General features: G+C 38.8%; 2 protein-coding genes across 9 annotated transcripts; one reads left to right on the top strand and one right to left on the bottom strand.

Annotated features, from left to right (window-relative positions):
- The first annotated feature begins 36308 nt into the window (after window positions 1-36308).
- On the top strand, window positions 36309-73051 carry GYG1 (glycogenin 1). 3 transcript variants are annotated; one of them, XM_021934756.2, is made up of 8 exons: window positions 36309-36682; window positions 39209-39344; window positions 41705-41879; window positions 42140-42302; window positions 54618-54744; window positions 69272-69491; window positions 71867-71917; window positions 72178-73051. In XM_021934756.2, the coding sequence occupies exons 1-8, from the start codon at window positions 36676-36678 to the stop codon at window positions 72349-72351; spliced, it is 1053 nt and encodes a 350-aa protein (XP_021790448.1). In that variant the 5' UTR covers window positions 36309-36675; the 3' UTR covers window positions 72352-73051. The 3 variants fall into 3 exon arrangements, with proteins under 3 accessions (XP_021790448.1, XP_021790451.1, XP_021790449.1); XM_021934757.1 differs by lacking the exon at window positions 71867-71917 and having other exon boundaries at window positions 36452-36682; XM_021934759.2 differs by lacking the exons at window positions 69272-69491; window positions 71867-71917.
- Window positions 73052-75546: 2495 nt separating this feature from the next.
- On the bottom strand, window positions 75547-130361 carry HLTF (helicase like transcription factor). Of its 6 annotated transcripts, none has more exons than XM_021934752.2 (26): window positions 130128-130361; window positions 128489-128696; window positions 120129-120295; window positions 118461-118594; window positions 117464-117561; window positions 115829-115903; window positions 115497-115688; window positions 112122-112217; window positions 109256-109331; window positions 107858-107951; window positions 105217-105296; window positions 105081-105125; window positions 103851-103940; window positions 99761-99858; window positions 94699-94842; window positions 93332-93470; window positions 92520-92655; window positions 90542-90721; window positions 86630-86754; window positions 85947-86137; window positions 84493-84618; window positions 84048-84160; window positions 83511-83691; window positions 80326-80406; window positions 77622-77793; window positions 75547-76780 (listed from the first exon to the last, which is right to left on the bottom strand). In XM_021934752.2, the coding sequence occupies exons 1-25, from the start codon at window positions 130145-130147 to the stop codon at window positions 77641-77643; spliced, it is 3042 nt and encodes a 1013-aa protein (XP_021790444.1). In that variant the 5' UTR covers window positions 130148-130361; the 3' UTR covers window positions 75547-76780; window positions 77622-77640. The 6 variants fall into 6 exon arrangements, with proteins under 6 accessions (XP_021790444.1, XP_021790446.1, XP_021790443.1 ...); XM_021934754.2 differs by having other exon boundaries at window positions 85947-86125; XM_021934751.2 differs by having other exon boundaries at window positions 75547-77793.
- Between the last annotated feature and the right edge of the window lie 13818 nt (window positions 130362-144179).

The raw sequence follows: 144179 nt of genomic DNA, 5'->3' as shown, positions 1-144179 counted from the left end.
AGTAGGGATCAAATCTGGATTCGATTCTGTCAAAACGAAGGGACGATTTTTATCTGAGCAAGGAAAAAATTTTTGTCTTAGCAAGGAAAAAATCTAAAGTGGATCTAAAGTGGGTAAGAGTTGTCATTAATTTAAAAAGAAAGAAAATAGCAGTCACTTCTGTTAAAAGAAGATATTTATTCATTTTTATGGTTATAGAGTGGCCTCATCTTTATCTTGTTCCAAACATAGAGTGGCCTTGTCTGAACGTTGTTTATATTCTGTAAGCATTGTTAATGCTCACTTGGGAACGTCATGATCCAGCAGCCAGCAGCACAAATTTTTACTTCCCTAAAGAAATGAATGAATGTATCATCTCTCAGACCAAACTAATATTTATTTTATATATGTATATACAGAAACACACATTTTTACAAATAAAATATTATGCTATACATACTATTTGATAATATGCGTTATATAATGATATAGCATCAGTAGCTTTCCATGATAGCGTTCATCAGCATCACTTTAAATGTAGGAATGGAGCTCCATCGTGCAGATGAGCCAAAATGTGTTTCATTAATCCCCTATTGCTCAACATTTAGCATGTTTTCCTTTGTGTATGCGTGCGCGCGTGTGTGTGTGTATTAGTTTGCTAAGGCTGCTATAACAAAATACCCACAGACTGCATGGCTTTAATAAGAGAAATTTCTTTTCTCACAATTCTAGAGGCCAGAAGTCCCAAATCAAGATGTCAGCAGGATTGATTTCATTCTGAGGTCTCTCTCCTTGACTTGTAGATGGCTTTCTTCCTCAAGTGTCTTCACATGGTCTTTCTTCTGTGTATGTCTATGTCCTAATTGCTTCTTCTTATAAGGTTAGCTGTCATACTGAATTAGGGCCCACCCATAGGACTTCATTTTACCTTAATTTCCTCTTTAGAAGTCCTATCTCCAAATACAGTCACATTCTGCACTACTGTGAGTCAGGACTTCAATATATGAATTTTAGGAGACCCAGTTCAGCCCATAACAATGTGAGCATCTCTGTATCTATGATTTTGTGTACATCCATAGTTATTTCCTTAGGATAAATTTCTAGAGGTGAGATTGATAGGTCAAAGTGAGATCACAGTTTGAAGGCTTTTGGTAATAACATCAAATTGCCCTTGAAAAGTTGTCCCAATCTACACCCTCACCAAGCAGTACAGGAAAGTAACTTTAGCCCTGTTTCTTTCATTGTGCTTTGTAGCTTTGTGATCTCTTTTTATTGGTTTCATATTTGGCAGATTCTATCTATCTCCACATGAGTTCAGATGGCCCAACATGCTAGTGAGACGAAGACTGTAAGTTTAATAGCTTCAGTAGGAGAGAGTTTTCATCAGTAGTTATATAAACAAAGAGAACATCCTGTACATAGTAAACCAGAACTGTCATTTTTGTATACAAAGAACAGCATAAAGTTAAATTTTTTTACTGATAGAAATATGCCTTGATTTTTATATCAAGAATTTAATACTCTATTTTGTGCTCCATGACATCTCAATAAATGTTTGTCGATTATCTTTTAAACACCAACTAATTCAATTAGAAATCTTCTGGTTTCAAGTGACAGAAAACTCAACTCTAAATGGCTTAAGAAAAAAAAAAGGAATTCATTGACTCATATTGATTCATGTAACTGAAAACTCTGAGACAGGTAGTCACAGGTGAGGCTTCATTCTGAAATTAAAGGCTGCCACTACCAGGGCCCACCTCTGTTTGGCTGCCTTTGGACTAACTCGATGCCTAAGCTCTCTGCGGTGGCCTCTGGCAATGCCAAGCTGAGTCACAAAAATGGCTGCAGGAGAATCAGAAGATAGTCACTATAGACACTAGGTAGAAAAGCAACAAATACCACTATTCCGTCTCCCATATAGTTCTAGAGCTAGCAGGAAGTTTAGAAATCATTTAGTCTAATAATTTTTAAAAGTTTTTTTGTTATGTTTTGTTTTGTTGGGTAATCCTTTCTTCAGACAAGAGCTTATGATGAAGTCAAATATACAAAATAGAATTAAAAACTGAGCGGGTAAGTTGAGCGGTGAGGATCCCTTGTGCCCTCGCTGCTCATTCTCCCTGAGGCACCTCCAAGGAGCACACTATTGATCACTTTAGAGATAGGGAAACTGAAGCCCAGAACACAAATATGGCTCACTCTGGAACATATCACCCATGAATGACAGAACCAATGGAACTCAGGAGCCTTCATCCGGTCCCCTCAGTCTTGCTGCTTCCCTCACTGGTTGCCCCTCATTGCCATTTTGAGCATTATGTTTAACTGATATCCTTGATTTAGCAACTCTGTTCCTACAAAAAAAATGGAAGCAGAATTGAAAAGCTCAATTGCCTGCCATCTGTGTATATGCACAGCCCCTTGTGTCTCCAGTCACAATCGTTTACCGAGACCAGCTCAGAACTGAGCAGGCTCAGAGCTACATTAAGCCTCTGTTCCTCCAAGTCCACTTGAGATTTTTAATTTCAAATCAGCAAAACAGAGCCTAAATCAATGTTTTTCAGGGTGTAATCTAAGAATTTTGTGGATATCTCTTGCTCCAAAGCCCTCTTAGGAATTCTTGAGTTTAGAAGATAATTTTGGACAAGGTACAGTAAACCAAAGCTGGAACCTAGAAATAGCTGTCCTATGAGAAAGAAAGCTTATCAGTTCCAATTTAAAAGATAGAAATGCTTTTCTTTAGTGCATGATTGAGAGTTAAAATAAATACTGGAAAAAGAAATGAAAAAGGTGACCAGATTTATGCAGATAAATTTTCATAGGCTGTTAAAAATAAAATAAAGATTTTAAATAAAGTAAAATAAGCAACACCATATATATCTGATGAGAAGTATCCCCCAAAATATCACTGACATGTTTTATCTGAATTTATAGCCAAGAGATGGACACAAGAAGACTGCTGTAGCTCTCAAATGCATTCTCTCTTTCCTTCTCTGCCTCCCATCTCCTTCTCCTACAAAGTATTAAAGGTTTTCTTATGCAAAAGGTCTGGGACATAGAAGAAAACTGAAAATTTCATTAACACATTTTCTAAAAACAAAATACAACATCAAAGGCAATTGGGACACTAAGTAACATCCTGAGCTATATATAGGCAAGATCAAGGGTTAGAGCCCATAGAGAAAAGTCACAAGAGACCAGAATGGAAGAATGATTTCTGGAGAGTCTCATGAAATATAATTATCCCTTTATATGGAGGAAAATCGTTTCTATTGCAGCTATGATTTATAGCAAACCTCACACAGAATTGTGCATTGGTATTCCACAATTAAAACCAATTTTAAATACTTGAAGCTAGATATATAGAGCATCTCAAAATGTTCCTTTTAAAAGAAAATTGTTTCTTTTACACAGAAAAAAATTGAGAAAACTGACATATTTTCACATCCCTTTTAGATCTAAAATTATTTTGGGGGTTTAGTAGAAGAAATATATTAAACCCATCATGATTTGCTCATCATAGAGCCCTGGATCTAGTATATAAAGAGATGTGACTGTCACTGGAACAATTTGAGTTGAGGAGGCATTGATTTTTCTCATGTTTGGGCTTGAATAACCAAAGAAATTCCTTCATGTCCCCCTATAACCATCTGTTCACATCTCAGTTATTTGTCAGCTAGTGTCATAATTTTCTGTTACTCATCCATATTTCCCATGACATTCTTAGCAAAGGCAAGGGCTGTATCTCATTTACGATCATGGAGGGCCTAGGAGAATGCTTGGCCCTCAAATATTCAATAAATTGAGTAGGCACCTAATAAATGGCATAGAAACAGAAGCATAAAAGTGGCCAGATGAATTCCTTCCAAGCTCTGAAATGCTACTATTTTTACCTGTTTTTCTGGATTAGCAAAAGGCTAAGTGTAAATCCCAGAGAAAGGCTGGGTCCAAAATTTCAGAAAATATGGCCAAGTAAGAATTAGAACTATGGAAGAGGTTCTAGAAACACTGGGTGAAATTAATGTATCCTCAGTGGTATTTTTTTGCTTTTTTTCTTTGCCAGTTTATTTAATCAAAAAGGTAAGCCTAAAAACAGCATTGTTAGGGAACCGGCAGCTCAAGACAAAGAAGCTGAACCAGAAGAGGGCACTCTTACCACAGAGATTGACAGCTAACGGGTTTTTGAATGTTTGCCCCTCAGAAGGGCCAACAGAGAAAGCACGACATTCTTTCCTAAGAAGCTCATAACTCTCCCAGCCAAGCAAGAAGGAAAAGGCAAAACACCAAGGGTGAGAACTTAGCAGAGAATGCCAAAGGCAATGATCGTGCTCCCTGACCATCATATGCTGGAGGCAGAGCTTTACATGGTTCTCCAAGGATTGTTTACCTCCTCCTCACTAAACCTTAAAAAAAAAAAATTCCAAAAACGAACCATACCAAGCCAACCCACATTTCCCAGTGTACGAAGCCAACCCATATTCTGGCCTTTACTGCCTTTCAACTCTTTCTGTTTCCACTTGCTGGAACAAGTCATTTCATTCTAGGACCAAAACAAGTTTGATTTCATCTGTCAGAGGCCTGTAACATTAAGTGGCAGTGTTGTGCCTGTTAGAGGAGGAGCACTTGCATTCTCGTGGATCCCCTGTGGAACCGCCTGGGCTTCTGAGCTACGGAAGCAGATAAACACTGTCCCTGCCTTCGCCCTTCTTTGGGACAGTTAGAGGCTGATGGTCGGAACTTTGAGAGAGACAGGACTTTGGTTATCACTCTCCACTGAGGGCTGCGGCCACACACAATTGATGCAGAGATTGGGAGATGGGTAATCCATCTCATCCTGTCCCTAAAGCCCTGTCTTCCCATCAGCTCTGTTTGAGGACTTTGTGTACTGGTCCAAAATGTGCCCTTCTCCTAGCCTGTGTATGACTAGGAGACTACTTCAACCTCCCTACCCACAATTCTTCTCATTGCTTACTCTAGCCAGACTGGCCTCTATGTTATTCTTTGAACACAATTGTGTTCCTGCCCCAGGGCCTTTGCACTTTGCTTGTGCCTCTATCTAGAATTATATTCTCTCAGACACCACATGGTTCACCCTCTCATTCAGGGTTATGCCCACATGTCATGCCACCCCTGAGCACACACATCTACACTAGCATCCACAGTATTACACTCTATCCCCTTGCACTGCTGTATTTTTCTTCATAGCGCTTATCACTGCCTGACAGTACGTTATAAATCTAATCATCTATTTCTGTCAACTGCACGAAGGCAGAGACTGACTTCTATTTGTCCGCAATTGGATCTGCAGCGCCTTGGCACAACGGATGTTCTCAGTAAACAGAGAATTAATCAATTCAAATATATCTTTCAGCCCCTGGGTTCCCTCCTCCAGCTTCTCAGGTACTCCTCATTCACTCCAGAATTAAACTAAATCCTATGGCATGGCATTCACGGCTCTGATCGGACCCTCTCCTCCCTTTCTGGCCCTGTCTCGGATTGCACAACCTCCACCTGCAACATACGCTGGAACTCCAGTCAAACCTGGATTACCATCCTCTTTCATGCCCACATGTCTTTGCTCCTGCCCTTCATTCCCTCACCACTTGCTGAAATCCTCCTAATCTCTGAACACCCATCTAACATGCTCGCTCCTCACAATGAAGAGGCATTCTCCCTCCCATCCCAGCCACAGAGAGTTCTTCTGTCCTCCAATACCAGTTTGTACATCTCTTTTTTTTTTTTTTTTTTTTTTTTTTTTTTTGGGGGCGGAGTCTGCATCGCCCGCCCAGGCTGGAGTGCGGTGGCGGATCTCAGCTCACTGCAAGAAATCACTTTCCCGGGTTTACGCCATTCTCCTGCCTCAGCCTTTGTACATATGATGCCCTCTGTTACAAATTAATTTCCTCTTTAACTTTCCCTGCCAGTAGACAAAGTAGAGGAACAGGATAATTTGCTCTTTTAACTTCCACACATAGAGCAGGGGCCTCAGACTCAAATACCCTCAGAAGCTAGGCACAAAGTAAGTGAGGTGCATGGCTGGCTTCAACAGCTCAGGCTGCCATCACGAAATGACGTGAACTGGGGTGGCTTAAACAACACAAACTTACTTTCTCACGGTTCTGGAGGCTGGAAGTCCAAGCTCAAGGTTCCATCAGGGTGAGTTTCTAGTGGGGTCTCCCTTTCTAACTTGTAACTGCCTTTTCACTGTTTCCTACAAGGTCTTTCCCCTGAATGCATGCAGAGAGAGAGATCTTTAGTATCTCTTCCCCTTACCCTCGTGACCTTATTTAACCTTAATTGCTTCCTTGAAAGCCCTATCTTCATTCAAATCAGTCACTCCTGGAGGTTAGGGGTTCAACATGTGAATGACAGGAAGTGGGGACACAACTCAGTCCTCAACAATGGGCAAGGGCAGGACTCAAGGGAACTGGAGGGGAGTTCCCCATCCATAGGGGGAGCTGCTGCTCAGCTCCAGCACATGGTTCCAGGCCTGACATGCAAGCCCACTATTCCCAAACCGCCACAATTTCACAGAAGCTGGAACTCTGGATGATTCCTAAATCAAATTTCTCATTTTGAAATGAGAGTCAGTAAGTAATTAAAACATTATTTTTAATGGTGTAAGCAAAACAAGCCCTGTCCACAGGCAGGATTCAGCCTTGGGACCAAGAGTTGGTAGTTTCTGAACTCCAGCAGAAGTACTGGGCCCATGACAAAGTCTTGCTCAATGCTTCTGCAGGAAATTGTCCATTGATGTATGTGCCACTGTTTCAGAAACTCTGAAATAAAAATGAAGTGGAAAAAAAAATCCTGACTTCTAACTGTTTTACAAAGACTGCCTACTCCTCCCATCTCTCCCACCTTATTGGTCTACTAACAAGTAACCGCTGTCACTGTCCGCCTCTCCATTCCCATCTCCCCTGCCCAGTCACACAAACCTGGGCAGACCCTGGGTCTAGTTCTGAGGTCTGCAATTAATGGGAGAGAGAGAAACTGGGGTCAGTCGAGAAGCAAGCCACAAAGTGATTAGAGATCTGAAAAATAAAGATCAGGAGAGGGAGAGGTTAAATGAACCAAGGTGATTCCCTTTGGAGGAGAGAAGGTTACAGGGTGAGCTAGCAATGGTTTTCAAGTATATAAAAGGCTCATACGTAGGACAGTAATAAGCGGTTCTCCCTACTGAGAACAGAACAAACAGAAAACACACTCCAAATGCAGCATGGGGATGTGAATGTTTCTTCCTCTAACATAGGTATTTGTAGGGACTTTTCAATCTGAATGGACTTTTAGAGTGGAAAAAGTATTTTTTTTTTTGCATTCATTATCTCCCTCCTGATGGAGCAGGCTGATAACAATGAAAGGAGGAGTCATAAAGTAAAATACTTTCATCTACATAAGAGGACAGTGATGGGATGTTTCTCAATGAAGAATGTATCGTTTCTATATTTGCCTATGAGATCTACTTCACACAGGAAGCAACTGACACACAAATTGCTTTGGTAACATGTTCAAGGTCAGAGGGCTATAAACAGCCACATTTTCCCCATTGCACACTTTCTAGTCACATACCAAGAAAGCTGAGTTTTGCCAGTAAATAAGGAGTGTAGAAGATATCAATACAAAAATAGATACACATAAACAAACAAGCAACCTCTTCCTTAAGAAGCGTAGAAGCAGGCCGGGCGCAGTGGCTCATACCTGTGATCCCAGCACCTTGGGATGCTGAGGTGAGCAGATCACCTGAGGTCAGGAGTTTGAGCCTGGACAACATGACAAAACCCTGTGTCTACTAAAAATACAAAAATTAGCTGGGCATGGTGGTGCGCTCCTGTAATCCCAGCTACTCGGGAAGCTGAGGCAGGAGAATTGCTTGAACCCGGGAGGCGGGAGGCAGAGGTTGCAGTGAGCCAACACTGCGACTGCACTCCAGCCTGCGCAAAGGAGCGAGACTCAGTTTCAAAAAAAAAAAAACTGTAGAAGTAGAGTCCAGGGCAGAGGTAAGCTGCCTCCATAGGGAAGCATGGCGTTTCCCAGAGGCCTCCATGGTGACTTGCATTTTCTTAATTTTTTAAGTTGAAGGAAGAGCAAGTGAGCTTATCTCTGGAACTCTACCCAACCTGACCTCCAAGGAAACCCATGGAAATAAAGTCTTAGCTGTTTCCTTTGTACTCCCTTTCTTCTCTCAGCCCCAGAACCCTCTTATTCCTGCACACCTCCACCAATATCCTCACGGACCCTCACAGAGAAGGCTGACCAGACCCAGACACCAGCTTGTGACCCCACTTCCTCACAGCATCACTCTTCTTTAGGATTTCTAAACAACATGATATAGCCTTATTCCTCTGGTTAAGAACATCCATTGTTACATGGGAATAAATTTGGAGGGTTTCCACTGAGCAGGTGAGTTTCAGATAAACATGGGCCCTAGCACCTCTCTTCACACAGGTAAAATCTGCCCCACCTAGTCTTGGCATTTACTCAATCTTGATCTCTTTTTCCTCCCCTTTCTACCACTTCCCAATATTTATTTAGTTGCCTTGATATTGCCTGTATTAGTCTGTTTTCACTCTGCTGATAAAGACATACCCAAGACTGGGCAATTTACAAAATAAAGAGGATTAATTGGACTTACAGTTCCACTTGGCTGGGGAAGCATCACAATCATGGTGGAAGGCAAGGAAGAACAAGTCACGTCTTACATGGATGGCAGCAGGCAAAGAGAGCTTGTGAGGGGAACTCCTCTTTTTAAATCCATCAGATCTCATGAGACTTATTCACTATCACGAGAACAGCATGGGAAAGACTTGCCCCCATGATTCAATTACCTCTCACTGGGTCCCTCCCACAACACTTGGGAATTCAAGACGAGATTTGAGTGGAGACCCAGCCAAACCATATCATTGCCTAATTGTATTTTTCTTCTTGCTGTATTAAAGGGCCTCAGTATCATCTTTAAATGTTATTAGCTTAATAAGAATGAGAATGATTGTGAGAACATCAACATTAGATCAAAGAAGCGTTTTGCTTCACTTTGTTTCACATGATGGGACTGTATCTAGAAGGCGTGATAAAAGAAGGGTAGCCCATTTAATTATACATCATAAATTGTTACCAGACATCTGGAATTAAGAAAAGCACCTCAGGAATTACAAGGTCCAGCACATGTGAAAAAGGCTTAATTGAGACCATGAATTTGGAAATAGCTAAAGAGGCAGTTTATCTTATTGCTATTAACTCTTCTAGTGTTGTTATACTCTGGACTGGCTTGAATCACATAAAAATGGTGCTAAAAGGTGCAAAAAAATCAATGTTTTATGAGTAGAGTTTAACTTATTTATTTGATATTCTGTCACATAAATTTGGGAGCTAGACAAATCTGAGTTCAAATCCCAGATCTGCCATTTGCTGTGAGAATCTGGCCAAGAAAGTTCATCCATCTCTAAAATAAGGATAAGAACACCAACCTCCAAGTTTTTTGTAAAAATTAACTTAGGTAAGATACATCATACACATAGCAGTTTGTAGTACATATTAAGCTTTCAGCAAGTGGTAATGATTACCACCATTAAAATAATAGTAATAACAACATTTTCACCCCTCTTTGCTTTCTCAAACACTTCTCTAGATTCTAATCAGACAAACTTACCTTGAAAGCAGACATCAGCAACCTGGAATATTGTGGCAAAGGCAGCCCAGAAATTGTCTCAGACACTGTACTCCCAGTGTCTTCCACTGACGTGCAAGAGTGTGCTCAGTGTATCCTGGGCAACCTTCCTCTTCATACCACCCTCCTACCACCGGGTCTCCTGAGTCCTCCTCTCCTTCCAGCAAACCCATCCATGCATACCATCCTCTGCCCTGCCCGTGTTACTCCTCCTCTCACCCTCTCCTCTTTAATCAAAACTCTCTTTCCTTCAGGATGGTTATATTCTTTGTGTGATAGGACAAAAGTACCATCAGTTTCCTCATCAGCGAACTGAGAGAGTAAATGAAAAGCTCCCAACTGCACCAAGTCCTCAGGTGGCCTCAGTAAATGTGAGTGCTCATCCCTCTTGTGTAAGATAGGAGATCCGTACAGGTTTACCCCTAAAACCCTGGGATTACACAGAAATCTACAGCAAAGTACGAGACCAGGGTATATTTGTATGCTGGCAGAAAAGTTTTCTTCACCACTTTCTCCCCAACCCCCCACACCTCAACTAATCTTTATTTGATAGACTGTGTGATATTTAAAGATATCTGGAGAAACTGTGTCACCACCCAGCCAACAGACAAAAGCCAAATCACTACCAAAATCCTCACCAGCCCATTCCGAATAGTGGCTGGCCCTGCTCCCCATACAAATATTGTTAGAGTATTTAAAAATAGGGTTAGCACCTGTTAAGGATGTTTGCAGACAGTCCAAGAAAACATAGATCAGCTTCATCCTGGAGGGACCCTTGACCAAAAGCTGTGACCTCAAGCATGACAGGCTTTTTTGAGTAGAACCAAGAGCAAGATGGGCACTCCATAACTAAGAGCAGTGTAGGTACCCCAGGGTAAGTATTCTGGTAACATTTGCTGGATTCAGGCTGGAGTGGTGACCTGATCGAGAGGTGGCATTTGCCATTAAGGATGATTTGGAATTTGATGGGCTGGTTTGTCAAGCAAAGGACCATCCATGGGACTGATGGCTCCATAAGAACCCAGTAATGGAATTATGTGCCCGGGATACACAGCTGGCAATTATATTCTCCACAGATCACTTCAGGCAGCAATAAAGTGCTTTATAATGTATTCATTCATTTAAATATAGTCAGTAGTGATGTTAGAATGGCATTCCTATCAAGAAAAGGCAGAACTGCATTTGAGAAGGAAAAATGTGCTTTCTTAAAGAGATTATTTTAGAAAACAAATGAATGTACATGAGCAATTTCATTAAATCATAAGTCAATTTGGCAGGTGATCCTAATAGGCTACTGGCAAGGGGGCAATTAGAGCAATTGAAACAGTGGAAACAAATGAGCTACAGGTGTGCCTATTTGTTGTCTGTTCTCATTTGGATTATTACAGGCTATGTCAAATATATTTTGAAAAGTTTGTAGTGTATCATCCCAATAATTATATCTGGAGTGTCTAGAAAGCATTGACTAGTTATATGATAGGCAGCTTAAGAGAGGAAACATGGTTTCTGGGTTGTCCTCTCATAGACTCAGCAGCTTCTTGATACTTCCCCTTATCCCGAGGCTGTCCTCCCCTCCTCTACCCAGGGAGGAGATGAGTCACATGAGGAGAGAAAAGGACTCCTAATGCTAGAGAAAAAACACTGAGATAACCCCCAGGGAGGGGTGCTGTCCACAAGGGACTGTGCTGATGCTCATAAAGAAGTGAGACCTGTGAAGGGCACAAAGTTGCATCCCTAGCCTTGACCTCTTGCCAATATCAAAAAATGTTGTGTCTTTTAGGATGATGTGCATTTAAAGCTAACTCATAATCTTCCTCCTCCATTCCCAAATTAGCCTCTTTTTTGAACTGGCCTGTTTCGTTAATTTAATTAACACATATTTATTAACAATTTACTATGTGCCAGGCACTGTATTAGGTGCTGAGGATAAAGCCATTAAAAAGGACAAAGTCTTGTCCATATACCCTTACATTCTAGTTGAAAAAAATGACTAAATATATGATATATTGTCAGGAAGGATATTGTCAGGGAAGTCTTTCTAACCAGGGTACATTTTAGCCATCTCTAATAGCTTAAGCTCCCTATCTCCATGAACCTGCAAGAATTTTTAAGGAAAAGTAACATTTTAAAATATAGTGTATTAATTGAAAATGCCCATTTTTACAGGCATAAATGAGTGGAGAGGGCCAGGTGGGGGCTGAAAGTGAAGAAGCAAGTGAGCTAGGTCTCTGGAGGAAGGATGTTCAGAACAGAGGAATTGACAAGTGCAAAGGCCTTGAGAAGGGGTGACGCTCGCTTTGCTTAAGGAATAGCAAGGAGACCTGTGTGGCTGGAGAAAAGTGAGCAAGGTGCGATGGGAGGCAAGGCACGTCTCCCAGTTCTTATTCCCCTCCAGGTTGGAAACTGGAGGTAAACTACAGTATCTTTTGCTCCTTCCACCTTTCTTTAATCCTGCTACATTTGGTTATCTTTTCTAAACAATGATTCTCTAAAATCATCCCTTCCCTACTTCTCCTTCCTCTCTCAACTTAAATCAGGCTCCAGTCACTTTATATCCAGATTATTCATGAGCCTCCTAACTGGCTTTCCAGCCTCTTGCATCTTCAATTGCTCCAATTACTTTACTAAGCTTCCAAATTAATCTTCCTAGAGCATTGCTTTTATCACATCTTTTCTTTCCCTACATAAAAATGGCTTAGCTTTAGCTGTAGGATAAAGCAGAAGCTCCTTAGCCTACCCCCGCCTCAATCTGGACCAAATCTCATCACCCTATGACTCCATTCCCTCCTTTCCAACTCCAGTGGCCTCCCCGCATTGTGCCATACTCTGCCTAATCACTCTCAACCCTGAAGCCCAGACTAAGACACATGTTAGCCTACACTGTGTGATCCAGCCAGGTGTGACCCAGCCAGAAACAGACTGTCCCCTTTCTTGAACAGTTGGAGCACTAAGTCACACATACACACACACACACACAAAATTTACTGCTTAATATACAGCAGATATAAGGCCCATTGCTTCCCTCTTTAGTCCTGGCTCACCAATTAGACCAAATTCATTGCAACCAGGAGCCACCTCTTAAACATCCTGTACATTATTTGAGTCCATGCCATAATCTATAAAATATGTGGATGATAAATATTAACAAAGAAAAACTTCTGGGTTGTCAGGCATTGAACTGGGTAGGAAAAAATGAAATAAAATTACCATATTGTGTCCTTGAAGCCCTCTCTTTTTTGTAGGGAAAAGGCACTGTTTAGTGCAAGATCATCTTCCTCTTAACGGGAGAAATAGTAAGGTCAGAAACATGGTCATAAAAATCTTGTTTAGCCTGTCCCCTATGTTCAGTAGCTAGTTAGCTAAGTAGCCAGCGATCTAACATATTTATGTTGATCACTGAGCATATGTAACGATAAACTCTCTAGTGAATATTATCAACTTGGTAGAACCAAATGTGGAAATGTGGGCACCTACATAGGCCTCTAATATGCAAGGCTAAAAGATCTGAAAAGCCTTATAAAAGTGAGAACAAGATACATTTCTTCAATCCTCCAAACCACTGTCAAAAGCTAGGCAACAGCAATATTTTGTCCACACACAGAAAGTTCACATGGGTACAATAAAAACATAGCAAGGTTCATAAATCCTGCTTTGTTATGGAGAAAATATAAAAACTGCATTCTTAAATAGAAAGGTTTTCAACAAGAGGCTAATGTAAAATTTCTTTTCAGCTTTGGATGCCTGATGGTCTTGCACAGATTTGCCCAACAGAGTTGAACTGTCTGGACAGTGTTTTATGTGGGTGCTTTCAAGTTAGCACCTGCCAGCTTCTTTAAAGTCCTGTCTTTCACAATAATAATCACAATACAGTTAAAAATAATGGATGCAGGAATTCTGTATTCCATTCATATTCACTTGCTTTCAGCAGGATGAAGCACTTGAAGGGAAGGGGGTGCATCTCTCCTCTCGCTTTCCACCCACCTTTATCCTGGAAATTCAGACTGCCCTGGTTGCTATTCACATGAAGGTTCAGTACAAGCCTTGCTCATAGCAAAAGAAGGCGCAGGCCTTACTTGACATTATATGCAGAAGCCCTGATATCCTCCAGGACCTCCTACTGGCTGAAGCCTAGAATACCATTATGAGTGCAATCTGTGCAGCTTCCTTCCTTCTCTGTGAACTTGCAAGAATCTGGGGAAAATATAATACTTTAAGCTGTAAATTAAATCTTAATGCAAAGTTTAAAATCCTAGTGTTTACAGGGCTAGATAGGAGGAGGGGACTAAACAGCCCAACTCAACTCCAGCCAAATGGATTCATGTAACATGGGCCCAATGCTACTAAGCCTTCTGACTTTAAGAGAAGCCAGAAACCCAGATATTTGTGTGAAATCACCCAATTTTTAAAAACGATGACAACTGACTGATTTGTTAAGATGCTGTACAAATCAAACCAAACCCACTTTCAGGCTAGCAGCGAAACATGTTTGCAACCTTGCTCAGCACAGCCAAGGCATGAAAGAAGAGGGGAAAAGCTAGCACCCACCTGGTGGCAAAGGAAGGAACGTGGGGGTGGGAGGCTCTAGGAAGAAGCCAAAGGTCCGATAGTGAGTTGAGCAGCTTTGCCAAAGACGAGCTCTGCGGCAGCTTACCTGTACCCCAGCATGGAGAGTGGAGGAAGGGACCAGCCACACAGCGATCCTCTGGAAAGACCTCCAAGCAACGACTTTGTCCATATCCCATCTACTTCTGTTCTACTCTCCCATCAGGCCCCCATTATGACTTTCATGGGTCCTAGGCACTTTTGCCTTCACTGGTGCCTTCCTCCCTAAACATATAAAATATTTTATGGCTATGCTGGTATAAAGACAAATATTATTCAGGCTAGATCATATTCATTTTTTCCTTGTGATTTTAAAAGACATTAAAATATTTTCTTAGGTCCCTAAAAATATCACGGGCCTTAGATCCTGGCCTATTGAGGCTAAAGGCTAAAGCTGGCCCTGCCTCCAGCTGGGTAGTGCTTGACTTCAACACGGGATGAAAACTCTCGTTACTTGGCAGCTGATGTTTGTCACTGTAAATACGGCAAATCAGTCGCCATGTTGGGAGGTAACTATAATATTGTGGACATAGCATGAGCTGAAGTCAGACTACAAAAGTTCAAATCCCAGTTCTGCCATTTACAATTGAAGTGACTTTAGGCAAATCATTTAACTTCTCTGTGGCTTGATTTCCACAACCATGAAACAGGAATGATAATAGTACCTACTTGAGAATTACTATGATGATTAAATGAGTTAATACATGGAAAATGCTTACAACAGTACCTAGAAATAGTAGAAAATAGACGTTAGCTATTTCTGTGTTCTGTAGTTTCCCCAAGACTGATTGATTTTATGGTTTTGGATAATGATAAAATTATTGAGTTAACATATAAATACTCTTGAAGAGCTGACCCTTTTGAGGTCTTGAAGGCAATAACTTCATTGTGATTTCCTAAAGATAATCTAATTGCACAAAATTCAACAGAAGGATGAAAGTCCATGCAGGCTTGCCTCAGCTAGCTTTTAGTTATATCTTACATTCTTTCTGTTAACTTCCTGAGTGCCCCCATTTGTCTATAAAATAAATTCAAAGTGAAGACCTGAGCATAAAACCTCATCCAGGGAGTGGGGCGCAGTGGCTTATGCCTGTAATCCCAGCACTTCGGGAGGCCAAGGCAGGCGGATCACTTGAGGTCAGGAATTGGGAAGCTGAGATGGGTGAATCACTTGAGGTCACTGAATTCAAGACCAGCCCAGCCAACATGGCAAAGCCCATCTCTACTAAAAATACAAAAATAAGCCCGGCATGGTGGTATGCACCTATAGTCCCAGCTACTCAGGAGGCGGAGGTGGGAGAATCGCTTGAATCCGGAAGGCGGAGGTTGCAGTGAGCTGAGGTTGCATTGCACCATTGCATTCCAGCCTGGGTAACAGAGTGAGACTCTACCTCAAAACAAACAAACAAACAAACAAAACTTGTTCCAGGGATTCTAAAGAAATGTGCTCTTTCAATAAACATGCTTTGTACTCATCAATAAAGTGCCCAGCAGCTTTCAAAGCTCAAACATTATATAATGAGATAACATACTCAAAGCATCCAAAGACAAGAGAGAATTTTAGAAACCTTCATAACACTGGGAGGCCCCAGAGTGTCAATCTTTCCTATTGTACCAGAATAATTATCACTAATGATCTGTTATGATCCACAGAATTGCAAGGCAGAAGAGCCTCTCCAATCATTCTTATTGGCTGAAGACACTAAGGCCGAGAAAATTCAGTTGTTTCCTCAAGGTCACGTAGATTAGTCTCCTGTTTCCCTCTGTGGCTACCCCAGCCATTTCTGTTATTTTTTTTATTGTTGTTTATACTGAGATATTTAAATCAAATCTATATCTTTCATGCTAAAATTGTTGCAGTTAAAGATGGTTACAGACTTTTGTGCAGATTTTAAATATCTTTTGGTGGAAAAAAGAAAAAAGGGGTCAAAAAAGTACTTGTTGGGCCAGGCATGGTGGCTCATGCCTATAATCCCAGCACTTTGGGAGGCCGAGGCGGGTGGATCACCTGAGGTAAGGAGTTCGAGACCAGCCTGACCAACATGGAGAAACCCCGTCTTTACTAAAAATACAAAATTAGCTGGGCGTGGTGGCAGCCGCCTGTAATCCCAACTACTCAGGGTTGGGGGCTGAGGCAGCAGAATTGCTTGAACCCAGGAGGCAGAGGTTGCAGTGAGCTGAGATCGCGCCATTGCACTCCAGCCTGGGCAACAAGAGCGAAACTCCATCTCAAAAAAACAAACAAACAAACAAAAACCAAAACAGACAAAAAAGTACTTGTTGAATGAATGAAAGTTCTTTAAGCTTTTCTGTCCTTTTTTTTTTTTTTCCAAAGACAGGATCTTACATTCCCACCCAGGCTGGAGTGCAGTGGTGCAAACACAGTTCACTGCAGCCTCAACCTCCTGAGATCAAGCGATCCTCAGATAGCTGAGACTACAGGAGTGTGGAGTGTGACACCATGCCACCACGCCACCATGCCACCACGCCACCACCCCCTGCTAATTTTTGTTTGTTGATTTTTTTTGTTTTGTTTTTTGTTTTTTTTAAGAGATGGGGTCTCGCTATGTTGCCCAGGCTGGTCTTGAACTCCTAAGCTCAAGCAATCTGCCCAGCTGGGCTTCACAAAGTGCTAGAATTGCAGGCTTGAGCCACTGCACTCAGCCTAAGCTTTTATTTCGTACCCTCTGTGATCTCATTGTTGAATTCCTCATTGTTTTATAAAGTAGAAGGAGGAAATGGAGACTCTCTTCTATTATCCTGTTCTTGGTGTACATATAATCCATATGGTTCATAACCACATATGGTTGATGTGTTGAGAAGGCATGAAGTATTTATATTTCTAAATGTTTAAAAGATTATATTAAAATGAGTGTTGTTTGATTTCAAAAGACTTGATGAAAATGTATCCAAAGCCACATGATTTGGTGATTCCTGAAGACAAGAATAAGGGAGGCCATTTGGAATCTCTGGCTAAGCTGAGCCTACTTTCTTTGCTCGTTTTACACAGTGTACTTTTAACTGCTCCAAATTGCAAAGAAACAAAAAACAAAACACTTATTCTCCTCTAATCAGGAGGAAATGGCATAATTTTAAATCTGTTGCATCAGCTAAGAACAAACGCATTTTTCAAGACACATATTTACTATTTACAGTTCACATTCCAAAAAAAATCGGCAAATATCCCTCGTGCATTTGCAAAATACTGTAAAATCACTAATTCCTCCCAATAGCATTGATAGCCCATTATATAGCAAAGGTGCTAAAGAAAGAGGCATATTACAGAATTTTATGTAACTCAAGTTCTATTCTGTTATTGAGTCCAGTGAGCCATGCTGCGTTCCTAATGTTCACATAGATGTCTGACTCTTTCTTTGGGCCAAAATAAACCAATTGGTTGCATCCGAAATAGCTGTTTTGTTAAAAGTTGGAGTCATTTACAAACCAAATGGCTATTTCCTTATAGCAAAAGAACAAAACTGATTCCTAACCTATGCTCATATATGATTTTCAGTTCTATGGGCCCAAATGCAATTCCTGAACATAAGCCATGTCAGCACTGAGTGCTTAATACAGGCTAATATATTGGCTTTTTTAAACTGGACTATTAAGTCCATTAACATTTAATGAAACAATTTTAACTGTATCCACAAAACACAATGTCTTTCCATCAACTCCCTAAAGGCAAAACAACATAAATTTAAGAGAAAAATAACTATGAAGCTTTAGTAAGTGCAAATGATTTCTGTAGAACAGGTTAAGTCCTGAATTTCTGTCTCAATACAGTCCACATTTGATTTTTACTACAAAGATAAACCCAAACTGGCAATTACCCTTTGCTAACCCTACCAAATAATTGCAGCATGAAAACATTGGCATTCCTCTAGCTACAATGTAATATATATAGAATTAACACATAATTTCACAAAGAGTCTTAGAAATCCATTGCAAAATTATGCTGTAAAACATTTTCTTTTAAAATATCATGTTAATCCTTTTTCCTTTATAGAAGTCTCAAAGTAAAATTATATTCATTTTGCCTTGAATAATTCAGATCTAGAAACAAAAGTCCTTTACAGAGATTCGACTGTCATATTGCCACAGAGATATATATATGGCACACAAGTAAATCAAATTGTTCATTCATTTGTGCTTTATTGGTTGTTACCTTCAGCACATAAATATACTAGTTTCAGCTTATGCTAATTCTGAACCTTAAGTCTGAATCTTTTGATAAATACATTTTTTCCAAGGTCTATTTTGAAACTTCTGAAGTAGAGAGAAGTAAAATTGGCCCCCTTATTAACCTTTTTAGAAAATAAACTAATATATTCTTATTCATATTTCTTAGTAGATGCCACTATCTGGACAATTCTATAGATCTAACAATCTACATTCACTCCTCCCAAATTTGATCCCTTTGAAAATAGCTCCTCTCTCCTCAACAAAAAAAAAGAAAAGCTACTAACAGCCCCCCTCAATTAAAAAAAGAGCTACAAAAACATGGACTTACAGCAATATTTTTGGTAAACTTATTTAATAACCTAATGATTAAAAAAAGTGGTCATATATTTTTTAACACCTGTCTTGAAAGACCTCAAATGGCAGCTTCAGGGATTTGAATACCTTTGAGAAACCTGAACATCTAAAGGAGTTAGTGGGACTGATGTGGTCGAAGCTCAGAACATTTGACGTGGCAGTTGTAGAAGTTGTAAATGTACCACAGTAGGAAACAGCTTTCCATGGACTTCAAAGCAAACGACAGTTAATTATCTAGCTTTCAGGAGCAGCATGGACTTACCGTGACAGCTGTTAGGCGAGGACACATGGGTATCTCTACAACTGAACATCAGCCTTCAGATTGTGTCATTGTTCAGCTTGGATCTCATTGGAACGAAATGCTTAAGGTCCCAGCTTGGTTCAATTCAAATTAGTCTAAGAGTTTTCCCAGATGGTTTCTCAGCACAAGCTTATTTCTCACCCCAGAGCCTGTGCTTTGCCATCACCTCAGAGCCCCAGTCAACATGCTGTTTGCATATGTTCAAGCTCCATTTTTAATGCCGTGCATAGGCTATCCATTTGAACTTTCTCCTACCTATCGTTACTGAATTCAACCTGGTGGTCTTATAACTTGGTGAGAAAAGAAATGCTGCTTCTTTAGGAGCATTTTTAATCAATCTCTCTCTCTCTCTCTGTCTCTCTCCCCTACTTCCTTTATCCCCTCCCCCTTATTTTTTAACTGACAGAGAAGATTGACGGTTTCTGCCTTGTGCTTAACAGGTGGGATGTCTTAGGGTGTTCTCCATGGCTGACCAAATACAGTAGGCCCAAAAATTATTTGACTTGCATGAATCTGAGCAGGGCCTGGCATGTTCACATTTTCCCAGAGCATCCATTTCTATCTATAACCTCATCATGGCTCCAGATCAGCCACGTGAAAATTCCCAAAGTAACTTGAGTTTATTCCTGGCCTCCCTGACACCACCTCCAAATCAAGGGTTGTGATAAGAATTGTGTAATATTTTGTATGTGGCACCTTTATAAGATCGTGAACTCATCTTTCTGGAACAACATCAGGTAGTCCATAAACATAAGATGTGTGCCCTAAAAGAAAGAAGACCAAAAAAAAGTGAAGTATATATTCCTCATATTCCTTTGATTACACCTGCCGAAGATAGGAAAGAATAAAATTTGAAGGGGGGGATATGAGAGATAGAGTTACAGAGGTCAGAAAGCTAATTAGGAAAGAGTTCAGAGAACGAAAATTGTTTCAAAACAATAAAATTGACAGACTGTTTGGTATGACCTAAACCAACTTTAATCCTTTTAGAAAATGTCCAACTTTAGATACTCTAAGTTCGTGAAGGCTTGCTCTTAAAATTGGAAAGTAAAAAAATAAAAATAAATAAAAAATAAAAAACCACACACTTGAACAGAAATCCCCAGCAATTGTTGACCTCTTACTGCCCTGTGTTTCTAAGCCATTCACTTCAATCAGCCACATACGGTTTCTTGACATGTCCGGAGTCCCTAATGAGGCCTTGCTGATTTTGAGCAGTTGGTAACTATGTGCAATATATGCAGAATCATCTTCTGGGGGCTTCAGGAATCCAAGGCTCTCCTTGTCCCTCTATCTCCAGGAAACAAATATTAAATGCTTCATCATTCTAGTGTGCAAAATGTTTTCAAGCTGCCTGTAAAATCTGTGATGTCAGCAATTTGGTTAAAAAAATTATACATACTTATTAATTACGTTTAAACCTGTTTCCTTGCATTTTTCAGTTCATCTTACATTAAATGCTGAGCAGAAACTGGCTTTGTTTCTTACAGCCAAATTACACAAGAGGTATAAATCTTTAATATCCTTGGCTTCCTTTACTTTCTTCTGGAAAGGTCTAAATGCCTCTGAAAAACATGCTGGACAAATTTCCAAGATGCCAGGCTGCTTGCCAAAATACTCAAAGTGATAGGCCACAGCTGCCTCCTTTCTTCCTAGGGAAAAAGGTACAGGCTACTGGATACTCAACAAATTTATGATTACCAAACATTCAGGCTCTGCCTTCTAAGAAGATGGTAAGTAAACCATGTTAAAGCAGACTGCTTCATATGAAGAGTTTGCAGAGTTGACCAGGCCTAGGTTTTCTGGTCTTGATTAATAAAACAATATTCAACAAATCATAAAAGCTAAAATGAAAACTTATTTCAAAAGTCATGTTGCCCAGACATCAGACCCATAAATGCTCCCTACAGTACCCCTACCAAGTAATCATATGTTTGAATACCTCTGGGGCAAATAATTTATTCTGTGTTAAAAAATAGTTTAGTTATACACACACAATTATAATTCATATTAGACAAATAGATATCTCTATAACATGTAAAGAGCTACTATACCTCATGAACAAAAATTCTGAGTACAACAGAAAAATGAGCAAAGGATATGAAAAGAAAAAGAAATATAAATGACTCAAATATAAAAAGACATAGAAGATATACTAAACTTCACTGATAGAGAAATGTAAATCAAAACTTCACTGAGATAACACTTTTCAGATATTTCATATGTTACTATCATGAGTGTAAATTTGTATAAGTCCTAAGGGGAGTAATTTAGTAATCAAACTAACAAATGCACATATGCTTTTACTTACCATTTCAACTTTTAGAAATTTGCACACATGCAAAATGATCTATGCATATGGAAATTATTTTTATTTAAAAATCTATTCATGGCCTAAGATGATCTGCTATTCATTCACAGTATATTGAGGGAGAAGGGGACATAAGTCTCCATGTGTATTAGTGAAGAATTACTTTCCTTTAGTATGCCAGTGACATCGGCTTCTGCTTGTATCCAGCACATGTACTTTCAGGGCCTCATTTGAGAGGGATTAGAAAAGATGATCCCAAGGTTCATTACAATCCAGATTTAGTGATTCTGTTGACTGCAGGGGTTTTGCCTGAAGAGCCGAAAACATGGAGAGAGAAAATATTATTGTTACCAAACCTCCAGGTCACAACAATAGGAAAAGTACTCTCCTGTGGATTGACTCATTTGATCCTCAGAATAACCCAGCCCTGAAACTTCAAGGTGGAGGCTGAGGTTGAGGGATGGCTATTGTATACAATGTTTGGAAACAAACAAACAAAACAGTGTTTTGTTTTGCTTTTCCTTGGAGTGAAAAGGACTTTCTTTAGTGCATCCAGGATTGCTGCCCCATATTAAAGATGATGAGACTGAGACTAAGAGAAGTTAGAAAATTTCTCAAGGTCATTTCACTAGAGAGTTGTGTGTCCAAGTAAACTCAGCTGCTTCATGGAAATCTGAGTGCCATGCAGAAAAATCCACAGAGTTTGGAACCTCAGAGATACTCATTACCAATGTAAGCAGTCAGTAAGTCAATAAGCTCCCACCCTCTGCTTCTCCGTTCCATATACAGAAAATGGTAAAATGAATGGGGCATTGGATATTGCCCCATATAGAAGATAGATGCGTGCATAGAGGAAGCCTGAGAGAGGCTCCATCCAGCCCATGGGCAGGCAGAGAAGGAGTGAGGGTGGACAGACAAACAGCAAAGGCTCCAAGGTCCTGAAAAGTCATTCTCAAAGGAAATGTGTTGTTTCACTCCCAGTAATTCTCAAGTAGATCCCAGAATAGATTCTACTACTTCCTGTTGGAACCAGGGAAGGGTCATCTGAATAAACGCTTAATGATTTATTGGAATATCTTAAACTCCTCAAATATCTTCATCTGCCTGAAATTCCTTTTACAGAGAATAAAAATATTTTGTCTACAATTAAGGAGAAAAATAAGTTCTGATTGAAAGAGAACAGATACTCATTTTGAGAGCTAAATAGTATCAGGCACAGTAAAGAACAGGTATTACAGGGTATTACATATACAGTTTCATTTAATCTTTCCAACAGTCCTGTGCAGGAAATATTATTAGCTTCATTTTGCACACAAATATGCTGAAACTGAGAGGCTAAGAAACTTTACTTTCTATGTGAATATGTCTTTTATGAGCCAGTAAATAGACTCTATGTCCAGAGTTATTTTCATCATATATAAGTACACATAGTTTTGCTTGAGATGATTACTGAAGATTTTTGAGAACAAACTTCTTAATAAAGCAACATGTTTTCAGAAAACACATTGATTGAGGCCTCACTATTTTGTGCATAGAGCAATTATAGTAACATTGAATTCTTGGAACCATGAATAGCTAGTGTTGTTGTAGCCATTCATAAATTTCTTGAAGAGGTGTTAATGTAGAAGTGGAAACTTACTCAATGCTTGTTCTTAACTTTTAAAGGGGTATTTAAAGTATATATATATATGGCATTTTTTAAAAGTAAGGTGATAATCCCAGCACTTTGGCAGGCCGAGGTGGGTGGATCACTTGAGGTCAGGAGTTCGAGACCAGCCTGGCCAACGTGGTAAAACCCCATCTCTACTAAAAATTAAAAAAATAGCCAGGTGTGGTGGCGGGCGCCTGTAATTCCAGCTACTCAGAAGACTGAGGCACAAGAATCGCTTGGACCAGGAAGGCGGAGGTGGCAGTGAGCTGAGATCACACCACTGCACTCCAGCCTGGGCAATAGAGGGAGACTCAGTCTCAAAAAAATAAATAAATAAAATAAAATAAAAGTAAGGTGAGAACAAGTGACTTTTTATTATTACACACAGATCAATATGGTCTTTGAGTTGTAAAATATTTCCTCACTTCTGTTTTGTGTTACTTGATGCATGCTTCTGATTGCTTTCACTTTTGCTTCTGATGAACCGGTAAGTTCTTTACTATTGGAGTTTCTTGTGATAGTAAGATAAATGCTTAGTTACAAAAATATTTCATGTTTCTTCCTGTCAAATTATTGAGATAATTTTGTATTTGGGTTTAAACTGATTTAAAAAGTTACTGAAGTATTCACCATGTTAATCTCCATCGATAAGTATTTAGGAATCACAGTCTGTTAATATCTATATTCTAGAAACAGATTTGCAATCAAAAGTTTCAGAGCTTGTGAATAGACTAACTCCATACAGCACAGGCTAACCTTGAGCAGAAAATTTTTTTCCTGCCAGTTTGCATCAGGAAAACCCCTTCTGCAGCTCAGGATCTTCCTTGAATACTACAGAGCTGAAAGTTGTCACCAGAATTTGATACTACACCATTCTATTGCCAAACAGGGTGCTACAGCCAAAACAGTTTGGCCACTGTTAAGCACTACCTAGCTTTTGGCTAGGCCAAAAGCTCAGGAGCAGTGACAGTATCTAACCTTATTGGGCCTATCAAAAAATCAGCATGTGAACTCTTTGGCAAGTTCTGCTGGTGTCAGCCGAGGGCAGCACTTTCTGGAAGCAAGTGAGTTCTACCGCGGGGAGTGAGACAGAACTTCCCAGCCACAGGCCCTGAAATGGTACTCATTTAAACTTCTGGTGTGTTAGGCTAGAAATGGATTCACCAAGAAAGTGTGAGACCACCGTATGTGAAACTCACAGGGAATATCTATAAGAAAGGTACTAAACATCCTTGGGACATATGGAAGCACCTCCTTTTATCAAAGATATCACTTCTGACAATCTGTCTAACAGACAACCTGGACAAATTGGTTTTGGAAAGAAACAGCATTTGCCTAGAAAAGGTGTTTGGCTGCTTTTTGAGGTCAGGAGAAACATACTTCAGAAGATCAGAGCCCCTGCAGCTAGCAGTTCCCAAAGACTCTGCTCAGTTGGTAAGGACAGCTGTATGTGCACTGGCTGTTTCTGACACAACCAATACAGAGAGCATGACCTGTTCCCTGCCTGCAGAATCTTCCGGATTGGAGGATTAAAAGTTAAATAATCAAGAGAATCAGAAAAATAATCAAGACTGATGAGTGACGTTTAAGGTGAAGTTTTAAATAAGGACAAAACTGGAAGATAGAGGTTAGCATATGAATCTATATCCTTTTAGGATTTGATTTTTCTTCTGTGGAAATTTTAGGACATTTTCCTTATACTTTTATTTGTTTCAAGAAGATGGAAAATTGGATCCAAACCTTCAGGATTAAAATCAATAAACTAGTGTGTGATTGTCTTAGCTTTAAAAAGATATGAAAAGAGTTATTTGGGGCAGTATTTCAATATAGAAATGGACTTTTTAACTGACTGTAAGAAAGGGATGGGACAGGCCATTTTTATGTACTTCTGAATTATTTAATTCTTGAATAGATAATATTTTAATCAATTAAGAATAAGTATTAAAAGGTCTATGGTGAAAAAATCTTCCTCCCACCCTTGTCCTACTCCCCACAAGTAATAATTTCATGCATAAGAAAAATGTATATATAAAATCCCTTTACCCCTCTTTTTTCATGCAAATCACAACATCCTATACATCTTGTTACGTGATACCTTGCTTTTTTATTGATAAACTTTATTTTTTAGAGCATTTTTAGGTTCACAGCAAAGCTAAATTCAAAGTACTATACTTTATAATACTTTATAGTTCCCATTATACCTTGTGTTCCCACTTAAACATAGCTTCCCCACTATCAGCTTCCCTCCCCAGAGTGGTACATTTGTTTTAGTTGATGAACCTACACTGATTGACACATTGTTATCACCCGAAGTCCATAGGTTACATTAGATTTCACTCTTGATGTTGTACATTCTGTGAATTTTGACATGTGTATCATGACATATATTCACCATTATAATATCATGCAGAATAGTTTTATCATCCTAAAAATCCTTGTGTTCTGCCTATTCATTCCTCTCTCCCCCTAACCCCTAGCAATTACTGAGCTTTTTGTGGTCTCCATAGTTTGCCCTTTCCAGAATGTCATGTAGTTGAAATCATCCAGTGTGTACCCTTTTCAGATTGGCTTCTTTCACTTAGTAATATGAATTTAAGTTTCCTCCATGTCTTTTCATGACTTGATAGCTCACTTCTTTTTAGTGCTGGATAATATTCTATAGTCCAGATGCACCATAGTTTGTATCTCCATTCACCCATTCAGTTGGAAGAACATCTCAGTTACTTACAAGTTTTTGGCAATTATGAAAAAAGGCTAGTGATATGGTTTGGCTGTGTCCCCACCCAAATCCCATCTTGAATTCTCATGTGTTGTGGGAGGGACCTGGTGGGAGGTAATTGAGTCTTGGGGACAGGTTTTTCCCACCCTGTTCTCATGATTGTGAATAAATCTTACAAGATCTGATGGTTTTAAAAACTGGAGTCTCCCTACACAAGCTCTCTTCTTGTCTGCCACCATGTGAGATGTGGCTTTCACCTTCCACCATCATTGTGAGGCCTCCCCAGCCACATGGAACTGTAAGTCCAATTTTGTAAATTTCCCAGTCTCAGGTATGTCTTTATCAGCAGCGTGAAACTGGACTAATACAGCTGGTATAAACACTTATGTGCAGGTTTTGGTATGGACGTAAGTTTTCAACTTATTTGAGTAAATACCAAAGAGCATGATGCTAAATCATATGTTAAGAGTAAGAAACTACCAAATTGTCTTCCAATGTGGCTGCATCATTTTACACTTCCACCAGCAATAAAGGAGAGTCTCTATTTTTCCACATCCTCATCAGCATTTGGTGGTGTCAGTGCTCCAGATTTTAGCCATTCTAATAGGTATATAGTGGTATCTCATTGTTGTTTTAATTTGCATTTCTCTGATGACATATGATGTAGAGCAACTTTTCATATGTTTATTTGCTATTTGTATATCTTTGGTGAGGCATCTGTTAAGATGTTTGGCCTATTTCTTTAATTAGGTTGCTTGTTTTCTCATTGTTGGGCTGTAAAAGTTCTTTGTACATTTTGCATACAGTCGTTTATTAGTTATGTCTCTCACAAATACTTCCCAGTCTGTGGTTTGTCTTTTCATTTTCTTGACAGTGTTCTCTGAAGACCAGAAAGTTTTATTTTAATGGGGTCTAGCTTATCAATTCTTCCTTTCATGGATTGCGCCTTTGGTGTTGTATCTAAAAAGTTATCATCAAACCCAAGGTCATCTAGATTTTCTCCCATGTTATTTTCTAGGAGTTCTATAGTTTTGCATTTTACATTTGTCATTTGTCTGTGATCCATTTTGAATTAATTTTGGGGAAGGGTGTAAGATCTACATCTGGATTCTTTTTCTTTTCACGTATGAATGTCCAGTTGTTCCAGCAGCATTTCCGGAAAATAATATCTTTTCTCTATTGTATTGCCTTTGCCCCTTTGTCAAAGATCAGTTGACTATATTTATGTAGGTATATTTTTGAGCGCTCTATTCTGTTTCATTGATCTATGTGTCTGTTTTTGTTTGTTTGTTTTTTGCCAATACCACACTGTCTTGATTTAATAGTAAGTCGTAAGTCTTGAAGTCAGTCCTCCAACTTTATTCTCCTTCATATTGAGTTGGCTATTTTGGGTCTTTTGCCTCTCTCTGTGAACTTTAGAATCAGTTTGTTGATACAAAATAACTTGGTGAGATTTCTATTGGGATTCCATTGAATTTATAGATCAAGTTGAGAAAAACTGACATCTTGATAATATTGAGTCTACTTATCCTCTATAGTTGAATGTTGTGTTGCCACAGAATTCAAGAGTTCAAATCTTAACCTTCAAAGTGACTGTTTTAGGAGATGGGACCTTTTGGAAGGATATTAGGCCATGAGGGATCAGTGCCCTTTATTATAAGATAGGTCCTAGAGAGCTCATTCCTCTCTTCCACCATGGAAGAAGACAGCAAGGCGGCAACATCTGTGGACCAGGAAACAAGCCGTCACCAAACACTATCTCTGCTAATTCTTAAATCTTCAACTTCCCAGCCTCCAGAACTGTGAGAAATACATTTCTGTTGTTTTTAAGCTACTCAGCTTATCATATTTTGTTATAGCAGCACAAACAGACTGAGACACTATTCATGAACATGGACTATCTCTCCATTTATTTAATTGTTCTTTGATAACTTTCATCAAGTTTTCCTCATATAGATCTTGTACATATTTTGTTAGATTTCAACCCAAATATTTTATTTTTGGAGGTGTTAATGTAAATGGCATTATGTTTTTAATTTCAAATTCTACTTGTTCATTACTGATATATAGGAAAGTGGATTTTTATATATTAGCCTTGCATCCTACAACCTTGCTATAATTGCTTATTAGTTTTAGGAAACATTTTGTCTATTCTTTTGAATTTTCTGTATAGATAATCATGTCATTTTTTAACAAAACCAGTTTTACTTATTCCTTCCCAATCTGCATACCTTTGATTTTATTTTCTAGTCTTGTTGCTGGGACTTTCAGCACAATGTTGAAAGGCAGCATTGAGAGAGAACAGCCTTGCCTTGTTCCTGATCATAGGAGCAAAGCTTCCAATTTGTCACCATTAAGTGTGATGTTAGCTCTAGGTTTTTTGGAGATGTTTTTTATTGAATTGAGGAAGTTCCCCTCTATTCCTAGTCTGTTGCAGGTACGTTATTTTTTTCTTTTACAATATACTTTGGAGAACATTCTATCATAGACATTAAGAGCAGCTTTATTATTATTATTACTTTCTACAGATACATAGCATAGTATTTTACTGCATGGATATATTATAATTTATTTAACCTGACCCCTATTAATGGCTATTTAGGTTATTTGCAGATCTTATATTAGCACAAACAGTGCTGCAAATATCCATCCTCGGGCAAATGAATAAATACACTGTGATATATGCACACAAAGTAATTGTGTTCAGCAAAAAAAACGAATGAACCATTGATACACTCAACAACATGAATAAATCTCAAAAGCATTATGCTGAGTAAAAAGAAAAGACAGACACAAAAGACTGCATACTCTGTGATTACATTTGTATTAAATTCTAGAAAAGGCAAATCTATATGGACAGAATTCAGAGCTACGTTTGCCACGGGTCAGGGAATGGGATTAGCCATAAAGGCATAGAGGGAAGTTTTGTGAATGATTGTGAGATGGTTATACCTGTGGTTATAATTTATATCTATCACAGCTCATTGAATTTTTTACTTTTAAAAAGTGACTTTTACTGTTTATAGATTTTATTTCAATAAAGCTGATTTTAAAGAAAAAGTAACTGCCAAATGATTTAACCCATGAACTAAAAGATTACAAATATGGTAACCAAAGTTTGAAAGGTGAAATATATTTGAAGGACTGAGAGTTCGAGATCTTGGGCAATCTTATCCTTCTTTTTGGCCACTATCATGTTGTTATTACATTACTGGCAGAATATGTAATAAAAGTAAGATTAAAAGATCAAGCATTCACTGTATTTTTCTTTTTATTTTTTTAGAGACAAGGTTTTTGTCTGTTGCCCAAGCTGGAGGACAATGGCACTATCATAGCTCACTATAATCTCAAGCTCCTGGGCTCAAAAAAAATCTTCCCACCTAAACTTCTCCCTAGGAATTATAGGCACCCACCACCACACCCCTTCACACCCAGCTAATTTTTTATTTTTTGTAGAGACGGGGTCTCGCAGTGTCACCCAGGCTGGTTTCAAGCAATCCTCCTGCCTCAGTCTCCCAAAGTGCTGGGATCACAGGTGTGGGCCACTGGACCCAGTCTAGGATTTTAATTACAGAAAATTATTCCCACGTCTGGATCAATAACTATGTCTCTTTAATTTATGAAATACTCATTTTACTAACAAATCACTAGAAAAACCTCCAGAGTCACTGAAATTGAGCTGAATTTCATCTTTCCTGTTCTACTCCCACTAGAAACCTTCTTATCATTTAATTATTTACTAATTAATTCCCCATTCCCTCTAACTTCCAAAGAATCTCAAGCAACTTCATAAATAAGTGAGGCAAGTATAATAACGGGAAAAAAGTTAAACCATAGATGAATAAATGCAGGGTAGAGAGCCTAAATAATGACTAGAAGAGCCTACAAATTTTGCTCTAAGTTTCTAACTGGCCCCCCAAAAGAGGAAAACATGTATTCTATGTGTTCAATGTATTTATAAACAACAAAGTTTCTATGAAATAAGAAAAATCTAAGTGTTAAGGAAGTGCAACATTTCTTTCTGATACGATGACCAGTGTGACAATTTTCCCATGGATCTTTCAATAGAGGAAATTGCATAACACAGTGAATGTCTTCAATGGAACATTGAAAGAGCCATAAGAGTGAGCTTCCTGAGGCACCCTTAGAGCCACAGAGAAAGCCAACAACAGAATGCCACTATAGGAAAGAGAACCTGGTGGCTGGAGGACAAAGGTGGCAGAGTAGAGTTACTTCATTGTACACATACCCTTTTGCAGCTTTTGAGCAGTGGACACCCCATACATATTACTAAACAGTGCTCAAGTGTACAGACTGGGGAAGCAGGCTGCCTGCTTCAAATCACAGCTGTACAGACTACCAATTACAGTATAGTGGGCAAGCTCTGTGCCTTACCTCTGAAGTGGGGATTGCAAAATGTCTGCCTCATTCGATTACTGGAAAGGTTAAATGTGTTAATATGTATAAGAACCTTAGTATCAGGTTAAGTGGTAGTTATTAGTAATGATTATGCCAAAGCGCAGTTTTGTAAAAGTTGTCTTATGAAGGGCCAAAGCAATGTTACTCCATGTATAAAGCCCCATGATAATCAGATTTTAGATAACAGCATAAATTTAGAATATCTGACATACATGAAAATCAGTTGTCATGTCCATAGGGTTTATATAGCTAACGGACCCAATTTTGGGTTTTGTTACCTGTTTTGAAAGGCAATGAACGGGCCGGGCACAGTGGCTCACGCCTGTAATCCAGCACTTTGGGAAGCCAGGGCAGGCGGATCACGAGGTCAGGAGATTGAGACCATCCTGGCTAACACAGTGAAACCCCGTCTCTACTAAAAATATAAAAAATTAGCCGGGCTTGGTGGTGCACGCCTGTGGTCCCATCTACTCAGGAGGCTGTGGCAGGAGAATCGCTTGAACCCAGGAGACGGAGGTTGCAGTGAGCTGAGATCACGCCACTGCACTCCAGCCTGGCGACAGAGACTCCGTCTCAAAAAAAAAAAAAGAAAGGCAATGCATTACAAAGCATTATTGGAAGAAATTGAAGACCATCTCAGTAAATAAAAAGACATCCCATGTTCATGGATTAGAAGGCTTAAGCTGTAAGGCTGGGCACAGTGGTTCATGCCTGTAATCTCAGCACTTTGGGAGTTCTAGGCAGGTGGATCACCTGAGGTCAGGAGTTCCAGACCAGCCTGGCCAACATAGTGAAACCCTGTCTCTACTAAAAATACAAAAATTAGCTGGGCATGGTGCCAGGTGCCTGTAATCCCAGCTACTTGGGAAGCTGAGACAGGGAGAATTACCTGAACCTGGGAGGTAGAGGTTGCAGTGAGCCAAGATTGCACCAATGCACTCCAGCCTGGGTGACAGAACAAGACTCTGTCTCAAAAACAAAAACAAAAACAAAAAAAAGCAGGCTTAAGCTGTTAAGTTGGCAATACTCCCCAAACTTTCATTGATCTACAAATTCAATGAAATCCTTTTCAAAAGCCCAGCTTTCTTTATTGCAGAAATTTATAAACTGACCCTAAAATTCATATGGAAATGCAAGTTACCCAGAATAGCCAAAACAATCGTGAAAAAGAGGAACAAAATTTTTTAAGACTTTATTTTTATTTATTTATTTCATTTAAAAAAATGTTTTTTAAAATGGGGTCTTGCTCTGTCACCCAGGCTGGAGTGCAATGGCACGATCTCGGCTCACTGCAACCTCAGCCTCCTGGGTTCAAGGGATTCTCCTGCCTCAGCCTCCAGAGTAGCCACCACACCCGGCTAATTTTTGTATTTTTAGTAGAGACAGGGTTTCGCCATTTTGTCAGGCTGGTCTCAAACTCCTGACCTCAGGTGATCCATCCACCTTGGCCTCCCAAAATGCTAGGATTACAGACGTGAACCACCATGCCCGGTCCTCAGAAGAACAAAATTGGTTCACACTTCCAAATTTCAAAGTTACTAGAAAGCTACAGAAATCAAGACAGTGTGGAACTAACATTATGATTGACATATAAATCAATGAAATAGAATTGATCCCAGAAATTGAATTTAGTCACATTTATGATCAATTTACTTTTGATAAGTGTGCCAAGACAATTCAGTGGAAAAAGAATAGTCTTTTCAACAGATGGTACTGGAACAACTCAATGTTCACACACAAAAGAAAAAACCTGGACTCCTACTTTGCACCATAAAAACTTAACAAAAATTAACTCAAAATGGACTATGGACATAATTTTAAAAGCTAAAACTACAAAACTCCTGAAGAAAACACAGGAGTAAATCTTCATGACTTGTGGTTAGGCAATATTTTCCTAGGTATGACACCAAAATCAGAAGAAAAATAAATTGGACTACATCAAAATTTAAAACTTCTATGCTACAAACAATACTACCAAGAATATGAAAAGTTAACTCATAGAATGAGAGAATATATTTGCAAATCATATAGCTGATAAAAGATTTGCATCTAGACAAATTTTACAACTCAATAACAAAGTAAACCCAATTAAAAAGTGAGTAAAGGGTTTGAATAGACATTTCTCCAAAGAAGTTATACATATGGTTAGTAAGCACATGAAAAGATGCTCAATATCAAAAGTCACTAGAGAAATGCAAATAGGAATCACAATAAGATATCACTTCAGACAATAACAAATGTTGGCTGATAAATGAAATTTGAACCATCATACATTACTGGTGGAAATGAAAAATGATACAGACGTTCTGGAAAACAGTCTGGCAGTTCCTGAAATGTTAAACACAGAATTACCATATGATTTAGCAATTCTACTCTTTGTATATATTTAGGAAAAAAAAAAAAAAACATATGTCAATGCAAAAATTTGAACACAAATGTTCACAGCAGCATTATTCATACCAGCCAGAATGGAAACTACCCAAATGTCCACCAACATGTTCATCCATAATGAATGGATAAACAAAATGTGGTATACCCATAATGAAATATTATTTGGCAATAAAAAAGAAATGAATTTTTTTCTTTTTTTTTTTGAGACAAAGTCTCACCCTGTCGCCCAGGCTGGAGTGCAGTGGCACAATCTCACCTCACTGCAACCCCTCCCGGGTTCAAGTGATTCTCCCGCTTCAGCCTCCTGAGTAACTGGCATTACAAGTGTGTGCCACTATGCCCGGCTAACTTTTGTATTTTTAGTAGAGACGGAGTTTCGCCATGTTAGCCAGGCTGGTCTTGAACTCCTGACCTCAGGTGATCTGCCTGCCTCAGTCTCCCAAAGTGCTGCACTTAGAGACGTGAGCCACTGCACCTGGCCAAGAAATGAAATATTGATACGTTTCACAACATGGAAGAACCTTGAAAACATGCTAAATGAAAGAAACCAGTTACACAAGACCACATATAGGTAAATCTCAATAGACAAATGTTTAGACAAAAAGTAGATTAGTAGTTGGCCAGGACTGAGGGAAAGAAGAAGAGAATAAGGAGTGACAGCTAATGGGTACAGGTTTCTTTTGGGATGATGAAATTGTTCTAAACTTAGATTGTGGTAATAGTTGTACAACTCTGTGAATACACTAAAAACCATTTAGGTATACATTTTAAATTTAATTCAGCAAAAGTGGCTGAATTTTATAAAATGTGAGTTATATAACAATAAGGATTAAAAAAGAAAAAAGCTGTGTAACTAACCATCAGGCCACTGCAACTTTTGGAGTTTGGGACTCTAGCTTTCAAGTGAAGAATGGACTACTTTGGGCCTCCCAGGATATTATTTGTTGAAACTAAACTTCTGCTTGATTTTGGGATTACCGAGAACAATCCCAGGTACAGATTGTGTATGTTATCAATTAAGGGCAAAATTTTAAGTTAGTCGACTAGTGAGTTCCTGTGTCTGGCCAGATGTGGTATATGTATTTCATGAACTATCCGTGGGAACTATTTGATTCTCAGACGAGTAGGTTGCCCTCTGCTCCGGAATATATATCCAGGTCAGTTGCCCCCATTGCCCCCACCATCAATTAGCGTGTGTGCTCAAAAGAATGCAAACTGATTTCAGCATTATCTTAAAAAAAAACATAATTAGGAAGGTAAGTATCCTGCCAAAAAATTACATAATGCATTCCAAAGCCAATTTAAAATGAATTTTGGACCATTCTGAATATATGAATTCAGCATAGGTTTAAATGGTTAATAGTCATGCCTACTGATGTAGAGTATAACTTAGCTTTTTTAACTTAAATCTTTCTTTTAGGATTCAGTAATTTTACTAGTTCAAGTTTCACAAGAAAAAAATGAACAAGCTAAAGTCTGAAACATTTGCCTCACTATACCATGTTTATATGCTACCTCTAAGGCCTTACAATCCTAAATGTTTGAACACCTCACTATTTAAAGTGTGGGTCCACAGCCCAGGGATCACCTGGGAGACCCACCCTCAAACTACTAAATCAGAATCCACATTTTAATAAGATCCTTGGGCAATCTGTGTGTACATTAAAGTTTAAGAGGCCTTGCTCTCACACCAGACTGAAGCTCAATGCAGGGCAGCCTCAGGAAAAGTAGGCAGTGGGGTCATTATGATCTATATTAAGACAATGCACAAGAACAGATTGTAGCAACCTCAAAATGTCCCTACTTGATTCAAAGTGGTAAAAGCTGTAAACTTTCTATTTGTGTAAATATACTTGAAACTCAGGAAGGGAAGCTGTGGTAACCATTCCTTTTACTTAAATGTCCTGGGAGTTGCAGCAGAGAGGAGCTTGTTCTAAGGGAAGCTTTTCCATTTTTCCAGTTTTTCCAGTTGTCCCCAGTTCTACCTCCTGGCTTTGCCCTTTCAGCCCCACCACCACATCCCTGGCTAAGTCCAGCCTGAGATAGTGGGCTGCAAGAAGTCGATGGCTAAGGGTCAGCTGATGGCAGGAGGATTCTGGGTGAAAGATGGAAATCTCACTCTTCCAAGTTCACCTCTCAGTCTGGAAAAGAGCAGTCAGACTGAGAAGTACCTGTTTTCTCTCTCCCCACTTAGATACAAAAGTAGAGCCTTTGTATTCCTTAATGAGTTCCAACTCTTCTTAGCCTGTATCTTTTGAATAAGTGGAAACCGATCTATTGCCCCTTCCACTTTTCTGTTTCCTGCAAAGGAAGCACATATGCTAAGTAACTGGGAGAGTCTCCCATGTGGATCAGTGGTCTCTAGGCCATGGTCAAGACTAGGAAGGACTCAAGAGAGGCTCCTGAAAGGTGATATTTAAAATACTGATTTTAAGGTTCTACCCTTAAGATTCTTTTTGTTTTGTAACCTGTTTTTCTTCAAATAATATATTTTGAATAGCTTTTTATATTAAAAATATATAATGATTATACCTACAGAGTATCTCATTACATCAAGAGTATATGAAGCGACTTCAAAAAGTCCATAGAATATACATATTATAAAAAACCATGCATGGATTTCAAAATTATTTTGCACCAAAATAAACCTACCCTTAAGATTCTGATTCAGGAGGTCTGGGTTTAGGCCCAAAAGTCTACACTTTAACCAGTACCCCCAGTGATTCCGATGTAGGAGCTCCACACCCACACACGAGGAAACAGTGATATAACTGGTTTGAGGACAGCAGTACCACCCTTGCAAATAAATCACTTATTCTTAAGCATCTATTTTGCTTTTTGAACTGATGTCAACTTCCTGATTGGTTTCCAAATGGCTTTGCAGTACTCATTCAGCATTTACTGAGCAATTTCAGTTTTCAGTTTGCAGAGAACTGAACTATCAGAGGCTTGTGCTGTGTTTGGACTGGGGATGGGGAGCAGAGAAGTGATCACATTAAAGCTGTTTCTCAACTTCCTAGCAAAACGACAAATTGACCATTTCAAGATTTGTGAAACAGGTTAGCCAAAACATTACCTAACCACAGTTACCATAATTTACTAAGCTTTTTGGAGCCCCTGTGTACAAGAGGCACCAAGACTTTCTGGGTGAGAAGGTTGATTCTGTAACCAAACTGCCAGGGTTTAAATCCTACTTTCTCCATTTATATTATATGACTATAGAAAAGTTAGCACTTTGGGAGGCTAAGGCTGGCAGATCACTTGAGGCCAGGAGTTCCAGACCAGGCTGGCCAACATGGTGAAACTCTGTCTCTACTAAAAATACCAAAAAAAAAAAAAAAAAAAAGAAGAAGAAAAGTAATTTAACTTTTCTGTGCCTTAGTTTCCTCCTCGTCTGTTAAATGAATATATAACACCTCACTGAGTTGGTACAAGGATTAAACGAAGTACTTACATGCCTAATTGATGCAGATGGCTGGCTCCAAGAATTTAACACTTAACCAAATATTCACTATACTTTTTAGGTTAAGGCTACAAAACCATTGTAAATACACTAAGGAATGATTATAGAGACTGATCGAAATTCTGAAAAAAAAGCGAAAATTTTATGTTTCATTCAAGCAGTTCGGACGCATGATTTTAACTAGAGTGATCTGGGGTTTGTTTGCTTGTTTTTTAAGTTTCCCTAACCCTTGGCTTCTTGGGGAGTTTGATGCCGCACTCAGCCCCAAAGTCCCCCTTAAACTCCTAGGTTTAGCGGAGACGGGGCGGGAGGGGCGCGCGAGGTTGACAAGAGCAGACGCCCCGGGGAAGTAAGACCAGGGCCGCCGGTGAGCCGTAGCCTAGCCCCGAGTGAGGGAGGAGGAGCCGAGGCCGACGCGGGCCCTGGAGCCCCGCGGGCCGCCGCCCCCGCCGGCCGCGCAGCTGGGAGGATGCGGACGGCAGCGAGAGCGTGCGCGGCCACGTGACGGCCGCTATAAGAGCGCATGGGGCAGACGCTCCGCTCCCCGCCGTGCCTCCTCGCTGGCAGCGCTCCCTCCTGGTGCCGGCTTCTCTGAGCCACCAACCTGCGGCTACCCCGGCCGCCTGCGCCCCCGGCAGCACCATGACAGGTACCGCCGCGCAGCCCGCCGCCGCCAGCCCTGGGACTCCGGCTCCCTGCCCAGCCGCCGCCTCCCTTCTCCGCGTCCGCCCTGAGCCCCGGGGTGTTCCCGGCAGGACAAAACCGCCGCAAAGTTGCTGGCTGGCCGCAGCCAGGCGTGCTTCTGCCTGCGTCAGCGGCCGCCCCGCCGCCCCCCGGAGCGCAGAGATGGGGTAGCCGGGCAGAGCCCGGGCCCTCGGCCGGAGCCCTCGTTCCTGCTTCCGTCTCCTCGCCCTTCCTCCTGCTCTCACGGCGAAGGGCCGGCGGGCGGAGTAGCTGCGGCGGAGCCGTGTGGGGGTGGGGAACCGATTCGCCTGGGGGGTCCAGGCGGGAGTCCGGGGCGCAGCGGCATCTTGGGGAGCTGCCACGGCCTCTAGCGGCCCGGAACTCCAGAAAGCGGGGGTCCCGAGGCGGGGATACCGCGGCCTCCGCCCGGCTCCTCTGCCGCCCGCCCCGGCCCCGGCCGCCACGCCGAGCCTATTTTTAGGCCTTTGGGGCCGGGTTGCGGGAAGCCGGGAGTGGGACTAGCGTCCCCGGGCGCGGGCCCCGTCAGGTGGGAGGGCGCCGGCTTTGGCTTCACTTGTTGCGAGGCGTCCGGGCCACTCCACGAGTCAGCCCCAGCACTGGGAAGCTCCGAGTTAGCTGGTCCTTCCGTGTCATTGAGGCTAATGGCCAGGGTTATTACAGCAATTGAACTGCCACAAAGATTGCAGGTGTAACCCAGAGTTCAGCCGTCTTTAGGAAGATTAAACTCCTACCCAGCTGTCATTGGTCTTTCTTGGTCATTTGTAATGTTGGCTAGTCTGGTGTTCTAACCTGTGTTCTATCCCTTATTTAATCTTGGAAATCATCCATATTCTTGCTTCCGTAAATCCTTGAATCCTGCTCACCTTATTACGTTTTTCTCCATTATCGCCTGGAACCTGGACTTCATTTGAGTTAGATGATCGTTCATTTTGCCCAGCTTAAGTATTTTTGGTGCAGATTGACTGGGATGTTACCCATGTTATAATGGGCTGAAGATAATGGAAGCAAGTACAGGCGGATGTTGATGGGCCTGTCAAGGGACAGGTGTCACTGTTCAGAGCTTTCCTAGAGTGTGAGTGACTGGGAAGCTGGTGGCCCTTCGAGGGTGGGGAACCGGTCTTCCTACAACTTAGTAGTTGGCCTGCCATGGGAGAGGGCCTAATAAAATGTGTGAAGATGGCTCTCAGGTCAGCAGCCGAGGGATGCGCTGGCACACTAGGCAACCCACAGCTTGCTCTCACGTTTCAGTGGAATTTCCACTGCTTCTAGCCTCCACCTTGGAAAATGGGCAAGGGAGAATGAGGAAACCCAGGTCAGAAAGAGAAGGACTTCATGACAAAATGTCCCAACTCCCTGGTTAGGCAACTGACGCCTACCAGACCTTGATCTGAAGTGTCCTGTGCGTTTGGATGCCCACCAACTTGCTAATGTTTCTTGGAGATGGAACATGGCCCAGAATTGTCCCAGGGAATGACTGGAGAAATCTTGAAGCCTGTGCTAGGGGTCTTGGGAGGGTGGGGACTGTTCAGTAGGAAGAAAAATCCGTGTGTTTACCTTCTCTTCTGGCAACTAAGTGATTATTGGAGATTGGGGTGCATGTCTGTTGGGTTGGGCGTGGGGAGGGGCAGGGTGCAGGATGGATCTGCACCTTCTTTTTCAAAGAAAAGCAGGCGGGTTGGTTAGGGCTTCGTGGGTGATCTCCAAATCTATTTATCAGTGATTGGTCACTATTTAGATAGAAACATCAAGGAGGGAAGGCCTCTCTGAGGAGCTGATATTTGAGGAGAGACTCAACATTATTCTTCAGGGGTATTGGGGCGGGGGAGCTTTTGCTACAGGTTGAGGAAACAGTTATGTATAAGATGCCTGAAGTTTGAGGCTACGGTGAGCTATGATCACACCACTCCACTCCAGCCTGGGTGACAGAGTGAGACCCTGTCTAAAAAAATACCTACCTACATACATACATACATACATGCCTGAGGCATGGCATAAACATAAGTACCAGAATGAAGAATATGGACTCTGCTTTCAGACTGTCTGAATTGAGTTTGACGGTTGTTCTTGTGCTTGTCTGAAAACACTGCTGTCTACAGTACTTGATAGAAGAAACAGAAGATATACTACTTGATCTCTTCATTACCATCTGTTAATTGCCTGGAGTTCAAACTCTGGGTGTTAAGCTATTGTTTTGTCTGAGAATTTAGCATGTCGGGACTCTAAGTTGGATTTAATTTCTGTAGCTTAATCAACCTCTTGAAGGTTGCCATCTGTGCCTGCTATGATCTTGAACCATTCTTGAAGTGAGTACTTACGGTTTTCTCCCCAAAGGGGCTACAGCTTGATTCATAGAGAAAGTGGATGTTAGAGGAACTGGTTTTGCTGAATTACTGTTTGAATGGGTTCCTGGGGAAAAGGTTCTCTCCAGATAAGATATTGTAATGAGTGTTTTTTTTTTCTTTGTATTAAGATCAGGCCTTTGTGACACTGACCACAAACGATGCCTATGCCAAAGGTGCCCTGGTCCTGGGCTCATCTCTGAAACAGCACAGGACCACCAGGAGGCTGGTCGTGCTCGCTACTCCTCAGGTCTCAGACTCCATGAGGTGAGGACCTCGCTGCCGCCCCAGCATCCACAGGGTCTCTGACATCCTTCTCCCTGTTTCTGACATCATTGGACATTGAGGCCATGCTCTTTTCAGGAGTTGAGCCCGGGGTAGAGAAAAATGAGAGATGCTGAGTGAAGGATTGCTGGATTTGAAACCACCTCCTAGCTTTTGGGAGATATTCCAACTAAATTCTCTTCTGGAAGGTAGTGTGCTGGCCCACACTTTCTGATTCCAGCTAGGAGTGGAAGAAGGAGTCGTCTTCCTTCACTCCATCCCCTCTGGGTGATCTGAAGGAGTGTGTCCAGCATTCCCTACTTACATGCACCTTTATGCAGTGACAATTCATGGCCGTTCCTTTCCCAGGATGGAGCAGGGGCTACATTGTTTCATGTTGCAAACTAGGGAAACTCTCAAGTGACTTAGAAAAGTAGTTATTTTATCCATTGCCAGTTGACATTTGTAAGCTAAAGGTCTTTATTTACAATATAATATACTAGAATCTTCACCAAAGGGCTTTCCAAACTAGGTTTTACTACGGGAAACACACTAAAGGGTATAAACTGCTTCGTGATTGGTTAGTTCACTTTGATCTGATGGAATTAAGTTTTGAAGTATTTGGGCCAGGTAAGATGGCTCACACCTGTAATCTCAGCACTGTGGGAGGCCGAGGCAGTTGGATCACCTGAGGTCAGGAGTTCCAGACCAGCCTGACCAACATGGCAAAACACTGTCTCTACTAAAAATACAAAACCTCGTTTCTACTAAAAATACAAAAATTAGCTAGGCGTGGTGGCGCGTGCCTATAATCCCAGCTACTTGGGGTTAGGGACTGAGGCAGGAGAATCGCTTGAACCCAGGAGGTGGAGGTTGCAGTGAGCCAAGATTGTGCCAGTGCACTCCAGCCTGGGCAACAGAGTGAGACTCTTGTCTTCAACAACAGCAACAACAACAACAAATCGAAGTATCTGAATGAGCTACCTAGTCCCTAGTACTAACTTTTAAAGTATCTGGGCACATTAGTGACTTTGTGATGTGTTTATTTTTGTGGTCTCCTGGCCCTCTAAGAAATTGAAAATGCCCTTTTTGTAACTTTTTTTTTTCTCCCAAAAAGTATAAGCACAGACCAAGGGTCTCTAAAAAGTAGGCATTCTGTATACATACGTATATCTTTCACACTAACACCCTTGTTCCTAAATGGTAATTTAGAAAGATGCCAAAAAGCCTGTCTCCTAATGTGTATGCCCTAATTTGTAGTCTATTAGAATATGTCTAAGAAACCAGATCTAGTCTTACCTTTCCTGTAACCACCATCAGTTTACTTTGGTCAGTGATTCTCCTAACCATTTCTCTTCAAAAACATCAAGTTTACTGTGTGAACTGTAGCATAATTTTGTACAGCTTTGGAGACAGAATACAGTACCACTTTTGTTCTGCATCTCTGATGTTATAAACTTTTAGTATGATACGTTTTTACCCTGTGTTTTTTCTTGTGCTCAATTTAGTGTCTTACTCAAGTCTACCCTCCCGATCCACCATCAAGAACTTTCTAAAATAAAGCCTTAGTTAATTTGGGGCATAGAGAAGTGTTGTACCTCACAAACCAAAGTGAATCTCATTATATTTAAGCAAAGTGCTCAGCATGTAATAAACACTAGTTATATTGGATTCTACAAAATGGGCAACCTAATAAACGGAGCCCTTTATACATTTTTGCAAGCTATTTCCACAACCTATCTGCTATTCAGTGATATAGTAAAATACAAAAACCCAGGAAATGTCTTCTGTGATAATATTTTTTATTTTATTTATTTATTTTTTTTGAGACGGAGTCTCGCTCTGTCACCCAGGGTGGAGTGTAGGGGCGCGATGTCGGCTCACTGCAAGCTCTGCCTCCCGGATTCATGCCATTCTCCTGCCTCAGCCTCCCAAGTAGCTGGGGCTACGGGCACCCACCATCATGCCAGGCTGATTTTTTGTATTTTTAGTAGAGATGGGGTTTCACTGTGTTAGCCAGGATGGTCTCAATCTCCTGACCACGTGATCCGCCCACCTCGGCCTCCCAAAATGCAGGGATTACAGGTGTGAGCCACCACGTCCGGCCTATAATAATGTTTTAAGACACACATTTCATCCTCACCATAAGCAGTTCTTATTACTTTAGTGAAGTTAACTGGACATGCAAATAAACACAATTTGTCCTGGAGTAAAATTAGAACAGATTTAAGGGTACATATTCTACAAAGCAATACATTGTTCTAGTAATTGATGGAGAGGGTAATAAAGCATCAGTCTTGCATCAGTGGGTCACTTGTTCTGAAAAGATGCTAAGTGTGGTTTTCTGGATTTTATTTTGACAGAAAAGTTTTAGAGACAGTCTTCGATGAAGTCATCATGGTAGATGTCTTGGACAGTGGCGATTCTGCTCATCTAACCTTAATGAAGAGGCCAGAGTTGGGTGTCACACTGACAAAGCTCCACTGCTGGTCACTTACACAGTATTCAAAATGTGTATTCATGGATGCAGATACTCTGGTGAGTGTGGCTTTGAGGGTAGAAAAGAAAGATATATATGGTAATAGACACCTATTAGGCATTTGAGGAATGCTGTCAAGACTTGACAGCAAAGTTCAGATAGAACCACTGTCATGAAATATGTCAGGGGATGAAGGAGAGGAGGCCCAGGCTGCCTTACAGCTGTCACCATCTTTTGTGTTGGATGACATAGGGAGAACATAAGAAGGGTATTCTGTAGCAAAAACATTTCTGTAATGCTCTTTCTCCCCTTTGATCAGGTCCTAGCAAATATTGATGATCTTTTTGAGAGAGAAGAATTGTCAGCAGCACCAGACCCAGGGTGGCCTGACTGCTTCAATTCCGGAGTCTTCGTTTATCAGCCTTCAGTTGAAACATATAATCAGCTGTTGCATCTTGCTTCTGAGCAAGGTAGTTTTGATGGTATGTATCTACTATCTTCATGTCTGATAAGCTGTGAATAATTAGTTATTTCTAGGGGCTGCTCTTCTCAGAAATAATTGCTGTGGTTTATTCTGCCTGAAAGGTATAAGAGATGGAGCAAGCATTTTAAGTTGTGCTCTTTTGGGAAGTGTGTGTGTGTGTGTGTGTGTGTGTATGTGTATGTAAATGCATCTTTTTCTATAGATGTGAAAGATTAAACTATGATAGGCAATTTTATAGGATTGTCTTTAAGTTGTCTTCCTGTATCTAATTTAGAGTATGATAAATGTACTGTGATTATTCAAAAATTCAAAACACTAAAAAACTTTAACATCTGTCTTAAACCTAAGTAAATGTAAGCTCAAGAGAGTTTGACAGGCCATTCCAGGAGGATTAAGCATTGTCACTATGGAAACTTGAGGAATAAACCTGATAATTTGGGTCTCATTCTCTCAGGTGGCATAAAAAAGAAGATAGAAAGTTTATATGAATAATCTTTGCTTCCAAACTCTCATTCTCTACAAGGCTGTGTGTCAGAGGTATCTGCAGGGCCAAAAAGCAGAACATTGACAAAGTCAGCATCCATTTTCTATAACATATAAATGTTTTTATAGTTATATTTATACAACAGTTCTGTCTGTGATATAGGGTCTCATATCTTTTGGAGAAGTTGATCAAATGAATTAGTGTGCTTTCGTTTCAGGCCAATTTCTGAAATAACAAGCCGTGTTTTTAAAAACAAAAACACACAGGACAAAACCAATAGTTAATATGCAGAAGGAGTTCTTTGAAAAATTATTTTTGATGGTTCTTTTGAATAAAGACCCAGAATAGAGAAGAAGAAGGACATTCTCTTAGAAACCCTCCCAGCAGTGACTCACCATCAGATATGTGACATTGTGGCAGAGCACAGTGCTGTGTGCTATTCACATGGGGTTGGGCCAGAGGCCTGAGCTCTGCTGGAGACACAGCGGGGGCTTCTTTCCTTCTCTCCCTGTCCCAAGAGTAGATCTGAGATTTGCAGTAAGTAGATCTTTTAGAAATAGCAGAAACAGCCTTTCTCGTTTGACAAAAGATTCAATCCTGGGTGCGGATATGAGGGTTCATTTTCATTAATTAGTTAGAAAGTTAAAAATCAAAATATTAAACTTGAAAACATTAGATCTATAAGTTTGTTAGATTGCTGAGGTTAAGATACTGGAAGTTAAAACATTTCAAATTATACATAAAACTGAGATTGGGTTTTCATTGTTGCTATTCACAGAAATTGAATTCTTTTTAGTTATTTGGCTGAGGATTTGGGAATTGTGGCTATATGAATTGTAATTGAAAGTAATAAGGAAGTTTAAGTCTCAGTTTTATGTAACTATTTAGCTTGTTTACACTGTAAGCTAGTAGTTCTCAAACAAGGGTGATTTTGTCCCCCAAAGGACATTTGGCAATGTCTGAAGACATTTTTGGTTGGTACAACTGAAGGGGGAGGGTGCAAAGGGCATCTGGTGAGTGGAGGCCCTGGGATGCTAAACATCCTGCAATGCATAAGACGATCTCCTACAGCAAAGAATTACCTAGCCCAGCATGTCAGTAGTGCTGAGGTTGCAAAACTCTGCTCTCTACATGCTCTAAAACAGAGCAGGAGTATCTGAACCATCATGTATGGCAGCATCTAACAAGAAGTGAAGTCTTGTTTTAAGCAACCTTAAAATAAGAAAATAATAATGTGTTAAATGTTCTCCGTGGTCAAGACCAAATGAAACTTCTTCACTTTACTGACATGATTTTCGCTCCTGCTATTTTCCTTTCATAGAAGGAATGAAAGCTGTATTAGTATTTAAGTTCAAAAGATGTATTCCTTATTACTGCTGCTTATAAGGAAACAGTTACCTTTGCATAAAAGGAAGAGGAGAGTGTTTTTAGCAGAAGTCCACTATTTGTCTTAACCTTCCCGTCAGAGTGTAGCTTTCTTCACCTCTTCTCCTAATTTGAAGGAAGTAAGTGTAACCTTGTCAGAAATTCAGTGTAACTCTTTTCAACTTCATTAAGTGAGAATCACATTCTAAAGTACATCTTGTGGCCTGCCAACTGCCTGAAATCACATGATTTTAATCATGTAAAGAGAATCCAATTTCTAACCTAGAATACTATTAAATGTTATTGAGAGGTAAGACTCTGGATACCAAACAGTAGTGTGCCATGGTAAATTATCTAGGTTATAATTTGAGAATATGAAACTAATTAATTAACCTATTCTTTGTTAAGAAGCTTGGATGTGTGCAAAGTGTGCGACTAGGAAGCACTTTCTGCTTTTTCAGCCAAGATCTGAAACCACCATGAGATTCTGTCTGTGCCTCTAGCACATTTCATTATTCAGCAGCAGGTTTCCAGGTGCTGGCCTTCCTCTTAGGTATTCCATTTACTGGCTCATTGGTGGTGAAGGACTGAATCTTCTCTGTTGATAGAAATTGAAAGAGGTAAAAAGTCAACTGTGCAGCTGAGAACTTACAGTTCTCAATATGTTGTTTAAATTCAGCAGAAGAAGAAATTTAGCAGTTCTCAAATCAGAGGTTGTGTTCACTTGAAATATGTGTTAAGCTTTACTTAGCAAAGAAAGCTCACTCTGTACCTTGGGAGGCTGCTTCTCTCTGGAGGGGTTTACTATCCACTTGAATCAGTGTGTGAACCATGTGACATAAAGATGTGTTGGACTTACGCTTGATAGCAATAAAATATTTCTTTATGGACAATGACTTTGTCTAATGGCAGTAACCTTTGCCTGTAGTTTTCAATATGTTATTATATAAAAAATATAGTAAAAGTAAATCTTAAAAATTAAGAATTATATAAAAAATAATTTTGGTTAGGTGTCATGCTGTAGGCACTGATGAACATTTTCAGGTGTTCCTTTCACAGTTACCCACATTTTCTCACAACCATAGTTTCTCCCTCCACCACCCCCATAGTCAGTTTTAAGTCCCAGAATTTTCAGCTCAGACCAGTTTTTCAGATGACTGTATCTCAGTGCGAATATCTTGCAGGTCATGTTTTTAACCTCTTTCCTGTGTTCAGCAGAAACTGGTGGGGCCTGGTGTCCACTGACAAGCCACATAGGCTGTTGATGGCTGAGCATTTGCAGCTGCTTTTGCAACCCTTCTCATGCAAAAGAATGTGGCTGTCATTCTTCTAATCACCAGCCCTCTATTCACAGCCCCTCCACCTCTCTATTCTGTGACTCTGGCCAAGAGAATAATCCTAATATGGCAAACCATACTAGGTACCTTGACTTCTCTTTCTTTCTAAAATTCTAGAATGTTAAAATTTAGAACTGGTGACTACATACCTAATTCATGGCTGCTGTCTAATTTTCCATAATGAAGAGTCAAGCTTCTATACTGTTGTATTTTCAAACTGTCTTGGCACTTACTTCATCACTATAATTACGTATTTCCCGAAAAGTTGAACAATAGCTGTTGTGAAATAGTTATACACTAGTATTGTATAGGATGTGACAAGATAAAGTTAACTTCAGGGCATGTTAGCAGTAAGAGGGGAAGAGAGAGATCGTTATATTCTAGGTTCTAATCAGTTTTGCTTCCGCCACATCGGTGAAATGAGGCTGATGAACTTGACTCTTAATTTGAAAAAATCAACCTGAATGCAAGTTGAGGTTTATTTTCTTTTCCCTTGTGACTAATGTATCTTAAGAGTGCTTGTATAGTTGAAGGGTTGAGTGCTTAAAAATTGTTGTCTATTTCGTCTGTATGTGTCAGTTTCAAAAACCTAGGTCAGAGGAATTCATATTTTCTAATTTGGAATATTCCTAAAAAACATCTTATACTCATTTTGATTACTGCAATGTAAATATCCTAAACTTTTGATTGGTGTACTGGAATTTTGGTCTGTAGTTGAATTTCTAGAAAGAAGAAAACATAGTATAGAATAAATTAGTGGCAGAATATTAGGTATGATTTATTTAAGTAGAGTCCAGGATCCGCTTTGAGATCATTATATTTGTGTGTTCCGAATTCTAAGTGGTCATTGAGTCCCATAAGCAGAATACAGTAATGTTTTGAAATAATGTTTAACAGAAATGATTTGGTGCTACATTCTATTAAAGCGTAAAATTGACCCCAGAGCTAGGTTTTAAAATCTTTGTAGTTAATTAGGCTTCATGTTGGACCTGCCCAAAAAAAGAATGAAGGACTGAGATATTTCAAGATAGTACTTGTCTTGTCCAAACCAAATGAGCTCAGAGATTTTGGTGTGCTTCACTTGGTTCCCTGACTTGATAGGTCGGCCTGGACAGTTATCTTACCATGGTGACTTCCCCCAGCCACCTAAGCACTAGGCTGCCTGTTCTAGTAATTTATCAGTTGTTTTGGAAATGACTATGTTCTCTTGCATTTATGTCATTTTATTGATAGATAATAAGTATCTTGAGGAAAAGCAAAAGCCATAACATGTAGTGGCAAAATTGATGAGCACACAGGGTCAGAGATCATGACCCTGTGAGAAATAGAGGAGGAGGAAGCGACTAATGTGTTATATGTGTGCAGGCTCTTATGCTGGTCATTTTACCTACTTTTTCACTTATTTCTCAACAGTCCTGTGAGGTAAGCATTCATACATCCATTCATATAACAAATACTCGTTGAGAGCCTACTATCTAGCTAGCACTGGGGACCTGCCATTGTTACAGTTCAGGACAGCAGCTTGCCTGGTGTCCCTGAGCTGAGGCAAAGTCAGGTCTGAACCAGGGTCCTTCTGAGCTCTGGTTGGGCTATGTGTTGCGGGGAGGAGAGGTGGGGTGGGTGCTGGTGGTGGGGGGTGGCTTTTCCATTCCCAGTTCTCTCACATGGCAGCATTCTTGAGTATGTGTCCTGAGAATGATACAGGATGGAGGAAGATCCTTATTACCTTGGCTTTATGTCAGGTTAATTAAGTAATTTTTCTGAGTAGACAGAGCAGCTGGTATATTCGTCATTTTACAAATGAAGGAATGGAGGCTCAAGTCTTCTATCTCTATTGCTACTATTCCTCCCCTCTGATCCAAAATACCTAAAAATACTTTGTCATTTAAAATCAGCAGCACAGTTCATCGGCGTGCATTGTTTTATGGAGTCTGGAAGTACTTTGAGAAGTGTTACTGTCACCTGTATTTCTGTAGTAGGTTCATTCATTATTTCAAACATCATTTTAATTTCTAATCTGGGAAAAATCCTAAATTTAAGGGACAAAAATAGACTGGTAAGTAATACACATTTTATTCCTGCCTCTATAAAGTTTATATTCTGAGACCTTACAGACATTTAACAACTAGTACACAGTTATGTAATCATGATTCTAGTAAGTTCAGAGTACTAAGAGTCCAGACTAGGAGGACCTGCCTTCGACTGAGAAACTGACATTTAAGCCAAGAATAAATGTTTCCTTGCATGTATGTAATAATTAATAGCTTGATACTTAATAATCTTTTAACAAAATAGTGAAAAACAAAAGCTATAACATGAAGTAGTAAAAGAAATCAGTTATTCTTGGCTTAAATGGGTTGAGGCCAGTGAGATGCAGTGATGCTGGGGCCCAAGCTCCAAGTGCCTGGATTTCCATAAGCCACCTTGGGTTAATCTAATGATCCTCAGTAAATCTCATAAAAATATCCCCAAGAGCTGGGCTTTCATAAGCTGTAATTTATTAATCCTTAGCATGCTCACTATAGGCAGAAATGATTATATCTGCCAAGCATTTTGTAGGAAGTTAGTTTTAAAAAAAAAGTGTCCAGGTGCAGTGGCTCACGCCTGTAATTCCAACACTTTGGGAGGCCGAGGCAGGCGAATCACTTGAGGTCAGGAGTTCCAGACCAGCCTGGCCAAAATGATTAAACCCTGTCTCTACTAAAAATGCAAGAATTAGCTGGGTGTAGTGGCATGTGCCTGTAGTCCTGGCTTCTTGGGAGACTGAGGTGGGAGAATCACGTGAACCCTGGAAGCAGAGGCAGTGAGCTGAGGTCGCACCACTGCACTCCAGCCTGGGTGACAGAGCGAGACTGTCTCAATAAATTAATAAATAGATCGAGGTGAGTCACGTGTTCGTGTCAGTCCTTGTTTCTCGCTCAGTTATAGTATAAAGCACATTTTACTTTAAATGTTTTTTTTTTTTTTTTTTTTTTTTTTTGAGACAGAATTTCGCTGTTGTTGCCCAGGCTGGAGTGCAATGATGCGATCTCGGATCTCGGCTCACTGCAACCTCTGTCTCCTGGGTTCAAGTGATTCTCCTACCTCAGCCTCCTGAGTAGCTGGGATTACAGGTGCCTGCCACCATGCCCAGCTAATTTTTGTATTTTTAGTAGAAATGGGGTTTCACCATGTTGGCCAGACTGGTCTTGAACTCCTGACCTCAGGTGATCCACCCGCCTCGGCCTCCCAAAGTGCTGGGATTACAGGTGTGAGTCACCATGCCTGACCTTTTACTTTATTTACTTTGTCCATCTGTCCCCTTTTGGATTTTGAAGTATCTGAGAGTTGGAACCTATCTGAATCTTCCTATTATGTGAATACCAAATTTATATAATGTTAGACATTTTTATAGAAATGACATTTTTAAGAGTTATTATCCTTTGTTATAATAAAGTCATTCTTCGAAAGATTGTAGTGCTGCTCAAATTTTAATATGCAGACAAATTCCCTAGGGATTAAAATGTGGCTTCTGATTCTGTAGGTCGGGTGGGGCTCAACAGTCTGCACTGCTCTCAAGCTCCCAGGTGATGCCCATGCTGCTGGAACCCAGGCCACAGCTTGAGGAGCACTATTATAGGGGGAGCATTCCTTTGACTGAGATGCTGGGGCTCATGTCTAAATCAGAATTAACTCACTGCCCTGTTACCCACAGTAGACAAGCCAGCTGCCAGCAAACTATGGAAGAGCACGCAAAGTACACGAGCATTGAACAAATGCACAGATTTAAAAAGACACCACTTAATTCTGTTTCTGTCTTAGGAAACAAATAGTCCCAGTTTCTGATCAATGCTGTGGTGTGTCCATGGTTACCAGGTATGTGACCCTGCTTAAAAGACAGAAAGTATCAAGTCTGTAGTTGCAAGGTGATTACGTAGCATTTGGGCAGCTGGGTGGAAGGATGATTCAGAATGAGATACTTGCTTTTGTTCGCAAAGCAGATGCAATGTGCCCCTTGTTCATTTCCTTTCTCCCTGTCTCTCACCTGTGTTACCACACCCTGGCGTACCGGATCACAGCTGCTAGTGATGCCTGCTAATCATGTTTGTTGGCTCTGAGATGAGTGAGATTAAAAGTATCTTAACCTGTCAGATTAAATAAAGCTGCCTCTGGAAGTCTGACTAAAACGTGTCGGACAAAAGTTGTAGGGTTTTTGTTATGGAAATTCAGCAGTCTTTAGGGCATCCTTGTGTGTTTTTTAACATAGATGTGCCTAGATTTGCATTCTGCTTTGAACTGTGCTATCATTTAAAGATTTTTCTAAAGAGAGGATACTGGTAACACCATACATAGATTTTTCTGATGAAGTTAAAACATTTGCCTGACCTTGAAATGTTGAACTGTGCATTTGGGAAAAGATGGTTAAGATTTCTAGACCGCTGAATTTAAAAATTCAGCTACAGACTTCTAGATGGTATTTAATTTATTTTTAATCCACAATTTTGGACTAAATTATAAACCTTTGTAGTCACATAGTGAGGTCAGTGGCCCTGGAAGTTTTACGACCTGTGTTGTCCCCTCTAGAGCCAAGGTTCTTGTTGAGTGTTTCAGGATTTGCCAATTTAACAGGCACTGTTGATTCACCAGTTCTACTTCAGTGCCTTTTCTCTTCCTCCTTGCTCGTTTTCTGTACAACCAGTGCTTCCCAGCCTCCCTGTGGCACACAGCTGATGGGCAGATGATGTTTGTAGGGTACCTGAGGGTAAACAGAAACGGCCTGTTGTGGCCAAAGGCAGCCAGCCAGGGACTTTGAGGGATCAGCAGCTCTGACTCCTGTTTCCCAGGCTCACACAGGTCGGATTTGGAAGTTCTACTTTACAACTACGATTTAGGCCTCCATGGAATTAGATTTCTTTACTGCATTATGAGTAGCTGTTAGTCATTTTAAGTGGAATTGCTTCAGTTAAAGGTCTTACAGTGTCCAGGTTCTCAAATGGGATAAATGTGTAGAGTTTTATTATTAATAATCCTTTATAACCTATACATATTTTTCTTTTGGTAGTATGCTTCATAATAAAAATTAAAAGTAAAGAATATTTAGAAAGAAAAGGTCTAAGCACAGTTCTCATTCTTGCCTCTAGTTGTATTACTAATATTTTAGCATTACAAGAGTAATATAATATTAGGAAAAATAGGGGGGAAGGAACATCTATTATACCAATCTCCTAATGCAATTATTTTATTTACTTTCTTTTAATATAAATGTTCATTAATGTTTATGTTCTTAGTTTTAATCACAATGTATGTAGCTGTATATCTTTATATAACACAGTGTACTGATGTTGTCTTTATAGACATTAGTTTTAATTGCTGAATAATATTCCATGAGTAGTTAGTATTACAATATACTAACTATTCCTGTGTGGTAGAATGTAAGTCGTTTAAATTTTTTCTGCTGTTACAGAGTATTTTCAAGATTCTTGCATTCATTCCATAAATAATTTGCTAAGTGTAAGGCATTCTGCTACATGTTAGCATTATAATGGTAAGCAAAAAGCCATAATCTCTGTTCTTGTGGAATTTAGCAGCTAATTCCTGATTGTATTTTGCACGTTAATTGTAAGAGTTTTTTAAAAACCTGTTCATCTTGAGAGAACTGTAGATTTCCATGCAGCTGTAAGAAATAATACAGAGAGATCCCATGTACGCTTCATCTGTTTTCTCCCAATGGTAATACCTTGTATAACTAAAATGTGTCACCCCAACCAGGAGATTGACATTGGAACAATCCACCAATCTCACTCAGATTTCACCAGTTTTGTATGTATTCCCTTTTCTATGTGTATACGTGTGTATATATGCACTTTCGGTTTTTATGCAACTTTATCACATATGTGGATTGGTGTGACCACCACCATAGTCAAGATGCAGAGTAGTTCCATCACAAGAACCTTCATCATATTCTGTTTTTTTTTTTTTTTGAGATGAAGTCTCACTTTGTCACCTCGCCTCGAGTGCAGTGGTGTGATCTCAGCCCACTGCAACCTCTGCCTCCCGGGTTCCAGCTATTCTGCCTCAGCCTCCCAAGTAGCTGGGGCTACAGGCGTGTGCCACCATGCCCAGCTAATTTGTGTATTTTTAGTAGAGACGGGGTTTCACCATATAGTTCAGGCTGGTCTTGAACTCCTGACATCGTGATCCGCCCGCCTCAGCCTCCCAAAGTGCTGGGATTATAAGCATGAGCCACTGCTCCTGGCCCGTCGTATTCTTTTACAGCCACAACTGCATCTCTCATTCTTTCCCTCTCCCCTGGCAACCATTAATTTGCTTCCTATCTCTGTAATTTTATTATTTGATGTTATATAAGTGAAATTACATAGTATGTAACTTTGTGAGATTGGAGTTTTTCACTCAGTGTAATTAATTTAAGATTCATCCAGGTTATTGTATCTCTAGTTTGTTCCATCTTATAGCTGAGAAATATTCCACATGGATGTGCCATATCCATATACCTGTTGAGTGACATTGGAGCTGTTTTCAGTTTGTACTATTATGAACAAAGCTGCTATGAACATTTCCTTAGCTTTTTTTTCTGTTCCCATGGAACTGATTGGCAGTATTTTGATGATTATGTGTGAAAGGAAATTAGTTAAGACTTCAGGCCTCTGTACCTCAGCCATTAGTGTCTAGTCCCACATTTGGGGTATCTTTGTGGAATCCAAAATAAGCCTTTAATGAATGGCATGATGTTTTGGCTTCGATAGTTTGTGCCTCAAAATACATTCATTTGCCTATATAGCTAAAATTGTCTTTAGTTCTCATGTCTGTCCATTGTCTTAGTCTATTGAGGCTGCTATAATGAAATATCATAGATTAAATGGCTTATAGAAGAAATATATTTCTCACAGTTCTAGAGGCTGGGAATTCCAAGATTAAGGTGCAGCATATTCAGTATCTGGAGAGGGCCAATTTCCTGGGTCATAGACAGCTTTTTTATTTATTTATTTTTTTGTTATAACTGCTACATGTGGCAGAAGAGGTGAGGGACCTCTCTTGGGCCTCTTTTATAAGAGCACAAATCCTATGCATGAGGGCAGAGCCCTCATGACCTAATCACCTTCCGAAGGCGTCACTCCAGGTACCATCAACTTTGGGGTTAGGATTTCAGTGTAGGAATTCGGGGGTATCTAAACGTTGAGTCCATTGCATTTTTGTAACAGTGAAGCATATTCTGTTGCCATCTTTATTGTCCTTTAGAACTTATAAGAGTGAAACTGATTTTCTGTTGTTCGTCCCTTGAGGAACACAGACCTGTCAGGGGTGCTGTTTAAGGAGGGCTTTCCTCATAGACAATCAGTGAATGCCTTTGATTCTTAGAGTTGATTGAAGGTATTTGGAAAGGATAGAATACGCAGAGGGTGGATAAGGTACACTTGGACTTTAAACCTAAAGTCCTGATCTTATTACTTAACTCCAAAAATTAAATAGAGCTCTAGATTTTTGAAGTCTCCTTGAAAACTAAGGATAATTGAATAGCGATGACAGCCAGCTGGACTTGTTGTATGTTGAGAAAGGAGCTGGATTTTTCGGCAAAGGCGGCTGAGGAGAGGAGTGACTGCAGTATTCCTGCCTGACACTTAGAGCAGGTGTCTGCCTGCCTGCCATCCCCATACACACTCGCATGTATGCACTCATGCACACGCACACGTACCGTTAACTCCTGTTCTACTGCTTGGGAGACTCGTTCTGAGCGTGTTTTCTGAAATCTCATGAGTCTAAAATAGAAAGCACATGAAATACATGGAAGAATGTGTCTTGTGTTGTTTTTATTTCTTTTGAATGAGTGGCCATGATCCCCACTTTCTGAGGAAGATATGAAGTCCAGGAACCCCAAGGGTTGAGCAGACACTTTGCTGTATCATTGTAGCTGGCGCTGGCCACAGTGGTGACTGAGCAGAATCTGCCCAGAGACTTTTGGTCAGTGGTGGGAGACTGCACCATAGGGTTAACGTGGCCTTGTGGGCCCTCTGTTGATAAGCCAACAGTTGTGGGCCCTGGAAAACAATTCCGTTGTTCCAGTTTGCTCTTTTTTACTTTTTGATTCTTTTTGTCCTATTACACTCAGGGGAAAGTCTGAAATCTTTAACTGGAAATAAAGTGTAAAACCTGATCCCTATGTGGTCTGGTCCCTGCCGCCTTCTCTGAGACTCACCTGGTGTCATGCAATTGATTCCCGCCGAGTCCACTTAGGCCACCTTCCAGGCCTTCTATCCATAGCCTCATGCTCCTGCCCACCACAGGTCTGTGGTGTGCGCTGTTTTTGTTCTGCCTGGAACACTGTGCCCTGTCTTTCCCCCATCTGCATTTTTCGGGTGTGCCTGTGCACCCCTCAGATACTGGCTTAAACACAACTTGCTCGCGGAAGCCTTCCTTCACCCATCAGATGTCGCTCAAGCCACTTCTATGTGTGCCTGTAGTACCATGTACATTCCTTCACTGCATTCATCTCCATCTGTGCGATGTTTGTTGACTTGATTTGCTGCTATTGGTGTCTCCCACCTGACCCTTGTGAAGACAGTGACCCTATCTCTTTGTGCACTGTTGACTCTGCACTGCCTAGTACAGTATCTGATACATAGTAGCTGCTCAATAGATACTGGTTGAATTAATGAGTTAAATCAGAGAAATGGCCACTCCCTAAAATGTTTTCAATTGGCGTGTCAAGGAACTTATTAAAAAATGGGGGCCAGGCATGATGGCTCATGCCGGTAGTCCTTGCATTTTGGGAGGTCAAGGTGGGTGTATCACGTGAGATCAGGGGTTCGAGACCAGCCTGGCCAACATGGTGAAACTCCATCTCTACTAAAAGTACAAATATTAGTCTGGCGTGGTGGCATGGACCTGTAGTCCCAGCTACTCAGGAGGCTTAGACAGGAGAACTGCTTAAACCCAGGAGACAGAGGTTGCAGTGAGCTGAGATTGTGCCACTGTACTCCAGCTTGGGTGACAGAGCGAGACTCCATCTCAGAAAAAAATAAAATAAAAATGGAATTAGTGTCTATTTTTAAAGGTCCAGTTATGTGCTCCTATAAAATTCTTAAACTGTCATAGAGATCTGTTAACTAATTTATATATTTTTTTCTTTTAGGTGGGGACCAAGGCATACTGAACACATTTTTTAGTAGCTGGGCAACAAGAGATATCAGAAAACACCTGCCCTTTATTTATAACCTCAGCAGCATCTCTATATACTCCTACCTCCCAGCATTTAAAGTGTAAGTGCAAATGGTTTAACTATTGTTGGAGATGTTGAGGGAAGAGAAGGGGGGTGTAAAATTTGGGGGCTGCCTCATTGTCATTCTGAGGGAAATAACAGGTAGATACTTTGAGGAAAGTTTCTCTTATAAGAACCGTGGCTGCAGTGGGGAGAAACCTTGATGTTATTGATTGCCTTGTGCTTGACCCTAGGGTACTTAGCTGCCTTTGGGACAAGGTTCCCATCAGTTTCTGGGGTTCATGGCCCTCTGGTAAGTTATTCATGTGTCATGGTCAAAAACACAGGACTCTTAAGCTCTGCAGACTTACAACTTGGAGGAGTTGAGTTTGTGCTCTAACTCAGTGTCTTCCCTATACTGTCTGCTGAGCCTTGGTTTCCTTCACCTGCAAAAAGGTGTTAAAAGCTCCCTCAGAGTTGTTGTGGGGATTAAGCCAGATGCAGGCAGCAGTGTTGCTGCTGTGGCTAAGAGTAAGGACTCTGGAGCTAGATGACCTCACTTCACATCCTGCAGTGACCACTTCCTGGATGGTGACCTTGGCCTACTTACTGAACTTCTGCCTCCATGTCTTCATAGGGTTATTGTGGGCATTAAGGGAGGTCATCATGTAGCATGGTTAGAAGAGGGCCTGGTCTACCCAAGTGCTCAGTACTTGTTAGGTTGTTAGTCATTTTTGTTTGAGAGAGGCAGTATAGTGTTCAGAGTGTCATAAACCAGAAAGGCAGGGCATATGTCCTCCTAACTTTGCCATTTATCTGCTACATGACTTAAGACTTGGTGCCTCAGCTCCTCCATATGTAAAACAAGGAAGAAAATAGTACCTAGCTCACAGGGTTGTCAGGAGGATGAAGCAAATTAATACATATAAAGTGCTCAGTGGACATTTGTTGTTTTTGGTAATGTGCTTGTTTAGCACAGTCCCTGCTGCAGTTTTTTTTGTTTTTTTGAGTCAAAGTCTCACTTTGTTGCCCAGGCCGGAGTGCAGTGGCATGATCTTGGCTCACTGCAACCTCTGCCTCAGGGTTCAAGTGATTCTCCTGCCTCAGCGTCCCTAGTAACAGGGATTACAGGCATGCGCCACTACACATGGCTAATTTTTGTATTTTTAGTGGAGATTGGGTTTCACCACATTGGCCAGGCTGGCCTTGAACTCTTGACTTCAGGTGACTGCCCACCTTGCCTTCCCAAAGTGCTGGAATTACAGGCGTGAGCCACTGCTCCTGGCCTCTGGTATAGTTCTGATACACCTTACAGCTAATACAGCCTTGTTGCAATGTTTACCTCACTGTTAGGGACAGGATCCTATTATTTAGCCTCTGACTCATTTGTGTTTAACTAAGAGGATGATTTAGATTTCTTGAACAGGGGCCTAGCTGTCAGGTTGATCCTGAGACAGTCGTGAGCAGCAAAGCCCTTCACTGAGTTGGGCCAATCTCTGTCCCATATGGACATTCCTGAGTTAGCGGAAAACAAAGAGCCTTTCACTCCTCATATTTCATTATCCAAAGTGCTTTCCATAAGTCTTACACCACAGTAATGAGCATGTCTGGCTTTTTGTAGCAGCAATGTTTCCTTTTCTGTTCTTTTCTGGGAAGACTCTGTCAACGTCCTCCAGATAAGGATTAGAAGCATCTTGTGTTCTTTCCTCCCTAACTGTTCCCTTGGCATATGTCTCCAACATATTACATTCTCTTCCCTTTGTACAATGGGAACAAGCAGACTCTTAGACACACCAGCTGTGTTCTGAGGAAAGCAAACAACAGGATTCACTGTCAGGGGAGGAATAGGAGAAGCATTATTTTCACCTCTCAGTCCTTGGCCTTGTAAAATACAAACCTGTCTCACATGGAAATGTGAACCTGATCCATTTTAATCCTTACTTATAACCCTGCTAGTTTGAATAGTGTTCCTGCAAACCGTGACAGTATGGCCCCTAGAGCTGAATTTGTCTATAATAGGACATTTGCTTATAGTTCAATTGATTAAATTCAGTTTAGCAAGCAAAAAGATGACAGTGCAGAGGAGAAAGACTTTTGAATAGTGTGACTATTCCACTCAGTCTTGCACAGTGAGTGTGTGGTTCTGTTTAACTCCATCTGTTTTCCACCTTACTACCATTGAGCACATTGTACGTTTCAGGGATAGCCTGGTTTATGCAGACACTGCTTGCAGTACTTTTATTTTAACACACAAGAAGCAGATGGAGCAGAGTTAAGTTTTGAGGAGTAAGACAGACTTAATTTGCTAGAACCTTGGCCTTTCTCTCTCAAGAACCCAGTTGATTTTATATCTTCCAAATGAATTGCCCCCAAAAGTCCAGTTTGAGATCTAAATTACTGAAACAGGATGGTTTTCTTCTTCCTGGCTCAATGAGTGAGTGCTAATTTTGGAAATCCCCTGGGTTTATTGTAACCATAGAGAATATGACACACTGGGAAAGTTGGGAGCAACTCCGTCCATCAGGCAGATTTCAGCTGACCCAGGGCCAGCCGGAGATGCTGCTGCTTCTGTGCACCTCGCTCTTGTGGGGTTCAACTCCACGTTTCTGTGATAAGGCTACTCAGAGCCATGCTTTGTCTCGCCCATTGCTGCCTATTGAATATTTAAACCAGATCAGAGAACTCATTTTCCCTTCCCTCTGCCAGAAAATATATTTGCTTTTCTTGTGGAGACCCATCCAGAGTCATTTTTCCTTATATTCTTTTATATTTGGGCAAGACTGAAAAGGTACAGGTGGTTACATTTCTTTTTTATTGTAAGTTAATATAAAATTGTGGTCCAAATGTTTTTTTAAATGAAAGTAATCCATTACAAGCATTTCGGTCATCATTGCTACTCTCCAGAGATCCCTGTGAATTTGAAGGCCTACCCTTGGGTTCAGAATAACCTTGGTGGTCTCCAGGACTAAGTAGCCCTATAGTATGCTGGCCTTTCCTAGGACAGCATGGGTGGTGGCAGGTGGAATCAGAGACCATGGAGTGGTCTGGAGCAACTTCGGCTTCATGGAAGAAAGAATGGAGTGTTTGTGTCACCAACTCCAAATAACCATGTACTAGGATGTCCCCAAAGCAGTATTTAGACACCCCAGAATCTTAGAGTCTTGGATATCTAGAACATCGTGGCCTTTGGTCTTACATGAAGCTTCAGCTAAAGGATGCCCTGGTATAAAGCAAACTTAATATGAATTTAAGCCACAAAGCAGCACATCTAGTGCCTTTCTCTCTGTACCATTTGGTTAGAACAAAAGATAAAGGAAACAAACTTTAATAGTTTTATCACTTCGAATGACTACTCAAATATAAAAAAACAGAATTAGTATTGTTTGTGTAAGGGAAGATCCTTTTTAACACAGCATAATTTGAAAACTAAAATGTTTGGTTTAGTAATTTTTAAGTTAGTTTGTAGTATTGCATCAGAAAACAAATCATAAATGCATTTCATTTTTTTGAGATGGGGTCTTGCTCTGTTGCCTAGGCTAGAGTGCAGTGGCACAATCACTGCTCACTATAGCCTGGACCTCCTGAAGTCAAGCGATCCTCCTGCCTGAGTCTCCTGATGAGTAGCTGTGACTACAGGCACGTGCCATCATGCTCAGTTAATTTGTGTGTGTGTGTGTTTCATAGAGACAGGGTTTTGCCATGTTGCCCAGACTGGTCTTACTCCTAGGTTCAAGTGATCTCCCACTTCAGCCTCCCAAAGTGCTGGGATTATAGGCATGAGCCACTGTGCCCAGCTCATAAATACATTTATTAATAATATTTTTGAAAGTGCCTAGCATAATGTTTGGGATATTTAGTAGATTTCTTAGGCTTTTAATAAGTTTTTTTTTTTTTTTTAAGTTTTCTCTAAATGAAGGTTTTGTTTCATCCAGATAGCATATACTTTGGTTTGTGCACAGTACTGCAAACAAAAAATCTTATTAGTCTTTTAAAAATCGTTTAGTTCCATTTTTGCTTTCTATTATATCCACTGACTAAAAGCTGTCTAGGAATCTCATGTTATATAAAACACACCTTAAAGCAGAGAGACAGAATTCTCTGGTATTGCTTCAAACCACTACATAAATTAATTGGTCAAATTGATTGAGTACAAAGTCTCATTAACCCAGTACTTTCCATATAAATATTTTGTTTTACCCTTTACTTGAGTTTAGATATGACCAGAGACCTGGCCTAATGAGAATTAAATATTTTTTCATTTATTTTACTCTTTTAAACATTTCTGAAGATACTCATATTTCTTTCTTTTTTAAGAATCAGACTCATTCACTAAGACCTTATCAACCCTATTTATCAATATTTTCCCCAAAGGAATTAAACCTTTAGTGTTGTGAATTCTGTTGTCCCTGTGTAGTTCTGATTTGGTTATTTTTCTTCGCTCCCTGAGACACGTCCTTGGCTCTAACTCTCCACGTAACTATTGTTATTGGAAGTCTGTTTTCATTTCTTTTCACACTCATACATATTCACTCAACCTTGAGGCTGACTCAAAAAGAGTTCGGGTCACTCTTTTTCTCCAGCCATTTGTTGGCCTGCTGGTCGTTCATTCGGTTGGCGAACCTGGAGCATGTACCTTGTGCCACACTTTCAGCTCACTCAAGGCCTCAAAGATGAATAAGGGAGCTTGGAGTCTAACCCACTTAGCCACTGCTTAGATGTACAGTTTCTTGTATGGCACATGGCACAGTCTGTCATGGTTCGAGTGTTAAGAAGAAGAATCAAGCAGTGGTTGCACAGATGTCTTGTTCCCTCTTTCTTGGTGATAGTGGGGCCCCATTTCACAGCGTGGCTGTCTGGTCATTCTGACCTCATCTGAAGTGTTTATCTCTATCAGATGATCTGTCCTCAGATCTCACTGCTGCATATTCTGGTGCCCTACCTAAGTCTTTATCACCAAGAGAAAAGCTTCCATATCAGACCCAACCCAGCCTTTGGATGCTGCTCTGACAATAGCAAAAAGGGCACAAGGAGTGAGATCGCATGGGCAGAAGTCTGGGTGAGGAATGCTATATCAGTCGAAGAGGGAGCTCATGGGAAGTTAAAGGTATGAGGACTGAGTGGAAGAAGACATAATTTCTTTGGGAGGCCAAGGAGGGTGGATCTCTTGAGGTCAGGAGTTTGAGACCAGACTGGCCAACATGCTGAAACCCTGACACTACTTAAAAAAAAATACATATATATAAATATATAAAAATTAGCTGGGCATGGTGATGCATGCCTGTAATGCCAGCTACTCAGAAGACTGAGGCACAAGAATGGCTTGAACCAGGGAGGCGGAGGTTGGAGTAAGCTGAGATTGCACCACTGCACTCCAGCCTGGGTGATAGAGCAAGACTGTCTCTAAAAGGAAAAAAAAAAAAAAGACATAACTTCCTCAGAAGTCTTAAATCTGTGGGCCACAAACTGTATTTATCACACAAATATGTTTTATTTCTGCTACACAGAATTTTTGTTTAAACTTAATTGTCAATGCTTTAAAAATTAGGGAGTTTCACATAAAACCTAGGTTTCCAATATCTTTGGAAAAATCAGGTATTTGGTAGGATATGTCAAATGTGACTGTTACAGGTTTGTGGTCTAAGTCACTGGAATGATAGAGTTACCATTTCCTGAAATGGGAAAGAACATGGGGGAAGCAAGTTTGTAGGGGTAGGGATTGGTCAGAAATGAACGGAATGTATTAGGTTTTAGATGTATAAAGTTTGAGGTGCATATGAGCATCCTAGTGAAAGTATGAAATAGCTAAGTAGAGATAAAAGTCAGGAGTTCCAGAGAGAAGTCTGGAACATATGAGAGTTGTCAGCATATAATGATACTTATAGTCATGAGACAAGATGATGTAGCCAAGGGAGTGATTATCAGTAGAAGGGTCCTGAGGATTGACCCAACGGCAGGAAGATAATAGGGACAAGAGAATAGAAGAATAGGAACAAGAGACAGCAAGGCATGTGGGAACGCAGGGAAGCGTGGTATTGCAGAAGCTGAGCAAGGAAAATGTTTCAAGGAGGAAGGAGTGATCTGTGTCTGTGTCAGATGCTCACAGATATAAGGTCAGATATGAAGACAACTGAGAATTGGCACTGGATGTGGAATGTGGAGGTTCCTGGTGACTTTGGCAGGAGGACGTCTGGTGGAGTGGTGGGGGAGAAAGCCTGACTGAAGTGGGTCCAGGAGAATGGAGGAGGAGAATTAGAGGCAGTGAATGTACACAGCTCTTCTGAGGCATCTGCTCTAATGGGGTGGCAGCTGGATGGGAATGTAGGTTCAAGAGAGGGTGGCGGTGATTGTTGTGTAAAGATAGATGTCACCACAGCATGTTTTTGTATTGATAGGAATGATGTTGGGGGTGGGGTCGGTGACATTAACAATGCAGAAAACTGAGGGGAGACGCTGGAGTGATGTCCTTGGATAGGTGAAAGGGGACGGCACCTAGAACACAAGTGGAGAGACTGGCTTCAGATAAGAGCCAGGACAGGCCGGGCGCAGTGGCTCATGCCTGTTATCCCAGCACTTTGGGAGGCCGAGGTGGGTGAATCATGAGGTCAGGAGATTGAGACCATCCTGGCTAACACAGCCAAACCCCATCTCTACTAAAAATACAAAAAAATTAGCCGGGTGTGGTGGCGGGCGCCTGTAGTCCCAGCTACTCAGGAAGCTGAGGCAGGAGAATGGCGTGAACCCGGGAGGCAGAGCTTGCAGTGAGATCATGCCCACTGCACTCCAGCCTGGGCGACAGAGCAAGACTCTGACTCAAAAAAAAAAAAAAAAAAAAAAAGAGCCAGGACAGTTTATCCTTGGTAACATGAAGGAAGGCAAAGTGTATAGGCACAGATGCTTGTGGGCAGGTGTTATGTTTTGGCTGAATGAATGAATGAGCAATCAGCCAATAGAGGCTAAGAATGACATGCTACCTCCACGAGAGTCTCTCTAGTGGCTGGTGTTGTAAGTCCTTCTCTGACCTGGTCCGTGAAGAGAGGCCAGCCTAGAAAATAATGTTGTTGACTAGGACCTAGTCTAGGTTATTAAAGTCTGGGTTTGAGTGCTGACATTGTTCTGAGTTCCAGGGTATTACTGGGAGGATTAGTTGGCAAGGCAAAGAAATTGGATGAGTGTCTGGTCAGTTGTTTGCTGGGGGTAACAGCTCTCTTCTAGTGATGGGATGTGCACCCTCTTATGTTCCTCAGGCCCCACCTCAGCAAGTCCACTCCTCCTCTCTATGATCAGCCCCACTCCTTGGTCACTTGGGTTTGTGACTCCTAACTTAGATTGTGAGTGCGTGAGAGAGGAGAGGTGTGCAGTTGGTTGTGGGAGAAGGGCTTGTGTGTGGCTCTGCCCATGTGTGCAAGTGAGTCTGAGAAGGTGCATGATCGTGAGTCGCAACATAATAGAGAACATGAGCCACAGAAGCGGGCAAGAGGATGCTTGGCACTGCTGCCACGATTCCCAGAGAGGTGTCGCATAAGCAGTGCTGTCTTTCTCTGTATCTGATTGAACAATGTACATAAAGAGCTTAGTGAGGAGTAAAATTGCTCCTGTGTGTGCTGTCATAAACCAGTTCCTTTTCTGTTCTAAACAGTTCTGTAGTCTCATCCACATGTTACTGGCTGTTTCTCAACTACTAAACTAGTCATGAAAATTCTATCTGATCTTTTGGTAACATCAGGTCACAGGGATAATTTTAACGGCTAACATAAGCAGTATTATTGCTGGCTTGTGTTCAAACTATGTCTTGTGATCTGGACGACCCTTTTGAGATTCTATCAAGTTAAAATTAGAACATTTATTTTAAGAGATGTATGCAAGCTGAGACAAATCCCCATTACTGGGTCAGAATGAATGGCTCTCAGTAATTTACAGACAATTGTGACGTGTACCCAACTCTTTTTTTTTTTTTAATTCCTGGCTGGTAGTTTAGTGGTAAGTCAGGGAGTGAGTCAGTGAATCTTACGGTTATCCTTACTCTGGGTTGAGGTCAGTTCAGTGCTATCTTCTGACATCAACATTTCCCCTTCTTATTCATTGGTGGAGTATTTTGCTTTTCTTTTATTTAGTTTTTTTGTTTGTTTGTTTTTGGTGGTTTTTTTTTTTTTTTTGGAGACACAGTCTTGCTCTCTTGCCCAGGCTAGAGTGCAGTGGTGTGGTCTTGGCTCACTGCAACCTCCACCTCCTCCCAGTTCAAGTAATTCTCCTGCCTCCGCCTCCCAAGTAGCTGGGAATACAGGCACACACCGCCATTGCCCAGCTAGTTTTTTTTTTTTTTTTGTATTTTAGTAGAGACGGGGTTTCACTGTGTTGCCCACGCTGGTCTCGCACTTCTGAACTCAGGCAGTCTTCCTGCCTGGGCCTCCCAAAGTGCTAGGATTACAGGCGTGAACCACCACACCCAGCCTCTATTTTGTTTTTAGCTGTGCAATGTAAATTCTGACTGTTTGTTGCATTTGGTGGGAGAGATAAAACACTAGAAAAATATCCTGGGTTACCCTTTTATAAAGTCTTCCCCTAAATTTGCATTTAGGTTAACTTAAGAAGTAGTTTCTCCTTTTACTTATGACATTTGGCCTTACTTCATTTTGATACGGTAATTCTCTGTTTTCATAAATGACTAAAGGGTAAATTGATTATGATAGAAAATGATCTTTTGAAGACATTTCTCAGAGAACAAAGTTGAGACATAAAAATAATTACTTGAAATTAATATCTAGATTGAAACTCTAGATATGAAAACAGACTAGTGTTCAAGACTTGTTGCTCATTCTTTTTGTGTATGATGTGTCTTATGAAAGCTTATAGAGCCAGCCCTTTAGGTTCCTTTGCTGTGTAAATAACTGTTTAGTTGTACAATTAGAGCATAATGAGAGTTAAAAAGACTCCTAAACCTTCATATAAGATGGCCATTGTTGGGTCCAGGCAGTATCCCTCATATCAAGCCAAGTGCTGCCCTAGATGAGTTCTGGGAACATACTTGTGATATGACTGCCTTACACAAAGTTGCAAAATCTGGCTTCACTTCCCTCTCACCCTCCTATCCAAGCCCCATTTTTCCCCACTTAACAGCTTCCTTATTTCTCACTTTTCTGCCCTCTTCCCACCCTCAAAGGGCTCTTGGGCTGGTCCGAACCTTCCGTGTTCAGTGACTCATCCAGGCCTGCTCTTCTCATAAAAAGCTGGTCCTCTAAAACCTCCGACCACTCACTACCACTGTCCATTTCCATAGATATTAGGTGTGTAACAGTTTGATTAAAGTAGTGTCAGGCCAGGCACGTAATGTCAGGCTCACACCTGTAATCCCAACACTTTGGGAGGCAGAGGCAGGTGGATCGCTCGAGCTCAGGAGTTCAAGTACAGCCTGGGCAACATGGTGAAACCTCGTCTCTACCAAAAAAAAAAAAAAAAAAAAATTACAAAAACTAGCCAGGCATAGTGACTTGTGCCTATAGTCACAGCTACCTGGGAGGCTGAGATGGGAGAATTGCTTGTGCTTCAGAGGTTGAAGTGCAGTGAGCCGAGATGAGATTGCACCACTACACTCGAGCCTGAGTGACAGAGTGAGACACTGTCTAAAAAAAAAAAAAGAAGAAAGTAATGTCAATACCTAATGCATCTAAAAGCATTTCCATTCCTTACTGGACAGAAAGAGGGCTGAGCATAGCCCATACCCATGATATCTGCATCCTTCGCGTGATTCCTGTATGCCCCAGAATCTCTCTTACCTCCCCTCTCATGCTTCTCTGTGCCTTCACACCCCTGAGTCTGTTTCAAGTTTGCCACTCAGTAAACTGGCGCCAACTAATTTTTAAAGAAACCTACTTACATCCTAACACTTTGTGATTTGTTTCATTGCAATGTAGGTGGCTGTTGGGAGGCTCTATCCCTGTGCAGTACTGCCCTCCACAATCCTGCTCACCTCTCCTGTCTCTCCTCACTCACCCCCTGTCTTGCTGGCACCCAAGGAATTTCTTGCCTTAGGGCAGAAAAAGCAGTCTCACCCACATTTAAGACCCCTTAACATCCCAGTTTCTACTTTAACAGTCTTACCAAGGGATTTCTTAAAATGAAAACTGCCCTGTCTATGAAAGGACTATCCAGCGGATACAGCTTTTTCACTTTGTTAGAATAGGTAAAGAAGGTAATTTGAGAAAGGAGGATCCTTCCCCTGACCACAGGGAGTAACAGATTTAGAATTAAAGAGATACTCAGAGACATGGATTCATAAAGGTAGAGATCAGTGCCTAAGCCACAGTGAAATGCAGGGTGTGGATTGTTTCCAAATGGTGTTCCTGTTGACATTCAAGAGGAAGGCCATAGGCCATATGGGGAGGTATTTAACCAGCATGGAGCTGGTATCCAGGAGGGCTGCAGAGGCCTCTTGAACCAGTCATGTGGACGTCCAGAACCAGGCTGGGATACAGACGGAGCTAGAGGCTCAGGTGTATATTCTTGCTTACAGCAGAGGGCAGTCCGTGTGCAGGTGGATTGGAACATTGTGCCCTTCCTCTGCATGAGCTGTGACACCCAAATCCAGAGACAGGAGCTGGGCAGGCCCTTAGACAATGTCCAGCACAGTCTACTTGTGAGTCACCTGCTGATCTTAAGCACCATCCATTTCTTGTTGTTCTTCCCTTTTTTCCTTAACCTCTGTTGCAAACTGCATCCTTCTAAAAAGTCTTTCTTCAGTCTTCTTGAATGCTAAGTTACTTACTTCATAACATGCTTTCCTATTGGTTACTTTCTGTTGCTGGGTCCTTAACTATACTTGGGGGATTGCCAGGATTCTTAGGCATACCTTTTTCACTTTCATATTAACTGTCCATCGGCAGGAGTTAATCCATAAATTAACAAATGTCACTCTCAGACAATACCCTTATAATTCTGGGAGTGTCTTACAATAGCAGCCTAGTCATGGCTAAGAGCCTTGGCTCTGCAGTCAGACTGCTTGGATGGAATCCCAGCCTTGTCACTCACCAGCCATGGGATCCTGGACAAGTTATTTAACTTCTTCATGCCTTGGTTTCCTCACATTGTCATTTTGGAGATTAACTGAGTAAACCAAGCAAACACTAACCAATGCCTGCGATATATGAATACTTTATATTCTTATTATGAGTTATTACTACTGCTTAGTCATTAGTGAACTGTTAAGAGAACAGGTTAGAGAAGAATAGTTTACATTATATTCATGTTTTAACTTATTTTAATTAGTATTACTATCATGCTATGACTGTGTATGACATTTATATTAAGTCTAGGCAAATCATGGGCTGAAGCTTAGCAGTTAAGTTAAAACAAGAGGATCAAAAAGTTAACACAAGAGGATCTAAATAGGTGCTGTGGCTGCAGGCAGGGGTGAATGTCCGAGGAGGTGGAAGGAATATCTCATTCTTATGCGCTCTATTTCAGTTTTAGGCTTATGGGTTTATATTGCTAGGATGGGGCAGTGCCTTCCCTCCACTCTGCAACACAGGAGTCAGAGCTCTGTGATGGGTTCGCCCATCCTCATTAGAACATTTGTTGAAGGCAGTCATCTGACTCTTTTCCATGCATTGTCCCTGCCCCCACTTCCTGCATAAAGCCACCTCTGAAAATCCCACCTGCATTCATTGCTTTGGAATTTCAGTATCCCTTAATGTCAGTACTGCCCTGATAGCCCCAACTTGTCACCTTGCTTGTTTTTATGCAGATGACCCATCTTCCTGTTTGAACAAAAGCCTTTTGGGGCCACACAGTGAGCATAGTGCCATATGCATAACAGTTGCTTATTTAATCGATAGCTTTATCTGTGCACAAATTTGGGCATCAAACTTTACTCCTACTCTTTTTATCCTTTTAAGGATTAAATAGAGCAAGAGGGTTGTGTGTGTTACATATACTATGTGTATAAAATAAAGAGTAAGCTTGGGGATACCAAATATCCTCTTCATTTATCAGAAGAAACAAACCATGGAATGATCAATTAACCTTAAGAGGAAGGAGCTTTACAAATAGGCTGTATTTTTCTTGCATGCTTTTTGGAGCAGCAGCAGCATGGTAGGATGGTAAGTGCTCATGCCTTAGAGGTAAAACCATGTCAAACCCCATCTCTAACACTTAATAGTTGTGTGACCTTGGGCATCTCACTTCAGTCTCTCACAGCCTCAGTTAACACATTGGTAAGATTTACCTTGTAGAAATATTATTATTCCCCATCATGTCCTCAAAGAATTTGGTCTCCAAATATAGTAAACTCTGATGATAGCTTTTTAACCGGTTCCTAAGTTTTTTTTTTTTTTTTAGATAAACTTTAGGGGATAGGAAGGGTTACATGAGTTTGTATTATTTTGATCAGTGTATCATGCTCACGTATCTTGGTTGCCTGTAGTATAAATCTACTGAAATCTAACACTTGAGCCCAGTACCTGAGGTTCTGTCCCATTTTACTTTTCTTTCCCTACTCAAAGCTTCCTCTCTGGCTCTCACAGAGGATACCTGGTCAAGCACACAGGTGCTCACCTGATACCTGCCGTTGCCTGCCTGGAATTCCCTACAATATCATCAGCTACCCGGATCACATCTGCTGTATAAGCTTGAAGTCACATCCCACTATCTTAGCACCTCTGCTCCCGCTGCAGCTGGATAGTGGCCTTCCTGCTGTGAATTCCTGAGCACTTACTGTTCCTATTTTTGCTTTGACTCTTGTTACATTGACGTTTGTTTTTTGTTTTTATATACATAGATTTCCTCCCAGCTAGAACAGGACCACACTTTACTCCTACTCTTTTAAAGATATTCTTTATTGTGAAATGGAGCATATATACAAAAGAATACATATTTAAAAATGTGTATTGTTTAAAAATGTCACCCAAGTTAAGACATAGAACACAACCAGTGCCTTAGAACCTCTTTTTGTCCCTTCCCAATGATAGCTTCACCTTTCCCCCAGAGGTAACCAGCATCATTAAATTTACATTGATTATAGTTTTCTGATCTTTAAACAGTACCTTTTTTCTTGTTTTGCCTTTTTTTTTTTTTTTTTTTTTTTTTTTTGAGACAGAGTCACCAGGCTGGAGTGCAGTGGCGCAATCTCAGCTCACTCTAACCTCCGACTCCCTGGTTCACGGGATTCTCCTGCCTCAGCCTCCCAAGTAGCTGTGATTACAGGCATGTGCCACCACACCCAGCTAATTTTTGTATTTTTAGTAGAGACAGGGTTTCACCATGTTGGCCAGGATGGTCTCCATCTCCTGACCTCATGATTTGCCTGCCTCAGCCTCCCAAAGTGCTGGGATGACAGGCGTGAGCCACTGTACCCAGCTTGTTTTACCTTTATATAAGTGGAATCGTATATATGTAATTGACCCATTGCTTTTTTCAACATAAATGTTTTAAAAATTCATCTTTTTGCTGCATGATGTATATAGCTATAGTTCATTCATTTTAGATTGTATTCCATGCTATGAATATAGCAGAACTTTTCCTTTAAAAAAGATGGCTGTATAACTAAAGTCTCAGTCATTTTCAACAATAAGCAAATATTTCTTATATGTTGGTGGGTTGGCTAGGACAGCTCTGATGATCTCAGCAGAGTTTGGAGCTAGGCTACAGGTTTGGTCCCGATCTGTTCCATGTTTCTTTTTTCTGGAACCAGCAAGCACCCAGGCATATTCTGCTGGCAGAAGTTGTAACTTCTCAGAGGGTGAACAGAAATAAGCATTGCTTCTGTAAGGCACACTGTCACTTCTGCTCATAGTGTCTTAGTCAAGTCAAGCCATAGGACACATCCAACATCAGGTGGGAAAGTGTTCTCCCCCGAGGAGGCTGGGAGTAATGTATACTTGCTGAGCAAAAATCTAATACAGACATTTGGGTTGTTTCCAGTTTTTGACTGTTTCAAACAGTGCTGCTGCTGCTGTGAACATTTTGATTATATCTCTTGTTGCACATACACAAGCATTTCTTTAGTGTATATGCTTAGGAGCTGAGCTGCTGGATTGTACAGCATGAGCATTTTTAACTTTACTAGGTAATACCAAATACTTTCCAAGTAGTGTGCCTGTTCTATCCACAATGGATTGGTGCTTCAGTGTTGCACCGAACCAATACTACATTTACATTTTTTGTATGTATTTAACACACAGCTGAGTAAGTACTTTTAAAAGTATCTGTCTCACAGTGTCACAGTGAACTCAGTTTGATCTTGAACCCTTACTGCAGGATGGAAAGTACGCTGTTAAGGCCATAGAATAGGGAGGCCAAGGCAGGAGAAATCGCTTCAGGCCAGGAGTTCAAGACCGGGCTGGACAACATAGCAAGAGCCTGTCTTTACAAAAAAAAAAAAAATTAAACATTAGCTAGGCATGGTGGCCTGTGCTACTCAGGAGGCCTAAAGGTGGGAAGTTAGAGGCTGTAGTGAGCTATCATGCTACTGCACTCCAGCCTGAGAGTGAGACACTCTCTCTTAAAAAAAATAAAAAGACAGCTACAGAAAAGTGCTGCTTATCTTTCTGTCAGTACTCAGAATCCACTAACTGTTTCAACTTGCGTTCACTTGGCAGGTTTGGTGCAAGTGCCAAAGTTGTGCATTTCCTGGGACGAGTCAAACCATGGAATTATACTTATGATCCCAAAACAAAAAGTGTCAAAAGTGAGGCCCATGATCCGAACATGACTCATCCAGAGTTTCTCATCCTGTGGTGGAACATCTTTACCACCAACGTTTTACCTCTGCTTCAACAATTTGGCCTTGTCAAAGACACCTGCTCATATGTAAATGTGGTAGGTTCTGTTTCTTTTCTTCAGATCATTTAATGCTGCTTTTTAAAAACTTGTTGTATCAATAGAGATGTGGAATATTTAGCAGCATTTTAAACAGAGATAAATAAAATTTTGTGGAAAGAAAATGGTAACCATCTTAGAGGGGAGAAACATTCCCAGCAAGAAGTAGCAGAAAATAAACTGTGTGGCAGATTTCTTTAGATCCGAGAACATAGTTTAAGAATTTTCTATATATACCCGTATATTTTAACTCTAGAATTCTTAGCCCATTCTCCTCTGAAAAGATTTTTAGATTATTCCTAAAGTAGTGGTCTATAAAAATAACACCCCATTGAATGTTTTAGGAACTGCAAACATTTAGATGTATCTACTTTATATTTGCCATCTGCTTAGAAGAATGTGTTTTCAGTGAAAATCACAATATGAACATACAGTAAATACTTTTGTAGGATTATTTTTATTTCCTATGTTTGTACTCCTAAGATTACTATAGGATCTTGAAAAAGAAATATCTTTGTAGGAGGGAGATGACATGTTAACATTTATAACAACCCTGTTTAGCATATTTTCTGACTTTAAAGGTCTTCTCTGAGGTTTGTTCTTATGAAAGAATTGGAGGAGGATGAGGAATGAAACTGTTACATATTCAGATATAAATAAGAGAACAGAATGGGGAGATTATAAGAGATTATTCGCTTTTCTGTGGTACAGATTTTAGCCATTTCACTTACTAGCACTTACTAAGATATAGAAAGGAGAAAGGGAGAAAGAACTAACACTTGCATTCTTACTCTGAGTGCTTTATATGGATCATGACATAATATTTGTACAGCAGTGGTCCCCAACCTTTTTGGCACTAGACACTGGTTTTGTGGAAGACAGTTTTTCCATGGACCAGTATGGGGGATGGTTGTGGGATAAAACTGTTCCACCTCAGATCATCAGGCATTAGATTTTCATAAGGAGCATACCACCTAGATCCTTTGCATGCACAGTTCATAAGAGTTCATGTTTCTATGAGAATCTAACCACCTCTGATCTGACAAGAGGCAGAGCTCAGGTGGTAATTCTTGCTCGCCTGCCACTCACCTTCTGCTGTGCAGCCTGGTTCCTAATAGGCCATGGACCACTACTGGTCTGTGGCCTGGGGGTTGGGGACCCCTGTCATGCAGTACTTAAAACCACCTGGCACATCGTAAATGCTTAATGAAAGTTACCCTTTCTTAACCCTTAAAACCACTATATTAAGTACTATTAGTATTGTTAAGTATATTAAGTATTATTAATACCTCCTTTTATAGGTAAATTAACCAAAGCTTAAAGAAGTTATATAACTTGTCTTAGTTGTGTAACAGACTAGTCAAGTAGCAGAATGGGCTTCAAACCCAGGTCTGAAGAGACTTATCCTTATGAAAATTTGAGATGGACTATGCTTAAAAGTAGCCATCTACAGCCCAGAATTAAGATAGTACCTTTTATGGCAGGTGAAGGGAGAGTTACACTTTAAAGGCTAAACTATTTTAAGTTATGTCCAGTGTATTTGGCCTGACCTCAGGGGCCTCTCTTTTAGGGTATAAATTCACAGCCCCCCTATTGTGAACAGAGGACTCTGGAATGCCTCTGTATCATTACTGTTGCCAAGTACAAGGCAAAGGCAGGACTATCCAACGGAAGGCCTTATGTTGCCTCAGCTATAATGCAATCCTATAGACCCAAACACCTTAAAGTTCCACTGAATTTAAATACATACCTATATGCTTACATATATATGGTAACAAAAACAGATAGTCAAAACACTTTTTCCACCATTTTCTCTGTTAAAAGCAGTGCTTGTCTGTATTCATTTACCTTCCTTTTTCTCTGCTAAGATTTCCAGTACCTTTGCACCTTAGTACTTTTTGAAGGATAGCATTGGTAAATTTGTGGTACATGTGAAGTTGATCACCCATGTACATGTAATGAGAATCAAATTTAATGTAGACTAGGTCTGCTTTGTTTGTTGCACATTTACCCTGTTCCTTCTGCAATATGAGGGCTGGAATTATGAACCAAGGAAAGGTGAAGATGGGAATTGAAAGATGTTCAAAACTAAGTAAATTAAATGAACAGATGCTACTTGGTAATCCAAATGAAAGCTTAAACAAGCAGAGAAGTTTGGTACCTAGTCTCAAACCAGTTTAACTTTCCTTCTTACAATGTGATAACTGAGTATGTGTTGCGGCTCTCTAGTTAGGTTCTTTCTGAAATGTAGCCTGTTGGGGTATCATTTTGTTTAAGTTCTCAACCTTTCAGAGCCCACACAGATTGAGAATTTATCTTGAGACTTTGTGTTCCCTTGCCCATCCATCTTACACTTTCTAATGAACTGTTTGCAGCTTTCAGACTTGGTCTATACACTGGCTTTCTCTTGTGGCTTCTGTAGAAAGGTATGCAGAACTTAAACATTAACCCTAATTACTTTGTTCTCCCAATGTTTTCACTGAGTCAAGAAGTCTTCATTTTGTTAGGAAAAAATCATATAATCTTTATATTTTTGTGTCTTTTTTGTTTGTTTCATGTAATACTTTTCAGTTTTTGCTACTTTGCATGATTCATCCTGGCTTTTCTCACTGTCTTCAGTTTATTGCATTCTTTAAAACAGTTTGATTTTCAGCTCTCATAGAGTCAATTATGCTTTCCTTTCTAGGAAGATGTCTCAGGAGCCATATCACATCTGTCCCTTGGGGAGATCCCAGCTATGGCACAGCCATTTGTATCCTCGGAAGAACGGAAGGAGCGATGGGAACAGGGCCAGGCTGATTATATGGGAGCAGATTCCTTTGACAACATCAAGAGGAAACTTGACACTTACCTCCAGTAGAAACACTGCATTTTTCTGTGAACACATTCACTTCACAAGCCTTGTTTCTGATACTTAGTATCTAGAGCTGGGTTGAAAAAAGTCTGTTACAGTTGCTAGAGGTTTTCATTAAAACTTATCAGATGAGAGGTTTTTTTAGGATAAGAGGTGAGAACTGGGCAAAAGTTGTGAAGCAGCAGTTCTGTTATATGGACAGTGTTCTGCTTTATAATCCTATTTAGCTTGTTTCAGAAATTCTTTTGTTGACTGCCAACATACAAAGTAAGGAAAACTCAATATTAAGCTATTAAGACAGCTGTATCCATTCTTAAAATCTGCAGAGCCTGCTTCAAAGTCAGTCACTCCCTTCAGAAGCAGACATGGCATCTGTTCCTTGCTTGCTTGTTGGTTGTGCCTACCTTTCACGAGACCTGAATCTTAGAATTGCCCAGTGCTGCCAGTGAGTGAGTGTAATTCTGCTTTCAGGTAAAGATAAGCTATATTAACACTGCTGAGTGATTCATAAACGTATCAGCAAATACCTTTAACCCATTTTATTTCCTGGTCTTAGTGTCTGAAGATGCTCACCAGTTTTCTATGTACAGTAAGGCAGCATGCTAAAATGCTTTTGTTCAGTTCTGTATATTTGAAAATAGCAGCGTGTTCTCTGATGGTTACCTGCGGTGGCACCCTGTACAAAAAATAAAGACTTACTGCTGTATCTTGGTTGTTGAATTAAATTAAGGAATCTTACCACACCCTTGAACAAATCTATTAGGGAATTTTTCATAATTTTTGGAATTTGTCATAGTCTTAAAAAAGTGTAGCTTGACATTGGGATATATGCTTTAAAAACTGTTATCTATGATTTCAATCTAATTGTTTTTCTGTGATGGTGATGGATCTGACAGAACAAACTGAGATCAAACTTACATCGTGTCATTCATACTGCATCTCCCTATTATGGGTATTTAGCTATTTAGAATATTTTAACCTTTAAAGTCATTCCTAACTGTCAGAATCAGTACTGGGTCCAGTGCCTACTAGTGTTGTATCAATGATTTAAAATGATGGAATGGAAAAGCGTATTTATTAAATTTATAGATCATCCTAGGTTGTAAGAGACGGCAAGCTAAAGAAGGGTAGGATCCAAGATGACCTTTTAAAACTAAAATGAGTGGTCAGAAATGATTCTATGGAAGAAAACAGGACAGTTAACCATGACAGGAAGAAACTTTAGAGGTTTGATTGTGCAAAAGCTGCATAGCTTTTGTGACTTAGCCTTCAAGGTCACCCTCCTTACTCATATTGATGTGAATTAACATACAAGCATATAGACAGCTTAAGTCAAGAATGGTTGGGGCCACCTTGAAGGCTGTTACCATAGGAGCTCAAGAAGAACCTGAGGCTTTACCTAGAGTTATAAAATATTAAATGATAAATGACTTCTGAAAATAAACTAGCTATTTGGACTGGTGAAGAATGAGTCACTATTGATCTTCAAGTACAATGAAGCATTTACCGAAGACTGACTGAAGTGCCTCCATGTGTCAGGTGCTGTGGCACAGAGACTTCTCAAAATAATTTTAGCTAGTCGGAGGTCTTTCTGGCTTCTGAGTCCCTGGTTAAGATTAACAGAAACACAGTCTTCAGATAAAAAATGTCTTATTTTTGTGGACATTCAATATGCATTCAGCGTTTTTTCTATTTACTACCCCGTTCATTCTCTAATTTTTACACAGTAGCATAACGAAGCTCTAAGGTGAAAAGCTGACATAACTTTTAATTTTTTTTTTTTTTTTTTTTTTTTTTTTTTTTTGAGACGGAGTCTTGCTCTGTCACCAGGCTGGAGTGCAGTGGCGCGATCTCCGCTCACTGCAACCTCTGCCTCCTGGATTCAAGAGATTCTCCTACCTCAGCCTTCCGAGTAGCTGGGACTATGGGCACATACCACCATGCCCATCTAATTTTTGTATTTTTAGTAGAGACAGGGTTTCACCACATTGCCAGGATGGTCTCAAATCTCGACCTCGTGATCCACCCACTTTGTCCTCCCAAAGTGCCGGGATTACAGGCGGGAGCCACTGCGCCCAGCCAATTTTTAAATTTCAAATAAGTAGTGAAGGCTATTAACTTTTGGAATCAGAAAGAATGACAAGCTTGCCATAAGACATAGCATGTAATGCTGTTCAGTTATTTGGCTAGAAAGTCACTGAACTAAACATTCTTTTCCTTCTATGATCTATGTCTTAAGGTGAAGTATTAACTTTTCCATATAAAGCTATACAAATATTGGAAAATCTTTTCTAGGGAGTCCAGAATACTAAGGGTTACTAGTATGTATAAAGCAACAGTAACTCAAACTCAACAGTAACTTAGTAAAATGTATAAAAAGGCAACAGTAACAAGATTTATATTTGCAGAGGTGATCCATATATATTTATCCCCTTGCAATGGTAGGTATGACCTTTGGTTGTAAGACAAACTTACCCACAACAGAGGTCAAATCCACGCTTTTGGAGATTAGCTCCATGGTGGAACGGAGCTATGGTTTATACATAAAGTAAATATGTACCTTAATTCTCCTTATACCCATATTGTCCTGCTGTATAACACATTTTGCAGATATTTTGAAGTTAATGTGTTAAAAACTTGAGGTTAAACATTTGAGTTGTTATAAGCCAAACATTAAATGTGCCCTTACATTTTTAATGAAGCTCATCCAAATGCTAATGCATAAATCTTGGCAAGTACTATAAATAAAACAAGAAAAAAATACAGCAATGTATTTGCCATTCCCCAAAACAGCACACACTGCCGAAGATAATTTCATTAGTACTCACTGGTAACAAACTACATGTGGTTAGTTTCTGTTTCCAATTCTAGAGCTGTAATTTTAAGGACAAAATATACAGTGATTCAGAGTGCTATCTGTGTATATATAGGTATTATCACAACTCCTTTTTTTCTTCCAGATGAGGAAATTAATTGGGACCAATGTTTTTAGATCAAGCCATTTTAAATAAGCACTCTGATTTCTGAACAAGAATTTTAGCCAGTTAAATTGAGTAAAATAAAGGTAGGATATGAGTACATTATTCCGTTACAGTAATCTTCGTGTACTCTCAATAAAAACGTAACACTTGCATAGAAAGGTCACTATTAATGAAGGATTTATTTTATTTGAAAATAAAGTCAAAATTATGGCACCGAGGATGGTAATAAACATTTGAAATTTTTATTGATTTTTAAATTTCAAATCCAGTTTTAACCACAAAATTGTTTGAATCACAACTGGTAATACAATGTCTTCAATATTTTTCTAAAGTTATTTTTCTATGTAATAATAAAACAGCATAGCATAATAGGAAGTTTTCGTTCCAGTGGCTTTTTTATATATTTATCCTTCTTAGGAAGGACAAATTAAATTTTTTTAATTAAACTTTTTAAAATTTAACAACATCTAACAGAACTGTACAAAACAAGACATTTTTTAAACAAATTGCCAAACTTATGAGTGTGTTTTAAAAACAACTTTGTAAATATCTGGGCAAAGAAGTAAGCTGTCCTCCCTTTACCTTCACAGTGAGTTTGTAAGGCTTTGTCTTTGTAAGCAGGAAGAGTAGATTGTGTTGTTTTTTGCCAAAAACTGTTTATACTTAATCTCACTGAAGTATTGCTATATGGAGAACCCATACTCTGATCAACTTGATTTTTTTGTGTGTAATGCTTGATCTACCAGGTAACTTTCCTACTGCTCCTAATGCCAGTGGGCTAATCCCAAATTATTATTCCACTATCATCCCTGTAGAAAGGTCTTGGTTTTGATGAAAATCAGCCCGTTCCTTACCTGCTACCGCCTCAAAAAGGGACCAGGAAGATTCTAGCTGGCTAATTCACTGTTCCCTTTGAGCAAGAAAACAGGGCACAGGGAGAAAAGGACTTAGATGGTGAGAGATTTGGCATATACCTTCAATGTGCGACCTATAACACAACATTGTCTCTGATCTCATCTTTCTATCAAATCACTTCCAACACTCCAAGTAAAGTCTCAGGTATTCTTACATCTGTATCATCAAACATGAAGCTTCTCTTGTTAGAGTAATTAATCTTTCTTTGGATTAAAGTTTCCCTTTGAAATAAAACTACCTACCTAATCTGACTGCTAAATTTCTAGCTTGTTTGTTTTAAATATGCTCAGGAGTCAACCCAGAATTCTGCAGCAAATAAGTTTGCTTATTAACAAAAAAGTAAAAAAAAAAAAAAAAAAAAAAAAGATAGTCTCTACGGATAGATGTAAGGATGAATTAAGTTCAAAATTAAATTCTGATTCTAAACACAACAATTTTTTACATTCAGGATTAAGATGTCTTTAAGAGTTGAAACGACTTTGGAGATCATCCAGCCCAACTTCCATCCAGATATCACGCCTCTCACATATAGTAGTCTTCTGAATTATAAAAATTTATAAAGTTACTTCCAAAAAAAGCTACATAAATAAAAATTACCTATTTATAGAAATATCTATTTAGCAGTTCCATAATTTAAAATATTCAAATCAAATTGGGTAGGATTGGTTTGCCTCTCACTCCCACAGACTATATTTACACCCTAGACACAGCAAGTTACATTTAAACAATGAGTGTAGTACTACTTAACTAAAATGGAAAAAATAGTACTCTTAACATAATCCCTAATTTTTTCATGAACGTAAAACTCCAAGTCACGTATGTGAATTATATCTCAATGTAGCTGTAGGAAAAATAAAAACCTGTGCTAACCTGGACTTTGGTCTCATTTAAGATTTGGTTCTGGAATGCAAATACAGTTTTTGAAAGCCCAATAAAATTAATTCTTGTATGGTCTGTATATATTGTTTACAAGGACTACAAACACTGCATCACAAATTGGAGGCTTTGGTAAATAACTAAGTGTCCAACATAGAAAATAACTATTTGGTCAAAAGTATAAAAGGTCTGACCTTATTTGAAATACGAAAAAGCTGAGTACTTGGAAGATATATGAAAATACTCAGCATAGATGCTATGAAAAGCTAAATAACAAAGTAACCTTTTTTCTCAAAAAATTATTTTAGGCCACAGTATATAAGAGAACTTATTGCTATTTGAAGTTTCATTAAAAATAGGTTCGTATATAGAAGAAATTGTGTCAGTAATACCTCTTCACTAATATAAAACAATATGCCCCTTTTAGAAGACATGTTCTCTAGATCTCATTTCTAAAACTGTATTTTTCTCATTTCTAAAACTTAAGTATCCAATCAAACTGACCTTACTAAAATCCCACAAATTATAAATCAATTAATGTTCTGATTTCATTAATTTTGGCTTGTTTCATTTCGTCAGCATTTGGTTTTTTAGTTCCAAAGGCTCCTGCTGCAAGTTCTCTCTTTTTGTTTTGTATTTTCAGCATATTTTCTTCAACAGAGTCCTTTACAATGAACTTTAAAAAGAAAAAAAAAAGTTAAATTGGTTAAGTAGTTTTTAAGGCATAAAAAAACTAAATGAACAATTTGCCTAATGGCAAAAACCGCAATTGCTTTTGCACCAAACTATAATAACTCTTTAATAGAACTGAGTTTTGCTTTCTTTACCCAATATGGTTTTCTTATATAAAGAATATGGCTGTACGAACAGAAGTTACAGATCATGAGATAAACAAAGCAAAAAAGAAAGGATAAAAAAGCAAACTATATAGGCAACTCTGGAAAAATGACTTCAGCATTATATTAAAAAGGCCACTCTGGCCGGGCGCAGTGGCTCACACCTGTAATCCCAGCACTTTGGGAGGTCGAGGCGGGTGGATCATGAGGTCAGGAGATCGAGACCATCCTGCCTAACACAGTGAAACCCAGTCTCTACTAAAAAATAGAAAAAATTAGCTGGGCGTGGAGGAGGGCGCCTGTAGTCCCAGCTACTTGGGAGGCTGAGGCAGGAGAATGGTGTGAACCCGGAAGGTGGAGCTTGCAGTGAGCTGAGATCACACCACTGTACTCCAGCCTAGGTGACAGAGTGAGACTCCATCTCAAAAAAAAAAAAAAAAAAGGCCATTCCCAGAAATTCAAGAATGAATCTTTAGTATAATTCATAACACTAACAAAGAGAAAAATAAAACATGATCATCTCATTCCTGATAAAAACTTGATTTTAAAATACCCTAACTACGAATGAATGTCTCAACCTTACATATTTAATGTGAAACAATAAAAGTATTCTCAACAAAACAGAAACAAGTGAAGAATGGTCACTATCTGCTACTATTTAACATTATTTAAGAAGTCCCAATTACTGCCGTAACTAAAGTTATATAATAAAATTTTACTGAAATACATAAAAGATCTACGTAAATGGAGAAGAGATACTATGTTCCTGTATAGAAACATCCCTTATTTATAAAGAAAGATAGTTCTCAAAAGTAATAATAAATTCAATAAATCTCAAACAAGATATCTTAAATGGGATTTTACAACCAAAATCTAAAGTTCAATTCAAGAGTAATAATAATAACCACCAATACAATTTTCAAAAAGGGTAATCAGAATATTTTACCCTATCAGATATCAAAACTTACTTTAGGAAACCATAGTTGTGATAAGAGTAATACTGCCCTAAGAAAAGGAAAAGAGATCAACAGAATAGAATAGTCTAGAAAAAGACCCAAGTAATATATATAAATTAGTTTATGATAAAAGTGACATTTCACACTAGTAGGGAAAAAGTTGGAATTTTCAAATAAAAAAATGATATGATGTGACAGAACAAATTGTTCTTCATCTGATCAAAGAATAAGCTTAGACTCATGTCACAAATCATAAAACAAAAAATAAAATCTTCCAAAAGAACCATAAGTAAATACAGAATAGTTGAAAAAATGTGAAAATAAAGCCTTCTGTCCTAGGTAAGACCTTAAAACCTAGAACGTACAAAAAAAGGCTGACGTTTTAAATCATAAAAATTTTAAAGCTTTTTCATGACCAAAAAATGCAGTTTAAAGACAAGGAAGAGTATAGGATAAACCATTTTTAACATACATAAACAGAAGATTTAAAGTCAGACTGTATCAGGGAGTCCTTTATACTATAAAACTATTTGCACCATAACTATGAGCACTGGACAGAAGATACAAATAATTCACGGAAAAAATGTTAATAAACAAGATATGTGAAATATACTCAAGGTTTTAGGTAAATGCAAATTAGAACAGCACTTTTTTGGCCACAGAAGCATAAATTAACAATTTTCATATAAATCCTATTTTGAAACCAACTTGATAGTTAATAAAAACTCTAAATCCAAAATTCTAGTTTTCTTAACTTATCCCAAAGAATTACTTGCATCTATGTGCAAAGATTTATATATAATAATGCTCATTATGTCACTGTTTTTATTAGAAAAAACTTAATGGGTTAAATACATTATGATGTATCTATAAGGTTTTGCAGAGTAGTCAAATTCAAAGAAAGTAGAATGGTAGTTGCCAGAGGCTGGGGGAGAGGAATGGGAAGTTACTATTTAATGGATACATAGTTTCAGTTTGAGATGATGAAAAAGTTCTGGAGACAGATGATTGTGATGGCTGTTGCACAACAACATTAGTGTACTTAATGCATCTAAACTGTATACTTCAAAATGGTAAATTTTGTATTTTACCACTATTTTTAAAAATGTGTTCATCTAAATGTACTTCTGAGGTAGTCTCCAATGTACAGTTTCAACGGAAACAAGTATGTTGTAGAATAAAGTATAATCTCATTTATCTTTAAAAGAATGTTTTTAAGGAGATGTACACATAAACATAAATGTATGTACAGAGAAAGGGCCCTTAAACAGCATATATTAAATTATTGAAGGAGGAAAAAGGTGTATATTTTGCTCTGCATAATTCCACTGAATCATTATAATAATGTATTTGTGCATTACTTAATTGTAAAAATGATATCAACCTAGTCTTAAAATAGTTTGTTTAAAAACTCACTTTTGTGATGATAACTTCTTGCTTCTGGCCAAGTCTATGGCATCTGTCAAAGCACTGATCTTCAGCAGCAGGATTCCAGGCCTAACAAGAACATGGATGAGTTGCTTTATTACTGCCCTGATCTTTGAGTGTTTTGCATTTGTCCTTCCATTTCACTAGTATTCATTCATCTTTTTCTGACTGAAAGTTTTCTGCCTGAAGTCAGATACTAACATCACAAATATTCTGGGAGAAAAATCCACCCTCCCAATCACTATGATAATAGGCATCCTCCCCATACTACTACTTCTAATACCTAATACAGGGCCCGACATATGTGTTAGCACCCAAAATAAGTATTTGTTGATTAATCAATTTCTGGGGTTTTTTTTTTTTTTTTTCATTTTTAAAAGAATCTATGTGTGCTTAACAGCAGAAAAAGTTTATACATCCTCTTAGGTGACTTAATTTATATGAGAAAAGATGCAATTCTTGGGCCTATTTATAAAAAAGTTTTCTCCCCCTTTTCTGGTTTTCTTGCACTTTCCTCTGTTCATGAAATAAAAGTATTAAAAAAGGGTTTTAAGAGTCAGAAGTCCTAAAAATTGTTTTTTTGATGCAATTTTCTGTATCAGTATTTGAAGTTAGTTTGACTTTAAAGCTAAGCTAAAAAAAGTACCATTAGCTAATTAACACAGACCTGATCATGAGAATTGTTTTAAGCTAACGAATAAAATGATGGGCTGGGTGCGGTGGCTCACGCCTGTAATCCCAGCACTTTGGGAGGCTGAGACAGGCGGATCACGAAGTCAGGAGATCGAGACTATCCTGGCTAACATGGTGAAACCCCGTCTCTACTAAAAATACAAAAAAAATTAGCCAGGCCTGGTGGCGGGCACCTCTAGTCCCAGCTACTCGGGAGGCTGAGGCAGGAGAATGGCATGAACCTGGGAGGCGGAGCTTGCAGTGAGCCGAGATCACGCCACTGCACTCCAGCCTGGGTGACAGAGTGAGACTCCGTCTCAAAAAAAAAAAAAAAAAAAGAATAAAACGGTGTAACAATGAAAAGGGAAGAATAACCAAAAAGATACAGAACTCTGGTAAGTGGTTTTTAAATAGTATCATGAATCATGAATTGTTTGGATAAGGATCATTAAATTTTAAATTAAAACTACAAGTGTTTTTTTTTTTTTTTTTTTTTTTTTTGAGATGGAGTCTTGCTCTGTAACCAGGCTGGAGTACAGTGGCGCGATATACTATATTTTTGTATAGTAGCCATAAAATACTGCAACAAAGGTTTAAAACTTTATCCACAGTACTAAAGCAAGAAAATACAACAGACCGGCCGGGTGCAGTGGCTCACGCCTGTAATCCCAGCACTCTGGGAGGCCAAGGCAGGTGGATCACGAGGTCAGGAGTTCAAGACCAGCCTGGCCAACATGGTAAAACCCCATCTCTACTAAAAATACAAAAATTAGCTGGGCATGGTGGCAGGTGCCTGTAATCCCAGCTACTCAGGAGGCTGAGGCAGAGAACTGCTTGAACCCAGGAGGTGTAAGTTGCAGTGAGCCAAGATCGTGCCACAACACTCCAGCATGGGCTACAGAGCAAAACTCCGTCTCAAAAAAAAAAAAAAAAAAGGGGGAAATACAACAGACCATACCATATCCACGATATTCACCCATGAAGGCCTAAGTATGATGACCCGAGTTATAATCTTGCTGAGGATACCCAATCTTACTGAGAAGGATACCCTCAGTGGAGGGAGGAAAAAGGAAGCCTCAGTAAACATATATGCATCAACAAGGTAGCCTCACCCAAGTAACTAAAATTTGTATCTCAGTAGAATTTCTACATGTTAAAAATCTTCCGAGTTTCAGGCAACAAGCTACAACCACAAATCTTAAGTCTGAATGCACAGAAACAGCAGAGGTTGCCTCTAGCCCACATAGTACCTAGTGCAAATTAGAAACTGAATTAGTCCAAGGTCCTTTCAAGCCAAACAGCCCCTCTGTACATGTAGAAAAACATGTTCCTATGTGAAAGCAGGTCCAGGTCACACAGCTTGGTGAGTAAAGTTCAAAGTGAATTTTAGCCTCTGTTCTACCCTTATGCCTGTACTACACACAACCACAAGTGACTGCACTGTATTAGGCATTAAAATGTACTCAGAACATTCCATTAATGATCATTTGTTTCTCAAATTGTGATCCTAGACCACCTATACCTGAATCACCTATGACATATGCTAAAAATGCAGCTTCCTGAGTCTAATCCTAGAACGCCTAAGTCTCTAAGTTAAATGCAAAAGACACTGCATTTACCTAATTTGTATGCACATTAAAGCTTAAGACCACTAGAACCATGATGGTAATCATTTTGTCTATCTTGTTTATAATTAGATTCCCAGTGCCTATAACAACTGACACAAAGCAGGATCTCATTATTTGTCAGCTGAATGAACCACTACCCTAAAAAGCATTATGGTTAATAAAGATTTATTATAGAAGAAAAGTAGAATAGCATAGCATAATAGTACTTAAATACATGGACTATGATTCTGGTTTTGCCTATTAAACTGTGTGATACCGGGCACATTATTTACTTTTCTGTGCTTCAGTTGCCTCTTCAGTAAAACAGAGCTTTTTTTTTCTTTTTTTTCTTTCAGAGACGGGTTCTTGTTCTGTCACCCAGGCTGGAGTGCAGTGACAGGAACATGGCTCACTGAAACTTCAACCTCCTGGGCTCAAGCAATCAGTCTTTCCGACTCAGCCCAGCAAGTAGCTGGGACTACAAGCACACACCACCACCCCCGAGTAACTTTTCTGGTACTTTTTTTTTTTGTAGAGATGGGGTTTTGCCATGTTGCCATGTTGCCCAGGCTGCTCTCAAACTCCTGAGCTCAGGCAATCCATTCACCTTGGCCTCCCAAATTGCTGGGATTACAGGCATGCGCCACAGCGCCTGGCCAAAACACAGCGTTTAATAATGGTTATCTACCTCATAAGGATGTTGTGAGGATTTCAGTAAAGTGCTTAAGAGAAAGCTCTTAATCTACATTTACTAAGTTTTTGTTATCTATTTCTAAAGTTTGCCTAAGAATATTCACAGTTAATTATAACTATGAAGGTATTTACCAAATTTTTTTTTGTCTATTTTTTTGAAAGAAGTACTAAGGTTCTGAAAAAATTTACAAAACTACTTACTGGATCCATTAAAAACACTCGAGAAGCTGCAGACAGATTCAAACCAACTCCACCTGCTTTTAAGGACAGAAGCATTATAGTTGGAGATCCTGCTTCAGTGTTTTGAAAACACTGAATTGATTCAACTCTTTTCTTTTGGGCCATGGAACCATCCAAACGAGTAAACACAAATCCAGAGGCTCTTAATGGGGGAAGAAAAGAGACAAGCAACAAACACTATCATTATAAAAATAAAACAGAGTTAAGTAACCACAAATCTCTTCAATAAATTCTTTCACTCATTTATGTTAACAAATGTTTACTGAACACTTATTAATATGCTAGACACTGCAGTCAGTCATTTTCTGATAAATTCAGGACTTAATCTTTAAATTCCTGTGCTGCCAGGAAGTATTCTCTATTGTGACTCTCAGTATCTTTTAGATAAAATGACTAAAACTGGCAAAAGAAATAAGCTTTTTATTTTTTTTTGCTATTCAAATCAATACAATCATATAAAATCCTTTTACTGAAAGTGAAAAACACTGTGGAACTTACTTAAGTGGTATTTCTATTAAAGACAGGAATGTTGTAAACTGAGAAACAACCAAACTTTTTATGTTGGGATTCTTCTTTCTTAAGTCAGTCAATGCATGCATTAGCGCATTAATCTGAAAAAATATTAAGATGTCCGTTAGATTCCATTTTAAATCAGTAAAATTAGTTTGAAAGTTTTTATCATAAAGAAAAAGTCCTGAAATATTATTTCCCTAAAATGCAAAAGACTACTCATTTAAAACAAAGAATTAAGACTGAAAGAACACTATAATAATCTGAACCCATTCTATTTCCTCTCAAATTCACCACTAAAAATAAACAGTGGTCAACAACAGAATACTAAAATGACAGGAATGAAAGTAGAATTATGATTTTGATATACTGTGTATATTTCCTTATATACAGGTTAAACAAATACTCAAATATTTGCACCTGAGTACTCTACCTTTGAACTGGATGTCCATTCCATATCAGACTTTTTCTCACTGTCACATGCTAATTCTTCTGGAGGACATTCTAATAAATTATCTTCATGTATATCATTTCTGCATAAAGGGCATTTAGCATGTGGCTATATAAGAAAGAAAAAAGTATGAGCAACACTTAACAGAAGAACAAATATAAATATGCCTAAAAATTTTTAAATGTATGCTAAAATCTGTATCTCTCATAGCTAACATTTTATTAAACCTTTTAATAGATTTCATCCATTTAAGAGACATCTGAACATGCTGAATTCCAGACATGTGATAAGTAGAATGGGTAAAGGAGGGAGCAAACATATGTGATCTGGACTAGCTAGAAGCAACAGCAAGAAACTAAACATTATAACGTTTGTAAGCAAGTTTAAAAAAAAGTCATGAATAACAGTTTATTGAACGTAAATACAATAGAGCTACACTATTTAGTACTATTCTTAAAAAAAAAAAATCCATCTTAATGGCTTATAAAGCCATTAAGCTTATAAAGCTAATAACAGCTTATAAAGCTACTAGGATCTGTTAAATCCTATCAAGTTCATTCCAAAGCAACATCTGTTGTACCCATTTGAACCTGCTAATAAAATAAGATATCTTAAATAACTATATATAAAACACCATTACAATAAAATAATTCTGAAGGTAAAATTATTTAAAAGTCAGTACAATGGGGTTACTTTTGGGGAAGAGGGAGAGGGTAAATGATTGGGAGGGGCCACAAGGGGACCTAGGCAGTAGATACAGGAATATATTTACTTCATGATAATTCACTGAGCTATTTAATCATGAATTTATAAATTTTTTCTACATATATCAATTTAAAATGTTTAAAAAAATTCTACCCTAGCTGAATGACTGCTTAACAAACTAGTCTACTTCAAAAAACTTCAACCACACAAAAGAATCTAGACCTACCTTATCCAACACAATAGCCAATAATCACATGGGGCAATTAAGTCCTTGAAATGTGGCTAAGCCAAATTGAGGTGTGCTATAAGTATACACTACCACCAAATTCTGAAGATTTAGTTTTTTGCAAAAAGCACATCACATTAATACTTTTTATATTTTAGATATACTGGGTTAAATACAAATGTATTAAAATTAGCTTAATGTTTCTTTTTACTTAAGAGTATGACTACTAGAAAACTTAAAATTACCTTTGTGTCTCACTTTATCAATCCATTTATTGAACAGCAATGATATAAACAGTTAGTGGAATTAAGACATTGATTGTGAACATCTTTTTATGTTGAAAGTGTTGCATTAGGAGAAATATATCACTTATTAAAATACTGGAATAATTAACTATCAAAGGTGTATTATTAAATCCAATTGCAAAACTCCATATATTATCTTTTATTAAAGACAGGTACACTACTCTATCAAACACTGAACCTCTACTGAGCAAAAAACTAACCTGCTCATTCTGAATGACTTGGCAAATACAGGGTTTACAAAATACATGTGCACAATGTGTTATCACAGGAACTGTTAAAGAATCCAGGCAAATTGCACATTCTTCATCTGAACCTGAGCTCAGAATTAACTTCATCTTCCTTATTAACTTCTTTCTCAGTTCTTCAGGTGTATCATTTCCTAGAGAAAAGGCTGAAAAATTAATGTCAGAGCAAGGTTTGTAATATGACAAGTTAATCTATCTTATATAAGGAAAAGTTTCGCTTGCCAGTAGGGAAAGTCTCTCATCATTTTCTGTCACAGGCAAAAAGCATAATTTAAATTTGAAATTTAAGAAACATTCAGAAGCCAAAATAGTAGCCAACTCACGTAATATACCTCATAGAGAAGCATCATTATAACATGATAGTGACATATCAGCACACAATAAAAGGCAGATCCAATATGAATCTTTCATCAAAGGGTATCTATCACTGGAATTCCTGGAAAGACCTCATTATAATTCCATTTCACTGGTAAAAAAAATTATTGAATATATTCCTAGCTGAGTCTCACACTAAAAGCAATCTCCATTTGACAGAACAAAATAACAAACTAAATGTATGCTACATAAAAAAAATTGATCATTCTTATCTAAGTATCTCTGACAAATAACAATGATATGAAGCAATCAAATTTACCTACCTGAGGGGCCACTGGAAGACACTGCATTTGTAAGAAGGTAAGTATGGCAACAAATTTGCCGCAATCTAAGCAAAAGACCCAGGACATCTGCATAATGTGCCAAGACAGTCCCTTCATTAAAATACCTAGAGATTAAAATGTCAAATATTACTAAGTCCGCTAAACAATAACTTCCTCTTCTAAAACAGCAGAGTAAAATGGCATTGTTCTTTTCTTCTCTAGAAATTACTCCAAAACAAGAATGAAAAACAGAAAAACAAACTCTAATAAAATCAGGAGAGATCTTTAACAATAAGGCACAATATATGAGAAATGGTTGCCAATTGCAGTATAAGTCAGATAGGAAGATGCTGAGAGAGATGACTGCAGATCTCAAACAGAGCTGCCAAAACATAATTCTTTAAAATGGATGGCATGCCCTGAGGGGAAAATCAATACCTCTCATGTGCAGAAACAGGAACAGGGTGCATGCTTGGTGACTTGAGCTTCCCTGGAGAAATTTTTATCAAAAAAGAGGGAAGGTAAACTGAACACAGAAACATACAGATGCACTGTGTTTTTCAAAAAAAGACTATGGGCACAGCACTCTACACTCCAAGCACCCCTAAAGTTTCTGATCTCTATTTATGTGTACTAATAAAACATAAAGTAACTCAACATGTAACCCTGACTCTTAAGTAAATTGGGTTATTTCCTGCTGGTCTGGGACATGATTATGACCTTTCCCTTTATGTACATCTAGACTAGCAAGCAGCTAGTCCAAGAAGAACTCAAGATATTCAAATATAAGTAATAATCAGCAGAGAGCAAAGGTAGGGAACACATGGCAGTGAAAGAAAACTCAGCAGAAAAATGTTGCCACAGAGCAAATAAAAATTATGACCAAAGATACTGTCACAATTTAACACCACTCAATAAAACAATTCCTCCAAAAAAAAAAAAAAAAAGAGAAAAAGAGCTTTGAAAAAATATGGCAAGAGAACATAAAGAGCTGAAAGATGAGCTGGTATGGCTCAAGAAAGTGAAAGAAAATAGTGAATCATCAGAGAAATGAAAGTCACACTGAAACCAATATAAGCCAATATAAAAAAAGACTAGTCACTGATAAAAATACAGAAAAAGGATGTAGGAAACAGGATTGAGAAAATCAAGATTAAACACAAAAATGTAAAAGTTCAGAAATAAAATGATACCTATGGAACGCAGATAAAAGATATCTAACATACACAGAGAGAAATAAAATAATGGAGCAGAAAACAATATTTAAAGAAAGCTTTCCAGGAAAAAGAAGAGGGGAAAAGCCTGGAATCTAAAGATTTAAATAGTATCACATGTCCCAGGGAAAGTCAACAGAGAAGTTGTTGAACTTTAGAGGAAAAAAACAAACAAACCAGGCTTCCCCACAGAAACATTCTATACAAAATACAGTGGTACAATGACAATGTAGATTCTTAAGGAAATGGGCGATCCAAAAATTACATAACCAGGCCATCTGATATTTAAGTATTTTAAGGCAACAGAAGAAATACAGCCTAACGACTAGGAGGACAAATTTTTAGAGCTAGCTGGTCATGAATTAAAAACTTGGCTGTGCCAATTTAATTATGTAACCTTGGACAGGCTGCTTAACCTATGTCTTGAGCTTCCTCAGTCGTAATAGTGGCACTGTAAAAGTACCTATCTCATACAACTACTATTATTTAATTTAACACATGTGAAGTATTTAAAATAGTGCCTGGACTATATTAAGTGCTATACATGAATCTGCTGCTAGTATTAGTACTGTTAGTATTATGGCAACAAACACTTCTGAATATTCAAGAATGCAAGGAATAGGCAAAATAATACAAAGATTAAACTTCCAAGCTCCAAACCCAACTGCCAGAGTTTAAATATCAGTCCTGTCATTCACTAGCTGTGTGACAACAGTATAAGTCACCTAAACTGCTCTGTGCCTCAGTTTCCTCATTTATAAGATGTGGGTAATAATTATACTGACCTAATAGGATTGCTGTGAATACATTTAAAGCACTTAGATCAATGTATAACACCTAGTGAGTGCTAAATAAATGTTAGTAAATATATAGCCTATTAAAAAGAATACTTTAAAAATAACATTTTCTGAGAACAGTTTCAGTAAAGTTAAAGTTTTTCAACTTTTTCAAATAGAATAACCTTTACTAACACTAATTATTCCCTGGCACAGTCATAACTTACCCATACTCAGCATTTCAGTTTAAGAGATCTCTTTTGAATGCCTACCATGTGCTAAATATTAGACAATTCCTTCTATTTCACCAGCCATTGCTGTCTTCATAGTTAGATTTCTTTAACTTTACTCACTCCCTTGGTGATCTCATGGCTTTAATTACCATCCACACATAGGTGACTTTGCACTTGACTCTCCTATCCAACTAATTATTTGATATCTCTACTTGGAAACTTCACGGGCATCCTATGATCAATGTGTCCAAACTGAGCTTCTGATCTTAGCTTAAAAAAACCTCTGCTCTTCCCATAGACCTGTCTTGGTAAACGGCAATTTCATCCCTTCAGTTATTCAGGTAAAAAGGCTTGAAGTTATCTTTGATTCCTCTCTTTCACATGCCATAACATATCAACCAGCAAGTTCTGTTGGTTCTACGTTCACAATTTAACAGAATCTAATCATTTCTCACTCCCTTTATCACTACTATGGCAAAAACCACCATCATCTCTTACTTTGACTGCCACTGGTCTCCCTACTTCTGACCTTATTCCTATTCAAATAACCTAAACCTGAACACAGCAGCCAGAGTGATCTTTTAAAATATAAATCAGATTATGTCACTCTCCTGGCTCAAAACCCTTTAAGGTTTCCTGTCATAAAAAGTAACAGCCAAAGTCCTCGATATATGCGTTACATATCCCCATTCCAATATATCTCTGATATCATGACTATTTTCTCTCTTGTTCATACTATTCAGCCACACTTGCTTCTTTGTTATTCTTCAAGCTCACTAGGCATGCTCCCAACTGGGAGCATTTACACTTGCTCTTCCTTCTGGCTGAAACACCCCTTAATCCCAATCTCCTTTAGATCTTTACCTATTTATCATCTTCTCAGTGAGGTCTTTCTTAATACCCTGCTAAAACAGCTTTGGCATTCTCCATCCCCTTTCGTTGCTTTATTCCTTAAAACTTAATCATGTTTTTAAAGTATCTGTTTCTTCCTATTAAAATATAAATTCCTTGAGTGCAGGGATTTTTGTCTATTTTATTCTGCTGTATCCCAACGTGTATAAGCGCCTGGCACACAGTGGGTACTTAATACATTTTTGTTGAAAAAATGAATATGAAAAGAAATAAGATTTTGCACTCAGAAATCTCCTGCTTAGAACAATTTTTCCCACTCTCTCTAATTCCTACCAAACCTGCTTTGTACCTACCTCACTGAAGTTTTTATGTTTTGAAGATTCCCCTTTCACAGTCCTGTTCTGCTTTCACTTGTCTCTTATTCATTCTGTTCCTATAGGCATTCACATTAAACCTGATCTTGCTTGGACTAGAATTTCATACCTTCTACCAATCCTTAATCTTCTTGTTAAACCTGTTTCATCAGTTCCTATTCCCAGATTTCCATACGATGTTGGAAATAGAAGCAAGCAAAATCTTCTGGCTAGTAATTGAGAACTTGTCATTTAATGTAAGCTTTAAATTGTTTCCTAACTTAAGAAATTACTTACCTGGTGAATTATACTATTATTTCATTCACCTTAACTATTAATTTGTAAAAAACACTGTAATTCATAGAAGCAAATCATCTTTCGGTATACTTCAAACTATTGCTAACACATCTAAATAATGTCATTCAGTGAATGGGAAACAAAGTAAACAAAAACTATTTTTTAACATGGCTTTCTTTCTCCATACCTTCCAATAGTGGCTCTGCCTTCATTTTTCACAGACTGATAAATCTTTCTCTCTTCATCTGAAAGTGTAATGTGTTGAATAAATACTTTACGTTCTGGTAACTCCAAAACAGGTTTTCCTTTAATTTTGCTTGTCTTTGTTCTTCTAAGTGTAATATTTTTAATTAGGGACTGTAAACGCCTAATCAGAATAAAACAAATAATTATGTACCTTTTAATTTCTATATAAATTGATCCAAGAAGAACAAAACATAACATTTTAATTTGTTACTGTTTTACAGTTTCTGTAGAAGTGTTTTTAAAATCCCCTATTTGGAGTTTTAACCAATCTGATAATCACAGAAGTATACTACAAAAATAAAGTTATTAAAACAAATGTATGGAAATTTACCCTCAATACCTATCATAGTTTAATCTTTTTATATCCTGTCCTTGTTTTCTTAAGCTCTGCTCATCATTTTTGTTCCAATCATTAACTCTTTTACTTTTCAACTGTCCTGTCAACTCCATCACCAGTCAACACTCAGATTCTAAGTATCTATTAAGTGCAAGGCACTGAATTAAATGTTGTAAGAATACAAATATAGGTAAGATACTACCTTCTGTAATATGAAAATCAAAAGTATATAAATAAGTAATTGTATAAAATAATGAGTGCCTCCAAAATAAAAAGATAATATGGTAATTCAGAACACACAAAAATCCTTTACAGGTTCCACAATCTTTACATTTCCTTCTCAGTACTGGAAAAAAGAGACGTATCAATTCTTGTTTTTTCCCAAAATTGAAATATAAATACAATTTCCTGGAGTTTAAATAGTTGGTTTTGAGGAATCAAGTGGATAGTACTGCCAACTAGGTTAGTGGCTCTTGAAACTTTTTCACTATAACTTACAGTAAGAAACACATTTTATTCTATCTAGCAAAAATACACAACCACATACAAAAGAAACAAATATTTTACAAAATAATACTTACCATGTATCATGCACTCTGATATTTACTAATCTCTTCTCTATTTCATTGTCTTTTTAAATGCTGGCTACCACCTTTATAATGATTTTATGTCCCACTAACATATCTCAAATCTTCAGTCTATAAACTGGCGCTTTGGTCAAAAAGTTGAACCACATTAGTCTACATCTTGCAAAATGGCTATTACTGAATTTTAATTTACGTTCTCAACTTTTATCTATCTCCATCTCCACCAGAAACAACCACATAAAACTTTCCTATACAACTTTTGCTGACGTCACGGGACATCACATCATTCACTATATAGAGCTATATAAGGCCGGGTGCGGAAGCTCATGCCTGCAATCCCAACACTTTGGGAGGTTGAGGCAGAAGGATCACCTGAGGTCAGAAGTTTGAGACCCGCCTGGCCAACATGGCGAAACCCCGTCTCTACTAAAAATACAAAAATTAGCGGGGTGTGCTGGCGCACACCTGTAATCCCAGCTACTTGGGAGGCTGAGACAGGAGAATCACTTGAACCCAGGAGGCGGAGGTTGCAGTGAGCCAAGATTGCGCCACTGCCCTCCAGCCTGGATGACAGAGCAATACTCCATCTCAAAACAAAACAAAACAAAACACAAAAACAACAAATAAGTAAATAAAGCTATATAAGATACGAAAATTTAATGCATATTAGAGCCTCAAAGGATATACAATGTTTCCTGCTAAATCTGTTAATGGTGGTTTTGGGGCTTTGGGGCTTAGCAACACACAAAAAACACAAAGTTATGTCTTTCCTTTCAGTGTAGCCAAAACAGGGGAAGGGTAGTTATTCACTATTAGAAATCTTTGTCTTTCCAAACAAGCATCACTAGGTTCTGAAAGACAAAGGCATTAAGCCATAAACACTTTTTAGAAGGAAAAGTTAAGAGTCAAGTTAAAATAGTAAAGAAAGTGACAACTGGTTCAAGCTACTAACAGTTATTTGTAACTAGTATTAATCACTGTCTGAAATTACTTACCTAAGTCCTCCTTCATCTCCCATTGTGACAGGACGCTGAATTGTTCTATGCCACCATTCTCTATCAATAAATGGTTTAAGTTTTAAAAAAGAAAGAAGAGACCACAAGTCCTTTAAAGAATTCTGGATTGGAGTCCCTAGAAATAACAGGAAACTGTTGTAACTCTTTAACCAGAGTATCCAATAAGAATATCTATTTGGCCCAATCAGAGAAGACAACAATTGAAAATGAGCACTCTGTACCAGGCCCATCATTATCAATTAAATTAAACTATCAAGTGCTGACTATAATGCTTTATTAAATATATACACATCTCAAGATACAGTTGTGCTCTAATTTTTAGCTCTCACACGCCACACTAGCCAAGAAAAAGACTGTGGAAAATACTTTCTCCTTATCAAGTACATCTGCTTATTTGGTTTTTAAAGCAGCAGCACTAGCAAGAAGGAAAAAGCAACTAGTTTAAGTTTACATTCTTTTCCTTACCTTCCAGTAAAGGTACTGTGAATGGCAAACAGGTTCAAGGATGGGAAACAGAAATCAGGATTATGACTGGATGACTAGAGTGTCTACTCCATTTCCAAGGTTCAAAAATAAGTCTAGTGACTGTTCCATAAATTATCAGTAAGTCAAATGTTGTTATATCATAGGCAATTATGAAAAACAACTCAAAACATTTGATTAAATTATTTCTAGGATTAATTTTGGAGCAGACTTTACATCCACTTGAAGTTTACTAAGTTATTTTACTAACTTACATAACGATACATTTTAGAGATTTAAAGTTTTAATAAGTTTAATGCTATGATTACCTGTCAAAACCCATCTTCTTTCTGATTCTAAGTCAAGTACAGCTTTTGTCTGCTGAGCATTTGGATTTCGTATGGCATGTCCTTCATCCAGGATCACTCTTAGCCACCTTATGCTATGTAATGGACTATCCCCTTTAGTCTGAAATAAATGTTTTATATGAATTAAAAAACACAGGAAAGTAAAATAGTACTTAATATGATTTGCTAACTAGTTGCTATCATTATTTAATATCAAATTTACTGTGTGCTAGGTACTGCTTTAAGCACAATAATTATTGAATACTCACAAGTTTATAAAATAAGTACTTATTAGCACACCTAATTTTACAGATGAGAAAACTGAAGCACAAATTGCTAAGTATGTTACCCAAAGCACCATAGGTAATAAATGGCAGAACTAGCATTCAAACCCAAGCAGTCTAGCTCTCTGTTGAGTCACTGGTCAATACACTGAACTGTTCTACCTCAGATTAAAACATAGCAATGATACAGAAAATGGCAGTTGTAAGAATTACTTGAATTCAACATTACTTTCTTTTATATAAAAGGTAATATTTTTATCAGAAGACAAATTTTGATAGCACAGTATTTTTCAAAAAACTTTAACTTTTGAACAATTGGAATTATGAAGGTAAAAATCAATTAGACTAATTGGAAAACTTATGAACTGTAACTACAAAAAAAGCATACCTTCAAACTGAGATATTAATCAAATCATTGTGATAGAAAATAATTTTCCAGAATATTAAAAAAGAAAATAGAATTCATTTACAAATTGCTTTATATACTTACAATCCAAATTTTAAATCTTAACTTAAAATGTTCTAAATGAAAAATATTCCTGTCTGGGTGTGGTGGCACACGTCTGTAATCCCAGCACTTTGGGAGGCCAAGGTGGGTGGATCACCTGAGGTCAGGAGTTCGAGACTAGCCTGACCAATATGGTGAAACCTCATCTCTACTAAATTAAAAAAATTAGCTGAATGTGAAGGTGCATGCCTGTAACCCCAGCTACTTGGGAGGCTGAGGCAGGAGAATCACCTGAAACCAGGAGGCAGAGGTTGCAGTGAGCTGAGATTGTGCCATTGCATTCCAGCCTGGGCAACAACAGCAAAACTCCACTGAGAGGGAGGCGGAGAGGAGGAAAGAAAAATATTCCTAAATTAGCATCTAAATAAGATGCAACCCCCCTTTAATGCAAAAAGTAAAAAAAAAAAAACAAAAAAAAACTATTCATTTTCTATATATTATTAAGTATTTAAAAAGAAAAAAAGTATAAAACCTGAATTTTGGAACACTCTAGAAACCTGTGGCATATTTCTTACATTCAATCTTTAAAAGATCTCTTAAGTATCAGCAATACTTACTCCATAGTCATGAGTTAAAATATTATATGTAGTCAAAACAATATCCTGTTTTGAAAGTAAGGCCGGTTCTCTAATACGATCAGGACCATAATAAACATAAAAATTCAAGTGTACATCTGATTTTATATGTTGTCCAAACTGGTCCTAAAGAAAAATTAGGAATATTTTTAACAATGAGCAGATTAGTGTCAGACTTAATACATGTATAAAAAAGTAACTGCCCTGGCAGTAGTGTGACAAATCCAACTACTAAAATTGTATGAAATCAAGTTTCCTGCAGTCTAGACCAAAATAATAACAATAAGAAAAATGACACACACACAGTAATAGTAACACATTATTTAAAATTGACTTGGCCCTACCAATCAGCAACTGATTCATTTTTAGGAGGAAAATCCAAAGTTCTTTAAAACAATAACGAGTTTTATAAAAATATTTTAATTAGAAGGCTCTTTAATGCTGTATTAGTTAGCAGATTTAATAATATAAAAATTAAACAGTAAAAGAACAACCACCAATATTTCAAGGATGCGGGCAGAGATTCAAGCACTGTAGCCACTTTCATTCATTTATTAATTGGCCTACTACTCGCCAGGTATCAACTACAACAGTGATGTAACTAAAAACGAAGAACAAATAATCATCCCTGACTTTCTTGAGGATATGATCAGTTTCAAAAACTTATTTTTTTTTTAATCATGAAAACACCAGACCTAGAAGATTTTCAGCAGAAAAAAACAGCCTGATTAAGTTGAAAAGAGAAGATACCAGGGAGACACAGCACAGAAGCTATGAGGGGAGAGATGATGAAGCCCTAAACCAGCACGGTAGAAGTAGGAACAGGGTGGAAAGGACAGGTGTGAAAGAAAGAAACTAAGATAAGACTGATAGGACTTGGGGACTAATTAAATATGAAATATGAATAAAAATAATAAGACTGACATGTTCTGATACTTCAATGACTACCTAGAATTGTGTGATTAAAATATAAGGAAGTTTAAAAAAAAAAAAAAAAAGAAGGGAAAAGTGGCATCCAAGTAAGAAAAAGATGAATATTTTAGACCTTTATCATTTTTGGTCACTATAGAATACCTGACTGAAGAAGTATACTAGGAAAACGTAAATAATTACCTGTAGGTAAAAGTGAGAGGTGTAGATATGAATTTTAAAGTTAACAGCAGACAATATTTACAGCTACAAGAATGAATGAAATTTCCTAAAGAGAGCATGTACAGTGAGCAAACGTTAGGGACAGAGTCTACAGAATACCAATATGTAAGGAGAAGACTTATGTTTTTATTGGGAGAAATTACATGATGTCTGGGGTATAATTAAAAATATTCTAGGCCAGGTGCAGTGGCTCATGCCTGTAATCCCCGCACTTTGGGAGGCCAAGGTGGGTGAATCACTTGAGGTCAGGAGTTCGACACCAGCCTGGCCAACATGGCAAAACCCTGCCTCTACTAATACAAAACTTAGCTGGGTATGGTGGTGATGGTGATGCGCACCTATAATTCCAGCTACTCGAGAGGCTAAGGCATGAGAATAACTTGAACCCAAGAGGCAGAGGTTGCAGTGAGCTGAGACTGTGCCACTGCACTCCAGCCTGGGTGATGGAATGAGATTCTTTCTTTAAAAAAGGCCAGGCGCAGTGGCTCACGCCTGTAATGCCAACACTTTGGGAGGCCGAGGCGGGCGGAACAAGGTTAGGAGTTCGAGACTAGCCTGATCAACATGGTGAAACCCCGTCTCTACTAAAAATACAAAAATTAGCCAGGCGTGGTGGCACGTGCCTGTAATCCCAACTGCTCAAGAGGCTGAGGCAGCAGAATCACTTGAACCTGGGGGCTGGAGGTTGCAGTGAGCTGAGATGTGCCACTGCACTCTGGCCTGGGTGACAGAGCAAGACTCTGTCTCAAAAAACAAAACAAAACAAACAAAAAAATCCAGCAAAAAAAAAAAAGGAAAGCACATGTGTCAGACTTTTGGTACTTTTTGAATCTTGATGACTAAATGGAGATCTAATTAACATTTTTTAAAATACTCTTTTAAAAAAACTCCATATTGTATGGAAATACAGAAAAGGCAGATTTAATAGGAACCAGAACAAAGAGAAACAGTTAAGTCAGGACAACAAACATAAAGGTTAAAGGCCTGGGATCCAAAGAATATAAAAGTCTCAAGAAAAAAAAAACAAGGTGAACTTTTAATTTGTCATCTATCTTCATTCCCATTCTTTACAAGAAGGTTTAGAGATAGCTTACAAAATAAGACATAAAAAAAAGAGTAATAAATGAGTAACATATTCAAGGCAGAGGAAAAGGGTACCTCATTGGACATGGCAATACTGAAGTCTGAAGATCTCTGCAAAGCGAGTTTTTGTAGGGAGTGGAAGCAACAACTAGACTACCAAGGACTGAAGAAAGTATTAAACATGAAATAATAAAGGCAAAAATGCAGAGAGGATAAAACATGAAAAAGTAAAGCTGAAAACGCAAAGAATTTCTTAAATAAATTTGGTAAAGAAGAAAAGATTAGAATCCAGCATAACAAAGAATCCAATATGAGTAAACTGAATCAATGGGTGGCCTTGAAATGGGACAGTGCATGTTTATAAAGGGATTACACTCGGAAGAGAAGAAAATCAGCTTTTCTGGAGAATGAAGGGAGAGAACTATAGTTACTCCATTTCTAGACAGTGTTAGGCTATTCTGTTGATGTATGTATATATCATCCTCTCAACAGAAAATGAAATAGGTGTTATTTCATGAGATTACTTGTCTAAATATCCAGAACAAATATGTGGTAGAAGTAGGATTGGTACCCAGGTTCTACTCCTTTATCTGGATTATTCGAGACAAAAAAGGGAATATAAGTCAGTTCTAGCCTGCTCTGCAGAATGCTAGATCCTGTACTTGAGAGCCAGGAAGAGAGTATCTTGTTGAGACTGTGAAATTTTAATTCCTGATCATTGAGATCATTTGGATGTTCGTCCCCTCCAAATCTCATGTTGAAATGTAATCTCCAGTGTTGGAGGTGGGGCCTGGAGGTGGGAGGTGTATGGATCATAGGGGCGGATCCCTCCTGAGTGGCTCCGTGCTAACCCCTTAGCGATGAGTGAGTTCTCACTCTTTAAGTTCACATGCAATCTGGTTGTTTCTAAGTTTGTAGCACCTCTCCACTTTCTCTCTTGCTCCCACTCTGGCAATGTGATGCTGGATCCCCATCACCTTCTGCCAAGAGTGTAAGCTTCCTGAGGTTGTGTAAGCTTCCTGAGGCCTCACCAGAAGCAGATGCCAGCACCATACTTCCTGTAAAGCCTGCAGTATCATGAGCCAGTTAAACCTCTTAAATTATCCAGCCTGTTATTTCTTTATAGCAATGCAAGAATGGACTAACACAACCATGAATCCCTATATGCCAAACCACCCCTCATTCCTTTAAATTCAGTGTGCATGATCTCACCTGGCAAGATTTTGCCACAGTTTCCTTTCTGAACTTTACATTACCTGAACTTTTCTAAATATAAAATTATAATTAAATACTGATTGTCCATTTTAAAAATACATCTCTATACCCCAAGCCCTAAAATAATAGCAGTTATATTGTTTATACCTCCATTAATACTCTAAACCTTATCCCAAAACTGCCATTCAAGTACCCATGAACTATCCTTCCCATAACAAACAACAAATTAAAGAAAGAACAGTTTCGTTGGAATAAAAAAACAGCAACAGACCATTAACATTCATTCTTCCGGTCCTTAGAGGAAAAATGATACACTAATCAGGACAAGGTGGATTTATTTCTTTTAAAATAAATAAACCAAAAACTTATATAAAAAAAGATAATTCATGTCATGGAAAAAAAGACTATATAAAGCCAAGAAGAAGTCACTAAATTTGACAATTAGACTATCACAAGTAGTCTTTTCCAATGCAATTTAGAGAACTAATGGTAGAAGCCAGATTACAATGAATTAAGGAATTAGTAAGTAAAAGCACAAAGTAGAAATTAACCCCCAAGAGTATGATAGTGAAGGAAAGCAGAAGAGCAGCAACTTAAAGATGTATATCAAGAGAATGTATTTTAAAATGAAAAAAACCTGAGTATGTATCAGGAAAGAGCCAGTGGGAAGAGACTAAATAAACAAGGGAAAAAAGAACAGATAAGCAAATGTGGGAAAAGAGAGAATCCAATGTAGAGATTAAATACTGGTCTTAAAGAGTACGATCTCTTCCTCCTCTAAGAAGAATGGCGAGGAGAGATAAACAGATAACTTGGAAGTGGCAAGAGTGGTGAGTGGTCCTTACATTCACAGGGATTCCAAGAGAGTCATTATTTCACTATAACAAGAAGTTTGCAGCTCAAACTAGGAAGAAAACATATCCAGGCTGCAAATAAACAATTAATGAAAAGGTTCCATTCCAATGTCAATGTTTCAGAACAGAAAAGCAATCTGGAAAAAAAAAAATTTCTGGTGGGTAATCTTAAAAGGAGGCTCTAGATTCAAAATGTTGGAAACTATATCCAAGATCCATCATTTATTAGCTGGATGACCTTAGGCAAGTTACTTAACCTCTCTGTGTTTCAATGTGGGCACCTGGAAAATCAGGATAATAGTTATGAGAATTAAATAAGAAAAATTCTTAAAAAGAGGTTAAGGACAAACCAAATAAATAGGAGTTGACTAACTGTTGTTATTGTTATAAAAGTCAGTTACTGTTGGTTGAGCTCTTAGAAAAGAGAGTTCCAATAGTCAATCTGTAAATGTAGAGGAGTCAAACTATACATCTTTCCCACTTTGGGGGACAAAAATAGCAAAGGCAGAAATACAAACAAAATCTTAAGTTAGCAATTGATTATGTTCCTTTACCTTCTATAAAGAAAAATTTCTTCAATTCAGCAAACATAATCCAATTCACCTGACGAGTATTTGAACTTAGATACGAACTGATGACCAAGTATATTTTCCCCAATTAATGAGTCTTTAACAGAATACTTTTTACCTTATAGATAAAATACAAATTATGCTACATTTTTAAAGGGCTTAAAGACTTACAATCCAGTTGCTTAACACAGAAAGCGGACAGATGATCAGTGTTGTTCTTGGTCTCTCCTCAACATCAGTTTTCTTTGACCCCTCCACTGCACAAGCTCCTAAAAAAAAAGAACCATTGATAGAACCTTTAGCTGTTTTTCTGAAATATATATGTCAATAAGGAGACGGCAATAATGTGCCTCCATGAAAAGATAAATTAGGAACAATTAAAATGAAGCAGATAGACTTTCAACAGGGAATAAATTTTACCTCGTCACTTAAAAAAACTAAAAATCCACATAGTGATTATGAGAAGAACCAAAGGACGGTGATAGAGTAGGTCACAAGGAGAAAGTCTCTAATATTTTCTGACATAGTCATTCATTAAGACAAACATTTGTGTTATGCAGTTTTCTGAATTTGTGTTATATTTAATTTGGTAGCCAGCCAAGATGGCCCCCAATGATCTCTACTTCCTGATATTCACAATCTTATGTAATCTCCTCCCACACGCCACCAGGACTGATCTGTGTGACCAACAGAATATAGCAGAGAAGATAGTATGTCACTGCTGAAATAGGTTATAAAAGAAGAAGCTTCCGTATTGGGTGTGTGAGCTCACTCTCATACTCATTCTCTCCCTCCAATCTTTTACTCTGGTGGAGCCAGCTGCCACACTGTGAGGCCACTCAGGCAGCTTACGGAAGGATGCACGTAGTGAGGATCCGAAGACTACAGTTAGCCAGCAAGTAATGAGGTCTGCTGACAACTACGTGAGTGAACTTGGAAATGGATCCTCCCTAAGTCGAATGTTCAGATGACGGCAGCCCCTGAAGAAGAGTTTGACTGCAACCTTGTGAGGGACCATAAGCCATTAAACCATCCAGCTATGCCATTCCGATTCCTAGCCCTGTCAAAATGTGTGAGATAATAAATGTCTGATTTTAAATGGTTAAGTTTTAGGATAATTTGTCACGCAGTAATAGGAACTAATATATTTACAACAAAAATTCTTAATACTTTTCTGTGGAGCATGTTTAAAAATAGTAGTAATAAAGTGTTTTTACAAATTCTTGAAATAAAATTCTAGAGCTGGTATCCCTTACCAATGGAGTATCTTTCAGTAAATTTAAAATGCAAATTTCTGAGTTTTCAAAAAATTGTATTTCCACGCTAATTTCAAAATTAAAATGGAAGGTGAGCAAAGTATAATACTATATCTATGTATCATTCACAACTTGCTTTTTTCTCTCAGTGCTGTCTACAGTAGTCCCTCCTTATCCACAGGGGGTATGTTCCAAGACCCTCAATAGATGCTAAAAACCATAAATAGTATCAAACCCTATATATAATGTTTTTTCCCTATATATACCTACGATAAAGTTTAATTTATAAAGTACGTGCAGTAAGAGATTAGTAACAATAACAAAGAATAAAATAGAACAATTATAACAATATACAGCTGACCCTTAAACAATGTAAGTTTGAACTATGTGATGCACTTACATGCAAATTTCTGTTAACCAAATGTGGATTAAAAATACAATATGGGCTGGGTGCTGTGGCTCACGCCTGTAATTCCAGCACTTTGGGAGGCAGAGGCGGGTAGATCATGAGGTCAAGAGATCAAGACCATCCTGGCTAACATGGTGAAACCCATCTCTACTAAAAATACACAAAATTAGCTGGGCATGGTGGTAGGCACCTGTAGTCCCAGCTACTTGGGAGGCTGAGGCAGGAGAATTGCTTGAACCCAGGAGGTGGAGGCTGCCGTGAGCCAAGATCGCGCCATTGTACTCCAGCCTGGGCAACAGAGTGAGACTCCGTCTCAAAAAAAAAAAAACTAAAACACCAACCACAACAGTATTTGCTGATTGCAAAACTCATGTATATGGAAGGCTAACTTTTGATATATACCTGCTGTCCTGCAGGGAAGACTGTGGGACTTCAGTATGCACACATTTTGGTAGACACAGGGGGTCCTGCGACCAACCCGACATATACTCCAGGATGACTGTACTGTAAGAAAACTTATGCGAATGTCGTCTCTCTCTGTCTCTCAAAATATCTTATTGTATATAATATTTTAGAACTGAAACTGTAGCACGTGAAACTGCAGATAAATAACAACTGTGTTTGGGATTTATACTTATTAGTATTTGTAGCTCTAGTGTATTCATTTTAACCAATGCACAGCATTATACTGCATAAGCAGATTACAATTTATTTCCCATTCCCCTACTGGACAACATGTACATTATTTCTTATTTCATTAAAATAATGCTGCAATGAAAACCATTTTTTCATGTCTCCTTATTTATATCTACAGAGTTACAGGTGGTCTACATTCAGCTTCATTATATTTTTGTCCAGTTGCTCTCCTTGGTAATTGGCACTCCCATCAACAATGCATGGATTCCTGTTGCTGCGCAACTTTGTCAATACTTTGCATTGTAAGATTTTTTAATGTCTGAAAATATGATGGGTAAGAGCATCCCCCTATTCCTTTATGTTTCTGAGACACGGTCTTGCTCTGTCACCCAGGCTGGAATGCAGTGGCGCTATTACGGCTCACTGCAGCCTCGACCACCCAGGCTCGAGTAGCTGGGACTACAGGCGTATGCTACCATGTCTGGCTAATTTTGTGTATTTTTTTTTATAAATGGAATTTTGCCATGTTGCCCACCCTGGTCTTGAACTCATGGGCCTCGGCCTCCCAAAGCGCTGCAATTTCAGGCATGAGCCACCATGCCTGCCCCCACTATTCCTTTAATTTGCATCTCCCCAATAATTCTTAATCAGTGTATCTTTTCCAATGTTAGCTGGTTATTTGGGTTTTCTTTCTATGGACTCCACAGGTATATCCTTTGACTATTCTCCTATTGGGTGGTCTTTTTCCTATTGTTTGGGAAATTCTTACATAGTCTAGAATTGAATCCTTTGTGAGTTACACTTAATACACATTATCTTCTTCAGTTTTATCATTTTTTACTTTTGTTTATGGCACCTTTTGATGCATGGAAATTTAAAATGTAGTGGCATTTAATCAATCTTTTCCTTACGAACTTTTGTGCCTTACTAAAGAGATCACTATCTACCACAAGGACAATTAGGATTATGGCTTCTGTTTCCATTCATAGAATTTTGTTTCTATCTGCTTCTCTTTCAAAGGTATGCTTAGTTTGGTTAAAACCAAAATGACATACAGCTGTGACTTTTAAAATTTTCTCTCTTGTATCACAGCTATGCATATGCAACTGAAAGCGGTTTCCAATGTGTAATTTAATTCTATCTCAATTGAAATTTCCACATTTCTTTAAATTTCTAAAATTCCACCCAGCATGCCTATATTTTCTATTTCTAATGATCTGATTCTTGGACCAAAAGTCAGCTCTTTCTCATGAGTCTGTTAGCTCAAATATCACCTTCTTAAACAAGCCCCTTCAAGTCAATCTCTACTTCATTATCCTCCTTTATTTTCTTCACATTACTTCTCATTATTTAAAATTATGTTGACTTGCTTATTGTATGTTTCTCTCATCGTTAGATTATATGGTCTATGAAAACAGATAGTGTGCTATGTCCCCAACATGTAAAATAAATGGAGACCAAGGGACAGAGATATAATTTGTACCAAATCTCCTCAACCTTAGTTAAATATCTTCCCATCTCAAATATTTAGTCTCTTAAGCAGTGTTGTTTTCCTATGAATTACAAAATATAAAATCATAACAAAGATCACTAACATTTTAAAATGAAAAGCAAATTCTAATACCAAAAGTTAAACCTTTAACTTAAATTAATCCAAATTAAATTAAGCTTTAAAGCAGCCACAAATTGCTTTGTGCCTTCACTAGAAGAAATATTTCTGCTATTCAGGAGTAAGGGCCCCCCATCACATTTTGGCCCTAACTAAAACAAATACAATAGGAAAATGCACCAAAAGGGAAACAAATTATGATGTAGTTTTGTTTTTTTAATGGGATATATACTTTAAAAAATAGTCTCTATTTTCTAAATTTCTTGTAATATGGCTTTATAACTTAAAATGTTAAATTTTTTCATTCAAAAACAGAAAACAAAAAACTAGAAAACCAGGATATTTACTGACCCTTTTTCAACATTTTCTTTCTTGTTGTAGGAACAGATGAAGTTAATGCACATGCAAATGCCACATCTTCTATAACCTTAGAAGATCCTGCTGATAAAACAACAAAGAATTTTAAAATTTTTTCAAATTATCTCCTGTGCTAGAGAGTACAGGTACTTTCTAAGGGTAAGAAATAGAATACCTTTTTCACACTCTTATTTTAAGAGCTTATATTATTAAGCTAAATATTTGATAACCAAAATTACTACCTCTGACATTAAGCATATCTTTTCAACTGACAGAAACGATATAGTCATTCATGGTAAGACTTGAGGAGAAGAAATGAAAGTAGGAGCAGTTGGCCGGGCGCAGTGGCTCATGCCTGTAATTCCAGCACTTTGGGAGGCTGAGACGGGTGGATCACGAGATCCTGGCTAATATGGTGAAACCCCGTCTCTAATAAAAAATACAAAAAATTAGCCGGGCATAGTGGTGGGCGCCTGTAGGACCAACTACTCGGAAGGCTGAGGCAGGAGAATGGCGTCAACCCAGGAGGCCGAGCTCCCAGTGAGCCGAGATTGGGTCACTGTACTCCAGCCTGGGCGACAGAGCGAGACTCTGCCTCAAAAAAAAAAAAAAAAAAAAAGTAGAAGCAGTCATATGCAAAGTGATTCAGTTCTCAGGTGGAAGAAGAATTTTTCAAGGAAACAAACAGTTTGATTCCTAATGATAAGGCTGCCAAATTTACAGATCATCAAGATGATCAGTTATTTCCCAAATTGCAATACAATTTCTCAACGAATGAGAAATATAGTACGATCTGAATTACAGGAAAATAGAGCATATTTTAAAGAAAAAGAAAAAATATTAATTATTTTCACATCTGTATAATAATGTAAACTAACAATAATAGTATTGCCAGGAAGACATTCTCAACCTAATTTTGTAATTACTATTCATACTACACACATAGGTTTTACTGAAGTCATTTTATAGGTAGTAGAAAATTGTTTTAAGGATAGTTTAAATATTATTATACTGTAGATTTTAATTTGCAACTATTCATTCATTTTTCCTCCTTTACAAAATTAATTTAACACCCATGGTAAGCTCCACGAAGAGTTCAAATGTAAACATCAGCCAAGTTTAAGAGCTATTACTAAAACATTCCAACCTAGCGAGATACATATCAATGGAGTTGTACTTTAATAATCTTGAAGTCTAGATTATGGGTATATAGTATACACATACCTTTTGCCCTGCCTTTAGTTTCAGACTGTACATTTTTCAGTTTGCCTAAAAATAAAACAAAAATAAACATAAAAATGTGCAAAATAGGACATTAGAATATAGGACACATTATCAAATCAAATCTATTACATGTTACCTTTCATTTTCTGTGGCAATTCGCTTGTTTCAATTTCCTCTGAATCACTGCTTTCTATGTACTGGACAGCAGTTTTTCTTCTAAAATTAAGTATACACAAAGAAATTTTTGGACCAACCCAAATCAAAATAAGATACACGAACATGTTTAATGCAATAAAAAACTTTTGTACTACTTGTTTATTTTCTAAAAAATTTTTTAAATATTTTGACAAATGAAAGTCAAATCTGCTAAAAACATTCTGCTTTCATAAAAAGACAGATGCATTTACTATACAAAATGGAGTACCACTGTTACTGTTTTTTGAGACAGGGTCTCACTCTTTTGCCCAGGATGGAGTACAGTGACACAGTCAGAAGTCACTGCAACCTCATACTCCTGGGCTCAAGTGATCATCCCGCCTTAGCCTCGGGAGTACCTAGGACTACAGGTGCATGCCACCACACCCAGCAAATTTCACTATTATTAAAATAAATTTGATAGCCGGGAATGGTGGCAGGTGCCTGTAGTCCCAGCTACTCATGAGGCTGAAGCAGGAGAATGGCGTGAACCCGGGAGGCAGAGCTTACAGTGAGTGGAGATTGCGCCACTGCACACCAGCCGGGCCAACAGAGCGAGACTCCGTCTCAAAAAAGTAAAATAAAATAAAATAAAATAAAATAGAGAAATTAAGTCATTCTAAAAAATTAATAATTTCAATACAAGGTTCAATATTTGGTAGTTCAACTAAAGCATGTAAAACTACAACAAAAAAGAATTGGCTCTTGGCCAGGCACAGTGGCTCATGTCTGTAATCCCAGCACTTTGGGAGGCAGAGGTGGGCGAATCACCTGAGGTCAAGAGTTTGAGACCAGCCTGGCTAACATGGTGAAACCCCGTTTCTACTAAAAATACAAAAACTAGCCAGGTGTGGTGATGCATGCCCGTAGTTCTAGCTGCTCAGGAGGCTGAGGCAGGAGAATTGCTTGAACTCGGGAGGCAGAGGTTGCAGTGAGCCGAGATCGTTCCATTGCACGACAACCTGGGTGACAAGAGCGAAACTCCGTCTCAAAAAAAAAAAAAAGAAAAGAAAAGAAAAATAACTGGCTCTCAAAGAAAATACTTCTAATACAATGAAATAAGCAGCCAAAAGGCAAAAATATAATTCTTTCACAATAGAAAATTTCATACATTTTGTGTAGAAAGTTTAACAGTGATTAAGTGCCTAAGAGCAAAAAATTCTGAAGTCAGACTGCCTAGCTTCAAATCCTCATTCCACCAGTAATTTGTTATGTGATTTTAAGTAAATCATCTAATATTCTTCAATGTCTGTTTCCTCATAAGATAGAAATAAAAATATAATCCTCATAGAATGAAATGTTACTACATGCAAAAAGCCCCTAATGTTACTACATGCAAAAGTCTGTTACACAATAAGCATATCTGTATTAGCTATAACACATGTGTCAGTTGTTTAGTTTTTCTCATGTCCTCACCATTATTATTTCTATGTCCTTTAATCTGATCCGGTCCAATTAACAGTGTTGTGTTACCCAGGTTTATGGTAAGTTCAAAGTTGTAACATTTGTCATTTATCTAAATCTCAAGGAATTAGATTTAGATAACACTGATGAGTTCTGGCTTTGTGCTTAGTTCAGACGGCTATTAATGACAGAACAATTTACACAGCCACAGTTTCAAAACCTTTGTTGATGAAATAGCTAGCAGAGACAGATTTGCGATGACTTGTGTAGATACTGATGGTAGACAATATAACACAACAAAAGCCCAGTTTTTAGACCTACCTCAGAGGATAAATGAAGTTTGTAAAGTTAACAGATTCAAGACAAGATCAGAGGGGAATTACATCTTTTTTAAAATTCTCCCTCTAGTCTATGTTAATAAAATACTGTTCATAAATAACTTTATCATGTCTTATTTCCACTACATGTGAAGAACTGAAACGATCAAGAATGCTTTTGTCAAGCTATCTAATAAAATATTCTTCAGTTTTCATCCCCTTAAATCCACAAAGAAGACTTCTAAAATCTCAAAAAAAGCAAAAATCCCAAGATCTAGATCTCAGTTCCTTGATAAAGTAGAAAAAAAGTAGTAGAAAGATGAATGATTATTAAAATTTACCATTTCTTTTATAGGTCAGTATCATTTTTCTTCATCTGTAAAATGAGAATACCCTATCTGCCTAAGTCATCGTGATCTCGGCAGTTTCAAATAAAAGAATGTATTTGAAAGAACTACTCAACAAATATAATGGTCATGGTCATCTTTATCTCTCTCTTTTTCTTTTTTTTTTGAGACGGAGTCTCGCTCTGTCACCCAGGCTGGAGTGCAGTGGCGCAATCTTGGCTCACTGCAAGCTCTGCCTCCCGGGTTCACGCCATTCTCCTGCCTAAGCCTCCTGAATAGTTGGGACTATAGGGACCCACCACCAGGCCTGGCTAATTTTTTTTTTTATTTTTAGTAGAGACGGGGTTTCACCACGTTAGCCAGGATGGTCTTGATTTCCTGACCTTGTGATCTGCCTGCCTTAGCCTCCCAAAGTGCTGGGATTACAGGTGTTGTGCCCAGCCTCTCTCTCTCTTACACATAAGAAAACAGGGTCTAAATAAACATATGACATAATCAAACCATAATAGTTTACCTTTTGGGGCGGGAGCTAGACAATTCTGACATGCGACACTTACTCTTCTCCTTGACATCTGAAATACTGGGTTGTTCACTACATCTAGATGCTTCTATTTCAAAGAAAAATGCAAATATAAAGTATTAGTAAGGTGTCTTAGAAACTAGTATTATCCCTCTTAAAACCTTGGTTTTCTAATTACTGATTTTCAGTTTTCTTAACATCTTCATTCCTTTCATTACTCTATTTTCTCTACTTTTTTCCTAATCTAGTATTTCCTCATTTCTAATTAAAAAGTACCTTCAAATTTTTATGACCCAGTCTTTTCTTTGTACTCATCCAGCCAATCCCCACACTAGCTGAATGTTTTGCTGTACCAAAGCAGCTAAGAGCTACTGGAACCACAAATAGGTGCTGTTATAAATTTACATGTTCAAATCTCAGCTGTCACCTTGTGTCACTTGGTAACTCTTCTTACTAAACACTGTTCAGCTCCCCTACCCATTCATCAGCATGATCCATACCAGAATGATCCATACTATATTGACCCCTTTGCCTAGATTCTAACTCCTTTTATTCCAAGATGACCTATTTTACTTTACAAAGAAAATGAGATGGTATCTTCCATAAAAATCTCAATTTTCCTATCTTTTAATGCACTCATTTATCTATACTTTCCCTCAACCTTACTTCTTTCCTTCTACTGCTAACTCATCTACCTATTCTCCTGATTCTATTTCCTCCCACAACCTACTAGTCTCTCTACTAAATCCAAAATCTCATGGATTCCTTTCTTAAAACCACAGAACAAAATCAAAAACAAACAAAAAAAAACCTCATCTTACCCTAACTCAGCCACTTATTTCTTTCCTATTCCAAACTTAATAGCACACAACTGTTATTTACAATTTTTCACCTACTACTCTTAAAATATTTTTGTTCTGTTCTAATCTATCTTTAGAAATTAACTTTATGAAGGTCATTTAACTGTAAAATCCACAGATCTCTTTCCATTTCTCCTATGACTTCAGAATTTGGCTCTAAAGCTAGCTTTTCAGCATTATCTGCTGTCATCCATGCGTATTACATTTTAAATACAATAAAATTCACTGAGGTCCCAAAATAAAACATATTCTTTTTAAAGTATCCTTTCATGAGTTTTTTTTCACAACCCAAAATGCTCTTCCCCAGTTCTCTAAATGGTATACTACCCAATTCAATCATCTCCTTGATGAAACCTTTCCTACCAGTACTCAGGAAAGACCTTTTAAAAAAGAGATCCTAAATTTTTGTACAGTACAAAGCCAAAACTAGAATTACAATATTAGGCTGAAAAAACACAAATCAAATATTGGGTCATATTCAAATTAAAGCTCACCAGATCAAATATTGGGTCATTTCAAAATTAAAATTTACCTTTGCTTAGTCCATCTGCCTTTTCACTGGTACTGTTTCCTCCAAGCTTCACAGCGTCATCGTTAACATTACATTCCTGGGTAAATAGGCATATTTCTTAAACAGTACTGCTATCAGTTTTAAATAACTTTAAATGCATCCTGTTTTATATTGCTTTACTTTGCATAATAAAAACGACTTAAATTGCTACCCAATTCTGGAGCAACTGAAGGGGAGGGTGAATAAGTGAAGAGGAAAATATACAAATTGATTTAAAATTTTTTCATAGGTATCTCAAAAAAAAAAAAAAAAAACTACTTGGTCTTTACCTTTTCAAAAGGAATACCGAAAGCAAATCTTAATTATAAATGACACATTAATGAAAAATTCAAGAACTGGGATTTACTTTATAATTAAGAATTCTCAGACTTCAAACTTTTCAAATCAATGTTCCATGTTCATATGGCGCCACTGCACTCCGTCTCAAAAAATAAAATAAATTAAAAATCCAATAGAGATACATAACTAGAAGAGTTACTTTAGATAGTTAACGTCTAAGCATTAGCTCCGAGAAAGAGATAGTAAACATGTTTTTCATCAAACGTCCTATCCAGTCTTCAATAATTACTATAACCATTTATATTAAACAGTATGGGGGAAAAAAAAAAACGAAACGTTTATTCAAACATAAAGGATGTCCTTTGCATACATCTTCTTCCTTTTTTCTTTTTTTCTGAGACAGAAATTCATTCTTGTTGCCCAGGCTGGAGTGCAACGGCACAATCTTGGCTCATTGCAACCTCTACCTCCCAGGTTCAAGTGATTCTCCTGCCTCAGCCTCCCGAGGAACTATGATTACAGGCATGCGCCACCACACCCAGCTAATTTTGTATTTTCAGTAGAGACAGGGTTTCACCATGTTGGTCAGACTGGTCTCGAAGTCCTAACCTCAGGTGATCTGCCCGCCTCGGCCTTCCAAAGTGCTGGGATTACAGGCATGAGTCACTGTGCCCAGCTTTGGATTATTCTTTGTATCAAAATATTTTGCTCAGCAAACTTTTTCTCTATAAAGTTCAAAGATAAACTTTTTATCAGGTCCAAGCTGGATGAAATAATAGTATGTTAGAATCTAGAGGAATTTAAATCAGTATTTCAGTATACTTATGTTTGGAATATCTAAACACACTTGAAAGAGTGACTTTTTTTTTTTTTTTAGTAAATCCCTGGCTGGAAATCACATCTTCAGTTGCCATTTCAATTAATGTAGCAACCCAAATATCCTAAAACCTTCCTACTATAAAACACACCTTAAATATGTAACTGATCTTGGGGAAAAATAAGAGAAATCCTTATTGTTAATTGATAATTTCTCAATTAATACTTGAGACTAAAGCCGTAAGCAGTCTTACGTGCTTCTATCAAATCTGGTAACCTAAAACTTCAGTTTCAATAACCAAATGTAGGAGGAACAAGACATAAAACATTAGGTTGCTCAGGGTGAGGAACTGAATCTGAGACTTCAACAGGTTTAACTCTCAATAAAAGTAGAAAGTAGGAAATATAAGTAAGTGCAGACATTAATAAAATAAAATCTCAATAGCACTGACAGGAAACTGATGTACTGCCTTCACTGAAAACTAAAAACAGGAAAGAATGGCAATTCAGAAGAGTTCAGAAAAGAAGTATATTGCATACATCTTTTTGCTATTTCCTTCTATTTAAGTTATTTGAATTTTCAGGTAAGAAAAGAAGTAACTGTTCCTCTCTAATAACATTTATTTTTCCCACTAAACTAATTTTTAATTCTTAGAGACCAAATATAATGTTTATATTATATACATATATATATACACACATACACACACACACACAGTTTCAAGAAAAGTCACCCTTATTCTCATCACTAGGATGTAAGTTATTATTAACATTTTGGTACAGATAGTGTATGTGAACAGACTTAAAACACACATGAATATATTATTTACAAAGTGAGGAACCAAACTTCACACAAAGATTTGTACCTGTCATATTTTAACTAAAAAGAATCATGAAAGTGATTATTCATAAAAAATACTTAATGGTTGCATTGTTTTATTAATGTAAGTTTTATGGGTATATCGTTTAACTGTTCCCTTGTCAAAAGATGTTTCAAATTGTCCACTTTTATCTTATTTTTATTTGTTTTAGAGACAGGGTCTCACAATGTCACTGAGGCTGGAGTGCAATTGTGCAATCATAGCTGACCATAGGCTCAAACTCCTGGGCTCCAGCAATACTCCTGCTTCAGCCTCCCAGGTAGGTGGAACTACAGGCGCCAGTCACCATGCCCAGCCTTTAAAACAATGTTGAGGAAAAAAAAAACCTTGTACTTTCTTTAGAAAAAATGAATTTCTGGTAACTCCTTTCAGATAGTTTCTTAGAAATGGCATTACTGACTGGCAAAATTGTTCAAAGATTATAAACAATTTTAAGTCTCTTGATACAAATTATCAATCGCTCTCAAGCATGTGACACCTGCTGGTGGCTCACACCTATAACCCCAGCACTTTGGGAGGCTGAGGCAGATAGATCGCTTGAACTCATGAGTTTGAGACCAGCCTGGACAACATGGCGAAATCCCATGACTTGAGACCAGGAGGCAGAGGTTATAGTGAGCCGAGATTGCAACACTGCACTCCAGCCTGGGCAACAGAGCCACACCTTGTCTGAAAACATAAAAAGAAGGTGGCACGAACTTTCATTCTTATCAGCCACACATGAGAGACAGAGAGACCATTCACCACATTTCTGAAAACACAATTTCTTGATAGTTTCTTTTAATGATGAAATTTAAAGATTTCACAATAAACTGGAGGTTTCACATAAAGTGCACTTACTACTACTTTACCTTCTTCAGTAGATTCTTTTTAATTCTTTCAATAGGAAGAGGTCTGCCATCATGGAAGTTGGTGAGGATTACTGCAATGGCTGTAAGAGTTTTACCCTTAAAAATGTTTTAAAAAGAAAAATGGTCAGATTCTGAAACCCAGTTCACCAGAAAAACATTCCCATTTTAAAATCAAGTAATCGAATATCAAATATCATTCAAGGCCACAAAAGTGTACTGATATTATACATGTCAATGAAAAATGAGTTAGAAAATGCTTTCCTCCACTGCATTAGTAGGGAATTATTAAATTATTTACACTATAAAATACTACAAAGTATCTCTGAGAAATGTCATTTTATTGAATGACTGCTATTCTATAATTCTACATTTAACCTTGAACTATTGATTTTTATCATGCAACTATTTATAACTATTCATTTGCCATGAAGTTCGGAGCTAAAGTGATTAGTAATTCCAGTATGCATATAATCATTTTATTAAAATTTGACTTAAAGATAATACCAAGCTTAAAAGTCGTAACTTCTCCATAAAGCATAAAAGACATATTTCTTATGTATTTTTCTTAAGTGGAAGCATGTAATTTTTCAATGTTTACTGCAGCTTAATTCATAGTTAGCAATACAGAAGTAAATCTCTGGCAATTTTAAAGCAGTGTAAATAATAGCAGTTTCAAAAGTGTGGTCCACAGGCCACTGGGGATGGGGAGGGTTTCCCAGGAGCCCTTCACGAAAATGTGAAGTCAAAACTGTTTTCATAATACTACTAAGACAGACCTTACTCTGTCAACATCTGCATTAATCCCACAAAAAGCCCAAATAGCAATGGTGAAAAAAGTGCCTCAGCATAAAACAAAGCAGCTGGTAGTAAGGGGTATATTAGTACTAGTCATCACATTCTTAACTGCCACATAGTTTTTAAAAAAAGTTTTCCTTAAGAAAGTTCTTGGCTGGGCGCAGTGGCTAAGGCCTATAATCCCAGCACCTTGGGAGGCTGAGGCGGGTGGATCACCTGAGGTCACGAGTTCAAGGCCAGCCTGACCAACATGGTGAAACTCCGTCTCTACTAGATACAAAAAATTAGCCAGGTGTGGTGGCGCATGCCTGTAATCTCAGCTACTTGGGAGGCTGAGGCAGGAGAATCACTTGAATCTGGGAGGCGCAGGGTGCAGTGAGCCAAGATTGAACCACTGCACTCCGGCCTGGGCAACAAGAGTGAAACTCCATCTCAACAAAAAAAAAAAAAAGAAGAAGAAGAATGTTCTTGATGAAGCAGTACACATTAATTTTATTAAATCTCATTACTTAAGTACAAATCTTCTTAATATTCTGTGTAGTGAAATGGTAATTACATATGAACTACTTCTGTTGCGTATCAAACTATGAGGGTTAGCTAGAGAAAAATCACTCAAGATGGGAGTTATAAGCTCAACTAATCACTTTTTTCATGCAATACCATTTTTACTTGAATGACAACTATCAATCACGACTATCTAAAAGATATTTTCTTAAAAATGAACAAAGTGAGACTGTCATCTACAAAGGAAATAACTGAGATTATTTGTAAATGATAAAATGTGAGTTTTCAATAGAAAATTAGAATGTTGGAAAAGTTGTGACACTATGAACATAGTGCCTTCCCAAAATGTAAATGATTTTCTAATAACATCAGTGGTAACATTAATGAATGTAAGTTTTGGATATTGCATACGAAATACATCAACATTTGGCAGGTCTGCCCAACTCAGTGAACCAACATTTTCTGAAAGAGCAATGCTTGGTGTTATAAAAATCATACATGGGGCCGGGCGCGGTGGCTCAAGCCTGTAATCCCAGCACTTTGGGAGGCCGAGACGGGTGGATCACAAGGTCAGGAGATCGAGACCATCCTGGCAAACACGGTGAAACCCCGTCTCTACTAAAAAATACAAAAAACTAGCCGGGCGAGGTGGCGGGCGCCTGTAATCCCAGCTACTACTCGGAGGCTGAGGCAGGAGAATGGTGTAAACCCGGGAGGCAGAGCTTGCAGTGAGCTGAGATCTGGCCACTGCACTCCAGCCTGGGCGACAGAGTGAGACTCCGTCTCAAAAAAAAAAAAAAAAAAAATCATACATGGGTAAAATATCCATTCAATGGGCAAGATATGCAAATAGATTTTAATGGAACAGGGTATAAAAAGCTCACTGATATGATTTAGCATTCTGTATTACAACAATTAACCTTTAATAAACTAATACTTACTAAATTTTGATGTAGTATATCAAAGAAATCTGCAATTACCTAAAAAGCTATTAAAATATTCCTTCCTTTACAACTACATACCGTCGTAAGGACAAACTTTCTTCATATACTTCAACCAAAACAACCTAACAGAGCAGACTGAATGAAGAAGCAGGTGAGAATTCAGCTGCCATCTATTCGGCCAAACACAGATATGTGCAAAAATGTAAAACAATGCCAGGTGTCTCAACAAAATTGTTAAGTGTTTTGGCATACTTTTCATTTAAAAATATGCTATTTATGTTAACAAGTAATGAGTTTGTACTGTTATCTTTAGTTACCACTGGCTAATACTATAAATACTGATAACAGCACCCAAAAACAAAAGTTCTTTGAGATCATTAATTTTTATAAGTAGAAGGGGTTACTGAGACCGGAAAATATAAAAACTGCTAGTGTAAGGACCCATAAATATTACTCTGCATACCACAATATTTGTGCTGGAATACAACTTCACATAACATTGTTTTGTCTTTACTTTTTAAAAGAAAACCTATGAAAGACAGGTCACCCTGAATTTCAAAGAGCAAAGAAAATTGAGAAACATGGCCAGACAGGGTGGCCTACATCTGTAATCCCAGCACTTTGGGAGGCCAAGGCGGGTGGATCACTTGAAGTCAGGAGTTCAAAATCAGCCTGACCAACGTGGTGAAACCCTGTCTCTACTAAAAATATAAAAATTAGCTGGGCATGGTGGCACATGCCTGTAATCCCAGCTATTTGGGAGGCTGAGACAGGAGAAATGCTTGAACCTGGGAGGCAGAGGCTGCAGTGAGCCAAGATCACGTCACTGCACTCCAGCCTGGGTGACAGAGCAAGACTCCACCTCAAAAAAAAAAAAAAAAAAAAGAAAACTGAGGAAAACATCTTTATACCATTATTGTTACCTAATTATTTTAATTGTACTTTAACCAAACCAAAACTTTACCACTATTTTAAGTAAAAACTATAGGAAACACTGTGTTCTACAAAGATAGTAAAAATCTAGTCCCAAACTGGTACCAACATATTCCTATCTCTTTTTACTTCAAAATTACTTTCTAGAAAATCATCATCATAAAATTAGATTTTATTAACTAAAAAAAAAAATAATTACCAAACCCATATCATCAGCTAAAATTCCTCCATGGACATTTTCTGGTCGGTCCTTCTCAGAAAAATTTGTTATTGTGTTATAGTATAAGTCATTTCGCTGTTCCCAGAATGGTGGAAGTTCTTTGCTGTTTTCCCGTGACACCATCCAAGCTAGAGCTTGTTTTTGATGTGGAAGCAGTGGTGTTTCAATAGCCTATAAAAAAAAAGTCATAAAGGCAAATACAGTAAGTCATTCCTTTTTTCACATGCAGATCCTGCGATTCAACAAAGAGTAGATTATAAGTACATTTAAACATTCTGAGTAGTCTTAAATAAAAAATATTGGTTCAATACCTCAGCTGGTTCCATTTCATGGGTTTTATCATCTTCTTTCAAATCTTCAAATAATTTGTCAAATTCTGTTTTAAGCTACAACAAACAGCAACAAGAAATAATGTAAAACAAACTAATTAAAATAATACTTGCATGTAAGTCAGATTTGAAATCATTTAGTTAATTAACTGACATTAATGTCAAATGGGCCAGGAGTGGTGGCTCATGCCAATAATCCCAGCACTTTAGGAGACTAAGGTGGGAGGATCAGGAGTTTGAGACTAGCCTGGACAACATAGTGAGAGATCCCATCTCTACAAAAAAATTTTTACAAAATTAGCCAGGCATGGTGGTACATGCCTGTAGTTCTGGCTCCTAGGGATGCTGAGATGGGAGGATCACTTGAGCCCAGCAGGTAGAGGCTACAGTGAGCCATGATTATGCCACTGCACTCCAGTCTGGGCAAGTAAGTAAGACCCAGTCCCAAAAAATTAAACTGAAATTAAATTAAATTTAAAAAACACAAAATAGTCAAACGTCAAAAAGGCACATAAATCAACCCTAGGATTACACTACTCACTGAAGAGATAACGAACAGGTGCTTTAGTTTTTAGGAGATAAAAGAATATAGAAGAGTTTTAAGTCCTGAGTTTCAGTCACAGTTTTATCACAAATAAGCTTACATACAAGTTTTGGCAAGACTTGACCTTTATGTCCCCATGTCTTATTCCTATAAAATGAAAGGGATGAACTAAATTTAGATTGTCTCTAAGGTTCCTTCTACCATTAAAATTCTGTGATGCTATCAGTTGTATTCAAAATATTTTGTCAGTCCTACTAGGTCAATGATATTCCATTTATTATTACTGCAATAAGGAACCTGCCATGCTCTATAGGATACTTTTATTATTATGCTAATTTAATTGACTATTTAAACTAGGTTAGTCCAATTTTATATCAACATATATGTGATACAGATATTTTTGAAAATTAACACATAAACACAGCAGCAGCTCAGAAGAAATCAGGCCAGGACTAAAAAATCAGAAGTAACCTGGGGTTTATCTACCAGAAACATGCTCAAGTCCTTCTAACAATAAGCAGGGGAAATATGGTAACTACAATTAGTAGATAAAAGGACTAACACTGGTAGATACAAACATCAAAAAAAGTTTAATGTTATTTTTAAATTGATCAGCATTAGTTTATTTTACATACTTTTTTTCAAAGAAATTCAGCATAACGTCATCCTAAATTATAAATTAGACAAAGATAATGTGAAGAATTGGGAGTTAATTCTTTCACATTGCATTTGCAAAATTACTGAAAGGAGTAAGTCTCAACTTCAATTTTTTTCTTAAAATTACTACATGAACATTTAAAACATTTCAAATACAAAAACATGCTATGCATAAACAGTAATGTGTGTGTTTTGCATGTTAGGTACAAATGTTCACGTATGGATTTATTTCTTATCAGAACTTTTTACATAAAATGTTAACATATATATGTATATACTATTCTATAACATGTTTCATTATAAATATATTTGAAGATGATATAATACCCACACGTACATATTCATCCTGTTCTTTTAAATACAACCCGCAACATTTGATATTCACTTTTAGATTACAAAATAAAAGAGAAGCACACCTGTTCGGTTGTCATCTGTACTGCAGCATGCACTGGCATACTATAGCTTGGTCCAGCTCTTCCAGAGCCCCAACCACTTTCCAAATTGAATCCTAAAGCTATAATTTACAAAATAAAAAGAATAAAGCCATCAAATAAAATAGGTTTTTATCTTTTATTAAGTAGCTTTTAAAATGTTCATAACAGGCCTGGGTGCTGTGGCTCACGCCTGTAACCCCAGTACTTTGGGAGGCCAAGGCAGGTGGTTTGCTTGAGCCCAGAAGTTCGAGACTAGCCTGGGCAACACGGTGAAATTCTGTCTGTAAAAAAAATACAAAAATTAGCAGAGCATGATGGTGTGCACCTGTAGACCCAGCTACTTGGGAGGCTCAGGTGGAGGGATTGCTGGAGCACAGGAGGTCAAGGTTGCACCAAGCCATTGATTGTGGCCACTGTACTCCAGCCCAGGTGACAGAGCAAGACTCTGTCTCAAAATATATACACAAATAAATAAATAAAACGTGCATAATAAACTGCATTAAAAGCCTTGTATTTTAGAGGTTTTTAAAAAGCTAAATACTAAATCACTCAAAAAACACAAGTAATTCCACATTATTTGCACAAATTCTTGCCAAGCACTCCTTTTCGTTCACTATTAGAAGATTCTCTTTGTCTAAAATTTATCAAAAAGAATGTTTAAAGTCAGGGGTTTCCGATGTTACCATTAGGGAAAATTAGGGGAGGGTATATACGAGAATTCCTTGTATATATACTTTTTCTTTAATTTTTTTGTTTAATATCCCCTCACTATTCTGACCGTGTACATTTTTATGTGTGAATCTATTTGAATAGAGGCAAAAGGAAAAATCAGAGACTTTCTCAAAAAGACTCCTGAAAAAAACTTGTACCTTGGAGCCTTGAGCACAAATTAGCCAACAAACTCCAAGAGAGAATAAATGTTTCATAATCCCTGCATCTTATAATATCAGAATAATATTAAGTCAAACCCTAAACTTACTTTTTGGTGCAGGACCCAATTTAAATCCATGTTTCTTCAACTGATCTGAAACCGCTTTTCTATTTTCCTCTTTTCCCCAAAAAGTCATATGCAGAGGCATGGTAAAAGCATTGTTTGCACCAAAAGGAACAACCCTATTATATTTGGGAGAAAAAGAAAGGGAAATTAGAAGCATTACTTTTTATCCCCACTAAGAAGTAGTTCAATATTTTAAGTGCATCATTTACATTTTACGTGGAAGTAAAGTAACAAGGAACCAGTTGGGCAGACTTGAAAGAAAAAAAGGACAAGGAATAGAATCACAATCAGAAGAAAAGGGTGATTTTTAGAAACAGAGTGTCAGAAAAAATTGAGAAAATGGAATAAAGCACTTTTAAAAATGCAAGGATGGCCTGTAAACAAGATTGTAATATAAGTAAAGTAAGTTAAATGAAAGGGTAGAGCTTCGGCTAATGGAACCACTGAGGGTAGTAACTCATTCTGCTTGGAAAATGGGGAATGCAAGAACTTGTGATTCACTAAGTTATTCTCAATAACTGAAAAACCTGATAAACTGAAAAAGGAGAAAACAAAGTGAGACATTACTGAGCATTTATTTTATCTTCCAAACTCACCTAGGATTATGATATGAATATCCTAAAAATTAGAATTAGAATATCAAGATCCTAAATATTCTGGATACTTAAATTGAGATCACAAGTACAAATGCCTAAAAGAGAAAAGGTAACTGAAAGACTAGAAAGAGTTTAAAAAAAGAAAAAAGAAAGAAATAGGTGATAAAACTGGGAGAGCATATGCCCTAGCTAAAGGGAGAGTTCCAGTCAACTGTTGTCATATGGAAGTGACAACTCATCCTGCATTGCCAGATTTTCCACTTGTTGAGAGAAAAATAAGTTTTTTATATTTAAGGAAATAAATTAATATGTATAAAATGCAGACTAGCAAGGTATTTCAATATTAGTACTAAACGAAAAAATGTTTAAAACACTGTAGGGCAAAATGAAATTCACCTACATCATATCACAGAACACCAGTTTATAACCTCTGATATAAACAAACACTTCCAGGCCAGGCACAGTGGCTCACGCCTGTAATCCCAGCATTTTGGGAGGCTGAGGGGGGCAGATCATCTGAGGTCAAGAGTTCGAGACCAGCCTGGCCAACATGGCAAATCCCTGTTGCTACTAAAAAATACAAAAATCAGCTGGGCATGTTGGCGGGCACCTGTAGCTACTCTGGAGGCTAGGGCAGGGAGAGTTGCTTGAACCTGGGAGGCAGAGGTTGCAGTGAGCCGAGATCACACAACTGCACTACAGCCTGGGTGACAGAGTGAGACTCTGTCTCAAAATAAATAAACAAACAAACACTTCCAAATTCCTAAACCTAGTTACCAAAAGGTTTGGAGAAATGGAATGTACTTCCTAATATTTGAACCAAGGTCTATTTTCTCCATGGTAATAATTCCAAAGGAAAATGAGAGGACAATTGTTTGATGGCTGGGGTAGTAGAAGTATGTAGAAGGAAAATTAAAACTTTATTTAACACATACCAAGAGTACAGTGATAGAAATTGTTAGCAAACCTTTATAGGCTCGAACAAGAAGGTCTAACTAGTTCAAAGACGACTATAATTCACAATTATTAAAACTAAATTCTGCAAGTACATTACCCTTCAACTTGTGCCAATTTGTTGTCCATGATATAGGCCAAAGCACCTGCAAGATCTTTCTTTAAATGGCCAACCTGATTTCCATTCACATTGTTTACTTTAATTGCATTCTTATCATAAGGGTTATTAGGATCTCGTTGTAATGCAACCATTTCATTATTATTAACCTAATAAAAATGATAAACAGATAATATTACATTATAAATAATAGACAATAACTTTGTTATACTTTATCTGGGATTTCCATTCATTTTTTAATGCTACTGCTAAACACTGCACATAAGAAAAATATATTTTCTTAGACACAAACTACAGAAATATTAACATATTTATTATATTCTTTAATATTACTTTTCTAATCTATATTCATTAGGAAGTTAACAAATCCTTAATGTCTAAAAAATAGTCAAACGTAAACTAGCAAATTCAAATTATCTTAAAATTTTCAACATCATAACTTCTGAAAAATAGCTAACCTTTATTGAGTGCTTACTATGTGCCAAGCATTGGTCTAAGTACATTGCACAGACTGACTTTTTAAATCCTCACAGCTCTATTGGGAGGTACTATCATTATTCCCATTTTACAAATGAAGAAACTGAAACACAGAAAAGTTAAGTAACTTGCTCAAGGTCACAAAGTTAAAAAGTAGCAGAGCTAAGATCTGAACCCAGACAGGGTGGTTCCTGAGCCTCAATTCTCCAGAATCTAAAAGTCAGGGAATAAGGCATTTATAAGTCAGGATGGAACTAGGTAAGAAAAATATATCCAGCCTTCAACTCATGCCATTCTCATTCTACTTTATTAAAAACTGTATGATGTAACTTAAATATTATGATGTATATTTTTAAAAACTGAAGGAGTGTAACACAACAAAGAATGGTAGAACAAGGACTTTCAAAAATTTCTCAATAAAAGCAACAAAAGGCCGGGCGCAGTGGCTCACTCGTGTAATCTCAGCACTTTGGGAGGCCGAGGCGGGCAGAGGTCAGGAGATCGAGACCATCCTGGCGAACATGGTGAAACCCCGTCTCTACTAAAAATACAAAAAAAAAAATTAGCCGGGCGTGGTGGCGGGCGCCTGTAGCCCCAGCTACTCGGGAGGCTGAGGCAGGAGAATGGCGTGAACCCAGGAGGCGGAGCTTGCAGTGAGCCGAGATCGTGCCACTGCACTCCAGCCTGGGCGACAGCCAGACTCTGTCTCAAAAGAAAAAAAAAAAAAAAAGCAACAAAAAACTAGATAAATTATTTGTCAGAATCAAATGTTACAGAACACTGAGAACTAAATCAAAGGCTTGCAGAAATCTGGGTAACACTTATTCAAGAATAAAAATAATAAACAGCTGAATAACAGTACTTCAGTCCCATCCCCAGCAATACTGTAGCCTTTAAAAATAAGAGCATGTGGCCAGGCACAGTAGCTCACGACCCCAGGAGTTTGGGAGGCTGAGGCGGGCAGATCACGAGGTCAAGAAATCAAGACCATCCTGGCCAACATGGTGAGACCCTATCTCTACTAAAAATACAAAAATTAGCTGGGTGTGGTGGCGTGCACCTGTAGTCCTAGCTACTTGGGAGGCTGAGGCAGGAGAATCGTTTGAACCTAGGAGGTGGAGGTTGCAGTGAGCCGAGATAGCACCACTGCACTTCAGCCTGGCAACAGAGCGAGACTCCATCTCAAAAAAATAAAATAAATAAATAAATAAATAAACAAACAAACAAACATAAAAATAATAGCTTGTTGGGATCCTAGGTAAAGCCTGGCAGTCAACAGAGAAAAACAGAATGGAGTTACGGTTCTTTCAGAGATTCATTCCCAAGGAACTGTTATTCTCCTGAAGTTCCCCAGAAGACCCCACTTGCAAGGTTGACTGTATTTAACCTCTGAGCTCACCAAGTACAAAAAAACCTCCCTTGGGTGAATGTTTTGTCAAAAACAATTTTCCAGGAAAGTGTTTTAACTTCATGGCTGCCTGAGGCAAAAAAACAAAAAGGCTTGTAAAGAAGAGCTAGGGAATGAGATGTCTGTGATGGCTTTGAAAAGCTCAAATGTATTTCTGGAAATCTAGAAGGCCATAAGCAGGCACAGGGCTGGTATGCATGACCAGGGCTGTGCACATTCTCAAGAAAGACCTGAGAAGGCCCTAAATTCTCACCTTTGCCTGAACTTGAGGTATTTAAACAAGCTAGAAGTGAAAGCTAAAGCAGAGTTGTCAAGTGCCTTAGAATGTTGAAGGAATGTCTCAACATACAGAAGTTCTCAGCAAAGAATGTGCAATTTATTTGTTCCAGCACAATCATTAGCTGACCACTAAGCTATCCAAGTACAGACTTCAGTGACCACACATGACAAAGGATAGACATCACAGAATTAATTCAGAAAAATCACTAACACACACACAATTAATTATAAAAATCAGCAACAACAAACCACCCTGGAAGGGAGGAGAATCTGATTTCCAGAGTTGCCACATTATTTAAAATGTCAAATTTTCAAGAAAAAAAGTACAAGACATGCAAAAAAATGAGAAAGTATGGTCTATACACAGAATCAATGTCAACTGTCCCCAAGAAAGTATAGATGTTTCACACAGTAGAAAAAGAATTTAAGTCAGTTATTTTAAATATGTTCAAAGGGGCTGGGCATGGTGGCTCACACTTGTAATCCCAGCACTTTAGGAGGCTGATGTGGGAGGGATCTCTTGAGGCCAGGAATCTGAGACCAGCCTGGGAAACATAGCAAGACCCCATTTCTACAAAATAAAAATAGAAAAATTAGCCAGGTATGGTGGTACATGCCTGTAGTCCCAGCTACTCAAGAGTCTGAGGTGGGAGGACTGCTTGAATCCAGTTCAAGGTTACGGTGAGCTATGATCACGCCACTGCAGTCCAGCCTGGGTAACAGAGCAAGACCTTATCTCTAAAAAAATTAAAAAGTTCAAAGACCTAAAGCAAACCATTTCTTTTGACATGAAAACACATGTCTAAAAGCATGAAAACAATGTCTCACCAAACAGCAATTCTAGAGTCAAAAGGTACAATAACTGAAGAAAAAATTCACCAGAGAGACTCAACAGCAAATTTGAGCAGCATAAGAAAAATCAGTGAAGCTGAAGATAGGTCAATTGAGATTATACAATCTAAGGAACAAAAAAATGAAACACATAACACAGCCTCAGAAACTTGTAACATCAAGTATACTAACATACATACATAATAAAAATACCATAAGGAGAAAAGAGAAAGGGGCAAAAAAAAAAAAATTTAAAGAAATAACAGCCAAAAACTTCCCAATTTGATGAAAACTACTACTCTACACATATAAGACGCTTAACAACTCCAACTAAAATGAACTAAAAGAGATTCACACCTGATCACATCATAATCTGTCAAAAGAAGTTTGAGACCAGCTGGGACAACAGAGCAACAGTTTCAAAAAAAAAAAAAATTATTTAAAAAAATAAAAAATAAATTTTTAAGCATAATTTTTTGTAATTTTTGTCCTATCTGACTAAAAAGTATATAAATTATAAATCTTTGTTGATAGGTATACTACATATATAAAGATATACCTTGTATGATAACAGCACAAAAGAAGGCAAAAGGATGGAGCTGTGAGCAAAAGTTTTTTTCGGGGGTTTTTGTTGTTGTTTTGAGACAGAGCCTTGCTCTGTCGCCAGGCTAGAGTACAGTTGCACAATCTCGGCTCACTGCAACCTCTGACTCCCTAATTCATGTGATTATCCTGCCTCAGCCTCCCGAGTAGCTGGGACTACAGGCAGGTGCCACCATGCCCAGCTAATTTTTGTATTTTTAGTAGAGATGGGGTTTCACCACATTGGCTGGGATGGTCTCGATCTCCTGACCTCGTGATCCGCCCACCTTGGCCTCCCAAAGTGCTGGGATTACAGGCATGAGCCATCATGCCCGGCCGCAAAGTTTTTTTATATACTATTAAGTTGGCACTAATCCAAACTAGGTTCTTATAAATTAAGTTGTTAATTGTAGTCCCTAAAGTAATCATATGTAACTCAAAATATATAGTAAAAGAAACAAGGGAATTAAAATGGTACACTAAAAAAAAAAATCTACTTAACATAAAAGTGAGTATTGGAGGCCAGACCCAAATGCTACATATTGTATCATTCCATTTACATGAAATGTCAAGAGGAGGCAAATCCATATACACAGGAAGTAGAATGATTCATGGTTGCCAGGGAATGAGGGGTAGAGGTAATGGGAGTGACTACAAATGGGAATGAGGTTTCTTTTTGGAGTAATGAAAATGTTTTGGAACTAGATTGTAGGAGGATGGTTGCACAACCTTATGAGTATTCTAAAAACTACTCAACTGTGTACTTTAAAATGGTAAATTTTATTATAAATGTATCTCAATTTTTAAAAATTCCTTTAAAATATACAAGAAAGCGGCTTCAAACTTCTCCCAGCATCTGTCTACTGACTCAAGAGATTACAACCAGAACCAAACAGAGTATTAGACAGATATTCATCTCTAGCCCTTTGGAGATATTATCTATGAGGCATAGCTATGCTCTCTCCCAGTCACCACCCCTCTGCCACTGCCTGCAGGATGATCTTTTTTAAACCGTATTATGCAAATCCTAGAAAATACATAACCAAAAAAAAAAAAAAAAGCAGGGCACAAAACTAACAATTTTTGAGCATTTCATCTCAAATAAGGTATTACATAATTGTAATTTATCATAATAAGCTATCATTAACTGTCATTACAAATAACTACTAGAATTTTAAATAAAATATATGAGCCAAAATATTGGAGACTATAAAAACAAAAACATGGTTCCAGCAGCAAAAAAAAAATAGAACATATAAAAAACACACAAAGAATAACAAAAGGAATGAGAATTAATCATAACAGTATACTCATACCCTGCATAACAACATTTCAGCAATGACAGACCACATATATTATGCAATAGCAGATTATAATGGGGCTTCACTATAGAAGTGTACCATTTTTTATCTTTTGTACAATATTTTTACTGTACTTTTTTCATGTTATATATGCTTAAATACACAAATGTGTTACAATTGCCCACAGTATTCAGTAAAGTAACATCTTATTCACTCTACGTTCCCACAAAGAAATCACCTAACACATTTCTCAGAAAGTATCTTCATTGTTAACCAACACATAACTGTATTTTAAAATAGAAAAAGAAATAAATCACCTTATTATAAAATAAAGCCATTGATGGGTCAAAAAATAAAAAATTTAACCATACGCTTATTGAAAACACACTTAAAAAAAAAAACAAAACAAAGAAAAAATAAAAATAAGAATAAAAAAACACCAGAGTTAAAAATAAAGAATGATACTATATAACAAATCTTGGTGGCTAAAGGCAATACTTACACGTTTAAAGATTAAAAGATTAAATGACTCAAATTAAGGTTCAAATTGCAAGTCCAACAGAAAAAAAAAAGAAAATGAACCTAAGTAGAAAAACCGAATGTAAGAGAGTAATTATTAAGCCAAGAAACATAATCATTAAGAAAAATCTACGAGAGGCTGTCTTGAAATGATGTCACAGTTAATCAATAAAAAAGACACAAATGTATAATGCAAAGAATAAAAACAGGAACACAACCACCTTTTTCTTAAAGTTTTTAAAAAGTTTAATGGAGCCAATAAGGCATATAAAATGGTGTTCTGGCAGACATTTAAAAAATGGCACATTTTATCAAAATTTGACAATTCATTGTTAAGAGTACTGAAATTAAGGTTCAGAGCACCAACTTAAAACAACCAAAAAAATGGTTATTCAACTTGGAAAGAGGAACTAGAACCAAGGCATAAACGGGAGTTTAAATACGTGTTCCTTGATCTCAAAATCCTTCAGGAATAGGAGTTCTGGTCACTTGTGAGCATCACAAGTTTGTCACACCACCAAATCCCAATTCCAGAAAATCTGAGTTACAATTTTATAAGGATACATGATTACTATGCACAATTCTATGGGAATAAGTTCCACTATCTAAATAAAATGGATGCTTTTCTTCAAAAATATAAATAACCAAAATTGACCAAAGAAGTACTTAAATTACGCTGAGTGAAAAATGCCAGACTTAAAATAGTACATATTGTATAATTCAATGTACGTGAAGTTCTAGAATAGGCAAAACTTATCTATAGTGATAGAAATCAGACTTGCAGTTGCCTAGGGCAGGAGCAGGGAAAAATGATTGTAATAGGATACAAGATACTTTCAGGGAGATGGATACAATCTGTATCTTGATTGGGGTAATAGTTATCAGGTATACATCTTTGTCAAAACACTAGGATCATACATGTAAAATATGTACATTTTATCATATGTAAACCACATCTCAATAAAGAAGACAAAACTTAAAATAACAAGTATGCAAAGATAGTACCTCAATTTTTATTACTTTTTTATAATAGTGATTAACTCAAAAATGTCCATCAATAAGGAAATTATAAGTCCAATATAGATGATATTCCTAATCACATTAGGGATAATATGATCTTATTTTTATTAATATGTAATATGATTCCAATTTACATGCATATACTCACACAAGTGTAGAAGATAAGTTACGGTTCTGAATGATACACTTTAGAAGATTTAATGCTTTTTTAGCCATTTAAAAATAATGAACATGGCTGGGCGCGATGGCTCATGCCTGTAATCCCAGCACTTTGGAAGGCCAAGGTGAGTGGATCACCTGAGGTCAGGAGTTCAAGACCAGCCTGACCAACATGGCAAAACCTTATCTCTCCTAAATACAAAAAGTTAGCTGGGTGTGATGGCGCATGCCTGTAATCCCAGCTACTTAGGAGGCTGTTGCAGAAGAACCGCTTGAACCTGGGAGGCAGAGGTTGCAGTGAGCCAAGACTGCACCACTACACTCCAGCCTGGGCAACACAAGCGAGATTCTGTCTCAGAAAAAAAAAAAAAAAGAACATGTATTAATTATAAAATAAATGATATCTCAACACAGTGTTCCTGGAAAAAATAAAATTTAAAATATATATATTTGGCAAAAGAAGAAAACTGATGATTACATTTTTTCAACACACACTAGCTTACCGAGGTCACAGAGATTATTCTCAGATCCAAAATACTGATTGTTCTAAGATCAATAACTACCATAATCTAGTATTTCATGGTGGTATAAAATAATTATTGAAAACAATGTAAGTTTTGAAAAATTAGCACAAATCTGAAACAGAAAAGCTCAGAAATGCATATGAGAGCTAGAGAATACATAGATACGAAATAAGAACTGATAGATTTCAAGAATCTATTAGAAAAAACTAGAGGCTGGGCACAGAATCTCAGCACGTGGGGAGGCCAAGGTGGGCGGATCACTTGAGCCCAGGAGTTCCAGATCAGCCTGGACAACACACCAAAACCTACAAAAAAATACAAAAAAAAATACAAAAACTAGCTGGGTATGGTGGCAAACACCTGCAGTCCCAGCTACTCGGGAGGCTGAAGTGGGAGAACTGCTTGAGTCTGAGAGGCAGAGATTGCCATGAGGCCAGATCAGGCCACTGCACTCCAGCCTGGGCAACAAAACGAAACTTGGTCTCAAAAAAAAAGGAAAAAAAAAAAATCCAATTCTCTTAAGTGAAAGAGAAAATCACACTGGCCTGAAAATTCTATACAACATTAGGATATGGAGAGAAACTATATATTACCAAGATTTTAAATTCAGCCCAACTGTCATTAAGTCCTTCACAACTTTCATTTTATGAAACTGTCATTCATAAAATGCCACAATTATGACAAAAACTTAGGAAATACTGTTTCTTCCTAAGGAATCTCCTAGACAACACATTTCAGACAATCAAAAAACAACTTGTAAAGTTCCAATGTAAAGGAAATATAGGAGAAAAACAAATCCAGAACATGAAACTCCCAAGCAATCTCCTGCTGAACATGCTTCAGACACCCAAAAATAAAAAAGATTTAAGAAGCTTAAAAGTAAGAAACATACGGAGAAATGAAAGAATAAAATCCAGAAGATTTCACAAAACTACCTCCTTTTTGCAACAAATCGATGACATGAACAAGGTACTGGGGTGTGGGGGCGCGGTGTTACCCATAATAACTAAACATAACGCACTGAGACCAAGCATAGTGGCTCACTCCTGTAATCCCAACACTCTGGGAGGCTGAGGTGGGAGGGTCACTTGAGGTATTTTTTATTTTTGGGGTACAAATATTTCATTAACTTAAAGTAAAATAAAGATGAACCGTACACATCACCTGCTAATTCTCTTATTTTCTAGATTAACGCCACAAATATAATCAAAATTTAATTTAGTTATCTACTATTATACTCACTACTCCCGTGTAATAGCGTAGTCCAACCACATGACCTCTCAAACTTCCAAATAAAACGGAATCTAGTTCTTCATCACTAGTTAGGAAGTCATCTGGAGGGATAACATCTTGGAACTCAAAACGTGGAAAGAAAGTTGGATATGAGAGGCGTGGAAAATTTCCATGAACTCCATACTGCACAGTCTGCAAGTACTTCCAAACAGGATCCCTATTTTTTTTTAAAGGCAAAGAAAAACAGTATTTAAGTACTTCCAAAGACCATATGAGTGGTTTTCTCATGCTTTACTTCAGCAAATGAAATCTCACATGGGAATCACAGTAAAGATTAATAGTTAGTTACTCTCGTTAAAGCAGGAATTGCAGTGAGTGGAGAAGGCTTCGCACGAACTTGACCTGTTTTCAATATTGGCTCTTCTACCTGCCCCCTAGGAATTCAAAATGAAAAGCCTAGTCAGAGCTCACTAACCTCTTTACTAGTGAAAATCATCTAAACTGAAATGTATATGATGTCTGTAAATACAATTATGGGCCAGATGTGGTAGCTCACGCCTGGAATCCCAGCACTGTGAGAGGCAGAGGCAGGTGGATCACCTGAGGTCAGGAATTTGAGACCAACCTGGCCAACATGGTGAAACCCTGTCTCTACTACAAATACAAAAATTAGCCGGGCGTGGTGGCGCACATCTGTAATCCCAGCTACTCGGGAGGCAGGAGAATCTCTTGAACCCGGGAGGCGGAGGGTGCAGTGAGCCAAGATTGTGCCACTGCACTCCAGCCTGGACGAGAGAGCGAGACTCCATCTCAAAAAAATAAATTATTAAAAAAATAAAATTATATGCCAAAATTTCAATAGGGATTCAGCTACAAAAGACTTACAAAAATACAACTACTATTGTATACGAAGTTGTTTATAATTTTCCAGAAAATACATCCAGCATCCATCACTGTAACTCCCTCCGAGCAGAACACTTACTTTATTCTGGTATCTAAACCACGCCACCGTGGGAAATTGGCCCCAAGCCACCCGTACCCGCCTCCCGTCGCTGGTTTAAGCATTACCCCAAACCCGTTACGTGTAACTGTTTCGGGAATGACCATAAAAACCAATTTGGACAATGAAAAGTGAGGGGAAGTCTACTGGAGCATTGCAGAAAGTTTCCATTCTCCTAAGAACAGTCGCTTATTTGCGCTGCGTTTTCCTTGCAAGTGGCGCATTCTCTCTATTAGCTCCTCTGCAAATACGTATCTGCACGTCTGTGCATACACATAAGCTGTGAGCCACTTGGGGACAACGGCTGGCTTACTCGGCCCTCCACCGAGCATAATGCCTGCCGCACAGTGGGTATCTAATGGATGTTTTGTTGAATAACGCATGGGCCGAGAGGCTTTAAGCCCCAGGCCCCCCACAGTCGGTGACAGAGATTTCCCAAGTCCCTAACACGAGACTCGCCCTAATAGCCCCTACTCGCCAGCCAAGACAATGCATTTATTTCTCCCGCGGCCACATATGCGACCAACAGAACGAATACAGCTGCACAAATAGCCCGGGGAACGTGGAGGAACGCGGGGAAGGTCAGGTTCATTTGGGGACGCCTCCAGGCCCTTAGCCCCAGCGCCCCACCCCCTCCGCCCCCTTCACCTCTTGAACATCCAGGACATGGCGCTGAGTGGGATGACAAGAGGAGCCCCTCGGCTCCCCTGGATCGTTCTCGAGCCGCCTCGATAAGCCTCGTTCCAGGTCCCGCAGCCCTGAAGCCGGGAACAAATTCCGAGCGCCGAATAAGCAGCGCACGACTGAAAGATAAGTCGCTGCGAGTCTAGTCAGACGTCGACGCCGTCTCCTTCTAGCAACAATCTGGGAGACCAGCGTCGCTCTGTGACTGGCACTAGGAAAGCCCAATCACGAAGAGAAGAGTGCGGAGCCAAACCAATCAGAGCACAGAAGGGAGGGCAACTCCGCCCCGCTGCCATTCAAAGACTGCGGGGGATCCCGGCTGCAAGGGTGGTTCCATCCGGGTTCTTCCCCGCCCCCAAGGCGGGCGCGCGGGAAAGCCACGAGGCCCCAGGAGTGCGACTGCAGTGCCTGCGGTGCCGGCGTTTTGTTTGATTCCCTGCCTTAAACGGAGGGAAACGACTTTCCTTTACCCCACAAGTCCTAAGACTCAACCCCATTCTAAAGCCTCTACCGTATCCTTCCTCTTATTTTCTCCTCATCTAATGTGGCACGTAATAGGGCGTTATACTGAAGGAGCTCCACGGTTTACGAGACCTGGAGCTACCGGCGAGATACTTTGTTTCATTCCCTGTGGTGAACCCTGGGGACTTTCGCTCCAAATTTTCATGTTAAGCCTCAGCGTATGGATGAGACACAACGAGTTTGGAAAATCTTAAATGGAACTTAGAGTCCCCTCCCCACCTCTTTTCGTTATTTTTAAGGAAAATTTTCCTTTCTTGGTACAGGAAAGCCATCACATGTTTATCACAGCTATGGGGCGTTTGCCGGAAATGGTGGACAGGACCCTTTTCCCAGTGGGCACGTGGCTGCTCCAGCCCAGCTGGGGAGACCCTTGTTTTCCCCAAGGAACTGCAGAGGGGCGCTCTGAGGCCCTCCACGGCTCGCTTTCCAGAGTCTGAGGTGACTGGAAGGAGAATGCAACCCTGGGACCGTCAGCCTTGGACCAGCTGCAGCCCACGCCTATCAGGGCTGGTCCCTACGCGTTGGGGATGGAGAGGAGGCTGCTGTCCCCGAAGGTGGCCTTTTAATCGCACAGGGCGGGAAGCCGGTGATGGCGCCGATCTGCACAGGCGGTGCCGTGTAACTGCCAGAGAATACTTGCCCGTCACAGAGAGGTCCACATTACACGCCCGTCAACACAATAATACTAGGTGGTCAGCTTTTCTTTTCTTTTTTCTTTTTCTGTTTTTTCTCTTTTTTATTGAGACGGAGTCTCGCTCTGTCCCCCAGGCGGGAGTGCAATGGTGCGATCTTGGCTCACTGCAACCTCCGCCTCCCGGGTTCAAGCGATTCTCCTGCCTCAGCCTCTCGAGTAGCCGAGATTACAAGCGCCCGCCACCAGGCCCAGCTAATTTTTGTGTTTTTAGTAGAGACGGGATTTCACCATGTTGGCCAGGCTGGTCTTGAACTCCTGACCTCAGGTGATCTGCCCGCCTCGGCCTCTCAAAAGTGCTGGGATTACAGGCGTTAGCTGCCGTGCCAGGCCGGTAGTCAGCTTTTCAAGAGACATTTATTCTTTATCGTAAATAAACTGTAGTGATCTGTAATCATGAACCTTGGATGAGCAATAGAATTTGAAGCAATGTATTATTTCATTTGACCAAAGTTGATGAAGATAAAGACAATGGCATTTCAAATTATTTTAATTGTTTTATGTTCTTCTTGAAGTGTGTTGAGGCAAATGGCAATACAGTTCAGCATTTGGTATGCCAGATTTTAAATAAATTCTTGGAAAATATGCCAGAAATTGCTCAAATTGATGTTTTGTGTGTAAGAGTAAGAAAGTCAGGCTCACTAGACAAAGAAAAAATTCCAAATGTGAGAACGTAGCTCTTTCAGACTTAAGACTGGCCAGGCGCAATGGCTCACACCTGTAATCCCAGCACTTTGGGAGGCCGAGTTGGGTGGATCACCTGAGGTCAAAAGTTCGAGACCAGCCTGGCCAACATGGTGAAAGCCCGACTCTACTAAGAAAATACAAAAATTAGCCGGAGGTGGTGGCGCAAGCCTGTAGTCCCAGCTACGTGGGAGGCTGAGGCAGGAAAATCGCTTGAACCAAGGAGACAGAGGTTGTAGTGAGTCGAGATCAAGCCACCACACTCCAGCCTGAGCAACAGAGTGAGACTCTGTCTCAAAAAAATAAAAAGACTTAAGATCTATCAATAATGACTGTCCCATGGTTAAAGAATGTGCTTTGAATGAACTAAAATTTGCTATTTAAAGTCAACAGTTTTCTCTATGTTATCAGTATTTCACGTCTCAGAACCAGGAGTAGAACATTCTTTCCCTTAATCATTCTTTGTTTTATTTTCAAAGATCAAGTACAATTTGTACTAGTTTGATTAAAATGTTACAGCAATTACAATTTCAGAACTATTATACTAGATAATGTTTTCTGAAAAATTAACTTTTTTGTTTTTTTCTTGATTTATTCTAATAACAGCATCACATGTACATATGAAAAATGAACACTTGTAACTGGAAAATGAACTGTAGGGTGGCTTGTGGGGTTTGGCCAGTGAGTAAGGAGGAAAGTGGCACTAAAAGGATGGTGGGGAAGATAAGGTCCAGATTACACAGGAACTTAAAGAGTCTCCAGTAAAGACTGTATTTTAACTGCAATGGAAAGCCATTGAATGTTTCAAGCAGGAGGATGACTTGATTTAGGCTTTTAAAAATGCTGACAGCCCTGTGGAGAATTACAGGAAACAAGAATAGAAGCAACTGATAGGAAATTATTGTGTTCAGATAAGAGATGGTGGTGGCTTGGAAAGGGAAGGTGATGAAGCCAAGAGAACCAAAAGGTTTACTGATAAATTTGGGTGGGAATGGTATGGAAAGGAAAGGAATCCAAAATTTCTCCAGTCAGCCACTTCCCAGTCACAAACACACTTCTCATCTGCACCCCCCTGCCACACACACACACACAGAACCTTTATGCAAATTAATCATGTCATGTCACTCCCCTGTTTGATTCTGTGAGCCTGAAATCCAAGAATGGCATAGGTGGCTCTTCCTCCCACAGTAGCTTCATTTCTCGGGTCACTTCCCAACCCACCCTGCCGATAATGGCCTTCACTAATTTCTCTAAAAACTACGGACGTGGCAAAATTAATAATAAATCACTTCTTAGTATCTTCTAATAACTAGTTCATAATCAAATTTTCACAATTGTCTCAAAAAAAATTTTTTTTTTTTTGAGACAGTCTCACTCCAGTAGCCCAGGCTGGAGTGCAGTGGTGCGATCTCGATTCACTGTAGCCTCAACCTCCTGAGCTCGAGCAGTCCTCCAGCCTCAGCCCCACAAGTAGCTATGACTACAGGCACAGCACCACCACCCCCAGGCTAATTTTTGTATTGCTTGTAGAGAGGGGATTTTGCCACATTGGCCAGGCTGGTCTCGAACTCAGCTCAAGCAATCTCACCGCCTTGGCCTCCCAAAGTGCTGGGATTACAGGTGTGAGCCACTTTTTCTAGGCCTTTTCTAGGCTGGGTGTGGTGGCTCATGCCTGTAACCCTGGTATTTTGGGAGGCCGAGGCGGGCAGATCACTTGAGGCTAGGAGTTCAAGACCAGCCTGGTCAACATGGTGAAACCCTGTCTCTACTAAAAATACAAAAATTAGCAGGGAATGATGGTGCCACGCCTGTAGTCCCAGCTACTTGGGAGGCTAAGGCAGGAGAATCACTTGAACCCAAGAGGCAGAGATGGGAGTGAGCCGAGATTGTTCCACTGCACTCCAGCCTGGATGATAGAGCAAGACTCCCTCTCGGAAAAAAAAAAAATGTTTTCTACACTTTGCAAAATAGAATTTTAAAGCCATTGGTGTGGGGGTGGGGACCAGGCAGCAGGGAGGGGCTTTAAGAGAAGAATCTGAATATCTAGAAGTCTGGTTTCAATACAGAAACTTCTAAGCTTATGTCATAACTCATAGACTAAAGAAAGTAGGATGAACTTATGAGCTTGCTTGTTTGTTCGCTTCTTTCGCTGCAAAGGAGATAACAGTTCAGTTGAGGAGAATTTTCAAGAATGACAGGCAGGAGGGTTTGCAGAGTAAATCCCTTAAGTGAGTCTTAGAGAGAAGACCTGGAATACACACTGGGCCAATCTCCACAAAGGGAGAGTGCTAGAAAGTCTAGCAAAGTTTCTGTAGATCACACAAGAAAAGGAAGCTATGCCACATTTCCCAGAGAGTGGCCTTAGTATTCTGCAGATCTCAGAGAGAACCTCAGAAACTAGAAATGTGCCAGGGTAGTAAAGGAGTAAAGGTGACTGAGTTGGCTCTGTTAAGGGGACCCAGGGCAGCCTCGTGAGCCTCTAGCCCTGCGAAGGCTGGAGGGTGTTATCAGGATCATGGTTCAAGCAAACAAAAGCAGGATGCTGGTCCCCAACGATGAGGTGAGATGAGTTACATCTGAAATGGGTGCCTGTAGAAGATGAATGGAGTCCAAACATAACCTCCCTGGCGGGTAAGAGGAAGGGAACTAAATCTGAAAGCTGCATTTAAATGACTTTAAATCTTAAAATGACTGAACTATTCAGAAGTGACTAAATTAGGTTACCTGCCATTAGGCAGACTGAAGATTTAAGAAAATATAAGTTCAGTAAAGAAATATAAAGTTTTATGTTTGCAAATATAGTCAGTGATTGAAATTCATACATGCTATATGTCTATATGCACACATTTTGATGAATATATACTTAGATATTTATAGTAAATACCTCTAGCTGGTTAAATTAGGGAATTTTCATTTTCTTCTTTTTACTTATATGTATATAAAATATTTGTTACATTAAACATGTATTTCTTTTTTGCCATAATAAAATAATTTATTAAATAAATTAAAGAAATGATGAACTATTATTCAACTTTATTTTTATCTAATTGTAGACTTACAGAAAATTACAAATTTAGTACAAGTTGTTGCCTCGTATCCTTTATGCCACTTATTTTAGTACCGTACATAACTATAGTACAATGACCAAAATGAGGAACATTGGTACAATACTATTTCCGAACCGTTTTTAAAAATAACCAAGACAATGCTGTGGAAATGATAGAAAATAAAATATTTTTTGACTTACTAAATTTTCCTACAGTTAATCAGATTTCTCTAGATTTTGGGCAAAATCCTGAGTAAAACCACAGCTGATAGGGCCAAAGTGATATAAAATTAATGCCAAGTAAAAATATTCTTAATTAAATAATACAATGAATATGAAGTGCTGCCCTGGAGTAAGCACTCAACAAGTGCTATTGTTGTAATAGAGTTATTGTCTAACAAGTCCTCTAGCACTTAAGAAATATGGTTGATTGAGGCCTATTTCCTGATTGAGTCTCAATCAGCAAGGTTGTTCCTAAATAGCAGAATAACACTGTTTGCAGAAGCCAGTCATTTTTCCAGGTGCATGTCCTTGAAGTAGACTGAGTTGTTTCATCAAGCAGTAGGAGACACTCTAATCTCAACTCCGTCTCTGAGAAATCTATGGTGTTCCAGATTATACAGGCCTTTCCCAGGAGATAATTGTTCCCTCCTCCTTTAGTCCTTGACTCACTAAATGCTCTTACGTGGCTCAAGCCCAGGGTTGCAAGGCATCAGGCCAGCCAGGGATCTGCTCCCTCCTTTGCTTTCTGCCCAGGGTCCTTTCCCCAGCTTCAGGGAAGTACCACTCTAGGCCCTGGAATGATTTAGGGTTTCTGTCATCATCATGCCAAAGTAATCTTTTTATTTTAATGAATACTGCAAGGATTAATAAACATTTTTTCTGCCTTTTTTTTTTTTTTCTTTCAAGATAGGGTCTTGCTCTGATGCCCAGGCTGGGGTGCAGTGGCACAAACAAGCTCATTGCAGCCTCAAACTTCTGGGCTCAATCAGTCATCCTACCTGTCTCCCAAGTAGGTGGGCCTACAGGCACACACCACCATGCCCAGCTAATTTTTGCATTTTTTTTTTTTTTTTTTTTTTGAGAGACAGGGTCTCTCTAGGTTGCCCAGGCTGGTCGTGAACTCCTGGGTTCAAGTGATCTTCCAACCTCAGCCTCCCAAAGTGCTGGGATTACAGGCATGAGCCACATGCCCAGCCTTTCTGCCTCCTTTATGGCTAGAAAATTAAAACTTCAACTCTAAATACACTTTTGATATAATAAAGAAATACTACTTTTATTTATTTATTTATTTATTAGACAGACCCTTGCTCTGTTGCCCAGAGTGGAGTGCAGTGGCGCGTTTAGCTCACTACAACCTCCGCCTCCTGGGTTCAAGCAATTCTCGTGCCTCAGTCTCCCGAGTAGCTGGGACTACAGGTGCATGCCACCACACCTGGCTAATTTTTGTATTTTTTATAGAGATGGGGTTTTGCCATGTTGTCCAGGCTGGTCTCAAACTCGTGAGCTCAAGAGATCTGCCTGTCTCAGCTTCCCAAAGTGCTGGGGTTACGGGCATGAGCCACTGCACCTAGCCTAGAAAGTGAGCAATTATATTGTTGTAATAAGTCACTGGTTTCTTTTTTCTTAGCAAATGGGTTTCATTATGTTGCCCAAACTAGACTCAACTCAGGCTGTCCTACCACCTCAGCCTCCCAAGTAGCTGGGACTACAGGCGTGGGCCATCTCACCTGGCTGTAAATGGCTTTTTAAAAGTCATTTTTATCACAATTTACCAAACTATTGCATCCTGTAGCAATACTTATGCTAACCCTAAAATTAAGGTTTAACTTGCTAACTTGCTATTTCAAATAGCCTTTTAGAAAGTTAAGAAAAAACCTCACAAAAAAACACATTTCTCAAATTTGAAGAAAAAAAGCAGGGTGCTGTGGCTCAAACTTGTAATCTAAGCATTTTGGGAGGCCAAGGTGGGAGGATCATTTGAGCCCAGGTATTTAAGACCAGCCTGGGTAACACTGCAATACCCCATCTCTATAAAAAAAAAAAAAAACACACAAAAATTAGCCCGGCATGGTGGCACGCACCTGAAGTCCCAGCCACTTGGGAGGCTGGGGAGAAAGGATGGCCTGAGCTCAGGAAGTAGAGGCTGCAGTGAACTGTGTTTATGCCACTGCACTCAGCATGGATAACAGAGTGAGACCCTGTCTCAAAAAAATTCAAAAAATTAAGCATTCCAATAGATTTTGAGAGGAACTTAATCTGATCCAATAGAATTAGAAATTCTAAGAGACTCAAATTAATAAACTGATGAAGTTTTAGGGTTAGAATATATTGATATCCTATTGCTATCAGATATATATATTAAATTAGCAAACACATGTTAATTATCTCAATTAATATTGAGTTGCTAACTTGGTAACATTTACAAGTAAAATTTCTAGCCAGGTGTGGTGGCTCATACCTGTAATCCTAGCACTTTGGGAAGCTAAGGTGGGAGAATCGCTTGAGGCCAGGAGTTCACGGCTGCAGGGAGCTATGACCACTGCACTCTAGCCAGGGCAATGGAGAGACTCTATCGCCAATTAAAAAAAAAAAAAATCCATTTCTTAAACATTTTTGGGTAAGGCATTGGGTTGAAGAGGAATAAGGTAGGATATCCCCCAAGAGAAACATTAAAGCACTGATGACTTAGGTTAATGTATTGAAGTCTGTACAGCTGGCTGTAAATATTCAGAAAATTCAGCTTATCAGGAAACAACAATAGTTGGCTAAATTAGCAATCTATGAAAAAGAAGGATAATCAAAAAGGAGAAGACATATTTTTACTCATAAAAGTAGTTCAGATTTTTTTTAAATGCTGCAGTGAGAAGGGGGGAAAGAGTAGAACAAGGAGTTCGATCTGTAACTGACTGAACAATCGAGATAACTCACTAACTTCAGACCAGCCAACTTTAGATTTTTTAAAAGAATTAGAAACACAGCTAGCCTGGTATTTTAAGAAGACTTCTTCAAGATATTTCTGGTAGAAAAGAAATGACTATGCACTTGTTTAAAATTTCCTATTTATTTGAACAAAAATTTGGATTTAGAAAAGAAATGGCAAAATTGGGTACAGGCCAGGTGTGATGGCTCATGCCTGATATCCTAGCACTTTGGGAGGCAAGGCAGGAGGATCACTTGAGCCCAGGAGCTTGAGATCAGCCTTGGCAACATGGCCAAACCCTGTGTCTACAAAAAAACATAATATTTAGCTGGGTGTAGTGGCGTGCACCTGTAGTGTAGTCCCAGCAACTCATGAGGCTGAGGTGGGAAGATCGCTTGAGCCTGGCAGGTCAAGGCTGCAGTGACCTGTGATCATGCCATTTTACTACAGCCTGGGCAACAGAGCAAGATCCTGTCTAAAAAACAAACCGTGGTACATATATATTTTTTAACTAGATACCAAATAGAATTGTTCCCAATCTTTTCACTAAGTACCCCTTTATTGTAGAAAGATCATCTAAAACTTGATCAGTTTGTTCAGTTTTTAATCAAGAAATTTTAAAAGCCAATCAAAAGTAAAAACAATTTTAAAGGCTTTGTTTAACCTATACATTCTAATTAATGAGATATATTTAATCATATTTAACATCAAAAATAGGTAATGAGTATTTTGCCAGGGGTTCCTGGCCTTAGGCTGGGAAGTACAGATGATGCTATATATACACACAAACAAAAATACATGGTCATGAAGTATAAAAGGTAAGTAATGAGGCCCAGCATGGTGGCTCATGCCTGTAATCCCAGCACTTTGGAAGGCTGAGGTGAGTGCATCACTTGAGGTAAGGAGATCAAGACCAGCCTGGCCAACATGGTGAAATCCCCTCTCTACTAAAAATACAAAAATTAGCCAGGCATGGTGGCACGCACCTGTAATTTCAGTTACTTGGGAGGCTGAGGCAGGAGGATCACTTGAACCCAGGAGACAGTGGTTACAGTGAGCCAAACTCGCACCACTGCACTCCAGCCTAGACGAAAGGCTGGATAAATAAATAAATAAATAAATAAATAAATAAATAAATAAATAGTAAGTAATGAATTGTCCCTAAATACACAAAGGAAAGTAGTGCTTGTCTTTCATGAGCTTATAAAACAAAGGTGCATAAAAAGAGACAAAAATCACTAAACTACCAGGGAGATTAACAAAGTACAGTGATGAAGATTAAAAGTATTGTGCTCTGGGAACAAGGCTTTGCCTTGGGTATTCTGAGCTTCAAGGACTAGGTGACAGCTAAGGGGAACCAGGAATGATGAGTGGATTTCAATGCCCGTGTTGCAAATGGGTCTTCAAAGCCAAGTCACAGAGTCCACAGAAAAAATGATGGATGAATGGGATGTTTGTTTTGAGTAGGAGGACGTCTAATGAGAAACTATATAAAACAATGAATTGAAAACTCCATCCACCTAAAGCCAGAAACAGTGCAGTTTTGTATTTCTCAATATAGGATCTGAGGTGGCGAATGAAAAGAAAAAGGGTAAATATTTTCCTAAGCAGTAAGGCTTAACATGCTTTTTCTTGTGGTTATTTTGCTGAGTGGCTGTCCTGATGGCCACCACCCACCCCAGCAGTCCCTTGGAATCAATATTGCCTATTAGCAAAAATCTTCCTTAATGAAAATGTATTTCAGAAACAAAATAAAACAAAACCAAAACAAAACGGAGAGACTATCACAGCAAACTTTAACTCCTTATAATTGGCCTATGTCCCCAACATATTTCCTCTCCTACCACCCCCCAAATCATTAAACATCACTGAAAGAATAAAATAAAGGTCCACATAAGTCTAAGGATCCTACTGTAATACTACTACATAATGAGGATCTTGTTATCCTCCTTCTACCTGTTTACAAAATACCCTCATTCGGAGAGCTACGGAATCATTACAAATACTGCTGCTTTAGGGCCCCGCGCGGTGGCTCATGCCTGTAATCCCAACACTTTGGGAGGCGAAGGCAGGCAAATCACGAGGTCAAGAGATCGAGACCATCCTGGCCAACATGGTGAAACCCCGTCTCTACTAAAAATACAAAAATTAGCTGGGCGTGGTGGTGCGCGCCTATAGTCCCAGCTACTCAGGAGGCTGAGGCAGGAGAATTGCCTGAACTCGGCAGGCGGAGGTTGCAGTGAGCCGAGATCACCCCACTGCATTCCAGGCTGGAGACAGAGCAAGACTCTGTCTCAAAAAAAAAAAAAAAATTGCTGCTTTACTTGAGATAGTTCAAAGTCCTGAAATAAACACAGCAAAAATGACATATTTTTCTATACCACCACTGAAGAGTAATTATCCCCAAAGGCCTACCACCAAAGTCCTCATTTCCTCACACCGCCAGTAGAATGCTTTTCCTCCAATCATGCAATTTAATCTAACAACTGTAAACACGGAGATTAAAAGTCACACAAAAATCACAAGTTAAATAAAAAGAAAAAAAAATAATCCACTAGAAAATCTGTAAGTGACAGCATATTAACAGACTAAGCAAAAGATCCAAAACTCACCTTCTGTTTTTGAGAAACCTTCTGTTTCTGGCTCTCTCACCCAGGCTGGAGTACAGTGGCGCGATCTCAGCTCACTGCAGGCTCCGCCTCCCGGGTTAACGCTATTCTCCTGCCTCAGCCTCCCAAGTAGCTGGGACTACAGGCGCCCTCCACCAGGCTCGGCTAATTTTTTTTTTTTTTTGTATTTTTAGTAGAGACGGGGTTTCACCGTGTTAGCCAGGATGGTCTGGATCTCCTGACCTCGTGATCCGCCCGCCTAGGCCTCCCAAAGTGCTGGGATTACAGGCGTGAGCCACCGCGCCCAGCCACTTACCATTTTTTAAACTAAAGCTATAGCATTTTAGAAAGTACTTGAGAAATTAAGTTTATAAAAATAGGGTAAGGCCAGGCGCGGTCCAAAAATTAGATGGGCATGATGGTGGGCGCCTGTAATCCCAGCTATTCAGGAGGCTGAGGCAGGAGAATCGCTTGAACCCAGGAGGCAGAGGTAACAGTGAGCTGAGATTGTGCCCCTGCACTCCAGCATGGGCAACAGAGACTCCATCTCAAAAAACAAACAAGCGAAAAATAGGGTAAAAATGTGCTGAAAACTAAAATTGTCTCATACTTGGTAGAGTCTTCCTGCAAAATGTTTTGTCTGCAAAAATTAATGTCTTATGAAACCCTCTTCTTAGGCTGAATCATGCACAAGATAATATTCAAGCCAATTCACTTTGTACTTGTCTTCATGCTTGCTTCACAGGTGCAGGGATATTAGCAGAAGCCTTTTCCAGGTACACCAAGTACTCTTGAGGAATTTCTGAAGGTTTTTGTGCTGCCTGTTGATGTTGTCCTACACTTGTCTTTGTTTTATCAAATGTTTCTGACCAGAACATCTTTCCATTATAATTTATTCCTTAACGCCAACACATCCTTTTGGATGCCTTGTTCTGGTTTCCTGAAAGATAACTGCAATATTTTTTGGTAGGAAAAAAAGTTCTGTCTTGCAATACCCGGAAACTTCTGGATACACTTCTCGACATCAGTTTGAATTTCTCCCTGATTAGTGCCATTAACAGTCATAAAAAAATTAGTCCAAGACAAGTGATATCATCTTAAGCAAATGACAGGGAAATTACACACCTCACTGATGTTTCATATTCCACTGAAAAAAGTTTAGTCAGTGGAGTGGCCACTCCTGCAGCAAGGGAGGCCAGGTAGTGATGAGCCCAGCTAGAAGTTTATTACCATGGAAGAGAGAACAGATTTAGGGGATTTAGGGGTACAACTAGTGATCTTCTACAAATCCTAATGTTCAATAACATAACTTTTTTTTTTTTTTTTTTTTTTTTTAGATGGAGTCTTGCTCTATCGCCCAGGCTGGAGTGCCGCGGCACGATCTCAGCTCACTGCAACCTCCACCTCCCGGGTTCACACCATTCTCCTGCCTCAGCTTCCCGAGTAGCTGGGACTACAGGCGCCCACCAGCACACCCGGCTAATTTTTTGTATTTTTAGTAGAGACGGGGTTTCACCGTGTTAGCCAGGATGGTCTCGATCTCCTGACCTTGCAATCCACCTGCCTCGGCTTCCCAAAGTGCTGGGATTACAGGCGTGAGCCACCGCGCCTGGCCGACATAACTTTTGACAAGTATACAAGATGAAATGCAAAAGTTTTTTATGGTAAAATGCCTATGTCACTGAATCAAAGTAACAGAAAAGATGCAAAATTAGAATCAGGAGTACAGACTTTCTCTCTCTCTCTCTCTTTCTCTCTCTTTTTCTCTCTCTCTCTTTCTGCACATACAGCAGAAAGTCTATGTGAGCACACAGCAAGGCAGCTAGCTGCACACCAGGAGGAGAATCCTCACAGAACCCAACCATGTTGGTACCCTGATCTCAGACTTCCAGCCTCCAGGATAGTGAGAAAGCACATTTATGTTGTTTCAGCCACCCAGTCTATTTTGTTATACAGCCAAACCTGACAAATAAATACGGGTTTGTCTCTATATTTTCTTCCGTAGATTTTAACTACCATTTTTAAATGCAAAAGTGTATTAGTAGATGTTAGATAGCATTTACCAGGTAGAAGAGTTATTATGCAGAAAAACTTCATACAAACATATTTGAAAGTCTTAATGCTGTTATATAAAACAAATCAAATTTCTACACAAATACAAGAAACCAAAAGAAATGTAATTCCACATCAACTGTTATCCAAATATCTAGAACAGAATCATCCAATAGAACTTTCTACAATTATAGACATATTCTGTATCTATGCTTTCAATAGGGTAGTCACAAACTATGTGTGGTGGCTGAGTTCTTGCAATGTGGTTAGTGCAGCTATGGAATGATTTTTTTTCTTTCTTTTCTGTTTTTTTTTTTTTTTTTTTGAGAGAGAGGGTCTGGCTGTGTTGCTCAGGCTGGAGTGCAGTGGTGTGATTTCAGTTCACTGCAACCACTGCCTCCTAGGCTCACGAGATCCTCTCACCTCAGCTTTCCGAGTAGCTGGGACCACAGGTGCACATCACTACACCCAGCTAATTTTTTGTACTTTTGGTAGAGGTGGGGTTTCACCATGTTGCCCAGGCTGGTCTCAAACTCCTGACCTCAAGCGATCTGCCCATTTTGGTCTCCCCAAGTGCTGGGATTATAGGCGTGAGCCACCACACCCGACTGGAACTGATTTTTATATTTAAGTTTAAATATAATTAAACACATGTAGCTAGTGAGTACCACATTGGATGGCACAGATACAGAAGATACAACTTTGTAATTTTTTCCAGCACCAAATCCAGTCAAAATGTGCAATTTTTACTGCAGTATATCAGCTCATCCATTCAATGATCTTTAGGGAAAGTGGAGGAAGGAATACATAACCCACTGAAACTTCAGCAGTACATGTCCATGTTTCTCTAACATAAAACATCCACACCCTTCATCAGGATTTCCCAAAATGGACACTGTTGAAATTTTATTTATTTATTTATTTATTTATTTATTTATTATTTTTTAGAGATACGGTCTTGCTTTGTTACCCAGGCAGGAGTGCAGTGGGGCAATTATGCATCTCAACTCCTGCAGCCTTAAACTCCTAGGCTCAAGGGATCTTCCAACCTCAGCCTCCCAAGTACCTGGGACTATAGGGGCACGCCACCATGCCCAGCTAATTTTTAAAAATATTTTGTAGAGACAATGTTGTCACATTGCCCAGGCTGGTCTTGAACTCCTGAGCTCAAGCGATCCTCCTGCCTTGGCCTCCCAAAGTGCTGGGACAGGCATAAGCCACCACACTCTGCCACTATTGAAATTTTAGACTGGATCATTCTTTGTTGCGAAGGGGAAATATCTGTCCTGTGCATTGTTGAAGGTTTAGCAGTATCCCTGGCCTCTATATGCTGGATACTAGCAGCACCTCCTCCTGACCACTTGACAGTCAAAAATGTTTTTTGGACATTGTCAAATGACCCGGTAAGAGGGGAGAAAAATCACTCTCCATTAAGAAACACTGCCTTACATGATCTCATTCACACATGACTTCCTTTTTTATTTAAAAT

The sequence above is a fragment of the Papio anubis genome, chromosome 2 (assembly GCF_008728515.1).
Source record: "Papio anubis isolate 15944 chromosome 2, Panubis1.0, whole genome shotgun sequence".
Taxonomy (NCBI): Eukaryota; Metazoa; Chordata; class Mammalia; order Primates; family Cercopithecidae; genus Papio; species Papio anubis.
The sequence above is the reverse complement of the archived record's forward strand: the minus strand, read 5'-3'. Positions and strand labels throughout refer to the sequence as shown.

Bases quoted from the DNA above. Each gene is read 5' to 3' on its own strand.
- GYG1 (XM_021934756.2), top strand. The intron at 54,745-69,271 runs GTAAGTGCAAAT...TTCACTTGGCAG, and splicing joins TACCTCCCAGCATTTAAAGT to GTTTGGTGCAAGTGCCAAAG. The intron at 71,918-72,177 runs GTATGCAGAACT...TTTCCTTTCTAG, and splicing joins CTTGTGGCTTCTGTAGAAAG to GAAGATGTCTCAGGAGCCAT.
- HLTF (XM_021934751.2), bottom strand. From the start codon at position 130,147: ATGTCCTGGATGTTCAAGAG. The intron at 99,859-103,850 runs GTCAGTAAATAT...CTTTTTTTTTAG, and splicing joins AAAGAAAATGTTGAAAAAGG to GAGCTTGTGCAGTGGAGGGG. The intron at 94,843-99,760 runs GTAAGTCTTTAA...ATTTTTCTTTAG, and splicing joins CTGTGTTAAGCAACTGGATT to GACCAGTTTGGACAACATAT.